The following is a 144,179-nucleotide window of genomic DNA, read 5'->3' as shown; positions in this document are numbered from 1 at the left end:
TCACTGGTATATTATAAATTTCACAAGACATAGTAAAGATATTATTTTTTGCTACAGTTAGTCATTCAATTCAATTTGTTCATTAAGAACATATCATATGTACTGAACTGATGCAATTTATCTTATGTAAATAAATTAGTTTAATGGTTTTAAAGAAGGCACTGAGGATTTCAATTAAAAAAATCAAAATCTAAATTAAAAACAGTGCTAAATACAAACAAAGTTACTAATTTGAAGCTTTTACAATTGCAGTGAAGACCAGTTTCCTGAAAAGAAGCAGCCGAATTCAAAGAAGAAAGAAAAACTAAGAAGTTACCTGTTAATATTAAAAAAAAGTAAGTAAAATATCACCATAATATTTGTATTATTAATCAAATATACTATAACATTAATACGAGCTATTTTGGTTTCTAAAAATAGAGATTTTGTACCATTTTGTCCAAACATTTCCATGTCTTCAACAGCGATTTACAGCCAGAATGGCCCACAAATTTCTATTTTTGGACACACAAATTACCCAACTGAACCACTACAATTTTCATATTATAAAACAAACAACGGTTTTAATTGTATACATTAGATTTACTATTTGTACTTTTCCACACCACTAGCTTACATTTTTTTTGTCATCTGAACCCCAGTTTAGTAACACATAAATTCAAGAATACCTATACCTACTAGTTTTAGTTCCCAATGCACAAGCACACACCATTACTTACATCTTTATCATCTTACTCAAACACTCATGCACACAGCACACATACATTCCAGAACACCCCAACCCATATCTTCTTTATTTTTTTCAACAGACCCTAAAGAATGCCTACCAAAAGTCAAGTCCGTAGACAGCAACGCAAAAGTAGAGCAAATGAAAATAAAGGTGTCCAACATAAGCATCCATCTCTAGCAGAATTTGTAAAAAAAGTTGAAACAAAACAGCTTATACAATCATTTAGTGAAACACAAGAAGTTTCAAGTACAACAACTTTGCTTCCTCTATCAAAATGTAAAACAAACCAAAAAAAAAACAATTAACAGAAAATCAGCTATCAGTACAGATAAAACTACTTCTTCAAATTTTAATACAGTGCAAAGTAAGCATACCAAGAAAAGTATTTTAGCCAAAATATACCGTCACAAAGTCCTTCAAAATCTTATAAAAACAGGAGAGAAATCAGGTTCAAAGCTTAAAACCTATCGTAGGAAATTAATCTTAGAAGCATTGATGGACAGTGCAATTCTTCTCAAAAGAAATGTATTTATTTTACTGTTAAACAAAATGAAACCACTAACAAAACTAATAACTAAATTACAAAAAAGACTTCTCAATAAGCGAAATGTCAACAAAAAGAACTTCTTAAGTATCTGCGGAGGTGAATGGAATCACACTACGAGCACAGAACCATATTTTAATGAAGAAGCGTACAAACAAAAGCAAACAAATACAATTGCCATAAATAGCAATGGACGAGGTTATGAAAAAGTGAATAATACCATAATGGAACAAGAAGTACTCCTTACAAAAATATGCCCTGAAAACTTAGAATTACCCCTCCATTCAACTGAATCAGAACGTCTAGTGTACAAATGGCCATGCACATCAATGTGTAACATTCCCAAACAATGTTTCAAATCTTTACGCCAATTCCTCAATAAATATGTAAAAAGCAAAGACAAAATCAAAATTAAATTACTGCAAAATATAGATACCTGTCCAGTGCGCAAGTACACAGGACTACAAGGACATTCATTGGCCTGCATCACAGGACCTACTTGTAAAACCACTTTCCATGATATCAAAAGGATATCAACACATCATTCAACTATAAGAAATCTAGTCTATAAACTGTACTATGCTAAAAGTCCTGCTTTAGCACTAGCAAAGTTAAATAACATCCTTCTACATGGTACAGCAAAAGACCTACTTGAAGAAATTCACTATATCCAGAAAAAATATTTTGGAAGTGAAAGCCATTTACAGAATGAAATAGCTTTAAACCAATTAAGCAACAATTCTACACATGGCAACCTTTTGCTAAACACATACAAAAAAAGAAATACTAAAATTTAAAAGTACATCAGCTGAAGTACCAAACCATGTATGTGCATGTTGCCATAGAATTTTTCATAAAAGTAACACAAAAACTGTGGACCTATCATACAAAATAGAAGACAATGAAGATTCTAAATGGTTTGAATTAGCTCTCTACCTTGTAGCAGAAAACAAATATGAAATAGCTGAGCCCTTAATACTTTGCAGTTATTGCACTACAAAACTTGACAACAACCAAATTCCTTCACATTCTATCACAAATAATTTGGAATTATACCCAGTACCAAAACCTCTACAACAACTTAATTTATATAGGAGCATCATAATTCAAACAGTACACCCATTTCAAGCAATAATACGCCTTCAACCAAAAACAGCAAAATGACCTCCCTCTGAATTGGTAAAAGGCATTTGTGGAAAAGTAGTTTATTTACCATTAAATCTAAAAGAAAATGTGCATACTCTAGGAGTGCAACGTCCAATGCAGCAATCTTTAATTATATTAGTAAATGGAGTACCTACAAAAGACAAAAAAATATGGCAACAGCTGGTAGATTTATATAAAGTTAGACAAGCCTTCCAATATCTTAAAGAGAATAATGAATATTACAAAGAAATTAATATTGAAGAAAACTTGAAAGATACAACTGAAATAATTCAAGAAACACAAGAAGCTGGTCAATTTGAGCTACTAGATCCTGCTACAATATCAAATACTTTAGACCATTATACAATTCATCCTTTGCACTGTAATGAGACCGTACAAGATGTACTGAAAACTTACCAAATGCGTCAAACAAAAGGATCGCCAATCAGTATATGGGAAAAAAGTATAGAAGCACGTGCTTTTCCTCTACTCTTTCCTACTGGCAAAGGAGGAAGGTATGATGATAGACCTATTCAAATATCAGCTTCAGAATACCGCTCATTACAGATGTATTCTGAAGATCCCAGATTTAGACAAAATGTGGAATACATATTCCACCTACTCTTTGAAAGTGAACTAGCAACTTTATGTTACGGAGTTGCACACATATTAAAATCAGGATCACACTTTCAAAATATGTCAGCTACACAATTATTAGAGAAAGTGCAACAAAAGGATGAGGTTTTACAATCAAATATTACAAATCTATTAGCAAATATGCGTGGTACTAAAGAGTACTGGTTTCGACGTCATGGAGATGTACGTTGTATGATCAGAAACCTTGGCCCACCCACTTGGTTTGTTACATTAAGTTGTGCAGAATATGCATGGGAAGATTTACATGATTTCCTACGCATATCAAATAAAAACAAAACAAACATAGATATTCTAACACCTGGAGAACTGTGTTCTTTGGATCCTGTTAATGTTTCAAGATATTTTCACCATCACATCATTGCTACGCTACATTTTATTTGTAATAAAACTGTTCCTCCCCTTGGAGAAGTGCAACACTTCTTTTGGAGAAAAGAATACCAAGCCAGAGGAGCACCACATATCCACATTCTTTTATGGATTAAAGATGCTCCTAAATTTGGTCAAGACAGTGATGCCACTGTTTTACAGTTTATTGAAAAATATGTCACTTGTGAAATTCCATCAGAAGCCACAAATAGTGATCTTCATGCACAAATTTTACAATTTCAAAGACACAAATGTGGAAAATATTGTCGTCGCAAATACAAAAACAAAGGGAAATACTACACCAAATGCCGATTTGGTTTCCCTAGACCAGTTACAAATACAGGTCAAGTGAACAACCTCTTGTCTTCAGTTAGACATAGTGTTAAAGGCAAGTCACCTAAAAATGCATATTACATAAAAAGAAAAGAAGAAAAATATATCAATATTTATAATGCAATCATTGCCCACTTATGGAATGCAAACATAGATGTGCAGTACATTGCAGACAATTCTACTGCAGTTGCACGATATGTCACAGCATACTTAACTAAAGCAGAAAAGACAGAGCTCCAAGACCTCTGGAATGACCTGTCATCAGATAAAACAGTATCTCAGAAATTATACAGCTTGGGCATAAAAATGCTCACCCATAGAGAATGTGGATCATATGAAGCAGCTGATTGTTTAACTGGTACTGCATTGTATGGTAAATCTGAAAATATAGTGTGGCTAAGTCTTGGTCCAGCTAAATCTAGAAAAAGAGTTCTAAAATCATATGAAGATATAGAAACAATAGCCAAACATGATCCCAACAGCCAAGACATTTTAAAAAACAATTTATTGGACACATACTACCCAAACAGAAGTAATACTTTGGAAACATGTGTCTATACCACATAGCCCAAAACCACACATACAAAAATAATATGAAACCTGATGAACAAAAAGGTAAATATAGAGTGACAAACTGTGAAGGCAGCTTAGTTAAACTCATTAAACCAAATTTAATTAATCATATCAAATTGTCATTAAAGACTCCTCAACATAAAGAAGTATATTACATGTCCCTGCTACAAATCTTCAAACCATGGAGAAAAGAAGAACAATTACTAGATAACTATGACTCATATGAGGATGCTTTCAAAGCAAATGAAAGCACTATAACTGATGTAAACTTTACACAGTACAAAACAATGTTGCACAATGAACAGCAACATGAAGAAGAACTCCAAGCCCAACTAGATAAGGATACTCCTGACAGTAGTCAACCTTCTGTAACAGGAAGCCAAGAACCACTGGGAGAACCACTTATAACAAATGAGGCAGAATTAGCTATGATAGAAGTAGAAAACACCATGTGTCAGTATGAAGATAAGGAAGACTTAATTAACTATACTAAAATCAAAACTAAACAATGAGCAAAGTAGCATTTTTCAAGAAGTAACAAAACAAATTGCACATGGTGTAAAACATGAAAATAAAGAATGTTCCTGCCATAATTATAAACCTATACTACTGTACGTCAGTGGTGAAGCTGGTTCTGGCAAAACATTCGTAATCAAAATCATTAGTAAGTTCCTTCAACAATTGACAAACAACAAACTGTCAGCTGTTGTCACTGCCCCCACAGGTATAGCTGCCTACAACATAGGTGGTGTTACATTACACCGATAACTACTATTACCAGTAGAACACCAGAACAAATTAGACTATTACAAACTTTCTGCAGAAGCTGCAATGGAATTACGCAGAGTATTGAAACAAATGAAAATGCTATTAATAGATGAAGTGAGCATGGTCTCCAACCTGATGTTAGCTTTGATTCACCTCAGATTACAAGAAGTACTCAAAACAGACTATGAAGAGCTCTTTGCAGGAAAACACATTATTGTTTTTGGAGATCTGCTTCAATTAACACCAGTAAAAGGTGAACCTATTTTTAAAACATTAGGGCACAAACTCTGCCGTAAAACTGTTGGCAGCATTGGAAATGTCAACCTTTGGCAACATTTCCAATACAGAGAATTAACAGAAAACATGCGCCAATCTGCAGACCTAACTTATGCCAACATTTTAAAAAGTTTGAGAGTTGGTATACTTTCTAAAGAAGCAGAAGCAACATTGAAAACCTGGCACATTAATGCACTTTATGGCGATAATGCATGTGCTACGGATGTTATGGAACAATTAGCCCATAAAAATGTCAATTGTATGGCCTTAATGCCAACTCTTGCAAGCTGTCTCAAATTCAATGAAATAATGTTAAGTAAAGAAATGCAACCAATAATGGAAATTAGCGCCACAGACAAACTAGATGTACATGGTATGACACTACCCATGTGTGACCAAGCCACAACAAGACTAAATAATTTAGAAAAATCAATCTCAAACACAGCAGGCTTAGAAAAGATGTTAAAATTATCCTTAAATTGCAGAGTAATGCTTAAACGTAACCTTGACGTGGACCAAGAACTAGTTAATGGAGCACTGGGTACAGTTGTTGGCTTTCAAACATACCCACGTGACAACAACATTCAGTTTGTCAATATACTCTTTGACAAACTTTCAGAAGTAAAACGGATGGGACGCTCAACATCTAGATTCCTTCTCTTCAAAGATATGTATGTACGCAGAGAACAATTTTCTCTAACTCTTGCATACGCAGTCACGATTCATAAATCACAAGGTCTTACCCTAGACAAAGCAATGATAGATATTGGTAACACAGTCTTTAAAGAAGGCATGAGCTACGTAGCGCTATCACGCTTACGTACACTTGACGGTCTATTTCTAATCAACTTTGATGCAAGTAAAGTAAACGCTGATATTCCTTGCATTTTAGAATATAATGGACTTCGCTCACTATACACTCCCCATCTAAACACATATTCTGTTCCACAAAAACTAAATCAAACAGAAATGCAACAGGACGTCACTGCAAATCCTCCAAAGAGAGTAAAAGAAACTAATACTTCATCAAGTACCACAAACAAAAAAGAATCAATTAGAGAAAGTAATCCAGGTACTTCTTTAAAGAAGGAAGACAAACTCCAAAAAAAGCAGTTAGATACAGAACTACCTGAACCATTTAAATTCTCAAATATAGTTGGTGTAAGTTGCTATGCAAATGTAGCAATGAATATTCTATTTCAATTACCACCAATTGTTGACAACATTTACTTACACAGTACAGACCCTTTGTGTTTGCAAATGTTAGTACTTCACAGAAATGCAGCAAACAATCCTGACAACACATATAGTGTTTTTGGAATAAGACGACAATTGGACTACTGTGCTGGAATGGTGAAATTCACTATAAACTCACAGGAAGATCCACAAGAATTTCTAATGTACTTACTATTAGTACTGGAAAACAAAAACATACCTATAAATGAAATCTTCCAGATTTCATACATGTGGAAACATACATGCACTCTGTGCAACAATGTGACACAAGAAGAAATTCCCAATGAACGCTTCATATATATATCAATACCAAATTGTGAATCCATTCCATTTCAGCAACTTGTACAAAATGCAAACCATGGTAGATTATGCTCTACCTGCAATTCAGATAATCGCTCCACGTTAGTAATACAAACACATAGTAAATACGTAATACTAATGCTTCTACGTTACAATGCAGATGGTACCAAAAACAACTGCAAGCTGACTGGATTCACACATAGTCAAATATCACTTGGTAAGAAAACCTTCACAACAATAGGTATAATCTACCACGCAGGAGCCACAACCAATTCAGGGCACTACACGGCATATATAAAAAAGAAATGTGGATGGTTTGAATGTAATGATAGTACCATTACTCTAAAGCAGAGATTACCAGCAAATCTTACAAACGCTTATTTGATGTTCTTAAAACCAAAATTTGATAAATAAACTGTATTTAAACCTTTAAGTAAATTTGTGTTAAAAAAAATATAAACTGTTAGAATACTCCAAAAGCTATCTAACTGCTCAAAGATTCTACAACTACTAATCAGATAAATGAATACCACTAAATTAGACCAAAAAATACACAGTTATAATACGCCAATTGGTATCTAACTGTCCCAAAATTATAAATGTGTGTTAAAATAATATAAACTGTTAGAATACTCCAAAAGCTATCTAACAGCTCAAAGATTCTACAACAACTAATCAGATAAATGAATACCACTAAATTAGGCCAGAAAATACACAGTTAGAATACGCCAATTGGTATCTAACTGTCCCAAAATTGAACAATATCCAAATAGATAAATCAAAACCACTAAACTATATTAAAAAAATAGACAGTTAGAATACGCCAATTGGTATCTAACTGCTCCAAAATTTTATAATATCAAAACAAATGAAGAATCTGTTACTGCTCCAAAAAAATACAACAAAGCAAAGTATAAAGCATTAGCCAGAAACAAAAAGTGAACACTGAAAACAAACAAACAAATAAACTGTAGCATAACAGAAAAAGGTTTTTTTTTTAATCCAACATGGATTTTTTTTTCTCCCACAGACCCAATGATTTTAGCAACAAATACAGAAACTGAGCAAATTGCACAGTGCTCTGATTTGTACTCTACTAAATATGAGGGTCGAAAAAAAATAAAAGTATATTGCTTATACAATGTAATAAGTCATTACAAAATACTAATACTAACATGTTATTTTCTTTTATCACAGAAATGAAGAAGAAAAACATGGACTCCCATTACTAGACCAAACAGTAAGTATACAATAATGAGGACAACCATAGCAGCATATCACATCCATAGTATCTAATACCTTTGTTCCTTATACATTTGTTTTTCACCCAAAGTTATAAGCAAATATGAATGTGATATGCTGCGGTGCTTGTTGCCAGGGCATAGAATCTTGGGTGGATGGCCAAATGGCCAAATGGCCATGCACCCAAGACTCTATGCCCTGGCAACAACCACCGCAGCATATCACATCCATAGAGTCAAACATTTCAACTATGATCTATGGGAAACTTTTAATGTCCGCGAACAATGTGAGTGTTCTTAGAACACTTTGAACTTGCCAGCGAACAATACGGACACCGTTTTCAGGACACCCCCTACGAACATTTCAGAACAACGCGATAGTTCTTAGAACACTTTCAACTTAACATCGAACAATACGGACAGCGTCCTAAGGACACCCCCTACGAACATTCCAGGACACCAGGAGTGTTCTCAAAAACGTCTTCAGAACACCCCCATTTTGTTTATTTGCGAACATCTCAGGACACTGCGGGTGTTTTTAGAACACATTCAACTTGACAGAGAACAATACGGACAGCGTCCTCAGGACACCCCCTACGAACACTCCCCGGACACCGCGAGTGTTCTTAGAAGCGTCTTCAGAACACCACCATCTTGTTTATTTGCGAACATTTCACGACACCGCAAGTGTTCTTAGGACACATTCAACTTGACAGAGAACAATACGGACAGCGTCCTCGGGACACCCCCTACGAACATTCCAGGACACCGGGAGTGTTCTTAGAAGCTTCTTCAGAACACCACCATCTTGTTTATTTGCGAACATTTCAGGACACCGCGAGTGTTCTTAGGACACATTCAACTTGACAGAGAACAATACAGACAGCGTCCTCAGGACACCCCCTATGAACACTCCCCGGACACCGCGAGTGTTCTTAGAAGCTTCTTCAGAACACCACCATCTTGTTTATTTGCGAACATTTCAGGACACCGCAAGTGTTCTTAGGACACATTCAACTTGACAGAGAACAATACGGACAGCGTCCTCAGGACACCCCCTACGAACATTTCAGGACACCGGGAGTGTTCTCAAAAACGTCTTCAGAACACCCCCATTTTGTTTATTTGCGAACATTTCAGGACACCGCGGGTGTTCTTAGAACACATTCAACTTGACAGAGAACAATACGGACAGCATCCTCAGGACACCCCCTACGAACATTTCAGGACACCGGGAGTGTTCTCAAAAACGTCTTCAGAACACCCCCATTTTGTTTATTTGCAAACATTTCAGGACACCGCGGGTGTTCTTAGAACACATTCAACTTGACAGAGAACAATACGGACAGCGTCCTCAGGACACCCCCTACAAACACTCCCCGGACACCATGAGTGTTCTTAGAACAGTTTCACTTTGCTTGCGAACAAAACAGACACATATTGAGTCCTTAGAACACCCCCCAGTCAGTTTATTTAGAACATTTCAGAACACCCGTGATGTCCGCAAACAAATCGAACACAAAAAGAACGTCTAACACATAAAAAACACAACTTTCATCCTATCTCATACACTCCCACCCTTCCCAAACACTCCTACACACCAACACACTCTACAAAATACACATTTTGAACAAAGTTTCACCGCGCTGTCCGCGGACGTCTGCGAATCCAAGATGGCGGGCGCTACCGAAAAATGTGACGCGCTTCACGCTCCACGCCGTCCAATCAGCGAACACGTTGCATGTCCGTGGACATCACGCAAGACGATTGGCCAATCAGGACACTGTCCGTGGAGCGAACAGGGAAGTGTGTCCACGAACCGAACACAGATATCACTAATTTTTTTTTACCTACTTTTTGGTCATTTTAAAAAAAACTACTGGACGGATTTTCACCAAATTTGCAAAAGCACACTTTCGGGACCAAGCCGCTGCTTCTGGTCCAAATTTGGTGGAAATCCGTCCAGCGGTTTGGGCTGTAGGCGCGAGCAACATTTTTTTCCCATTCAGTCTATGGGGAAAAAAAAAAGTTTTGGGACCCCCCCCTATAACTTTGCCCCCCCTGGATGAATCCTCACCAAACTTAGCAAAAAAATTCAGAGTGACCCAAATACTTTTTTGGTGAGGATCCGTCCAGGGAGAGGGAAGTTATAAACCACCCAAAAAGTGCTCTTCCTATGGAAACAGCAACTTAACCATAACTACATGGCCACGGTAGTGGCCATGTAATATATATATTCAGTAAAAACACTTTGGTAAAGGGACGATATGGTTAAGTTGCGCTACTAAAAACCTATGAAATTCAGTAAAAAAACTTTGTTAAAGCGACGTTGTGGTTCCAAGTAAAACTGAAAAACCCTTTTTTTAAGCTAAGCAACCATAACTCGCGCCACCACCGTGCACTGCTAAGACTAACACCCACGACATCAAAGATGATCATATGACCGCACCCACGCTGAGCGTGTGTTCTGACTACGAACACTGTTCGTGTCCCCGAACAATTTAAAACTACCTTTTCAAGCAATCCATAATATTTTTCAATTATAACTCACCATAGCACAAGTCTCACATAGTAATCCTGAGTTTCTACATACTTTTTGGGACTTTTTAAACCTTTTTTTGGTGTTCGATCTGTCCGCGGACAGCGCACATGTCTGCAAACTGCGCACAAGCACCCCTATAAAAGGCCACACCCTAGAGCTCATTCTCATTGTGTTTCTGGCTATCTTACAGAACACAGTGCATTTTCCAGCCAACTTTCCAGATTTTAATAGGAAACCTGATGGCATCCATGGCTGCAGTACTGCCACCTGGTGCTACATCTGCCTCAGCACCACCCCCAACCCCTCCACCACCTCCCCAATGGCCTGAATAGGGGAACAGGAGTGAGGATGCAGAGGAGGATGAAGAGGATGACGAGAATGAGGTAGAGGAACTCCCTACTACCAGCACTTGTCGTGAGTCTTGGGTGTGGCGGTTATTTACCATTCATGGTAATGTTTCTAAGGCGCATGCGAACCGAGTCACCTGCAGAGAGTGCAAAATGGTAATCAGTCGTGGGAGGCCTGGTTCATACAGCTTTGGGACAACTACCATGAAGCGACACCTAAAGTCATTCCACACTGGGTAGGTTGACTTCCTCTACTTCATCCTCCGTTTCCGATCCTGTCACCACAAGGAACACTCCTGTGGGACAGCGTATTCCTCAAACTGCCTCACAGGCCATACGCAATACTGATGACCCTTACCTTTTGAGGGTCAAAGTTGTTTGTATGTACTGCGACGCAGTACTCTGCAGGGGGGAGAGACTTCGAAGTGCTTTTGAGTCTCTGGTCTCAGACCACGAGAAGATCTGCTCACTATCCAAGTAAAACCCACTCTACATCTTCCTCTCTCCACCTGCCCTTTCTTATCCCTGTGGTTGGTGTCCCCCCTTACCCTCCTTTTCCCTCCTCTCCTAATGTGTCATGTATAAAAAAAACCAAAAAATATAAAATAACAAAAAATAAAAAAAAGCTCTTTTCAGAACCGCCTTTCACAGTTTAAAAATAGAAGTGAAAATAAATAAAGCAGGGACCTGTGTATTTTTTAGAAGTCGGAGGACAGTCCAGGAACATCTTAAATTTTGGGGTGCTGCCCTATCATAACCATTGCAGTTTTGTCTGAGAGTAAGTGGTGGCTCTGAAACGAGCCTTTTGGTGGTGTTTGTTTGTGTTTGAAAAATTTGAAATGCTCAACACCTACTACAAAATGGATGCTGTAATTCCAAAAAAGGTCACAATGCATTTTGTACATTTCTCAGAAAAATCTGATTGCCAGCATAAGTAAGATGGACTCCATCTCTGCGAAAAATGTATGTGCTACGAAACATAATATTTTCATTGTGAAAAGAGGACATGCCAAAATCTCTTAGAAAGGCACAAACAGCCTTATTGACATTGCGCCTTGCTTTCTCCATTTGTGGACCAAATGAAGGAGAACGAAGCCACATGTGTCTCTGCACAATCCATGAAAAAATTACTTGAGAATTTGGAAACATGTCCATGACGTTCCCAAGTCCTTCTTTCATTGCAAATTGCAAAGAGATTCCAGACACATGTCCTAAACTGTTCCCTCCACAATGAATAACAATTATGTCTGGATGTTGCTCTGTCTCCAAAGCAGCACAGAGAGGTAGCAAGTCCAACCACTTCATTCCACGTACTCCATGCCAGTGCACTTCCACATGTGGGAATCCAAGATCTACAGCTACTCCACAGCTTTCTGCATGCACCTTCAACCAATGTATCCACGAGTATCCCAAAATCCAAACAATCTGTTTTCTGAAACACACAGCCATAGCTATCTGTTCTTCTCTCAGCAAAAATAGTATCTGAGAAACTCTCTCCTGGCACAACACCCACTAAACTTTACTGACCAATCCCTTGGTCTGCTCATTCTCATTTGCATGCCTCCCCACCCCAAAATCCCCAGATGTAACACGCGATGTCCGCGGACTACCGCCATGTCCGCAGACATATCGTAACATGGACAGTCCTTCTACCATTTTCATTTCACTTTCTGTTCTATTCCCTCATTGGATATAGCTAAGAAGTCACACGACCATCCACCAATCACATCCAAGACCTCTACATCTAACGGCATCATCATAGATCAGCACTTCAAATGTACTGATAATCTCTCTGAGTACAAGTGTCATATCATTGGAAAGCACCTTCTACAAGAAATACTGTACAAGTCTCCAAGATTTCTACTTGCAGCTGCATGCATATCCATATGCATGACAACAAACTACAGGTATGCATATTTTCTGTATAGTACATGTACAATTCTTATAGATTCATATAAACAGATTAACTCACTTTTAGCTTGTATAATCTATAAAATGAATTTACTGTCATTTTTCAATCTCCTATAATCAACTGTCACTTCCAAACCTACCTGCTATTTAATTTCTTTTTACACACACATTTGCAAAACATGTTGAACTAACATATTTAAAGTACAATATAAAGAGTTAACATACTCTAACAAAATTGCATGCACACAGTATGTTCAAATATCAAACAATACAAAAACATGAAAATGTATTTATTTATTTATTTACTTATATTTATATAGCGCGCAAGCAGCCCATGGGCATTGAGGCGCTGTTACTTGCAAGAGCTTAGTTACAGGAATAGTGGCATTCAGTGGTACATTATGAATTCCACAAGGCATAGATCTGATATTTTGGTTGGTACAGTTAGTCATTAGAATACAGTTTATGCATTAAGAACATATGATATGTATTCAACTGGTGCGATGCATCTTGCTGAGGGTCAATGTCAATTAAAAAAATCAATGTCTAAATTAAAAACAGTGATATATACAAACAAAATTACTAATTTGTTTCCTTTAAAATTGCAGTGAAGACCATTCTCCTGAAAAGAAGCAGCCGCATTTGAAGTACAAAGAACAACTAAGAAGATACCTACTCATTCCAGAAAAAAAGGCCATTAGCATCAGTTAGATGTACTGTATCACAGCTATAAAGATTAGACATGTAAAACTGAATGCTGATACTTATATCCACATATGTTTGTGATCTCTGATGAAAGTAGAAACTACTTTTTTCCCATCTCTCACTGATTTCTCAATTTTGGATTTCAATTTGATGTTCCACTTCAATTCTTGCCACTGAGATATGTTGAAAAAACTGAAGGTGGTGACAGGGTTCCAACAATGGTTCCCAATCTTGTTTTATATTCAAAGTCAGAGACATGCCTTGTTATTCCCCCAAAATTATTACCACCGCAATGAATGAGAATGAAATCTGGCTGCTCTCTGCTTCTCAAACTAAACACTCTAAGACAATTCTGGCACCATCACAGTCCTCATAATCCAAAACATTTCATTCAAAAATCCAGTAAACTCAGGTCAATATGCTGGTTTGTACAATAAATCATCAACTGGAACACCAAGGAGTCTCCTATACCCACACAGCCATCATGTCTGTGCTGTCACTGTTTTCTTGAAAATGCATGCTTATTTGAAATTCAAGTTAGGTGCAGTGTGGCCCGAGTTATGTCAGTATTTTCTGTGTTTTTAATTGGTAGGTTTGATTGTATTCATTGTTTTCTTTTATGTGATGGGGGAAGTCAAAATGTGTCAGCCATTTTGTTAACTTCAGATGTTTAGTCCTCTTTCATTACCATTGGTTTTTAAAACGTTTTATAGACATCATTTTGATTTAAACAGTCATTCTAGTCTATACTTAGCACAAGTGAAAATATGTGGATCATTTGGAGACGTTGACAGTGAGTGTTACATATTTAGTTTTTTGAAGAGTTACAGATTTCAGGGACTTCTTTGTTTGAGTTGGTTTAGAGAAATTTGAATTATCTTTCATTTTTAGGACTATGAAGTATAGAAAGGTGGTTTCTGAGAAAGGTCATACTGTGCAGTATGTGTGCTTCTATAAAGAGTGTTTCTGTATCAATGTGTATAGTCAATATGCGTGCCAAATTAGACTGAGAAATGTATTTGCCATGCTACTGAAAATTTAAAACTGGTGGAATGTATGATGCTATCTTACTGTTGGTGCTGGGTTATTATGAGTAGCATACTTTATATAATAAAACAAATAAGTGGTATTAGTAGGTACATAAGCACAGTTGACTCGAGGGGTATATTATTTTACAACAATCTAATGCATGTCTTTTAGGGTTCTAAAGGGTTTAGATATCAGATGTTTTGGTGTACAGTTTCTAACAGCTTCAGCTGGTTTAGTGAATGTTGAGGGATTATGGGTGTTGTAGTTCAGAACATATGAAAAACTGCAAGTTGCAGTGGCTTTAAATTGTGAGTAACACTGCTAATACATTTCAACACATGCTGGATCATTTGTCTGCCACAGAAGAAGGTAGCAGTGTAAATGGAAGTAGTATTTCATTTGTCCTCTTCTCCATACACATTCTTCATAGTGTACTGTGACATAAATGGAATGCATGAAAGCATTACTCATGGATTTTCTAGAGTAAATATTAGATTTGTGGACCTGGTATGTAACTAGTGAGCATTTCTAAAGTTTTTGTTACCACAGTTTTACATTTGCACTGTGGAGGTTAAAAATGAAGGTTGGTGCACATGCATGAGCACTGTGGGTTAGTTTTAACGTATGCAGTCTATACTGTAACGTGAGTAAATGGTAGCTGGAATGCTGACGTGATTGCCAGGTTATTTTTTATTGTGAACACTGGCATGCTAACATGGTAAACAGCCCTCACAATCTGAAAAGTCGTTAGCATATACGCATGATAAGCAATGTTGCCACATGAAATGAAACCCTGCACAACCTGGAAACCTGTCAGGGAAGGTTTCATTACAATTTTACACATTCCATTTTATGCTTGCATGCCATGGAGCATGTATAATCAATAGTCATGAGGGTGTTTGCTTAATGCTGTTGCATTAAGTTTGTGGAAATTATATGGATCTCCAGCATTTTTAAATGCAGTATAGTGTAAAAAAACCAATCAGGCGGTCCAGAAATAACTGTGGCGGTAAACCCGTCGCCACCGTTGTTTCCGGACCGCCTGATCCCGCCTGATCCTGCCTGATCCCGACCTGCAGGCGGACGAGGAAACACCGGCAGCATTACGAGATGCTCCCGGTGTTTCCATGATCCCCATTCCCATTGAGTCCCATAGGACTGTAGTAATGCCCCGGTAATTCCAGGAATCACGGAGGCGGAATGGTAATACGAGTCCGGCAGTAACCAGGCGGTTTTACCGCCTCGGTTACCGCCGGACTCGTAATGAGGCCCATTGTCAAAGGTGTAATAGTTTTAGAAACTGTGGCCCTCATTACGACCCAGGCGTTGGACCATGGTGCTAGTAGCACCATGGTCCATGCCGGTAACTTACCGACTCCGCCATGGTGGAATGGGGAATTACCGCCCCATTCCGAGGTTGGCGGGGCAGTAATTCCCCATGCCGCCATGGCCCTACCCCATTCCCATTTTTGCCCCATAGGGCAAATTGCGGCACCGTACTTAGCACCAAGGTCCCTTCGCGGGTTGGTTTTTTAATGCATGCTAAAAGCAGGCGTTAAAGTACCATCCGCAAAGGGACCTTGTAATCAGGCGTTAAGGGTTTAACGGCGCTGCCACCTTTTACGGCGCCGTTAACCCCTTAACGCCTGGGTTGTAATGAGGGCCTGTATAACTATCAGACATTTGCCAGCCACTGCTATTATATGTTCAGGCACTTGGACCATTTTGCAATTGCTAACAACAATGGCCACTTCACATGTCTACGCCAGTACCTAACAAAATGCATTTTGTATGCCTACTCAAAGGCTAAACCTAGTAGTATTGCTCATGCTTGCTTACGATTTATGGTAGGTTAATATAATTAGAATATTTAATGTTATGAAAAGACTAATCTAACAATCCAATAAAATATGTTGGTTTCTGTAATCTGGTGTTCTCAAATGTTTTGCTCTACAATTGAGTGTTGGCTGCTACAGTGAATGTTGAGGGATTTAGGGAGTTGTAGGCCTCAACGTATTGAAAGTTGTTGGTTCCAGGGCATGTATGTTGTCTGTAAGAATGCTAATACATTTCAGCAGATGTTCTAAATGCAAGTACAGTTGCAGCCATTCTTGTCATTCTCTCTTAATATACCAAAGCTTGAATCTGAGTTGTGGTGTCAATGGAATGTATTGAAGGATTGGTGAATTCGATTTTTGTTTGGTTGTAATAACACCTACTGACTTTGTTATATCTTACTTACAAGAATATATATATTGACTGAGAACAGTAAGCACATAATGTGTTTCTAATAAAAGAAGCATTTAGTGGAAAGACTTACCAGGAAGATCAATTTTGAACGGGTGGTGGTAGTTAGTGGGTTTGAATTGGCACATGGGGTTAATAATATGAAATCTGCCTCATATATGTGTTGCAGAAGATTATGTGTGGCCTACAGTTGGCATTAAATATTGACTTGATAGCAGAAGAGTGAACAGTAGGAATCATGCATAAAGTGTATGTTTGTATATCAGAAGTGTAGTATTTTGTGGCAAGTTGGCCTTAGACTTTATCCAATTAGCAGAATTTACAGTACTTTTATTGTGTTGGTTAATTAAGGTTTGTTATTATATACAGTATGCTGATTGTACATTCAATGATTCATGTGTATGTAGAATGATATTGAAGTTTAAGTATTCAGCATATTCCTTTTTCTGCAGTATATATTCAGAATGCAGTCGAAGAAATGGGCTTCACGCAGCAGAAGGAAGGAACAATTTTGCAGGGAAGTAATGTTTCTATATCTGAAAATGTTAAGGCTGATGTTTCATGTTGTGTACAAAGCTGCCATGAGAGTAATTTGTTAATGTATGGCAAAGGTCAAGTATGGGAAAATGTACTATTTGAAGAGAGAAGGCATGTCAACTACTGAACCCAGTGGAACCAATCAGATTTCAAGTAAGACTATTAATGGAAAGAGTGTGCTAACATCATTACAGCGCATGAAGAAACAGGACATAGTTAAAAAAAAGAAAAACAAGTACTGCTTTACTTTTAAGAGACAGGACTAAGAAAGTGCAAACACAAATTTGTGGTAATCATTCCAAAGGCATTTCATATGAAAAAGAAATTGTTCAATTTAGTTTTGAATCATTTTAAAATGGTAGCTAAGGTCACAAAGGGATGCTACAACAAAGTTCAATACATTTGTGTACTTACACAAGAAAACATTTGTGATGTGTTTGGATGAGATAGGTTACACACTTCACATACAGAACGATTTTTCAGTGAAGACAGTTGCATTTATAAAGGCAATGTAACTTTTAATATTGCAGAAATGGGATGAGGATATGAAGTGAAAGGTAACAGGATTTCTGAAAGAGAAGAACTAGAAAATCAAGAACAAGTGAAGAACACATATTAAGGCAGTGTTCAATAGAAGTAAGAAAAGATAATCTAGTATGGAAATATAATTCTATGTGGAATATTGACAAGTACTCTTGTAGAGACTTAAGAAATTCTTACAGTTATTACACAAAAATTGTAATGAACAACGACAAATCAAAATGCTGCAGAAAATTGATGACTGTGAAATCCGCTGAAAAACTGGAGTTCTGGGTCACTCACTAAATTGTCTTGAGAAAGGGAGATGTGAGAGTGAGTTTGCTACATATGTATGCTGGATGCACATCACAGCAAAATATGGTATATTCTTAAAATGTCTCAGTGCAAAACACCATGTACTTCACTTGCACTGTTGAATAAGCCGATGAGTACTGGAAGTGTAGAAACGTTACTTTCTCCTCTTACGATGGTAAAAAACCATTCATCTCAAGTAGGATTTCCATGTAGAAGAATGACTTGTGGGAAGTGGCCACGATGATCCTATACTTTCAAAGTATCTACTTTTTCACAAGTAGGGCCAAGGAATTGCAATTTTCAAGTTTTGTTCAAGTGAAAAACCTGAGTATGTTTGTGTGTCCTGTCGATGCACATTCTACAGAACACAAGTCCATACATTGTACATAGATGAGATGTTTGGAAGGACCTTTATCTGTATTTGTTTGCAGAACAGCAATTCAAAACAAGTGGTACACTTTTTGTGTGCAGATACTGTTTCTGTGTGTTACAAAGAAGAATGATCCCTACAAGAAGCAGATTGAACAACATGGTGGTGCCTAAAATTTCTGTTATGCTTCAAAATGTGAACATTTTGAGGTGATTGCATTGCAAAACTGTAAATCCTTTTCAGGTTATTGTTACACTACAAAGAAAGGCATCAAAACTTCCTAAAAATTAATGGTGTGATTGGCAAAATTGTGTATTTGCCCTCAATTTGCAATAAAACTTGATCAGTCTGGGAGTGAAATGTGACATTAATGATGCTTTGCTTGTTTTAGTGAATAGTGTTGCTTTCAAAGGACAAACATGTTTGGCAACAGTTTATAGATATCACAAAGATAAAGGGAGCTTTAGAGTTTCTACTCACTCACAATAAACTGTATGAAGACAGTCTTGGTATACCAGACTTTCCAATACTTGATGTTTATTAACAGACAAGAACAGTGAAGGTCAGTTTCAGTGTCTTACTGTTTCCGAAGGTAACAGTTTGTATGAGCATTACGCTATTCATCCTCTACACTCACGAGAAGTGATGTGTGATAGTCTTGAATTATATCAAATGAAACAAAATGTGCATCAGTCAGTGTCTGGGAAAATTGCTAGAAGCTCGTTGTTTCCCTATGCATGTTCCCACTGGAAAATTTGACAGATTGACTGATCGTAAAGTCCCCATTTCTTCCTCAGAATACCATTGTACACGTATGTATTCTGAGGATTCTACATCCCACTCCAATGTTGAACATGTTTTCACTTATTAATTAAAAGTGAGTTTGCAATGCTCTGCTATTCTGTTTCTCATACACTTTTAAAAGAAACTAGATTTCTAAATGTTTCAGCAAATCAGGTAAAACAAATGGATGAAGTCTTAGAAGGGAACATTACTAATATCCTTGCCACTATGAGAGGAACCAAAGAACAATGGTTCTCAGTTTCTCATGCTCAGAGGAGCCTGAGAAACTTAGAAAGAAAAACCGCAGCGTTTTCAAACACAATAACGTTGTATTTATGTTTGCGGTTGCTTCAAAAGCTACAGCAAACATAAATACAACATTTTTAAAGCTGCGGTTTTATTTCTAAGTTTTCCGGGCTCCTCCAGCCCGGAAAACTTAGAAAAAAACCTGCAGCTAGTGCTTATTTAAAAAACAAAAAATAGCACTTACCGAGATGCAGCTGCAGCTTTTCTGCTTGTAGTCTCCGGTCCGCGTCCTCCAAGTACAGCACCAATGAAGGAAAAGCCACCCAGTGGTAGCCTTTGTTTACTACAGCTTGCTGGCTTTTCCTTCATTACTGCTGCAAAAGCCAAAGCGAGCACAGCGGCGGGCATCCATTTCACAAAATGGAAGCCCCCATGTGCTTTCTTTGAGCTTGATTTGCTCAAAATTTTACATAGGGACTTGAAAAAAAAAATGGCAATCAATTTTTTTTTTCTATTGCCTCTCTATTTTTGAAATGAAACATTTTGGGCGAACCATTCCTTTAATGTATATGTATTATCCACATAGGACTTTACATTTGGAAAACCTTTGCTTGGATGAAGTAGCAGAATGCTACTCATACCGTAATGTGGTAGCAAACAATGATAGAGGATGGTATAAAGTACAAGGTTGTCTGGTGAGACATGAAGAGCTAAGTTTCATCAACATTCAATTCGGAAATTAAATTTCTAAAACAGCAGTCTAGAGATGATTGTTTTTAGAACTGTGCTTCAATGCACAAGTGATGTTAAAGAGGAACTTGCATGTAGAAATTGGTCAATGAAGCAATGGAAAGAGTGATTGCATTTCTCATTTTTCCTCACAGTACGAATATTGAACATATTCTCGTGAAGCTTGATTGTGTAGAGGAACCTCATTTGATTTCATGCTTTTTGTGAACAATTTCTATTGTGCTCCGCATATGAAATTACTATTCATAAATCACAAGGGTTGACTTTAGAAGCAGCACTGATTGACATTGGTTACACAGTTCAATGAAGGAATGCCATATGTAGCCCTGTCATGTCTACAAAATATTGAAGGTTTATTTTTAATAAAGGCCCTCACCTCTATGTTTAAACCTTCGCAAAAATTGTGCAACGATCTTGCCTCTTTCTTTATTATAAAAATTGATGTGATTCATTCCAATATCGCCAAATCTCTTGCTAAAACAACCCCTGATGCCAATGTGTTTCTGCCTACTTCTTCTCCTGGCCTTTCTACCAACTGGTCTACCTTTCCTCTGATTGTTGAGACAGAGGTCCTAGCAGCTGTCTTAAAGATTAAATTGTCCTCTTCTGAGGATGCCATTCCGGCAACCATTGTGAAGCAGATTGCCCCTGACATTCTAGCAGATATTACATCAGCCTTAAACAACTCCTGCCAGTCAGGACAGTTTCCTTCGCAGCTGAAATCGGCGAGGGTCATTCCTCTTCTAAAAAAGCCCTCGCTTGACCCCACTGTCCCTGCCAATTTTCACCCTATCTCCCTACTCCCCTTTTTGTCCAAACCTCTGGAATCTCTTATCACACCCCTTTAATCCTCTTTTCTGGAATCATCTCAAATCTTCAACCCTGCCCAGGCTGGTTTTAGGTCTGGGAGGGGCATGGATAGTGTGCTTGTTTCTGTAAAAGATGATATGTCCAGGCTATTTGATGCAGGTGGAAGTGGTGCCTTAATCCTGTTGGATCTGTCAGCCGCATTTGACACGGTTGACCACCGCATCCTCCTTGCATGCCTGGCGCAGATCGGGATATCTGGTTCTGTTCTCTCATGGTTCACTTTCTTTCTCTCTGACCGTACACAAACTCTTGCCATGCTTCCTTTTCTTTCCTCCTCCTGCCCCCTCACTTGAGGTGTCCCGCAGAATTCTTCTCTTTCCCCGATCCTGTTTAATATCTATATTTGGGCACTAGTCTGCCTCATCTGCTCCTACGGACTTAATTGTTACTCCTATGCCGACGACACACAAATCCTGATCCGTTTAGATCAGAATCAGGCTGAGATCTCGTCCTGCCTTCATGACTGCCTGAGGGCAGTCGGTACTTGGATGGACCAGAACTGGCTCAAGCTTAATGGCGATAAGACAGAGGTAATGTTGGTGGGTTGCCCTCCCGATCCTTCATTTTGGACCTCTGCCTTTTGGCTCACCTCTCTGGGTCCTCTTCCTAGCCCAGTTAGTAAGGTGAAAAATCTGGGTGTTATACTCTCTGCATCCCTTTCCATGTCCAACCAGGTTACTGCCGCATGCCAGTCTGCTCACCATCAGATCAGGGTCCTTAAGAAAGTTCTTCTGCCGATACCAGAAGCCATCTGCCCCCCTGTGGTGGTGGCACTGGTTCTGCGGTTGGACTACTGCAACTCTCTATATCTGTCACAACCGACCGGCCTTATACAAAGGCTTCAGCGCATGCCGAACCTGGCGGCTAGGCTAGCCACTGGCTCTCCCTATTGTGCTCAAATTTCGCCAGTGCTCGACGACTCCACTGGCTTCCGGTGGCCCAGCGTGTCTATTTTAAGTTGCTATGTATTGTTCATCGGGCGATTCACGGCCAAGGAGACAAGTTGTTGCAGTCTAAATTCTCTTGATATATCCCGGAACGCGACCTACACTCCTCCACCTCTAATCTACTTAGGGTTCCACGATTTAACCGCAAAAGGATCGGTGACAGGGCCTTCTATATTGCAGCTGCCAAACTCTGGAACAACCTTCCATTGCTACTCAGAGGCACTTCTAACCATCTTGGGTTTAGAAAAGCTCTTAACACCACTTTATTCTAGCTCCTCTTTCTCCATTGGTCTTCTCTTTAGCAGGCAGCTCCCCACTCTAGCACCATGATGCCCTCGGGCGACCGTGCGCTCTATAAGTTTAAGTAACATAACATAACATAAAAGTTGAGGAATGGAATATGACAGCTGACATTTCCTGCATTGAAGAATAGAATAGATTACATGTAGTTTATGCTTCTTACCTTGACCTTATACCTCTTCCTGCTAAGCACTTTGGAAGACAAAAATAAGCAACTGGTGAAGCTGCATTCATATAAAGTGGTTCCTCTTAAGTCTGCAAAACAAGAGAACTCACAGTGTTGGAAAGTCAAACAAATATGGCATCCTCCCTCTGTATATTTAGTAATCAAACAGGAGTTGAATGCTATTCGAAGGCAGCTTTGTGCATGACACCACTGATGCAAGAAATGACTTTAACAGTAGCGAATAAGCTATGTGTGACACTCAATTTTTTTATTATCTGTAGAATAAAGACCACACAGCAGACATTTGGCAATGTCAATCTGAAGTACAGAAGCTGTTGTAAAAGGAAGTGAACATTTTTCTCAAAATACACAGGCATATAGTCAATAATTTTTAAAGACTATTTTTGAGGTGCTGCTGCAGGAAACAGTTAGTGTAGACATGTATTCAGGAATGACTTATGAGTGGCAGCATGAGTGCCCACAATGGTACAAAAAGCTAATTACTACCTGTTCCTGATCAGAAAAGTGTTTTTATTTTCTGATCCCATAACAAAAGATTGCCATGCTATGCAATGCAGTGTTTGTGGTTGTAATCTACAGTCAACACTGAAAAATTTCATTTTTGATAAGTACCTTATAATAATGATTAGAATGGAACAGGTAGTACGTTTTTATGTAAACTAAAGGATAGATATTTACTAGGTTGCAATATAATATTACTATGAAATAAATCAATATATTCGATTTTCAAGATTATATACATTACAAGTATCTTCTTCTTTTTTATTGTGTAAAACACTGAAACACTGTATAGTGTAATATGTTAATATGTTCAGGTTTTCCCTATAAGTACTGGTATATATATGTGGTTCCATGCACATTATTTTGAGTGCTAGGGAGAGTAGATGTTGATATCTGTTTACATCTGAAACAAGTAAACAGTAGGAGGTAGATAAAAAAGAAAAGTACATAGTTTTAAAAAGAAATGAGAGCCGACCACTAATTAGAATTTTATGGGAGGATTTAGGTAAGTTGGGTGTCAGCATTAAAAATGCGGTGGTAAAGCTATTACTGCCATATTACCACTCCACCCAACTATGAATTGGGCAGAACATTGGAGATTCACTTGAAGCTTTGAACTGTAGGTGAATCTGGCCACTTTCCACCCATTTTCGGTGCTATTACAAGAGAGCTAAGAATAGCACGGAAAATGCCCCATTGGGTCCAATGGAACCACTATGAATGGGAAATTACCGCCTAACTGCAACTCCGGATCTGGTGTTAATAGATTTACTGCTGGTATACCACCCGCTTGTGATGAGGCCTTTGTCTTTACTTATTTTGTGACTAGGTGGCTTAACTTTACAAGAAGAGTTGTAATTAAATTAAAAAGGAAAACAGTCTACTTTAGGTAATAGTTGGTGGAGTACTTCTTTTTCAAGTGTGGTAGTTTCTATGAAAGTTTGGGAATGTGTTCTGTGATTACAACGTGGACTTTTTTGGAAAATAAAATCTGAAAAAAGTTTTTTTAAAGAAATATCTATGAACTTTAAAGAGTTGATTCATAAAATGTTTTATTAACTTTGTATGTGTGTAGGTGGCATAAAAAAAGGACACACACAGATTTGACAAGAAGTGTTTTAATGACAATTTAAAGATAAATAGAATATTTGAATGTGGACTTCAGTATAATAGAAAAAAGGGATTCTACACTGCACACAAGCTGCTGTGCAAACAGAAATATTAAATAACAGTAAACATTTTTTTTTTAAATGTCAAAGGCATAGTGTAGATTATGAAATGTCATTATTAACTTCTCATGTGTGCACGTGGCCAAAACAAGGGCACACACAGATTTTACAAGAAGTATTGAAATTGCGTTTCTATGTATTTCTTGTATTAAGAACTCGCATTTACATAGAGAGAACATTTTCTTGGCTACCTATCATTTAAAATACTTGTACGGCTAGACATTAAAAAGATTTACTAATGGTAAAATTCTGGAATGTCTGCATAGTTTTTTGGAAAAACTGATATTATAGTTAGGTTATATGTGTCGGTTTCCTGGTTAAGGTTGCATAAACTGCTCTGTAAATTGAATGTTTTAAAAATAAAAAAGCATGTACAAAAATGAAACATATGCTTTGTGTATATAGTTATTTATTTGTATGATACTCTTATTGTGTATTTTTTTGTATGCACAATGTATAGAAGTAGCTTTGCAAGTGCATGGACGCATGATATTGTTGCAAATCGATCTGAAATTTGCTGATGCAAAACCAAGTTTGTAATTACCTGAACGGTTATTGAGGGGTTATGTACTTTATTAAGCAGATCTGTGTCCAGGGAAGTGTGCTCAGCCAATCAAGTGGCTGGAAAATACGTTAAAGAAAGAGAATAGACGTTCTTTTCTCTCCAGTGAGAAATGTTTTGCTCTACCTAATGATTAATAATCACAACCTTGTTGAGTACTTGGAATACGTTCAGAATTCATGTAATGCTATTATCAAAATAAAAAGTTGAGTAATTTTCTTTCTATTTCTATATTGAAATATATTGTCCTACACAGATGTTGTGGTGACCGAGGAAACAAAATGAGGCACTCATTAAAGAAACTAGGTAAGTAATTGTCCTGGGTGGTAGTCTTAGCAGTGGACGGTAGTGGCGCAAGTTATGGTCGCTTATCTTACCATAACTGGCGGATTTCTGGGGTTTTTCAATTTTACTTATAACCATAATATCACTTTGAGAAAGTGTTTGCACTGAATTTGATAGGGTTTTATTAGTGCAACTTAACCATAACGTCCCTTTAACAAAGTTTTTTCACTGAATTTCATGGGTTTTTAGCAGGATACCCTTAATGTTTCTACATGTTCCTTACATCATACTGACCCCCCCGCCCCCTCTGGGCGATCGTGATAGAATCAAAGTCTGCTGATTGTGCAAATGCTCTCAGACTTCGGAGAACATTCACACTGCATAAGAGCACAGGGGTTACCTTACATTGTTGTATCCTGCAACAGGCAAAGGCATGTACATGAAACAATTAGAGATATATGTACCACATCCTAAAATAAATAGTTATAGGAATTAGAAGTATGTTTTCATAGGGTGCACAACATAATGGAATACACCAAGCACAAATCTTAACTGTACACCTAACAGTATCACCTCAGTGGAACTTTGCTTAATAACTGACAAACACCTGACAGTTATTCCAGAAGAACCCCTTAGAAAAATATTAAGTACACTGTATTTCTTTCTGTAACATTACAATGTATTATGTTTACATAACTTGTAAGAAATAGCAGTATTCTTTTCTTTGAACAGAAATGGCAAGCACACTGGAATGGTTGGAGGAACATTCCCCCCATGACGGAATGAGTGAAGAAAACAACTGTAATGGTACAGAATACATTTTTTAAAGTAGAAAAAGTGATGTAATCTGTTGAGAGATCACTGAAACATGGTTTTCTTTTAAACAGTACAGAGTGGTAATGAGGAAACCAGGCCCGAAGTACATTTTACTAAACTAAACAACATTCTGTTAAACTGAACTTTTTCTTTAAACTTGTAAAAAAGTAGGCATTTTGTTAACTTCATGTTTCCATGTATTTTTTTTACCAACCGGAAAATGCTTTCTGTATTTACAAGAAGTTCTTCAAAGCATTTTTAAAGTTTTGCAAAAGAAAACTGATTACCAGCATTGGTAAGATACACTCCATCTCTGCAGAACATATTGCCAATGTCAAATTTTATATTTTCATTATGGAAAGACGTCATGCCAACATCTCCAAAAAATGTACACACAGCCTCATTCACATTGCGCCTTGCTTTCTCCATTTGTGGACCAAATTAACTAGAGCACATCCACATCTGTCTCTGGGCAATGTAAGAAAAAATCAGTCTAGAATTTGGGAACATTTCCTTCAATTTGCCAAATGTCTCCTTCATTGCAAACTGCAGTGAAATTCCAGTGACATACCGTAAGCTGTTTCCTCCACAATGAACAATGAAATGGTCTGGATGTTGCACTGTGACCAAATTGACACAAAATGGGACCAAGTCCACGCACTTCATGTCATGCACTCTATACCATTGCACATGGACATGATGAAATCCAAGAGTTTCAGCCACTCCACGGTGCTCTGCATACACCTTCAGCCAATGGATCCACTAGTACCCCAAAATCCGCACACTCTGCCTCCTGAAAGACATAGCCATAGCCATAGCCATCTACACTCCTCTCAGCAGACACACCTTCTGTCAGAATCTCTCCTTGGATACCACACCCAAGAAACCTGATTGGCTAATCCCCTGGGCGACATAATCACATTTCCATGCCTGGCATTCTCAAAAGAACCGGATGTGGTACATGCCATCCGCGGACTAGCGCAGTGTCCATGGACTGATAGTCCAAGTGAAGCGGTGGAGAGAGAAGTTAAATGCAATGTAAGTTGTTTATGCTTTAGTGGTGGCACTTATGCCAAATTGTGAATCCATTCCATTTCATCAGCTCGTGCAAAATGCAAATCATGCCATATTATGCACTTTTTGCAATTCAGACAAGCATTCCACCTTTCACATAAACTCACATAGCCAATATGTAATAGTAATGCTTTTAAGTACAGCGCAGATGGTACCAAAAACAACTGCAAGCTTACTAGCTTCACACACTGGCAAGTATCTCTTGACAAGAAAACCTTCACAACAGTTGGTATAATCTACCACACTGGTGCCACAACCACTGCGGGTCACAAAAGTAGATACATTTAAAAAAGATGTGGTTGGTTTGAATGCAATGATACTTACATTACTCTGAAACAGAGATTACCAGCAAGTCTAACTAATGCCTTCTTAATATTCCTTAAACCTAAATTTAGTTACTGACCTGCAGAACTATCAACAGTTAGAATACGCCAACTGGTATCTAACTGCATCCATAGTACTGCAATGCTACTTTTGAATAGCTAAACAGTTCGAATACACCAACAGATATCTAAGTACTTCAAACATACCTTTGAAAAAAGAGTACAACAGCACTTTTGAAAAAAAACAACACAGGTAGAACACACCAACAGGTATCTAAGTACTTTAAAAAATACCCTTCTGAACACTTCATTGCAAATACACCATTACGATTCTTCCTACTGCAATACGGCTTGTAACAACAAATACACTTATTTGTGAATCTTAAACACTCCCTTAAGTACTACACACTTCAAAAAAACACACAGTGACACAACGTCAGGTAAATGTAGAGTTTTTTTTTTTTAATCCTGTATGGATTTTTTGTTCCAATGATTATGCAAACAGAAACAGATACTGTGCAGAACACACTAATGTGGTTTCAAACATAGTACTTAGAATGTATGGATTATGAGGGTCTAAACAGTACATGAATATGTGAGATTGTATGTAATGAAACATTTTAAACTATCCTGCCTAACATATTATTCTGTGTTTTCTAAAGAAAAGAAGAGAAGATTTCTAGATTTCTCGTTCATTACAATGTACAACAAACACAACCTGTACCCCCATTGGCACACCAATCATAAGTACTATTTGCACTTCAATTGTATTGTGTCACCATGTTACAAATACTATATACTGCCCACACACTATCTATAATAATTACTATACACATATTTTTATAATGGTTACATCCAATGGCCGGATTGTATTTCTGTAGACATATTATTATAATATTATAATATTATAATGGTTGTGGCCAGTGGGTAGATTCTTGGGTGCATGGCCGTATTATGATGTGGTGGTTGTGCCCAGTGGCTAGATTTTTGGGTGCATGGCCTACGGCCTACGGCCAATGGCCACCAAATTTACAAAAGCATGCTTTCAGACCAAGACGCCGCTCTGGCCTCAAATGTGGTGAAATTCCATCCAGCGGTTTGGGCTTTAGATGTGAGCAAAATGTTATTTGCACTGCGTCAATGAAATTTTGAGACCCCCTACAACTTTGCCCCCCATTCATGAAACCTCACCAAACTTGCCAGATGGGTTAAGATTGGGCAATATACTTTTTCTGAAATGTTTGGTAAAGATTTGCCAAGGGGGAGTTAGAAGCCCACCAAAAAGTGCTCTTACTGTAGGCCGTAGGCCACGCACCCAAGACTCTAGGCCCTGGCCACAACCACCGCAGCATATCACACCCATAGATCACACCCATAGAACCAAATATCTAGCAAATATTTGCAAATCTACAGTTTGTGTACTGTTTGATTTGTATAGTTTGTATGTGAAATTTTGGCTATGTCATGTCATTAAGATTGTAGAGTTTGGTAACAAGCACTGCAGTATAACATTTCCATGGAAGTAAACATTTCGAATTGTGGTGTATGGTTAGATGTTTGCTTCAATGGTTCTGTTATGCAGCAGTATTTATGAGTTCTATTGTAATATACTTACTGTTTGATTTTTTGTGATTGGATATATTTTTTTCATGAGTTGGGTAACTGGAGCAGATATTCTTTTTCAATTTCTCTGATAAAAGAAAAGAGCATGTTAGTGTAGGTATTTTATAAAGAGTTATTACATTAAATAATAGACATTTCAGCTTTTTTTCGACCCTCATATTTAGTAGTTTGCAAACCAGTGAACTGTGCAATTTGCTCAGTTTCTGTGTTTGTTTCTTAAATCATTGGGTCTGTGGGAAAAAAATCCATGTTGGATTAAAAAAGAGACTTATTTTGTTATGGTACAGTACATTTGTTTGTTTTTGTTCAGTGTTCACTTGTTGTTTCTGGCTAATGTTCTATCTTTGGCTTGTTGCAAATTGTTAGATACCTGTTGTCGAATTGTAACTGGTTATAGTTTTTTATTTATATTGTCAAGTTGCTGATCTATCTGTTGGGTTGTTGCAGATTCTTGGGGCAGTTAGATACATGTTGGAGTATTCTAACTGTTTATTTCTCCTTATACTTTAGTGTTATTGATTTATCTGTTTGGTTGTTACAGAATCCTGGGGCAGTTAGATACCTGTTGGCGTATTCTAACTGTTTATAGTTTAGTTTTTTAATTGAAGTTTTATTAATGTTTATGCATAGATTAGTTATTAGTGGGATTGATTTATTTGTTTGGTTGTTGAAAAATCTTGGGGCAGTTAGATACCTGTTGGCATATTCTAACTGTTTATTTCTTCTTATAATTTTGTTGTATTGATTTATTTGTTTGGTTGTTGCAGAATCTTGGGGCAGTTGGATGCCTGTTGGCATATTATAACTGTTTATAGTTTTCTAATTGAAGTTTTGTTAATGTTTATGTTCAGATTAGTTATTAACTTTTGGTTTTAAGAAGATTAAATAAGGGTTTGTAAGATTTGCTGGTATTCTCTGCTTTAGAGTAATGGTACTATCATTACATTCAAACCATCCACATTTCTTTTTATATATGCAGTGTAGTGACCTGCATTGGTTGTGGCTCCTGTGTGGTAAATTATACCTATAGTTGTGAAGGTTTTCTTACCTAGTGAAATCTGACCATGTGTGAATCCAGTCAGCTTGCAGTTGTTTTTGGTACCATCTGCAATGTAACGTAAAAGTATTAGTATTACGTATTTACTATGTGTTCTAATTTGTAGGCTGGAGCGATTATCTGAATTGCAGGTAGTACATAATCTGCCATGGTTTGCATTTTGTACAAGTTGCTGAAATGGAACGGATTCACAGTTAGGTATGGATACATACACGAAGCGCTCATTAGGGATTTGTTCCAGTGCGACATTGTTGAGGAGAGTGCATGTATGTTTCCACATGTATGAAATCTGGAAGATTTCATTTATAGGTATGTTTTTGTTTTCCAGTACTTGTACTAAGTACATTAGAAATTCTTGTGGATCTTCTTGTGAGTTTATAGTGAATTTCACCATTTAGACACAGTAGTGCAATTCTTGTCTTATTCCATGAACACTGTATGTGTTGTCAGGATTGTTGATTGCATTTCTGTTAAGGACTAACATTTGCAAACACAATTGGTCTGTATTGTGTGGGTAAATGTTGTGAACAATTGGTGGCAATTGGAATAGACAATTTATTGCTACATCTGCGTAGCAACTTAGACCAGTTATATTTGAAAATTCCAGATAGTTCTGTGTCCAAGTCATTTCTTCGGAGTGTGTTTTACTTCTTCGAGGAAGTACCTTAGTTACTTTGAGTAGTAGATTATTCTTTGGTTGTAGTAATTGATGAAGTATTACCTTCTTTTACTCTCTTTGGAGGATTTGCAGTGAGATCCTGTTGCATTTCTGTTTGAAGTAGTTTTATTTTACAACGTTTTACTTTCTATGGAACAGGATACGTTTTTAGATGGGGGTGTACAGTGAACGTAGTCTATTGTATTCTAAAATGCAAGGAATATCAGCGTTTATTTTACTTGCATCAAAGTTGAATAGAAATAGACCGTCAAGTGTACGTAAGCGTGATAGTGCTACGTAGCTCATACCTTCTTTAAAGACTGTGTTGCCAATATCTATCAATGCTTTATGTAATGTAAGACCTTGTAATTTGTGAATGGTGACTGCGTATGCTAGAGTTGGAGAAAATTGCTCTCTGCGTACATACATGTCTTTGAAAAGAAGGAATCGAGCTGTTGAGTGCCCTATCCTTTTTACTTCTGATAGTTTGTCAAAGAGAATATTGACAAACTGAATGTTGTTGTCACGTGGGTATGTTTGAAAGCCAACAACTGTACCAAGTGCTCCGTTAACTAGTCCTTGCTCCACGTCAACGTTACGTTTAAGCATTACTCTACAGTTGAAAGATAATGTTAATATTTTCTCCAAACCAGCTGTGTTGGACATAGAGTTTTCTAAGGTATGTAGTCTTGCAGTGGCTTGTTGACACATGGGTAGTGTCATACCATGTACGTCCAGTTTGTCTGAGGAGCAAATTTCAATTATTGGTTGCATTTCTTTTTTCAACATTGTTTCATTGAATTTTGAACAGCTTGCACGAGTTGGCAACAAGGACATACAAGTGAAATTTTGAGTGCAAATTTATCCATGACATCAGTAGCACATGAATTATGGACATACAGTGCATGGATGTGCCGGGTTGTTAATATTGATTGTGCTTCGTTACACCAACTCTAATACTTTTTAAAATGTTGTCGTATGTGAGGTCTGCAGACTGGCCCATATTTTCAGTTAATTGTATGTATTGGAAATGTTGCCAAAGGTTGACATTTCCTATGCTGCCAATAGTTTTACGACAGAGTTTGTGTCCTAAGGTTTTAAAAATAAGTTCACCTTTCACTAGTGTTAATTGAAGAAGATCTCAAAAAACGATAATGTGTTTTCCTCCAAAGAGCTCTTCGTAGTTTGTTTTGAGTACTTCTTGTAATCTGAGGTGAATCAAAGCCAACATTAGGTTGGAGACCATGCTCACTTCATCTATTAATAGCATTTTTATGTGTTTTAACACTCTGCGTAGTTCCATTACAGCTTCTGTAGAAAGTTTGTAATTGTCTAATTTGTTATGGTATTCTACTAGAAGGAGTAGTAATCGGTGTAAAGTGACAATGCCTATGTTGTAGGCAGCTAAACCTGTGGGGGCAGTTACAACAGCTGACAGTTTGTTGATTGTCAATTGTTGAAGGAACTTGCTGATGATTTTGATTAAGCATGGTTTTCCTGAACCAGCTTGACCACTGACGTATAGTAGTATAGGTTTGTACTTTTGGCAGGGTACATTCTTTATTTTCATGTTGTACACCATGTGCAATTTCTTTTGTTACTTCTTGAGAAATGCTACACTGCTCATTGTTCAGTTTTGATTGCAGTACAGTTAAGTTTTCTGTATCTTCTTCATAGTGAGTCATGGTGTTTTCTACTTCTGTCATAGCTAATTCTGTCTCATTTGCTATTAGTGGCTGTCCCAATGGTTCTTGGCTTCCTGTTACAGAAGGTTGACTACTGTCGGGAGTGTCCTTATCTAGTTGGGCTTTGAGTTCTTCTTCATGTTGCTGTTCATTGTGCAACATTGTTTTGTACTGTGTAAAGTTTACATCGGTTATCGTGCTTTAATTTGCTTTGAAAGCATCTTCATAGGAGTCATAGATATCTAGTAACTCTTCTTCTTTTCGCCATAGTTTTAAAAGTTGTAGTAGCGACATGTAATATAGTTCTGTATGTTGAGGAGTTTTTAATGACAATTTGATATGATTATGCTTCGTTTGGTAAGTTTCAATAGGCTGCCTTCAAAATTTGTCACTTTGTATCTTCTTGGGTTTTATATCATTTTTGTATGTGAAGTTTTGGGCTATGTGGTATAGACACATGGTGTCCAAAGTGGTACTCCTGTTTGGGTAGTATGTGTGTAGTAAATTGTTTTTCAAAATGTCTTGGCTGTTGGGATCGTTTTTGGCTATTGTTTCTATGTCGTCGTATGATTTGAGAACTCTTTTTCTAGATTTAGCAGGACCAAGCCTTAGCGATACTATATTTTCAGATTTTCCATACAAAGCAGTACCGGTTAAACGATCTGCAGTTTCATAGGATCCACATTCTCTATGAGAGAGCATTTTTATGCCTAAACTGTGCAATTTCTGAAACAGTGTTTTGTCTGATGATAGGTCATTCCAGAGGTCTTGAAGCTCTGTTTTTGGTTAAGTGGGCTGTAACATATTGTGCAACTGCAGTGGAATTGTCTGCAATGTACTGCACATCTATGTTTGCATTCCATAAGAGGGCAATGATTGTATTGTAATCATTGATATATTTTGCTCTTCTGTTATTTTTATATAATATGTGTTCTTAGGTGATTTACCTTTAACACTATGTCTAACTGAAGACATGACAATGCTCACTTCACCTGTTTCTGTAACTGGTCTAGGGAAACCAAAGCGGATTTTGGTGTAGTATTTCCCTTTGTTTTTGTATTTGTGACGACAATATTTCCCACATTTGTGTCTTTGAAATTGTACAATTTGTGCATGAAGATCACTATTTGTTGCTTCTGATGGAATTTCACAAGTGACATGTTTTTCGATAAACTGTAAAACAGTGGCATCACTGTCTTCACCAAATTTAGGAACATCTTTAATCCATAAAAGCATGTGGATATGTGGTGCCCCTTTGGCTTGGTATTCTTTTCTCCAAAAGAAGTGTTGCACTTCTCTGAGGAGAGGAACAGTTTTATTACAAATTAAGTGTAGCATAGCAATGAAGCGTTGATGGAAATATCTTGAAACATTAACAGGATCTAGAGAGCAAAGTTCTCCAGGTGTTATAATATCTATGTTTGTTTTGTTTTTGGTTGATATGCGTAGGAAATCATGTAAATATTCCCATGCATATTCTGGACAACTTAATGTAACAAACCAAGTGGGTGGGCCAAGGTTTCTTATCATACAACGTACATCTCTGTGATATCAGAACCAGTACTTTTTAGTACCACGCATGTTTGCTAGAAGATTTGTAATGCTTGATTGTAAAACCTAATCTTTTTCTTGCACTTTTTGTAGTAATTGCGTGGATGACATATTTTGAAAGTGGGTATCTGATTTCAATCTGTGTGCAACTCCGTAGCATAGAGTTGTTAGTTCACTTTCAAAGAGTAGGTGGAATATGTATTCCACATTTTGTCTAAATCTGGGATCTTCAGAATACATTTGTAAAGAAACGGTATTCTGATGCTGTTATCTGAGTGGGTCTAGCATTGTACCTTCCTCCTTTCCCAGTAGGAAAGATTATAGGAAAAGCACATACTTCTATACTTTTTTCCCATATGCTGATTGGTGATCCTTCGGTTTGCTGCATTTGGTACGTTTCTAGTGCATCATCTGTGGAGTCTTTAGAGTGTAATGGATGAATTGTATAATGGTCTAAAATATTGTATACTGTAGAAGGATCTCGAAGTTCAAATTGACCAGTTTCTGGTGACTCATGAATTATTTCAGTGGTTTCACTCAGGTTTTCTTCAACATTGATTTCTTTGTAGTATGCATTATTTTCTTTCAGATACTGCAAGGCTTGTCTAACTTTATGTAAGTCTACGAGTTGTTGCCAAATTGTTTTGTCTTTTGTAGGTACACCTTTTACTAAGACAATTAAATATTGCTCTATTGGACATTGCACTCCCAGAGTGTGCACATTGTCTTTCAGATCTAATAAACTACTTTGCCACAAATGCCTTTCACTAAATCAGAGGAAGGTAATTTTGCTGTTTTTGGTTGAAGGCTTATTATTGCTTGAAATGGGTGCACTGTTTGAATTATGATGCTCTCATATAAATTGAGTTGTTGCAGGGGTTTTGGTGGTGGGAAAAAAGTTATTTGTGATAGCACGTGAATATTTTTTGGTTGTTGTCAAGTTTTGTAGTGCAGTAACTGCAAAGTATTAAGGGGTCAGTTATTTCATATTTGTTTTCTGCTTTAAGGTAGAGAGCTAATTCAAACCATTTGGAATCTTCATTGTCTTCTATTTTGTGTTACTTTTATAAAAAGTTCTGCTGAAACACAAACACAAATGGTTTGGTACTTCAGCGGATGTACTTTTAAATTTTAGTATTTCTTTTTTGTATGTGTGTAGTAGAAGGTTGCCATCTGTACAATTGTTGCTAGTCTGTTGTAAAGCTATTGCATTTTGTAAGTGGCTTTCACTTCCAAAATATTTTCTCTGAATATGCTCTATTTCTTCAAGTAGGTCTTTAGCTGTACCATGTAGAAGATTGTTATTTAAATTGGATAGTGCTAAAGCAGGACTTTTAGCAGAGTATAGTTTAAAGATTAGATTTCTTATAGTTGGATGATGTGTTGATATCATTTTGATATGATGGAAGGTGCTTTTGCAAATAGGTCCTGAAATGCAGGCTAATGAATGTCCTTGTAGTCCTGTGTATTTGCGCACTGGAGAGGTATCCATATTTTGTAGCAGTTTCATTTTGATTATGTCTTTGCCTTTCACATACTGATTGAGGAACTGGCATAAAGATTTGAAATATTTTTTGGCAATGTTACACATTGACATGCATGGCCATTTGTATACTTGATGTTCTGGTTCACTCGAATGGAGAGGTGATACTGAGTTTTCTGGGGATATTTTTGTAAGCATTATGGTATAATTAAGTTTTTCATACCCTCGGCCACTGCTATGTATGGCAATTGTGTTTGTTTGCTTTTGTTTGTATGCTTCTTCATTGAAATATGGTTCTGTGCTCGTGGTGTGACTCCATTCACCTCCACAGATATTTAAGAAGTTATTTTGGTTGACATTCCGTTTATTGGCAAGTCTTTTTTGTAATTTAGTAGTTAGTTTTGTTATTGGTTTCATTCTGTTTAACACTAAAATAAATAACTTCCTTTTGAGAAGGATTGCACTGTCTATGAAAGATTATAAGATTAATTTTCTATGGTAGGTTTTAAGGGTTGTGCATGATTTTTCTCCTGTTTTTATAAGATTCTGAAGGACTCTGTGGCGGAACATTTTTTCTAAAATACTTTTTTTGGTATGCTTATTTGCCACTACATCAAGATTTATAGGAGCAGTATTAGCAGAAGTGGTAGCTGAATTCTTGTTAATCACTTTCTTTTTCGTTTTACATTTTAAAGGACAAGGGAACGTTTTTGTACTGGAAGCTTGTTTTGTTTCGATTAATCACTTTATTAGATCTTTTGTTTGAACTTTTTTGTACAAATTCTGCTAGAGATGGATGCTTATTTTGGACACTTTTATTTTTCATTTGCTCTACTTCTGCGTTGCTTTCTACAGACTTGCTTTTTGGTAGGCATTCTTTGGGGTCTGTTGAAAAAAAAAGAAGGTATGGGTTGGGCTGTTCTGCAATGTATGTGTGGTGTGTGCATGATTGTCTGAGTATGATGGTAAGGATATATGTGGTGGTGTGTGATTGTGTATTGGGTAGCTACAACTAGTTGGCAAGGCTATTTTGTATTTGTGTGTTACTATACTGAGGTTCAGATGACAGTAGGAAGTACATTAGCGGTGAGGAGAAACACAAATATTAATCTAATGGTATAGAATTAAAACAGTTCTTTGTTCTGCAATAGTAACCTTCTAGTGGCTGAGTTATGTCATTTGAGTGCCGAAAAACAGGGATTTGTGCACCATTCTGCTGCAAATCCCTGTTTAACAAATGGGGATTTGTGGGCAGAATGGTGCACAAATCTCTGTTTTTTGGAGCACAAATACCATGAATCAAACCCACAGTGTGTTTGAGTAACAGTAAGAATATTATGGTAGTATTGTACTTACTCTTTTGTTTTGGAATGAGAAGGTTTCTTCTGTGTTGCTGTTTGTACTTGAGATGCTGCTGCTTTTCTGGAGAGTGGTCTTCACTGCAATTGTAAAGGAAAGAAGTTACTAATTTTGTGTGTTTATAGCACTGATGTTAATTTAGACGTTGATTTTTATGTTTTTGTAGTAGTATTCTTGTTTGATATCTGAACATAGTGTGTGCATGCAATTTCCTTTGACTGTGCAGTTTTTATATTGTTGTGGACACTTTCCTTCACTGACTCTAGGTGGCAGTGGCGGTTTATTGACATCAAATACAGTGTATGCATGGGAATCGGAAGCGGCCTCTGTTATACGTGTTACTCGGAGGTGCGGCTTGATTCTTGTGTTTCCGCAGTCAGTCAGCACGCATTTGACACGGTAGAAGGTCCTTTACTCTACCCCTCGCGAGTGCGCGAGCGACTCCCGGTGCAGAGACAGAAGCTCCGGAAGCCTGTGGGAAGCTAGCCGCGGGAAGCCAGCCAGCTGAAATAGACCTGCTCGACCCTACCTTACTTACCCCTCCCTCTGCCGACAGCAGTGGGGCATTCTGAGGGCATTCGGAGGGGGTACAAGGTGCGGAGTCAAGTGCTGCTCCCGACCTGGAGAGACTGCAATTGGGTAAGGCGGTATCTTGCTCTCTGAGCCCCTCTTACCTCCCTTAAAATCTCCATGTGAATAACGTGGGAGATTTACCAGCTGAGGAAGGGACGGACGGCTGGTGGAGTGTTTGAGGGCTTTTCAAGGGCTGGCATTGAGGATTGGAGGCACAGCAGAGTGGAGTGGAGTGGGGCTGCGGTTTTGGTGTTTTCTTCCGCCCCCCCAGCACTTCTACTTTGGCGCTCCTCTCCTTATTTATACTCTATGCACTGACTATCCTTTTGCCTAAATTAATTATTGGCTTTTCTATACATGGGCACCGAGAATTTGATTAGGTGCCACATTGCCTTATCTCCATTTTTTAGTCCTACTGGGCACCTAGCTGCTACTACCACTGGTTGCGATTGCGGGAATAATTGCCTTTGAGCTACCAGAGTGTGGCCCAGGAGATTGTGGGTTTTGGCCTTTGATCCTGGACATTTACTCATCTTGTTTTCTCAACAACCTTCAGGCTCCCAGGTGAGAAGATACACTCGACAGTGACCGAGGAGTGTGAATCATCCCCACTCCTTTACTTTGGGGGTGAAGGGAACATCAACCCTGTTTTGATAATCCTCATACTTGCTATTTAATTTAGTACTGGAGAGTCTGTTGTCCTTTGACAGATAAGGCTGGTGAGGCATACCATTTACCTTCCACCGATATGAAGCAGGGGAAGAAGTTTCCCAATTCGAATTACAATCTGCGGAAATCGAAGACCCTTTCCATTAAGGAGAATATGGAGCCGGACATGAAGGTGGTTAAGACTAAGAAGAATGCAAAATATATCAAGCCGGTGGACCAAGGGGCTATTACTGAGTTCTTTCCAGTAAATCCACCTCCAGAAATAAACTCAACTACCATTGACTAAACCGTCGTTCCTAGCCCTAGTGGCAACAATTCACTGAATACCACCAATTTTGATGACATTGATAACAATTCTCTCCTAGATCTGTGTTTACACATCCAGAGAGGGATGTCATCGCAAACTCCACTTATGATTGCTAGTGGCTCATTACCTCATAACATTAGTAATAGGAACACTCCTCCTGGCCTACATAATACCATTGGTAGCAGTGGTTGATTGTCTGCCTCCCCTAATTTAGCAATGGCATCTATGGAGGATGCACCTGATAAACAGGACGATGATCTGGACTGTCAACATCCCGGATCTCTGAGGTTGCCGAGCTTCAATCATCGGTTGCTGCTCTCCATTTTGCGCTTAAGATCTTGTTGCAAATGACAGGTCGTATTTTGACCAATACTAACATCCTTACCATGGCGTTAGAACAGAAGGAACATCTCCGTGAAGAGGCGGAACCAACCTATCTGATGCCTTGCATATTGCTGAAGAAAGCGATGACCTGGGCACCATAGAAGAAGCTGAAGCAGAGCCCGCAGAATCCGTTATCAATGTTGAAACCCTGGAAGTAACTCAGGAGAAGTTTGACGACTTGGAGGTGGTACAAAGCCCCTTTATTTTCTACTCAAGGAAACAATGCAGACTGGCGAGGAAGGCTCTTAAAAACAAAAAATCTAAAACAAATGCCCTACTGCATATGGTTGCTCCACAGATAGGTCTGGATACGCGTTCGAAAAAGTCCAAAAAGAGATCAGTGGAATCTGGTGTACGGGTGCCTATGGCTAAAGGTTCTCTCTCTGGCTGGCTTGTGCCGGAAGAAAAAACTATTTGTCCGGATCCAGATATGGACCATATGAAAAACCTGGATCCGGATCTAGATTGTAGCTTGCCAGAATGCACTGAGCAACCAGCTGTGTCTGGTGACTTCTGAATTAGGAAACAATACTAAAGACATTGACGAGAATCGTATCTGCCTTATCAGGAACCTATATCAGAGTGGTAAAAATAGTTGGCTTGCGTGATCTGAGTTGTTAGTCAGACTTTATTGTATCCTCCAACTCCGAGTTCTGAAAACTGATGATTTCCTCTTTATAGAGCCCCTGACAGGCCCTAATCCTAATGTCTCTGCCTTACACTGCACCTTCTTGTCGACAGCACGGCTGATCAGAAAATATAAAGAGGAATTGAGGACTGTTGACATCGACGTGGACTTGAATGAACCTGACATGATTACTGGCCTGGAGGCTAGTTTAGCGTCAGTCCCCGAGCCTATTTGCGCCAAAAATCTTGAACTTGCAGGAGTACAACAAGTCCTAAAATGGCTGATGGAGTCCCTTCCGGGGGTTCTACATAATCACTGAGCCTTTTCTCTTCTTACGTGGAACTGCAGAGGGTTTGCCCACTTGTTAAGAACGGAGGGTTCTGTTGACCTTCTGTCCAAACACAATTGTATCTGTCTTCAAGAGACTTGGGCAATGAACCCTCTGCTATGGATGGTTTTGTTGTGTATCAATCTTTTGCAAAATGGGGTACAAGGGGCCGTCCCTTTGGTGGTTTACTTATTGGGGTGGCAAATACAGTGGTCTCTCGAAGGGTGCACTGTGATGTTGAGGACTACCTTATGGCGGTAGAGGTTGAATATGAAGAGGAAAGTTGATCTCTAAGGTTTTTACTTGTTAACCTTTACAATCCCCCGGGAGCAGTCTTGGGAGAACCTCTACCAGAAGCATTTCAAATCCTAATGTCATCTTGGGCATTGAAACCTGGGAATGTGGCAGTGGTGGTCATGGGGGATTTCAACTGCCACATGACAGGCGAGGGTTATATTTTGTCTAACTTGAATCTAAGTACAACATGCCTTATGGTCCATGATAAAAGAGAGACTGAAGGCTTGGGCTTATGCCTGGTGATAGGCCGGGGAAACACACCTGAACAAACGGGTTAGCATCCAGCACTCTGGATTACATTTTCATGTGCCCTGAAATGCAATCGAAAGTTTTTGACATGAAAGTGACTAATAACAACTGGAGTGACCATGCAATGCTGCAATGTTTCCTCCGATTACCTAACCACACTACCCCTACACTGAATATTGGTAATATTAACAGCAATAGTTCAGGCTCTAGAATTATATGGTCGGAAAAAAACATTCAATCAGCTACAGAAGCCCTCAAATATATCTCCTCGGTTGGCTCTCTAGACTTCAACAACATGACTATGAATGCCATTGAAGAATGGATTCTGGCATTTTCGGGAAAACATGCTGTGGCCAAAATGGGCTACATGATAAGAACAGAGGGTGCTACTCACCCCTATAATAAAGGAATCAGAGACGCCAAGAGACGTTTGAGAGCTAAAATTCGTAGCATCAAGAACTTGAACTTACCAGTAGCTCTTTACTGAGAGAGAGTTAGAAGAGCTAAAAATTGCTATAGAACCAGCATATAAAAAAGACTGAGAGAAATGGTTCCTACTTAAAACTAGTGCAGGCTATCTGCTCTAAGAACTCACGCAATATTTGGTCTCTATTGAATGAGACTAGGAAAAATGGCAAACTCCAACCAATGAATCCCATAAGTGAGGAGGCATGGATAAAATTCTTCGAAAGACGTAATTTAGGGGACACTAAAATGTTCAAAACACCTTTGAATAAGGCCCCCACCTTCCCGCCTTTTGAAGTATCCCCTGGGATTATCTTGAATAAAATAAAAGATCTTAAGTCCGCAAAGGGCCCCTGGCACTAATGGGCTGGCAAATGTGGTAATTATGAATCACCCTGAATTTTGGGCGGAGCTATTCTCCATACTTTTTGAGAAAATCTTAGCGCTGGGGAGGATCCCTCAGTCTTGGCAAACAGCCATCCTTATCCCCATTTTTAAAAAGGGTAAACCTACCGATCCCAACAATTATAGGCTTCTCTCTATGTTGGATGTTACAGGTAAACTTTTTGCATCATTATTGTTAAATGAAGTGCAGAAATGGGTAGACGAGGCCAACATACTTAGCAAATTTCAATGTGGATTTCGGTGGGATTTTTCTACATCGCACAATCTCATGGTGATGGACATATTACGTACACGTGCACTCACCAAGGTACAGCCTCCTTTGTATGCCCTCTACATTGATTTTAAGTATGCCTTTGATTCCATCCCTAGAGACAGATTGTGGCAGAAACTTGAGACAATGGGCTGCCTGGAAGTCATTTCGTACTATCTGAGACTCCTGCACCAAAACACTTTGGCTTGTCTTAGGCTAAATCAAGAAGGTAACATGACCAAAAAGGTGCCCCAAAATAGAGGGGTAAAGCAGGGATGTGTTACTGCACCCCTGATATATAACCTCTGTGTATACGATAACCCTGCAGTACTAGCTGAAGCAGACAATTGTCCTCCGAAAATTGGGGAGCGCATTGTATTGTACTAGCTTACGCCAACGACCTGGTAGTATTAGATAATAATATTAGTGGGCTGCGGCGTTCTGCTACTACTCTATGGGAATATGCTTATCTTAATGGTCTGACTATTAATTTAGACAAGACCAAAGTGCTCAGATTCACTGGAAAAAGAACATGCCGAGTCAACTTGAAGGTGGGTGGAATTAATATACCTTACGCACCCTCCTATTGTTACCTCGGAATTGAAATAGAGCCTAATGGCAATTACCCGTATTGTAGATAAGGACGCAAAATCAGGGCAGCGCAAGTTACTGGACTGATTGCTGCATTTTCAAATAAGCAGGGTGGTTACACACTCTGGGGGACACGGCACCTGTATATTCAAGTATTTGTACTCATGATCGCCTACGGTCTAGAGGCCCTTCTTTCTTTTGACCTGGCTGCAAGTGTTGGAAGGTAAATTTTGGCGTTGGATATTGGGATTGTCCTCAGGAGTACCAATGGCTCTGATAAGATTAGAAATGGGCCTTCCATCATTAAAAGTTATTGTACTCAAAAAGAGAGCCGGATTCTATCTTAAGATGATCAGTGGCAGCTCTAATCCCCTAATGTCGGTGATATATCAGGAAGTGGTCAAAGAAATGCACCACATCACCTTTATGTAAAGAAATGTCAAAAATCCTTGCTCATATAGGTTGGACACATAGAGGCACAATTTTGTCGGGGGGAATTCTGCCGGGGTCGGCCGGGCCGTCCGCAGACCTCCGGGCAGGGAGGCCCCAACCCCTCCCGTATATCCCAGATGAGATAGAGTATGAGACACACGCAAGAAGCAAGGTGACTCTGCTGTTTATTAAACAAAAACGGCAGGGATGGGTCAAGGAGCGTACGCGTCCGTCCTGACACACACACAATCGTGGGCTCGCAGGCCCTTTTTACCTTAGTATGACGCGCTACTTGCGTCACCGTAGAAAGTTTAACAAAAAACTTATTGCCACTCTTAATTGGTTGCTCGAGTGGTAGGGTTAGTATAGCATACGTATAGAGAACAATATTCGTGGACAAGGGTGAGTAAGGTGATATATCTGGGTTGTCCCTACAATTAGATACATGAGAATTGTTACATGAAGACTACTGATGATTGGTCAATGTTAATGGCGTCAGTGATAAGAGCCCCATGTTCTGATTGGTGCGCCCGTGAGCTTCCCAGCTTGGGACCATCGCTGTTCCCAGCTCTCGGTGTACCTGTCATTTGCAACAATGTTTCACTATGAGTACGTGCAGACAATGTGAGGACTTATTCATGAGCTGGAAGGCCGACTACTCCCACTGTCGCAGATGTCCATTGAGCCTTTTAAGTGTGTCTGCCGGTGTCTTGTACCGAGGGATCCAGACGCCTTCTTTCTCCTGGACTTGGCATCCTGTCAGGTTCGGCTTGGTCACGTGAGGTGGGACCGTGTTTGAGGCAGACTTTGCACCATTAATATTGTTTTTCTACTGTGCGCCTGGTTTAATTTTGCAGGTGTGACTTTAACGTTGGTGCGCGGCGTGCGAGGTTGCAACATCGTGCCCTTGATGGTCTGCTTTCGGAATGTGGGTTTGCAACATTACGACCTTGGCTGTCTGCTCTCGCCGGGCTCATTCTGCAGGATCAGCAACCTGACTCTTGTTCTTTTAACGTCCATGGGAGCTCTTGCTTGCGGCCTACTTAGGCCTGGTGTATAGGTGGAACCGTTTGGTGCACAGGCGCTTTAGGTTATAGTAACATATTGTCTTATGACCAGTATCATGTCTTCGTTATATTTCTCATTATGGCACCTGGGTTTAGGAGAAGCGTAAGTAAGCTCTTTAGATGAGTTCATGATGCGTCTTGCGTTTCTGCATTTTGAGAGCCTATGTGGAAAATAATAAAGATGCACGTCCGTGAGTATGTCTGTCGCCTACGTCATAGCACTGAGTATATTCTTCGTGTAGATTGGTGCGGGAGTGTCCAGTGTGTATATTTGCACAGGTGTGCTGACCGTTGGCTAGGTCGTCCTGGCATCTCTAACGACGTGTTGGTTTTAGTCTAGTTGATCCGTGCCGCAGGTGTCTGCATGGGCAGGGCGTGCTGTTGGGCAGGCAGATGGACACATCCGTATGTTCCTGTACCAGGGTATTTGGTCGTCTGGTACATGGGCAAACTCTTCTCGTGGCGGGTGCCTGGGCCGTGATCCTTTAGGCCAGGCGCGAGAGGGTAAGGACGGGAGCCTGTTTTTCCATTCTCCCACTTCAGTCTTGTCGGGGGGAATTCTGCCGGGGTCGGCCGGGCCGTCCGCAGACCTCCGGGCAGGGAGGCCCCAACCCCTCCCGTATATCCCAGATGAGATAGAGTATGAGACACACGCAAGAAGCAAGGTGACTCTGCTGTTTAATAAACAAAAACGGCAGGGATGGGTCAAGGAGCGTACGCGTCCGTCCTGACACACACACAATCGTGGGCTCGCAGGCCCTTTTTACCTTAGTATGACGTGCTACTTGCGTCACCGTAGAAAGCTTAACAAAAAACTTATTGCCACTCTTAATTGAATGCTCGAGTGGTAGGGTTAGTATAGCATACGTATAGAGAACAATATTAGTGGACAAGGGTGAGTCAGGAGATATATCTGGGTTGTCCCTACAATTAGATACATGAGAATTGTTACATGAAGACTACTGATGATTGGTCAATGTTAATGGCGTCAGTGATAAGAGCCCCATGTTCTGATTGGTGCGCCCGTGAGCTTCCCAGCTTGGGACCATCGCTGTTCCCAGCTCTCGGTGTACCTGTCATTTGCAACAATGTTTCACTATGAGTATGTGCAGACAATGTGAGGACTTATTCATGAGCTGGAAGGCCGACTACTCCCACTGTCGCAGATGACCATTGAGCCTTTTAAGTGTGTCTGCCTGTGTCTTGTACCGAGGGATCCAGACGCCTTCTTTCTCCTGGACTTGGCATCCTGTCAGGTTCGGCTTGGTCACGTGAGGTGGGACCGTGTTTGAGGCAGACTTTGCACCATTAATATTGTTTTTCTACTGTGCGCCTGGTTTAATTTTGCAGGTGTGACTTTAACGTTGGTGCGCGGCGTGCGAGGTTGCAACATCGTGCCCTTGATGGTCTGCTTTCGGAAAGTGGATTTGCAACATTACGACCTTGGCTGTCTGCTCTCGCCGGGCTCATTCTGCAGGATCAGCAGCCTGACTCTTGTTCTTTTAACGTCCATGGGAGCTCTTGCTTGCGGCCTACTTAGGCCTGGTGTATAGGTGGAACCGTTTGGTGCACAGGCGCTTTAGGTTATAGTAACATATTGTCTTATGACCAGTATCATGTCTTCGTTATATTTCTCATTATGGCACCTGGGTTTAGGAGAAGCGTAAGCAAGCTCTTTAGATGAGTTCATGATGTGTCTTGCGTTTCTGCATTTTGAGAGCCTATGTGGAAAATAATAAAGATGCACGTTCGTGAGTATGTCTGTCGCCTACGTCATAGCACTGAGTATATTCTTCGTGTAGATTGGTGCGGGAGTGTCCAGTGTGTATATTTGCACAGGTGTGCTGACCGTTGGCTAGGTCGTCATGGCATCTCTAACGACGTGTTGGTTTTAGTCTAGTTGATCCGTGCCGCAGGTGTCAGCATGGGCAGGGCGTGCTGTTGGGCAGGCAGATGGACACATCCGTATGTTCCTGTACCAGGGTATTTGGTCGTCTGGTAGATGGGCAAACTCTTCTCGTGGCGGGTGCCTGGGCGGTGATCCTTTAGGCCAGGCGCGAGAGGGTAAGGACGGGAGCCTGTTTTTCCATTCTCCCACTTCAGTCCCCCCTCTGGTCGACTTGTCGACCACAAACATATCTTTTTCGTTATCACCTCTTACTCTCCATATTTTAGTTATTCCTCCTAGATGTCCATAGTGGTTAACATGATCTTCAAATGACCAATCCATATATTCACAGGTTCCTCCAGGAGTACAGTATACCCATTTCCCTATGTAACTCCTGGGGTTTCTTGGGTTCTCGATCTTCACTGAGGGTGGGTCCAGATGGTTGGTGATGATCTTGTTTCGCAGCTTCTCCCTCTCTTGTATTATTATGCCTGCGTGTTGGCCGTCATCTGCTGGCATCAAGGGGTGCATACCGACCATTTCAAGCAACTCGTCAGTGGTGCGTGCCTTCCGGGCCTTCCAAAATCTTATTATGATCAGTGTAGCTCCAGCCAAAATAGTACAACCAATATAATTTTTAGTCCATCTGACAGCCAAGATGGCATCCATGACCATAATAGTGAAACCAGCTCTCATCCTTTTTTACACCTTTGCTTTCATCCATCATTTTGGAGTGCATCTGGGCCAATTGTGAAACTGCTTCTGTCAGTGTGCCGTTGTCAGCATCGTTGGCAGCAATGAACGTGCAGCATGATTGTCCTATCTTTGCGCACACTCCTCCTTCCATGGCTGTGAGGAGGTCCAATACATATCTGTTCTGGAGTGCTACCATCCTTACAGCTCGCAGCTCCTCTTTTATTGCGTTGAATCCATTTACTGTAGAATTGATGGTCATCATTAGTTCCCATCTAGTTATCTGGAGCCATTTTGCGTTTGCGTAAGCCTGCAGTCCTGGATGGATTATTGAAGAGAAGAACATTGCTGCTCTGCTGAATAGTCTGTGTTCTGGCGGAATTGAAGTGAGGGCCGTTTCCGACCTTCCCCATAGGTAATTTCCAGTCAGAGGTTCTCCTTGTCTTTTCCTTCTATTTAGGACGGTATTGTTACCGTTGGTCCTGTTCACTTGCTCCTCCTGAGGTGGTGCAGATCTCTTCTTTCTCTTGTCCCCTTCATCCATTTTGGGAAAGCTCGCCACATTCACATGCTTCTTGGGTACCACTAGTGACGGTACATTGACGTGCACCATCGTGCATACACCATTCCACAGAGGGGGCAGTGTGTGGTATGCCTTTTCTCCACAGGCCCAGTAATGGTCCATTATTACTGCTGTTCCTGCTCCCCCCTCAGGTAACTCCATCACGCTGGCACAATTGGTGTTGTATCCTACGTCCACTTCTCCTTTATGTTGGTAGCATACCTTAGGCGCAGTCAGCGGCAGTATTGTTATTGGGTCTTCATCCGTCTCTATCCATGTGAGCATTGGTACGTACTTGATCCAAGTCGTCCAACATCTGTGGTTGTGTGCCTCGATAGTTGAGATAGTTTCCTTTGTCACCATGTTGCTTCCAACCACTCCTATCTCCCAATTGTTATCCAAGTACACCTTCCCCGTTATCGTCACCAGTGGCCTCTCCCAGCATCCTAGTTTACCAGGAACTTCAGTGGCATACCAATCACATGGCAAATACTGCAATGTTACTTTCTTTGTTTCCCCTTTTGCAGGACCACTTGTTATGTATCTGAATGCTTCAGCATGTAAACTGCTCTTATGGTAACTCAAATAGGTCTTGAGGAAGTTGTTTTCGTATGGGTATGAATCTCGTGTTTTCCACACCATATGCACCACTGTCCCTTGAAACCTTCCTTTCGTTTGGAACAGTGCCAAGTATATTATGCATCGTGCTGTCTTTTCATCTATTTCTGTGGCAACAAATGTTCGGGAAGCGCTCATGGCGTATGGTATTAATGAGCAAACGTAGCAGCTGTCTTCTGTTGTCTGCTTACCAATGCGGGTCATGTGTTGGTACCATTTGTTGTTTGAGACGTGTGCTGAATCTTGGATATAATTATCAATACCTTTATTATCTGAGTATGTGCTGCGTTGAACTCTATTTTGCCTGTGTATAATTTTACTAGTATCACCTGACGTAACACCTGTTGCAGCTGGGGATGGGGGTGTATTAGGTTTGGGTACAGCAGTAATATTGATAGCACAGCTGTACTGCCATACAGAGGCAGCCAAGAACCCGGTGATCATCAAAATCCCTATTATTTTTATTACATATGCTAATTTCACCGGCATTTTTGCTCTTACCTTGCTGCGGTCCGGCAGCGTATTCTTGTGACGTTAAAGTTGCCCGCCTGAAAATTCTCAATATGCTGGTTATTAAATGTTAGTTGTTGTTGTTTAAGCTCTCCCTATCAGGTAGTCATTCAGTGCCCAGGCGAAGAGCTGTTCCCACGCCAATCTAAGCAACCTATCTCTTAGGGCAGGCAAGTATGGGTGGAGGTGGGGCATTGAGTGTTCTATGGCCAAGAGGAATGCTGTGTAGTACACACGTACCCTTCTCTTTTTAAGGTACGTTGGCCTTTTTATTTCATATACAAATTGGTGCGACAATTCTTCTGGGTAGTAATCGTCTGGGGGTACCATCTACTCCTGGGCAATGAATTTGTTAGTTATCTATTTTCTTAGCAGTACAATAATACGCAGTTCCTGCATGTGCGAGAGAAAAGAAAAGAAAGCATTCACATGTTTACATGTGTACTCGTGCAATACAATGTCCTTTAGTACAGTTATTACTCGTAGTGGGGGTAGGGGTCAATGGGCAGGGGGTTTGGGCTCAATTGGCGGAAGTATTTTTACTCTTTGAGCGTGTGACCATGGGGTGGGCAGTATGGGGATCACCCTTTTCTTCTTTAGTTATTGTCTCTGGGGAATCTGGGGAGTGACAGGGTATGGAACACTTGGGTCGTTGGCTGTGATAGAACTCTCTTCCTCCGTTGGCGATGTTGTTGTTGTTCTTCCAACTGACCTGTCGGTGGCGCTGGGGCGGGTCTGGAGTTTGTAGATCTTTACATCGTGTAGGTGATTCCAGGCGCGCTTATCCTGTAGCTTTACTGCTCTCGTTGATACCTCCTCTACTAGATGGGGGCCAGTAAATTGCGGACTGTTCCACTTCCTATTGAAATTGCGAAGTAGTACGTGGTCACCTTTAGCAACTTTACACAGTCTTTCTTTTTCCAATTTTTTATCCGCATCTTCTTGTTGATTGCTGTTAGACCCGCCCCGTGTGCACTCGAGCTGTTGAGACACAAACACTACACTAGTAATCAAAGAAGACACATATTGGTACATTTCATCACCAAAAACACTCGCTGTGCTTTCGTTGTCGGTAAATGCTCTTGATGTTGGCGTTAGGGGACGGAGCATTTGACGTCCGGTAACCACCTCGTGTGGGGTGAGGTGGTGGTCGGACCCTGGTCTATTCCTTAGCTCGAATAGGGCTAATGGAAGGCAATATAACCAACTCTTCTTTGTTGTTTGCTGTATCTTTGCGATTGCCTCCTTTAATAGGCCATTCAGGCGTTCACATATACCGTTGGCCTGTGGGTGGTATGCACATGCAAATTTATGCTTTATGTTCAGCAAGGATGTGATGTGCTGGAACATTTCGTTTGCGAAATGTGGGCCATTGTCTGACCTTAACACCTCGCACACTCCCCATCTTGGGAAGACCTCCCTCACTAGGAATTTAGCTGCTCTAAATGCATCTGGGTGTGAACAGGGCCCTGCTTCAATCCACCTAGAGAATGGACATACTACTACAATCATATACCTATTTCCTTGACATATATTGATCATATCAACATAATCAATATGGAGATGCCGGAAAGGTCCCTCTGGCCGGGGTATAGTACCTCTTACCACCTTTAGAGTATGGCCGGCCGTAAACTGTTGACATGTGAGACAATTACTGATAAAGTTTGACACATGAGAATTTAGCTTGGGGCAGAACCAGTCTTCCCTAATTCGTGCTGCAATAACTTCCTTGCCTGTGTGGGCTGGATGATGTAGTTGGCTCAGGGCAGTGTCCAAAAGTGCCAATGGTATTACAACTTTTCCAGTGCCACCCTGGCGCCATAGTGCGTCAGTTGGTGAAATTGTGCATCCTCTTTTTACCCATATTTCTTTTTCGGCCATTGGTGCAGCCGCTTGTAGCTCCATAATCTGCGTGGCTGGGAGATGGGTGTACCCTTCTCTTATCAACATCTCCTTAGCTATTCCCCTCCCTCTCCCTCTCTGTGACTCTGGGGGGTTCCATATCTCACAAAAGTATGCAGCATACTTCGCATGTGCGTCTGCTGCTGCATTCCCCTTCGAGACGTGATCTTCACCATTGGTGTGTGCGGTGCATTTTACTAAAGCTAATTCTTGGGGGTCATTTATTACTTCAATTAGTTCAGCCAATAAGAGAGCATGTTGCACTGGAGTGCCATCAGCTCTCCTAAACCCTCTTCTTCTCCATTTCGACAGCCCTGAGTGGACAGTGGATGTAACATATGCGCTGTCGGAGTATATGGTCACTCGTTTGTCAAAGCTTTCCTTCAACGCCAAGATCAGTGCAACTAGCTCCGCTGCTTGAGCGGAGAAATGCTGTGGTAATCGTACACATTTTATTGCCACACACACCGGTACCTCCATCATTTTTACCACTGCTGCCCCAGTTCTCCTTATACCATCTCCTTGATCGATAGTTGATGACCCATCAATAAAAAGAGATCACCACCCTCCAGTGCGTTTTCTTCAACCTTTCTAGTACATGAGTACATTTCAGTTATTTCCGTACAGTCATGGGCATAATCTCCCTCCTCAATTACTTCTGCTATGAACCTTGCAGGCTTGACCGTGCTACATCTAACAATTGATAGTTCAGCTCTTGATAAAATGATCTCATAACCTGATGCTCTTTGCGTGGTTAGGGTGGACTTAGGTTTATTCAATATCGCAAATAGTGCATGTTCCACAAACAGGGTAGTTGGGCACCCCATGGTGATTGCTGATGCCTTTTCCACTGCAAAAGCAGCTGCGGCGAGACCTTGTTCGCAAGGGAAGTGACCTAACATCACAGGATCTAAGTGGCCGCTGTAAAATGCTACTGGTTTGTAGCCCATGCTTGTTTTTTGAGCCAACACTGCTTTCATTACTGCTGAGTCACAGTGTGAGAATATAAAAAATTGTCTCTCATGGTCTGGGGATGCCAGCACTGGAGCAGTTGATATCGCATCTTTCAATTCACCAAAAGCCTCTTTCATTTCCATTGTCCACCCCAGCTTTTTCTCCCCTTTATTAGCTTCCCTCAACGCCTCAAGCAGGGGTCCTATGTACGAGCTGTAGTCAAACACCCATGCTCTACAGTAGTTGCACAGCCCCAGGAACTGCTGCAGTTCCCTCACAGTTTGTGGCATTGGAGTGTTTGAAATGGCCTGTGCTCTTTGTGGTGCAATCTTTCTTCCATGTTGGGATATAAGTTGACCAATGTAAAGTACCTGTTCTTGACAGTACTGTATCTTTTCCATGTCTACCTTGTAACCTTTTTCAGCCAATATTGTCAACATCTTTAAGGAGTCCTCTCTGCATGTTCTTTCGTTCGTGCTGCAAATTATTATGTCATCCACATACTGCAACACTGTGCTTTCCACTTCAATGTTACCCAAATCCATCTGTATCACTCTATTGAAAATTGAGGGTGATTCGCAATACCCTTGTGGCAATCTAGTGTGTTTCCACTTTGTGTTTCTATAAGTGAAGCTCGTCAGATCTTGTGAGTCTGGGTGTAATGGTATTGAGAAAAAAGCATTTTTAAGGTCGATCACTGTAAATCGTGATGCCTCTGCTGGAATGCCACACAATATCGTGGCCGGGTTTGCTGCTACGGGATATTCCGCTTCTACTATGTTGTTCAAGGGCCTGAGGTCCTGTATGAAGCGCCAAGACCCCCCTTTAGCCTTGCGCACTGGGTACACAGCCGTGCTGCAAGGTGATTCCGAGGGGACCAATATGCCATTATTTATAAGGGCCGTTATGGTTTCATATATACCCTCATCTGCCTCTTTTGATAGTGGGTACTGTTTTACTCTGGGCAGTATTGCACCTTTTTTCAATTTTATCCTTACTCCCCCTATACTTTTTATGCACCCCACGTCATAGGGGCCAGTAGTCCACAATGATTTGGGTACCTTTGACATATCCTCCTTAAAGAAGGGGACTGGGGTGCATGCGGGTGCCTCAAGTGCCATTGCAATTTTCTGTGCTACTTGTTTGTACGCCACTCTTAGCCATATTTCCACACTCATCATAAACACCATTTCACCTTCTTCCTTTTCATCTGAGAACAGCTCCTCATCTGACACCTGGGTGAGCCTACATCCTTCTGCTAATGCTATCACGGCCCTCCATGCTCTTCCTTCTTTGTCTTGGGCATGTACAGCAATGTAGTCAGCTGTTGCAATAATGCTCTCAATGTCCATTAAGATCACCTTTCCTTCTAGTTCATTAACAGGTGTTTCTGGTCTGAACAGATAGGTTGCTGGCCTCCTCCATATTTTCCCTTCTATCCCTGGCATCCATGCAATTGCCATATCTGTTCCATACTGGAATAGTTCGCCATCTACTGGCTCCGCCCTAATCGCTGTCTGTCCACAGTATGCTTGCATAATCTGTCGTGCTGTGAGCATGTTAATCCCTGGAGTAGAGCAAATTATGCCGTCCTCAGTAAAGGAGATTGTCATATTCAACCTGTTCATTATGTCTCTCCCCAGTATATTTACTGGTGAGGCACTATGATATAAAAGTGGAACTGACAGATCATAATCTCCAATAGATAAGGGAATGTTATCAGTAATGGGAACCAACCCTCTAGCCCCAGAGAATCCTTGGGTGTTCATGGCTTCGCCTGACATCTTAAATTTACCTTCCCTTATGCAAGACCGGGTTGCCCCGGTATCAACAAGGAATGATAATTTTTTGTCACCTATCGTTACCTCTATGCGTGGCTCCTCCGCACTATTAGGTGTTACTGACAGGATGGGACACACCAAGGCCGTCTGTGGGCTGTCCTATTGAGGGTACAATGATTGGCCATTTCCTGTGTAAGGGTTGTGTCCCAAGACCGTCACCCTACCCAGTTGTGTTTGTTGTGCTTGGGGTTGCTGTGTCATCGCTACCTGTTGTTGTGGCAGCGAATACGTCTGTGGCTGTTGTTGTGTTAATTGTTGTTGTTGTTCATTTCCCTGTTGCAACGTCTGCTGTTGCTGTAGGCCCTGCTGTTCCTGTGAGGGCCTTGGTTGTCCCTGTTCACTCCAGATGGTATACCTGGTCTAACTCTACACGTGCGTGACATGTGCCCTAATAGTCCACAACTCCAACACACCGGCGGTTCCCTACTTTGCCATGGAAAGCTCCCTGTGTTGTCCTGGTATACTGGTTGCCCTGTGGGGTAGGGGTTTCTAAATCCTCCCACCTGTTGTTGGGTGTTATATCCGTATCCTCTCCCTCTCATAAATCCTCCTCTCCCCCTGTTATAATTATAATACCCAGCTCCTGCCATCGTATGTCCACCTCCCATGTTGGTCATGTATGGTTGTATTGGCGGCGCCTGTTGTGTTACAGTCTGTGAAGGTGGTATTTGGGCGGAATCTTGTGCAGCCACTACTTGTGTGGGGCTTTGGGTCATTGTTGTGGGCGTAGTTATTAGTGCCCCTTCCATTGTATATTTAGTAAGTTTTTTCTGTACTAGTTTAGCCTCTTCCGTTTTCCTGTCCTCTTCCTTTTGTTTCATTTTACCTTGCCATGTCCTGCAATGATGCACTATAGTAAGTTGTATTTCTGGCCATGGTTTTGCTTCCATTCCCACTACTTTCTTTAGTTGTTTCTGAACTCCTTCTGGGAGCCCTTGTACTAGTATATGATAGAATATTGCTGGTGTTTTATCCCATTGCTCCCTCGTTTCCATGCGCCACTTCTCTTGGATCTCCTGGATATAATCAACAGGATCTTCATTCTCACGCATGTTGCGAGAAGTAATTGCTCCTATATCTGATGTGTCTGGGTACTGTACCCTCAGTGCCTGCCAAAGTGCATGTCTGCAGTTTGCGAATGGTGCCCCATCGTGCGATGTGTTTGTTATTGTTACCCCATGGAATCCCGCTCTCTTCCAAATGTCATCCGCTCTATCCCCTAATATTGATATTAACAGGCCCTTTACATCTCCTACTGCTAGTTTCTGTCCTGCGGTGTGTTTTTCCATTTCATATATCCACTTACCCGCACCTCCACTCAATGATGGGAGCCTGCATTTTATATTTTCTTTATCAGTATGCTTCCAAGGGACATACTGCGGTCTAACCCCTCCTCTCTCTAAAAGTGGCATCAAGTTATGTCTTGTTTCACCCATTGTGTTCCATAATACCGAGTCCTCACACCCTTCCTCCTCTTCCCTTTCTTTTACATCTTCAATTTCGTCCGTATTTCCCCTGCTCGTAACTTTTTCTTCTACATCTTTTCCTGTGTTTAATGTGGGCATGTTTATTCGTCTTTCCTGCCTGCGACTAGGGAGGTTTCTAAGCCGATATGCATAGGGTGTCAATTCTTCTGTGAAGGGCGCGAGTTTTATTTTGCGTAACGAGCGTGAGGTGGTTGAGCATGTAGGGTGCAATGGGGTAGGGTGCAATGGGGGAGGGCGTGATGGGGATGGGGATGGTGCGGCTTCATGTGTTTGTCTTTCCACTATTCCTCGCTCTCCCTCCTCACTTCTCTCCAGTTCATCCTTTCTCCTACTGATCCATGGTGAGTCTGTGTTGGTTCGGGTGATGTATAGTTTATCTAAACTTTCCCTTTCACTGTTACTTCCTTCTTTCTCCACTCCTTCTTCTTCCTCACTGCAAAAGTCAGTCATAAACGGCAACCCCCACTCGGTCTTTTTCCCCTTAATCGTTACTGTTTGTAAATCTATTAGGTCCAGTTCTCTTGTTTCTCCTTTATCAACCACTCCCCTTTGTGCTGATGTTGTGGCTACTTCTGTGTTTCTATATACATTCCCCCATTCTCCACTCTCCCTACTCCTATCTTCTCTTTCTCCTTCATTTCTCTCCTCCATCTCCCTACTATTTTCCTCCCTTTTCCTTTTTAATTCCTCCATCACTTCACTTCTCATCTTTTCTAATATTCTTTCATCCTCCTTCTTCCTTTCCCATTTCATCCTTTCTCATTCTACTATACTCTCTATAACCCTCCCTTCTTCGTATTTCTTAGTTGTTTCTGAAAGTAATCTCCTCTTCCACATTGCCATTTCTTTTTCTTTTTCTTCTTCTTCCCTTTTCTTTTCTCGCAGTACTACTCTTGATACCCTTTCTGCTGCTGCTTTTACCCTTTCGGCTTCTCTCCTTTGCTCCTCCGTTCGTTCCCGTATTTTTTCCAATTCGTTCTTACCTTCTTTCCTTTTCCTCGCTCTCTCTTTCTCCTCCCTTTCAAGCTGCTTGATCAATTCATTCTGCTCATCCCTTAATTTTGCTAGTCGTTCCTCCAAAATCTCTTCCTGTTGTCGTAACAGCTCTTCTCCCCTCATTTCACTATCCCTGGCATTATCCTCATCTGTTTTCTTTACTACCTCCTTCTCTTCTCCTGTTAATGAACCCCGTAATTTTAATAATATCTGTGCAGCTACCCACTCATCGTTTCCTATTTCCACAGTCTGGTTTTCTCCAGTCCTCCCCTCCCCTGCTGGCATCTTCCTATGAGCCACATATGGTGGAGGGCTGTATGCCGGGTTCGAGTATCCCTCAGCCGCACTTAACTGTCCTCTTTCTATTTCTCCTAGTTCTCTTAAAGGGTACAACCCCCCTCCCTCTGTTTTCACCCCCCCTTGCTATGGTTATCTCGTTGCTCTGTTCCTTTTTTATCTCATCTGTTTTATTATTCTTTTCTCCTCCCTCTCCTCGGTTCCCCTTGTTCTTTGGGTCCTCACTCCCCTTTTTCCCATCCTCTCCTCCCTCCTTAATCTCTTTTTCTTCCGGTATTTCCCCCATAGTGAACATTCCATTTGGTCCTGGTCGGGACCCCTGGAACATCCTCCATAAGTTAAACACCTCCACATGGTTTGCCAACTTCTTCCCTTTATATGTATTGTGCAGATGGTTTAATAATGAATGTTGGACATATGGATTGAAGCTACCATTAGGCGGCCACGGTGTTAGCATCTTGTTATCCATCCCCTGGGTCCATTCTATGCTATATTTAATCAGTTTCTCCCTATGGGGTGGCAGTGTTGTGCAGATGTGTTGTAGTGGGGTAGTGAGTGTGTTCCCCCACCCTCCCGATCCTGCCCCGTATGACATAGTAGCGCTCCACTTGTTACCCTTCCCCTATCTGGTAGCAGTTTATCTCACTAGCAGTTTACAATATACAGCCTTATATCGTTTACCTGGCCCTGTAAGTTTGGGGACTTACGATAGTCCGCTAAGAAAAATTATAGAAAATATGGTATGTTACATTTGTATATTTCCTTCTGTCTTTCTTTTTTTTTTTTATACAACACCCTTACGGCCCCCTGCGGTCGAGTAGCACGTAGCCCCCTTGCGGCTGCGTACCCCTTATGACGTTCTTATACAGTCGTCCTATTTCCACGTGCTCCTCCCCCTTCTACACTGGGCGTGGCCGGCGTTCTCCGTGCGTAGCCACGTTCCCCGTTTTCGCCATTCCCCGATCAACTCATTGCCGTTTATCTCCGTTTCCACTTCCTTACCACAGTTCTCTTCCCCACCAATCTCAGGATGGAAGATGCCTTGTGCTCGGGATATCCTATGAAAGCCCTACTGGTGACGTCACCGATCTCTTCGAGCTACTGATAAGTTCCTCATATATTCTTTAAGTTCAAAATGCACTTTCAATCTACCCCCGTTAACCCTACAGCTGTCTTCCTGTCACTCCTGGAACAAGGTAATCAAATCAATAATATAATCGGACTGCGCACGCTGCGTCGCCTCGCGTGTGATACGCCCCTTGACAGGAGGGCTTAACCAGCCAATTATCTTCCGTATTGGGCAACTACCTAGCTACCGCCTACAGGGAAACGTCATCTACCTATCGAGTTTCTTGATCGAACAATAGGGATCCTCATCTACTCATTGATCAATAAATGCCAAATCATAGGAAACCACGCACACCCACACACCCTTACACGTAGTCGCGACCTAGGCCAATCAGTGTCTACGAGCGGCCGCACGTGATGTTTTCGTGCTCCGCCTCCTCCCTTCGCGTAACGTAGCCGACTGCCCTCGCACTTGTTCGGCTACCATTCATTCCATTTTCAACACTAAATTCTCAAACCTTCGCCGCGCACCTGTGTAACACCTCCCACCTCCCTTATTTAACTCCTCCCCCCTCCCTCACAATTTCACATTGCTTGTTGTGCGTGGCATGCTCACCAAGTTCTCTTGATGCGGGGCCGCTCGACTGCGTGCACCCCTCCAAGCGGCTCGTCACCTCCCCTCGTCTGGACCACGTCTGGACACTCGCCAACCGCGGGCGGGATACTTCTCAACCGGCTCCCGAGGGCCAATATCCGGATTCCGCTGTCCGGTCTTCTCGCAGCTCCGCGATGGTCCTGTAGTCCTCAGAAGGGGGCGACGGCAGAGGGGGCCGCGCCGCCGGGCCTCCTCGCAACCGGAGTGCCTGGAAAAAGTAAAAAAAAAATAAAAAACGCGGATCTTAAACAGATCTCAGCAGTGCCTCCAACTTGTCGGGGGGAATTCTGCCGGGGTCGGCCGGGCCGTCCGCAGACCTCCGGGCAGGGAGGCCCCAACCCCTCCTGTATATCCCAGATGAGATAGAGTATGAGACACACGCAAGAAGCAAGGTGACTCTGCTGTTTATTAAACAAAAACAGCAGGGATGGGTCAAGGAGCGTACGCGTCCGTCCTGACACACACACAATCGTGGGCTCGCAGGCCCTTTTTACCTTAGTATGACGTGCTACTTGCGTCACCGTAGAAAGTTTAACAAAAAACTTATTGCCACTCTTAATTGGTTGCTCGAGTGGTAGGGTTAGTATAGCATACGTATAGAGAACAATATTAGTGGACAAGGGTGAGTCAGGTGATATATCTGGGTTGTCCCTACAATTAGATACATGAGAATTGTTACATGAAGACTACTGATGATTGGTCAATGTTAATGGCATCAGTGATAAGAGCCCCATGTTCTGATTGGTGCGCCCGTGAGCTTCCCAGCTTGGGACCATCGCTGTTCCCAGCTCTCGGTGTACCTGTCATTTGCAACAATGTTTCACTATGAGTACGTGCAGACAATGTGAGGACTTATTCATGAGCTGGAAGGCCGACTACTCCCACTGTCGCAGATGACCATTGAGCCTTTTAAGTGTGTCTGCCTGTGTCTTGTACCGAGGGATCCAGACGCCTTCTTTCTCCTGGACTTGGCATCCTGTCAGGTTCGGCTTGGTCACGTGAGGTGGGACCGTGTTTGAGGCAGACTTTGCACCATTAATATTGTTTTTCTACTGTGCGCCTGGTTTAATTTTGCAGGTGTGACTTTAACGTTGGTGCGCGGCGTGCGAGGTTGCAACATCGTGCCCTTGATGGTCTGCTTTCGGAATGTGGGTTTGCAACATTACGACCTTGGCTGTCTGCTCTCGCCGGGCTCATTCTGCAGGATCAGCAACCTGACTCTTGTTCTTTTAACGTCCATGGGAGCTCTTGCTTGCGGCCTACTTAGGCCTGGTGTATAGGTGGAACCGTTTGGTGCACAGGCGCTTTAGGTTATAGTAACATATTGTCTTATGACCAGTATCATGTCTTCGTTATTTTTCTCATTATGGCACCTGGGTTTAGGAGAAGCGTAAGCAAGCTCTTTAGATGAGTTCATGATGTGTCTTGCGTTTCTGCATTTTGAGAGCCTATGTGGAAAATAATAAAGATGCACGTCCGTGAGTATGTCTGTCGCCTACGTCATAGCACTGAGTATATTCTTTGTGTAGATTGGTGCGGGAGTGCCCAGTGTGTATATTTGCACAGGTGTGCTGACCGTTGGCTAGGTCGTCATGGCATCTCTAACGACGTGTTGGTTTTAGTCTAGTTGATCCGTGCCGCAGGTGTCAGCATGGGCAGGGCGTGCTGTTGGGCAGGCAGATGGACACATCCGTATGTTCCTGTACCAGGGTATTTGGTCGTCTGGTAGATGGGCAAACTCTTCTCGTGGCGGGTGCATGGGCCGTGATCCTTTAGGCCAGGCGCGAGAGGGTAAGGACGGGAGCCTGTTTTTCCATTCTCCCACTTCAATTTATACTAAGGAAGTACAAAATGCACTCGGGAAAAGGGTGGACCTTTGGGACTGGCTCGAGAACTTTGCCCATTTGAGCACCTTAAAAGCTACCAATTCATTAAATATGGATTGTATACCTATATGAAGCCCCAAGTATATCTGAATCTCTGTCCTACGAAAAGACTCAGACGTCTTATCATTCTGTTTAGATTGGAACTCTGAGGAACTTGGGAGTCAGGGAAAATATTCCTGTCCATGAGCAAATCTGCCGCATATGTAAGTTACCAAAATGTTTGGAGACAGCCAAACATCTTCTTACGGAATGTCTGACATTGACTAATACAATAGTATTATACCTTGCTGAATTCGCCCACAACCCCCTAACTATCTGTGAAATGTCATTCTGGCTATATTGTACAAACACCAGCACTCAAATAGTGCAGAAGCAGGAGCTCCCAGGACTTGCCCTCGCCCCTCCTGGAACACCGGGAACCGGCGAGCACTCCGCATCTTGGCCCCACATCCCTGGCAGCATCAAGGTAAGCGCTAAATGCGGAGCGCATTTCCAACAAAAACTGTACCCACCACTGGACTGCCTATCAACATTGCCATTAGAATGCACCAGAATGCATACCAGCTAATCTGTATTCAGACTGCCCAATGGTCACATTAATGATTTATACTCTGATTTTTGCCTGACTGCTTTCACTAGTACACCTGCTTGTAGATTGCCACCATCGCATGTAGAGAATCCCAGACTGAGCCTGCTAATCTTTGGGAGCTCTCTGCTGTATCCACTCTAGCCACTGCAAATTTTTGTCATTCTTATAGTCAAAGCAACTTAGTGCCAAGTACCTCTCTACTGCCTACTTGCCTTTGAACTCAGGTGAACCTCCGCCCCCTTAGTCATTGATGCCCCTGATATTTGAATTTAGCTGTGCTGTATTTTGCACTGCTTTCCCTGATGTGCCTGATATTATAATTTAGATGGCCTGTATTTTGCACTGCTTTCCCTGATGTGCCTGATATTTGAATTCAGATGGCCTGTATGTTGCACTGCTTTCCCTGATGTGCCTGATATTTGAATTTAGATGGCCTGTTTTTTGCACTGCATTCCCTGATGTGCCTGATATTTGAATTTAGCTGCCCTTTATTTTGCACTGCTTTCCCTGATGTGCCTGATATTTGAATTTAGCTGCCCTTTATTTTGCACTGCATTCCCTGATGTGCCTGATATTTGAATCTAGCTGCACTCAGATTACTGTAACCCGTGCCACATAGCCTAGCGATGTCCAGCCACCTAATACTATTGAAAGCCTGATAGTCGCTTCTAGCCGTCTGAACCTGCCCATTCTAAACAACATCTAAAAACTGTACCCAGCCGGTCAGCTGCATCCAGCCTGCCCATACTAAAACATCTTTAAAGTGCACTTGTTATCTAAACTGCACCTAGCCTGTTAGGCGCATCAAGCCGGCTTGTATCAACCAGCTAGCATGTACTCTCTAAATCTAGGTAAGCAAACCATCGCTGCCCATTATAGGACAGCTAACCCACCTCTCTACATCGCCTCTTCCATCATATTACTAGCTTTATCATTTAGCTTGGCTACCATAGCTAACACATCGACCGACTGTACCGGGTCTCATCTTAATCATCCCTCCTGCCATACCATGTCTGTCACACAACAAATCACAGGTCCTATAGTGAATCAAGAAGCTACTATTATACATAGGCCATGTAGCACAGCGGACAGAAACCTAAGACTTTGCGCGCGACTGTCCAAACTGTATGAGCCACCAGCAAAGAAAATTGAACAACTTAATCTCCTAAAAAAAAACACCTTCCCTTGAAGGTTACTGTTGAATATACTAGGAAATATGACAATCCCAAAAGACCCACTCAAAACAGCACTAAACCTACCACTCCAGACAGACTAAGCACCACACACCCCAACTTAGATAGCCACAAACACCATCTCAAAGGCGCGCTTATAAACGCTAGGTCCCTAGTCGCACACGCAACAGAGATCGCAGATATCATTATCGCAGGCAACCTCGATTTCCTGGCTATCTCAGAATCTTGGCTTCATGATGCGGCAGGCCCTGCCCTATCATTAGCAATCCCCGTCAATTATACCATCCTACGAGCAGACAGATACACCTCGTGAGGTGGGGGTCTAGCAATCATAGCTAAGACCAGTCTAGACATGAGAATTGCCGCAACCCCCACTATGAAATCCTGTGAATGCCACACGGTCAAAATTGCCACCGCTAGCTCCCAAACATTAAACCTCTTCCTTATCTATAGACCTCCAGGCCCTATTGGAACCTTTGCTGAGGATCTCTCTACAACCCTGTCCAATAATCTAAAAAACACCTCCCAAACTATAGTGCTAGGCGACTTCAACCTAGGCTATAATGACACTAAGGATATCCAGTCTACAGCCACTGCTTTGATCCTAAAATAACTGGGATTCTCCCAGAAAGTCAACCTCCCTACGCATAACAAAGGTCGAATCCTTGACAGGATAGCGGAACATAACTGTGAAGTAACTATCACAGATACTGCACCCCAGATCTGGACTGACCGCCATCTACTATTATTTACAGTAGCAACGAACTGTGCCACGGCCCAGTCCCCACTTGCCCCGCCTTTGCCCACGAGGAACAAAAAACTTATGACAGCGGAAAAACTGTTGCCCATTATACTGCCACAACTTAACTCGTTCCCAGCCAATATGGTTACCAATGGGCTAGTTGAACAATTCAATAAAACTATGAAGACAGCCCTTGACTACATAGCGCCACTCAAACTACGCAATAGTAAACCAAAAAAACATCTTGACACATGGTTCACTCCTCACCTAAAAGATCTAAGGTTAATTAAAAGAAAACTTGAAACTATCTGGAGACTCTGTCCCTCAGCCGAAAACAAACTTAACCTCGCCAAGGCATCTTCCCAATACAAGAAAGACATCCTGCTAGCCAAACAGGAAACTTATAATACTAGAATATCTCAATCTAAATCTAGTGTCAGAGAACTATTCAGCATTCTGAAAGAATTGGAAACACCTATCACTCCCCAAGAAAACTGCACCAAGGATAAAAAATGGTGCTCTAGCATACAGTCTGCCCTAACCAACAAGGTAGCCAACCTACAAACTAAAATTGCCATCAAAAAAGCATCCCCAACGCCTCATATCACGCAGATTATAGCACCTCCACCTACTCCCAAACAAGAATCGCGCTTCTGCTTCTCCAAGGTATCCACCATTGAGATAGAAAAGGTTATTCTGGGACTTAAACTGTCCAACTGTAAAGTTGACCAATGCCCTGCCCAACTGATTAAGGATGCTGCGAGAGAATTATCGCCATTCATAACTAAACTCATCAATTCATCCTTTACCACAGGCACTGTACCGAACAACTTAAAAGAGTCCTGGGTACTGCCACTTTTAAAGAAGCAAACCCTTGATCCGGCCATCCCCACTAACTTCAGGCCCATCACGACCGTGCCCTTTCTCTTAAAAATTCTCGACAAAGTGGCATACATGCAAATACAAAACTTCCTCGAAACCAACCACCTACTTGGAACCCGCCAATCCGGATTCCATACACAACACGGGACTGAGACAGCCCATATCGATCTAAAAGCCCAAATAGATCAATGCAGAGGCAACGGCCAAGCAGCCCTACTCCTCCTGCTAGACCTCTCAGCTGCATTTGATTTAGTTGACCATACAGTCCTATGCAGCCACCTTGACTCTGCAGCCCACTTCTCTAAAGAGGCCATAATATGGATCAAATCCTTCTTGAGTAACCGAATTATGAGGGTCTTCTCTCCATCAGCTTCGGCAGACCCGATTCCCATAACCTGTGGTGTACCTCAAGGATCTTGTGTGGCACCTACCCTTTACAATGTATTCAGAAAGCCACTCTTCGATGAAATGGATCATCTGGGTATCGCCTACACCAAATATGCAGACGATACCCAGATCCTCCTTCCGCTCTCAGGAGACTACGTCGTGGATCTAGCCCTAGTGAATAAAATCTACAGCTTCGTTCAGGCATGGATGGCCACACACGGTTTATGCCTAAACGATGACAAAACTGAGCTCATTATCCTAGGCACCCAGACTTACATATCCAAACTTAGCCCAGATTATGCCAATTTCATCATCGATGGGAATAACATAAAAGTAGCAAAGGAAGTAAAGACCCTAGGCGTTTACCTAGATGCCACCATGAACTTCGCCAAACAAGTCAACTCTCTAGCCTCATCTACTGCATACACATGCAAACTCATCAGAGCCAGCAAACAATTCCTCTCCACAGACAGCTGCATCACGCTTGCCAGAGCCCTTATACTCTCCAAATTGGATTATTGTAATGGACTATACATTGGGGCTAACAAACAGATCATACATAAAATCCAGGTCCTCCAGAACAATGCCTTGAGAGCAGCTCTCAAGATTAACAGAAATGAGCATATATCCTCAATAAGAAGAGAATAGAAATGGCTATCCACTTCTGATAAAATTCAACTCAAAATTGCCTCCCTTACCCACAAGTGCCTCAACAACAAAGCACCACCCTACCTCAAGGATAGGCTACATCTAAGAACCTCGACCAGACACACAAGAACAGCAAACGCTAACTGCCTACAAGTCCCGCGATTCAAACTCGCTACTATAGGAGGACAAAGCTTCACAGTCAAGGCTGCACAGCTGTGGAACTCACTACCCCTTGGCATTAGAGAACCCCAGCCTTTTGTGAAATTCAGACAGAACATGACCAATTTGTTGAGAGCCAATGACACCTAACTACCCTGACCTGCGTGTATCCGATGACAAACCTACCTGAAGCTTGACTTGCTCCCCGGCACCAAGCTATTTGTACCCGACTCTTTCTTCATGCACCAGAATGTTCCGGGTGCCTGTATATTACTACTGTACATATTATTATTTTATACTCCTCTCATGAATACGTGCACATGCAATTCTTTGTTCTGGACCTAGATCCCTTGCCTTGTATATATCTGCCTAATGTAAATTGTCTGAGGACCATGTACTGTCCTACTTACCATGCAACTGTAACTAAGCTGAGCATATTCTTGTTGTTTTTTGCGCCCTGATGCCCCAGGGTCTGGCGCGCTCTATAAATAATAAACTAAACTAAACTAACCCTGCAATATGCATCTGTTTATAGCACTCTATAATATATGGATAAAAATGGAATCAAAATCAGGCCATTTGATCTGAACAATCTGATCATTGTAATAAGGAAAAATCCCTTGATATTTTGAGAGCTGTTATTTGCCTGCCACATATTTTGCACATTATATCATTTTGAGGAGAGTAGTTGTGTAAATATGTATATTACTGATCAAATAATTATACATTTGTCTAACATTTGGGGTAAAGTTGTTAACAATATTGTTCTATTAAATTCATATTCATAGCATTGAATATCATTTGTCTATTGCTTTGTCTGTTATTTTATCAATTAATAATTGTTTATTATGTGTAAAGTATGAATTTTTCATTCTATATCACATTAAAGTTTATTATTATTATATTTTACTTTAAATATGTTAGTTCAACATGATTTGCAAATGAGTAGAATAGTAAGTGTATAAAAGTCACTTGGTTTCTTAAAGCTGTGTTATTGAATGTTAGGAAATAATGATGTACTTATTTTGCGATTTTTATAAGGTAAATGGCAGAAACTCTATAGAAAAGCATTGGAATGTATGCAGTTCTGAAGGTGTGGGTAATAAAGCAGAAGGATGTGATTTGCAGGCAGTGGTGTTATTTCAGCTGGGAGCTTTTCAATGATAGTGTCTATCTGTGTGAGTGTATACAGATGAATGACCTTATCCTGGCTGGGTGTAATTTTATAATACACTACAAAGTGTTTTTCTACAATTATACTGTTATTTCTTCCATCTTTTAATATTATAATTTTTTACATAGCTGTGTGTGTAAAAAAAATTAGATAGCAGATAGGTTTGGAAGTGACAATTGATTATAGCAGATGGGAAAAATGACAATAAATTCATTTTATAGGTTATCCAGATTCAGTGGCAGTTACTCTGTTTATATGCATCCATAAGAGTTGAACATGTACTGTGCAGAAAATATGCATACCTGTAGTTTGTATTCATGCATGTGGATATGCATGCAGCTGCAAGTAGGAGAAGTTTTTGTAGCCGGTGCTTTCCAATGATATGAGACTTGTACTCAGAGTGATCAACAGTACATTTCAAGTGCTGAACTCTGATGATGGAGTTAGATGTAGAGGTATTGAATGTGATTGGTGGATGATTGTGTGACTGCTTAGCTGTATCCAATCAGGGAATGGCACAGAGAGTGATGTGGAAAGGGTAAAAGGGCTGTCTAAAGGTTATGCGGTAAGCAGACACCGTGGCTGTCTGCGGACAGGTCGTGCCACATCTGGGTTTTACAGCAAAATCAGCATGGAAAGGGGACTGTAGGGATCAGCCAATCAGATATTGAGGTTGTGGATTTGTGTTGAAAGAGACTGTGTATAGTGAAGATGGCAGAGGTGGAGAAAGTCAGGGTGTTGGTGCTTGGAGATATGTTTGTGCATGGTTTACAGCAGTATGCTCAATGCAGGCAAGTGGCAAACAATTTTGATGTTAAAGGAATGGAGGTAGTGTGGAGCACTGTGCCTGATTACAATGTACAGGGAATTGTAGAAGTTTGTGAAGATATGGGCAGGATGAACAGTCCCCATGTGGTAGTTTTGCACTATGGTGCTTTCCATTTGGGCTATGTGAGTGCCCCTACTTTGCTGGCAGATTTGGAACACATGGTTTAAGCAGTAATGAACATCTTTCCAAATGCCAAATTAATTTTTTCTGGATTAGTACCTAGGGCAATATGGGACAATAGTTCTGTTTTTTGTCCTCAATAAAATATTGCTAGGTGTGCAATCAACCGAGCCATGTGTGCTTTCATGCTTAGAGCTTGCATGTTCTTCTGTAATAATGAGAATATTGATTCCAGTAATGCTGTTTATATTAAAGAAGATGGCATTTCCTTATCTTTTATGGGAAATGTCATTCTGTTTTGGAATGTAAGGCTTGCTTTGGAGAAGGTTATGTGAAGATTTTAGGTGTAATGTAAGAAAAAGAAAATACAAAATGATAGATGTCTGTCAAGCATCTGTAAAACAAAAAAACAAAAAAAAAGGCTCTTTTCAGAGCCAACCTCAAATGGGAAATGGGGTACACTATTTAAATATACATTCACCACGCTCAGATTTTCGATATGTCCGTGGACATGGCGGTAGTCAGCGGACATCGCGTATTACATACAGGGATTTTGGGGTGGAGAGGCATGCAAATGAGAATGAGCAAAACAGGGGATTGGTTGGTAAAGTTTACTGGGTGTGTTGTGTAAGGAGAGAGTTTGTCAGAAAGTCTTTTTCCTGAGAGAAGCTGTGTGTTTCAGAAAACAGATTATCTGGATTTTGGGAGACTCATGGATGCATTGTTTGGAGGTGTATGCAGAAAGCTGTGGAGTAGCTGCAGATCTTGGATTCCCCTCATGTGGAAGTGCACTGGCATGGAGTGTGTGGAATGAAGTGGGTGGACTTGGTACCTCTCTGTGCTAGTTTGGAGACAGAGCATCATCCAGACATAATTATAATTCATTGTGAAGGGAACAGTTTAGGACATGTGTCTGGAATTTCTTTGCAATTTGCAGTGAAAGAAGGACTTGGGAAGGTCATGGACATGTTTCCAAATTTACAAGTAATTTTTTCTCGTATGGCACAGAGACAAATGTGGCTGCGTTCTTCTTCATTTGGTCCACAAATGGAGAAAGCAAGGTGCAATCTCAATAAGGCTGGTTTTGCCTTTCTAAGAGATGTTGGCATGTCCATATTTCACAATGAAAATATTATGTTTCGTAGCACATACATTTTTCGCAGAGATGGAGTCCATCTTACTTATGTTGGCAATCTGATTTTTCTGAGAAATGTACAAAATGCATTGCGACCTTTTTTGGAATTACAGTCATCCATTTTGCAGTAGGTGTTGATCATTTCAAGATTTATTTAACACAAAGAAACACCACCAAAATGCTCTTTTCAGAGCCACCACTTCCTCCCGAGAAAACTGCAATGGTTTTGCTGGGGCAGCACCCCAAAATTTTAGATGTCCGTGAACTGTCCGCAGACTTCTAAAAAATGCACAGGGCCCTGCTTCATTTATTTGCCACTTCTATTTTTAAACCGGGAAAGGCGGCTCTGAAAAGAGCCTTTTTATTTTGGTTTTTGTTGTTTTATATTTTTTTGTTTTTTTACACACGACACACAAGGAAAGAAGGGGAAAGGAGGGTAAGGAAGGGACACCAACCACAGAGATAACAAACCCTACAAGGAACAATAATTGGACATTTTCCTTTTTTGGCACCCTTGAAAAATACAGATTTGTGGATTTCCACTACTGAAATAGGGTGTTTACTGAGTAATTTTAGAATACTTCTTTAACATAGGAGAAGAATTTAATTCATGTGACACTCAGCGTCTTTACTGAAAAAAAAGTTTCTTCTTCTTATTTCTAACCGTTTGTTTTTTCTAAATTTTCAGCTTTTTTCTCTTGATGCATTTATTTTTGATTATTATTGTCCCGTATGGTATATGATTTATTCAGATCCTGTTGATCTTATTGTCATATGTTTTGAGCCCGATTCAAGAAAATAGTGTTTAACAGTTTGTGAAATAGCACTGACACTGAGGCTCATGTGTAAAAGACTGTTTTATGTTCTTTATTAAATAATGAGAAATATTCTTGATGTATATGGTGAGATTTCATATCTAGTCAAGTGACAAAATCAAAGTGAATGATTTTTGATAACATCAATTGCATTAATACATATATGTGATGTTAGTGTGCACAAATAGAGATTATTAGGACACTATCTCGAGCTAAGGAGTAATATACCCAGATAGCAGTGCTCCGGTTGTAAAATAGTTCTGTGCAACAATTTTCAATCTTTGTCTTTTCCTTCTTTTGTCAGAGAAAGTGAGGTGTGTATAGGTAATACATATACCGTATCACCAGTTTATAACCTGTGGGGACATATTTTGTTGGTTTTTGCTGATTGTTTTCCCCAGTCTCCCACAGAGTAGGGGATTTACCCTTCAGTATATATATCAGGTTTCAGCAAAGGCAGCACAGTAAAAGCAGGTTATCTTCAATAGTAGGAGGACAGAATGAAGATGAGCTCTGGGGTGTGGCCTTTTCTAGGGGTGCAGGGGTGTGCTCCCCGGAAAGCCGCGCTGTCCGCGGACAGATCGAACACCCCAAAAGGCTCTCAAAAGGATGTAGAAAGCCAGGGTCATTGTCTGGGACATGTGCAATGGTGAATTTTTTCTGTCAAATACTTTGGATTGTCTAAAAAAGTACTTTTAAAATGTTCAGGGACCCGGACAGTGGCCGTAAATCAGCACACATGCTCAGCGTGGGTGCGGTCACATGATGACGTTGCGAACACGTCCGTGAAGGGAACGGGTGTCCGCAGGACAGCAAATGCACATGAACAGCTGTGCGCAGGCGTGCGGGTGTTCTACGGACAGTGTTCGGGTCCTGAAAGTAATGAAAAGTGCGACACAAGTGAGATCGACAGTTACGGACAGGCGCAATGTTAGTAGGATTTATGGGTGTGGTGCGCATGTGCGTAGCAGTTCTACAGACAGTATGGACACGTATAGTGTCCATAGGACACCTCCATTTTAGTTAATTACGGACATCCCAGGCACTGTGCGTGTTCTAAAAACAGTTCCATCTTGCCTGCGGACAGTACGGACAGGTATAGTGTCCTTAGAACACCTCCATTTTGGTTAATTTTGGACATCCCGGACATCAAGTGTGTTCTAAGAAAAGTTTCATCTTGCTTGCGGACAATACGGACAGGTATAGTGCCCTTAGGACACCCCAATTTTGGTTAATCACAGACATCCCGGACACCGCGCGTGTTCTAAGGACAGTTCCATCTTGATTGCGGACAATAATGACAGGTATAGTGTCCTTAGGAAATTCCCATTTTGGTTAATTACAGACATCCCAGACACCGCGCATGTTCTAAGAACAGTTCCATCTTGCTTGCGGACAATACAGACAGGTATAGTGTGCTTAGGACACCCCCATTTTGGTTAATCACGGATATCCCGGACACCGCGTGTGTTCTAAGAAAAGTTCCATCTTGCTTGTGGACAATACCGATAGGTATAGTGTCCTTAGGACACCCCCATTTTGGTTAATCACGGACATCCCGGACACCGCGCGTGTTCTAAGGACAGTTCCATCTTGCTTGCGGACAATACGGACAGGTACAGTGTCCTTAGGACACCCTCATTTTGGTTAATCACAGACATCCCGGACACCCGTGCTGTCCGTGGGCATTCCAACTGCCTTTTTAAAAGAAAAAGACACACAGGACACATTTAAAACATAGATCATATTTTTTTTAATTGTATACATATGTAAAATGTATGACAGAGATGGGGAAGCAGAAACTGACACAAATACAGGGGAATTAGGGGTTTGAAGAGGATGGATGGGTGGGGATGAAGGGATAGAAGTCTCATCAAAACGTTTTTCTTGGTGTTGAGGGTTAGGGGATAGTTGACTGGGACATGGAGAGGGGGAACAGGTGCATGTTGGAAAATTATATTTAATGTTTTCTTTTATGTGGTCTTCCACAAAATGTTTCAAAAGATTGAAATTTTGCATAAGCATGTCCATTTTTTGTTCCATGCGCTGCATAGTATTTTCTAATGTCTCCTTTGGTGTATTATTTTCAATGTTTGTGTAGTCTGTTAAAAAAGAATATATATGTTAAGTACACATAAAGTAATGATTATTAATTTGCTTATATAGAGAAGTGTCTGCCATTAGTATCACTGTCTTCAGACATTTCCCCATGTGGGAAATTTTCCTCAAGTCATTCCAAAGTACTGGACATTTCTGTGTAAAAAAAAGATATATATTACTTTAGTGTACCAAATTCAGAAAGTTTAGAAATAAATAAGAAAAATTAAGTTTACTTACTAGTTTCTGGTAAATTGTGTTCTTACTGTGTGCAGGTCTGCTGTTGCTCCTAGGTGTGCAGTTTCTGTAAGGTAATTATGTTGGAAGCATATCTTTTTTGTTTTGGTATATTCCATTTTAGTACTTATGGTATTTAAATGGATGGTTGGTGTGTTAGATATGTAGGTTCCACTTCTTATTTATTATTACATATATTGTGGTTATGTACTGTTTTTTTAAATTGTTTAGTGTTTATATGGCATGTTCGAACAATCTAAGATACCCCCTAAGTTTTTGGGTAGCGTTGATGTTGTCCGCGCCCGTCCGCAGACATCCGCACAGTCCGCGGACATTAAAAAAAAGTCCTAGCAAGGGGTTCAATATATTCTATGTTACATGTATATGAAGTAATGGAATCCTAGTAAACATCTATCAAATTAACACTATGTATATGTATATTCAGTAAAAAAAACTTTGATAAAGTGAGGTTATGGTTAAGTTGCGCTACTAGAAACCTATGAAATTCAGTAAAAAAAACTTTGTTAAAGGGACATTATGGTTAAGTTGCGCTACTAAAAACCTATGGAATTCAGTAAAAACACTTTCTTAAAGGGATGTTATGGTTAAGTTGCGCTACTAAAAACCTATGAAATTCAGTAAAAAAACTTTGTTAAAGGGACGTTATGGTTGAAAGTAAAACTGAAAAACCCCTGAAATTCGCTAGTTATGGTAAGATAAGCAACCATAACTCGCACCACCAACATGCATTGTTAAGACTAACACCCAGGACATCAAAGATGACATCACAAATGTCATTGATGACATCACTGATAACATCACATGCCTGGCTCGCTGTTTATTCCTTTAGTGATATATCTTACACAGTAATAGATAGGAATAAATAAATCAAAAAGTAATATATTTGTATACTTATACTTCAAATATGTTCTTACAATATTCCACTTACAGCATATGAAACATATACATAGGAAAAATACACACTTAAAAGATACCAATGCTTTCTGTGTATCAAGACAATCAGTAAGGTTATCAACACTTTCTCATTGTTCTGCTGTTTTTTTATTACTGTACTTTCTCTGGATATGTTCCTATTTGTATTCACATTACTCTCTTTACAGTGCAGTCACATCATGTGATAGGTATACATGAGGAAGTAGTAGGTTTGAAGCAGAGCAATCATTTCTGTGCATAAAGATAATCAGGTAGTTTATGAACAATTTCTGGTTCTACTGCTGCTTTTTTGCTTACTTCACTTTCCCTGTATATACTCATATTTGTATGTGTTGTTGTGTCATTATGTTTTGTATGTAATAATAAAATTATATAGGAAGTGGGTTCCATTAGCTACTTATAACATGTTGCACAGTACACAAAACTCTAATAAGAAAGCATTTAGCATTTCACTATTTAACATGGGAAGATTATGAATATTGCACCTCCATCATATATACTGCACACAATGCTTATGTTTCTACATGAGTACATTTATACTGTAAAGAACCTCATAATAGAATGCTATTTATATCAATGCATTGCTTAATGCACTACATAGCTCATGACATCTATTCCAATGATCCTTAACAATTTTTGTGTCAACATTATAATAAGAATCCCTTGGACAGACTTTTCATGAAAGGTACATGCACATGTGTTGTCATCAGTGATGTCATCAATGACATTGGTGATGTCATCTTTAATGTCCTGGGTGTTAGTCTTAACAATGCACGTTGGTGGTGCGAGTTATGGTTGCTTAGCTTACCATAACTAGTGAATTTCAGGGGTTTTTCGGTTTTACTTTCAACCATAACGTCCCTTTAATAAAGTTTTTTTTACTGAATTGCATAGGTTTTTAGTAGCACAACTTAACCATAACGTCCCTTTGACAAAGTTTTTTTAATAAATATATATATATACATATGTGAACTACATAGGAAAAAGGTGGGCTCGAATACACCATTGCATGCACACAGTGGACACCCGAAGAGTTTGATTTGGAATGTCCCCTACAGTGAATTTATAATACTTAGACGGAATAATACCACCTTACAAGCATATGATAAAGAGAGCAAGACCACAGCCGCTGGCTTTCAATGACAGATGTATCCTCACGTTTGACAGAGAAGCCAAAACAATTCGACACATTTTGCAAAAACATTGGAACATTCTTTTAGCAGACCCAGACCTCGCCAAAAGTCTTAAAAGTCACCCACAGATACGTTTTAGAAGAAATAGGTCTTTCAAAGACATCCTGGTCCAGAGTTGTATGCCCAAAGAAGAATCTAAGACACAAACTAATTGGTTGACTAAGAAAAAGAAGGGGTTCCAGAAGTGCACAAGGTGCAATATTTGCAAATATGCAATAAATTGTGAAGCATTTACACATCCAATGACAGGCCAAACAATTGGGATCCCACAATGGATCACATGCAAAACTGATCATGTGGTTTATGCTCTTACCTGTTCCTGCCAGAAATGGTATATTGGCAGCACGAAGTGCAAATTAAAAATTCATATCCAACAACATGTGCATGCAACTTCACAACGATGCATATTACCGCATGGCTAAACACTTCTTTGACTGTCACCAAAGTAATATTGAGAATTTCAGTTTCTTCGGACTACACAAAATAGAAATGGGCCCGAGGGGAGGAAACAAAGAGAAAATGTTAAGACAAAAAGAAACCCCTTGCATTTTGGACTTTGAAAGTAAACAACCCGATGGACACAAGATCGACAAAGAGTTGTATACCTTTCTGGGGTGCTGATAAACTCCCATGTCTTTCCCTGTCACACGTATATATAAACATTTGAGAGAGTAAACAGGCGTATAGGTATTAGAGTCCCTTATTTAATCTAAAAGAGAAGTCTCTCCTTAGCATCTTGTTAGCTTTTCAGTACCCGGATTAAATGGTTGCAAAACAAAGATGTGATGATGGTGAATCGTTACAGTACAACACCAAAAATGTTTTATAATAAGATTTTAAAGGTTTTAAATTTTCTAATGTTTTTAGGTGATTGTTTCTCTTTGCACTTATTTTTATGATAAATATTGAATGAATTGATGATGGAAGAAGAGGTGTAGCAGGTGTCACAAAAGGTGACTGTAATCCCTACGCAAAATTATTTGGTGAGTATGTTGATTAGCATTAAGGAAATGCATGTTCAAAATCGATAAAATGGGGGCTATTTGAAGAGAGGTATGGCATAATGAATAACTATGACTTGCACTGAGCACTTTATTGGTATTTGAAAATTTGATGAGCTGGTAAAAAGTTGGGATTGTGGAATAATGGCAATAAACTGTTAGAGCACGACACACTTTTAAAATGCAATTTATGAAACTATTGGTGATGTAGCTAATTATGCTCATTTGCACTACGCACTTTATGTTCTATAAGGGATGCCAGGTATGTATTAGGTTATCTTGATACATACGGGTATGCGATTCAATCACAGAGTTGAAGAGAAGCTGAACTGACTAAATGTCAAATGTTTCATGGCACGTTGCACCTTATCGTTTTAGGAACATGCTGCTAATGCACTAACCACTTTACCTTTAAGAGCAGATCGCCTGAACACATGGCGCTTATATTTATAATTTTCATGTGAAATGTTTCCCTAATTGCTGCAATATTAAAAGTGCTCTACGGGCACTTGCCCTGTAACTGTCCTCCAGCTAAATATATAAAATATGCCACACTATTAGTTGAATCAGAAAGACAATGTAAAGATCACAAATGCACTGTAACACGATATGTATCGTGAATTATGCAATATTGCAAACACGTCATTGTGCATATAATAGAATACAACTCGTAGCAAGTAAAACGTTGTTTGTTACTCACCTAACACACTAGGCTAATATGGCCGACTTGTAACTTTGGGCTTGCAGCATTCTAGGAGAACTAGTCCTTTGATTGTGTTTACACCCAATCCCTTTGGCTCCCTCTCTTTCATGGCTTTTAAATGTTTGTGTGACAATGAGGCAAACCGTTGTGAATAAGCGGCGAGTTTGCTGCGGAACGCGTGAACATCTCAGCAAACCGATTGCTGCACTTGGGAGGACCCGTGTATTTTGGTCATTTTGGAATTTTAAAGGATTTCCATGTTTTTTGTATTGTACGATTTTCCCTGCAAGAAAAATAAAGGAAGGTATTTTTGGCAAACAAGGTGTGGATCCGGCAGCATTTGTTCCAACTGGGATTGATTTTGCCTGATAATCACTGCGGAGAGTGCAGCTTAAATCTTCTGCATGCAAATGGCAGCATTTTGAACATATATATATATGCTCCTAAGTGAAAATATAGTTTTCACTGCATAGAGCAGTCATTCTAAATCGATCTGTTAGCCGCTGCCACAAAAAAGTGCACACAGGGGCTAACAGTCTGGTAGGTGAGTGTATGTGTGAATGTGTGTGCATCTTTGTGAGTGTTTTTGTGAGTGTATGTTTGTAGATTTGGTGTGTGTTGTGCTGGGAAGGGGGTGGGTGGGTGGATGGGGAAACAAGTCTTCTTGGTGGGGTGGTGGGGTAGAATGTGATATTGCCACATTTAAAAGCCAACACAAAAGCTGCTGAAAAAAATCTGTCTTTTTGTGTTCAGTCTTTTAAATGGCAGTAATATCACGTAGATCCCCCAGACTGGAAAGTTTTAGAAATATTCTTTGAAAAATTTTATTAAAAAAGGCCTACTACCCATTAATTTTCCGTTCAACAAAAAAGGTACATTCTTGCTCGAGTGTTTATAAATGAAGCAGCCAACATCTTTTATTTCTCTTGATGTGAGAGATAGCTACAGTTATACCCCAGGTTATAGCCAAGGGAATCAGAAAATAAAATGCAGAAGAAAGCAATTTGTAGGTGCGAAAATATGCACATGTCAAACGTCTCGAGGTGGGGGAGGCAAGAGACACCAAGTGAAATTTGGAAGTTGAAGGGGAGCTAAAGACCAGGTTTGCAACATGAGTCTCAAACATTTATCGCATACCCTCGGCTATAACCTGGGGTATAGCCCTGACACTTCAACTAAAACTAAATCACAGAAAATAGGAGTTTTGTAGGGGGAATGGGAGAGGGCATGGAAGGTAAGAAGGCCATCAAAGGAGTGGGGGGGAGCAGACAAACATGTGGGGGACTCTTAGTAAGGACCTGGGAGAGCAGGAAAGCATTTTTGTCATGGTTTCCCCGATAGCCGTGGCTATGACAAAGCAGAAACAAGTAGTTTTCATTGGCTGTTGGCATACATGCAGGTTAGAGCATTGAGCCAGCTGTAACCTGCAGTATAACCGCTGCTACCTGACATTTTAACTGAAACTGCATCACAGAAATGAAAAGTGTTATAGGGGAATGGGAGAAGGCAGGAGAGGAGTGGCATCGATGTGGGGAGCACTTGATATTCGCGATAGCTCCACCAGTGATGAAAAAGAAACTACGGATTTTATTGGTTATTGGCATACACTCGGGTATAAAGGTTCACGTCAGGCGTGCGTAGCCACGATAATGTACCACGTCAATTGATTGGTCATTATTGTACATGCAGATGTATAGAATAGCCACAGGTATTATATCAAACATTTCTGTGCAATAATCCTTTTTTTCCATGGATGTCACAACACACAATTTTACATTTATTTCCAATTCCATGCCCTCATCTCTACCTTTGTTTCATTTGAACTTTGAAAGGTTGGCAATTGGTGTTTTTGAGAATGCAAAAAATGTTCATTGTTTGCGGTTATAAACAGTTCTTAAAAAAGGGTTTGTATGTGTTTTGGTGTTTGCATTTGGTTGATGTTACTGTTGGAATTGTGTACTTGCCTGTGAGAGGTTGTAGAGAAAATGTATCAGCCATTCTAGTAGTTTGCTTACTATAGTTCTCTTTTTGCGCCCTTTACATATTGAAAGGTTTATTTTCAGTGTGGTGCGTGTAAGCTATATTAATTAATTGTAGTTTTTGTAGCTGAAGATTGCAAGGTTTATTTGCAGTGGAAATTGTGAGAGTGCATGTGTCCTGTGATTCAGAGTCTGCTCTATCATGTTCACCCTCTTACAGATTTCCATTTGGAGATTCAAGAAGATTTGGACAAATTCCTTTCTTGTATCCACTGCAAATGTATTGGTTTGGTGAACTGATTCATGTAGAATGTTTGTTTTGTGGAGGGCTTAAGGTTGATCTGAGGTTAAAGGTGAATTTGCTTGCACTTGCCCTAAACTATCTCTGGGATTAAATGAGATCACATCAAAGGCGTTTTGCATTGCACTTTTTCTTTTTTTTTTGTCTTTTTCAAATGGTGCTCCTCCAGTAGGAAAAAATGCCAACTGTCTGCAGTTTTTTTTCTACTGCACAATTGTTTGCGGGGGGCGGTGTTGGAAATCCAGATGACCTTATCACCATTACTGCTGTGGTCAGACATGGAGGACAATGTCTAACCTGGGAGAAAAATGTAACACAATCAAAAAAGACACGAGAAAATGTACAATGCCACTAAAAATAAAAAAAATATTTTATTAAAGAAAATAACTGACTAAAATAATGCAAAGGTTGCAGTGGTGGTGGTTGGTGATGAGGTTGATCCCATGGCAGTTAATGGATGTTGTACAGTGTTAGGCCTATGTGCTTTTATTTTGTGTTGCTCACAGGCCTTGTGATAGTCGTCATCAAAAAGAAAAAGTTTGACCATTTCCTCTGAGGTTACTTGTTTATTAACTTGCACTTGTACTAAACTTTCTCTACAATAAAATCTTAGACAGTGTATGTTTTTTTTTATCCAACATGGATTGCTTCTCAATGACCAAATAAATATTAAATGTGAAGACATCAACATCAATGTACAATGCACACATGTTGTATCAAAAAATCGAACATATGTGTACAACTGTAACTAATTGTATTTCATAAAGTATGTTCTATAACTAATTATATTTTGTTTTCTTTTTTATAGACAGAAAAGTCAAAATGATACCCTTCTTGCCATATTTAACTGAGTGTTCATACCTAATGTGGTGCTTATTGCATGTTGTAACCCCAATAACCACATTATTAATATTCATTACATAATCACTGTACACATATTTCTGTGGCAATGGCCAGTGTCCAGATGAGTGGGGGGCATAGCCTACGGCTGTGCCCACTGTATGTAACCATACCATGGCCACACATATACGACCTGCTATGGCCACAACTATACTGGTGAAATCACTAATTACAAAATTTATGACATCACTGTTGACATCATCACAGGCCATACGCACTGGGCGCATTGGGCAACTCAAGACCGGCTTAACTTGGTGTGTTCCTGTTGCAAAGCCAAATAGGACATATATTTTATAAGAGAATGGATTGACAATCTCAAAGAAATATAGTATTTGGGGCGGATAAGGTGAGAAATGTATTGCAGTTTAACACTGGAAATTCAACACATTGGAGAACTCAGGACATGCTTAACCTGGGGCATTCCTGTTCCAAAGCCCAATAGCATATATATATATATATATAAATTCAGTGCAAAAACTTTGTTAAAGGGACGTTATAGTTACTTTGCATTAATAACAACATATCCATATTATGATTTCAAGTAAAACTGAAAACCTCCAGAAATGTGCCAGTTATGGTAAGCTAAGCAACCATAACTGATGATATCACACATGTCATTGGTGACATTACTGATGACATCACATGTCTGTTTCCCTCTTTTTTTGTTCACTGACATATCGAGGCCAGGTGGTTTTCTTCACTGACAGTCAGGAACAAAAAATTCAAAAGGTACTATTTTTGTAGGCAGTACCCTTCTCATATGTTTTTACACTACTTTCCTCAGGGTGCAGTCACATCATATGATACATATACATAGGGGTAGAAGCAAGCCTAAAACACAGCAATTATGTCTGTGCATGAAGATAATCAGTTAAGTTATGAACACTTTCTGGTAATACTGCTGCTTTTTTGTTTACTTTTTATTCCTTGTATATGCTCATATTTGTATGCGTTGTGGTCTCTTTATGTTTTGTGTGTAGTAGTATAATTATGTAGTAAGTGAGTCATTAATAGCTACATGTTTTACAATACGCTAAACTCTGAAACGAAAGCATTCATCATTTTGCTATCCAACATGGCAAGATTATGAATATTGCACCTCTATGGTGCATGCTGATCATAATGCCTGTGTTTCTACATGTGTAGGTTCCTATACTGGAAAGAACTCTGTAATACAATGGTGTTTATAGCAATTAATTGTTTAATAAACTATGTATCTCATGATATTTATCCCAATGACCTCTGATACTTTTCTGGAAACTTTATAATGACAATCCCTTGTAGAAGCTTTTCATGAAATGTAAATGCACATGTGATGTCATCAGTGATGTCATCAATGTCATTTGTGATGTCATCTTTGATGTCATGGGTGTTAGTCTTAGTAGTGCACAGTGGTGGATCAAGTTATGGTTGCTTAGCTTACCATAGCTGGCGAATTTCTGGGGTTTTTCATTTTTTCTAGTAACCATAATAGGGATAGGTTGTTATTAGTGCAAAGTAACTATAACGTCCCTTTAGCAAAGGTTTTTAACTGAATTTGATAGGTTTATATTAGCACAACTTAACCATAACGTCCCTTTAACAAAGTTTTTTCACTGAATTTCATAGGTTTTTACCAGGATACCCTTAATTTGTATAGATGTACCATACAACATACTGAACCCCCTAAACCCATGCTAATAACCTCAGGGTCCGTGGACTATACGACTGTTGGCGGATATTGGGTAGCATCCACACTGCCCAATAGCGCTGGGGTTATTTTCCATTATGGTAGAATACAGCAACGGAATTGAACCTCTTTAAAGACCAAAACATAAGTGACTTGTAAGGAAAAATGAAATAGGACTACAAACTCTGTACTTATAAAAGCAGCAAATCAATTGCATAGAGTGTGAAACATAATGGAATGCACCAAGTAGGAAAATAACCTGTGCTTCCAATAGTAGACCTCAATACTGCATTACCTACAAACTTAGAAGCAACTGTTACCAGGACATGTGCAAAGTATTAACAGGAGAACTGTACTACAAAGTGGTAAGTACACTATATTTTTCCTATAACTGTGCAGTTTGTTCTGTGTACAATACTAGTAAAATTGGTTTCTCTTTTTTTCAACAGAAATGGCAAGTACCCTGGAGTGGCTTGAGCAGAATTTCCCTCATGATGAAATGAGTGAAGACAGTAACTCCAATGGTACACAGTTCAGTTTGAAAACTAAGAGAATTAATACACATTGCTTCAGGAAATACGGGAAATGAAGGGAATGGCCAAGAAGCAGCAGCTCCTCCACAAGTGCATGGGCACATAGAAAACCAAACTAATAGTGTCCAGAATAAACTAGTGAGCGTGGAGGCAAAAATGGACCAATTGATTAACAGTCTTGGCAACTTAAAAGAATGTGTACAGAGACATATAATGGACACTATTAAATACCACTGCATCACTTGCACCTGTACCCCTTGCCCCTGTCCCAGCAAATCATCCCCACAAATTTCCTGTAAGCAAAGACGTTATGATGAGACCTCAATTCCTTCCTCCTCTGATGTCCAACCTGTGGAAAACCCCAATTCCCCTGTATATGTTTCCATTTCTGCTACCCCTTCCCTTTCAAAATTGTGTGTATTTATGTGTGTAAATAAAGTTCTACGTTTATACTGCTGCTGTGTGTGTGTTTTCTTTTTTAAAAGGCCCGTTAGGAGTGCTCTGAGTGCGTGACTGTCCAATATTTCTGCAAGTAACCCAAATGGAGGTGTCCTATGGACACTGAGTCTGTCTGGGTAGTCTGCATTCAAAATGGAGGCGTCCATAGGACTCATTGCCAGTCTGCATGTCAGCAAAGCTGTGGCATACCTGTAATTAGTTCGGGGACCCCACCCCTGTCCTGCGGACACCTGGACAAACACACATCACATTCCCTGTGTCCTAAGGGCAACGCGCCAGTCCGGCATGTCCGCAAAGTTGTGGTATACTTTTAATTAGTTTGGGGACCCCAGCCCTGTCCAACGAACATTTGGGGGCATGCACATCTGTTCCCCAACATCCTACGAACAGGCCTATCTGGCATGTCCATAAAGTGATGGCATACTTTCATTAGTTCAGGGACACCACCCATGTCCGGTGGACACCTGGGCGCATGTGCATCTCATCCCATGGGTCCTACAAACACTGCACCTGTTTGGAACTGTCCGCTGCACATTTGTCACAATTTTTATTAGTTAGGGGACCCCTACCCTGTCTGTAGGACACCTATGCTCATGCGCCCAATGGATCCCGCGCAATAGGTGTCCAACAGACAGCTGTCCCATTACTCAACGTTTGCGATGTCACCATGTGACCGCACCCAAGCTGAGCTTCGGCCTTTATTCGCGAACAGGGTTCAGGCCCCCAAACAGCAAAAAAGTGCTTTTTGGGTCAATCCAGGGTGTTTTTCTGTGAAACATCACACTTGCAGAGGTCCCAGACAGCGCCCCAGGCAATCTGGACACTTTTTGAGCCCAGTTGCGGTTTGAAGTGTCCACAAATCATGCTACTGTCTGCGAAGTGCTCCCCAGCACCTCTATAAAAGCCCACACCCAAGTGTTGGTCCTCATTCTGATTTTGGATTTCCTGGACAGAGCACTCTGCCAGATTGCTGGATTGCTGCCTCTCTATTCCACATTGCTGGATTGCTGCAGTACTGCTCCAAATTACTGGATTGCTGCATTACTGGTCTGCTAAGTTGCTGGATTACCTGAATAATGACATCCACTGCTGTTGCATCTGCTGCCTCTGACTCAGCACCACCCCCACCACCTGCACCAACACCATCACCACTTCCCAAGAGCCTGGAAAGGGGTACAGGCTAGATGATGCAGAGGAGGAAGAAGTGGAAGAAGAGAATGAGGTAGTGGAAGTCCCCACTACAAGCTGCCAATGTGAGTCTTGGGTGTGGAGGCTTTTTACCACTGTTGGTGGTAAACTCACAGCTAGTGTGGCCACGGTTCTCTGGAATGAGTGCCACATGGTACTCAGTCGTGGCAAACCTGGGCTGTACAGTTATGGGACTACCTCCTTGCAGCAACGCCTGAGATCCAGCCACAACGCAGCAGTTTGGAGGGTCGTCCCCTTTGAACAGGGTAGTAGGTTGCGTTCCACTGCAGCACTGCAGCATCCTTGACATCTGCTCCTGTCGCCACAAGGGACACTCCTGTGGGGCAGAGGATTCGTCAAACAGCTTTGCATGCCAAACACACCACAGTAGATCCTTACCTTTCAATGATCACTGTTTTGTGTGTGTACTGCGATGCAGTACTCTGCAGTGGTGAGCAGTTCCGGAGTGGTTTCGAGGCTGCAGTCTGGGACCACGAAGGAAAGTGCCTCCTACCTCAATGAGGCACACCAAACATCTTCTTCTGTCCATCTGCCCTATCTTATCCATGTGTTGGGGCCCCTTCCCTACCCTCCCTACACTTCCCTCCCTTGTGTGATGTGTTTAAAACAATCCTTAAAATTTCACAAAAAAAGAAAAGCTCTTTTCAGAGCCACCTTTCACAGTTTAAAAATAGAAGTGCCAATTAAATGGTACAGGCTCGTGTGCAGTCAGCGAAGTCCGCAGACAGTGGGGTAGTCTGCAGTCTTTCAAAGCATGCAGGTGATGGCACCATGTAAACCATTGCATTCCTTTCCTGGAGAAAGTGGCGGCTCTGAAAAGAGTCTTTTTTTGTTCTTGGAAGTTTTGAAATGGTGGCCAACACCTACTGCACACATGCTTACTTTGCTTGCAAGAATGGCTGCAAAGCATTTTGGATATTGCGCAACAAAAGGTAATTGCCAGCATCAGTAAGATGGACGCCATCTCTGCGGAAAATGTTGGTGCTACGAAATGTAATGTTTTCATTGTGGAAGGAAGACATACCAACATCTCGCAGAATTGTGCAAACAGCCTTGTTGACATTGCACCTGGCTTTCTCCATTTGCGGACCAAATGGTGAAGAGCCCAGCCACATCTGTCTCTGGGCAATGCGCAAAAAATTACTCGAGAGTTTGGAAACATGTCCATGACTTTCCCAAGTGCCTCCTTCATTGCAAACTGCAGAGAGATTCCAGAAACATGGCCTAAACTTTTCCCTCTGCAATGAACAATAATAATGGCTGGATGATGCTGCATCACCAAAATGGCACAAAGGGGATGCAAATCCAGCCACCTCATATCACGCACCCATACCATTGCACATCCACATGAGGGAATCCAAGATGTGCGACACTCCACAGTGAGTCCCCCAAAATCCAAACACTCTGCCTCCTGAATGACAGAGGCATAGCCATAGCAATCTGCATTCTTCTCAGCAAACAGACCTTCTGCCACAGTGTCTCCTTGCACACCACACCCAGGAAACCTTATTGACCAATCCTCTGGGTCCGCAGTCCCATTTCCATGCCTGCCATCTTCAAAAGCCCTGGATGTGGTATGTGCGATCCGCATACAACTGCGGTGTCCACGGACATATCGTGCAATTCACTGGGGTGGGGAAAGAAATGTTAACCAGGGTAGATTTCCCCTATAGTGGTGGCTCTGAAAAGAGCCTTTTTAACAGTGCTTGTAAACAAACACTTTTTATTTTGTATTTTTTGAGGGGATTCTCTTCTTTTCAACCTTACTGCCTTACATCAACCACTGCAAAGCATTCCTTAGATTCCGAAAAAAACAAGCATTTCCAAGAATGAACAACAAAATGCCATCTGTGGTAAAATAGTGCACACTAAGGGAGTCAATATTGTTGTTGCAGAAAACAGACACCTGATCACGTCGCAAAACTATACCCATGCCTCTATTAACAAGACACCTTCCAACATTTTGCTGAGGATTGAAGACATTGAGGATGTTCCATCGTGCTCTTGGTGGTCTTTCAGAAAAAAAACACCTTTGCAGTAGGGAAAAACAGCATTAGTTCTTCCACCAACAACTTCAATACAGAAACCCATTTTATGGCACTGATGTAGCCAAAATGCTCCCCTCCACAGTGCACCACCAAAACATCAGGACTAGCAAAAGTAGACATGTGTCTGCAAAGAGCAAGCTGTGCCTGCAAATTGTGGTCAGGCACACTGCACCATAAAGCCTCCATGCCTGGAAAACCAAGATCTGCAGAAACCCCTCTTGCCTTTGCATACCTCTCCAGATCGCCTACAAAGGAATCTCCCACTATCCATACAATAACTCCAGCCATCTTCACTCCACAACCAACACAGCAATGAAAAAAGTATTACCCTCCCTTCCTGTAAAGCACACCCTTAACACCTGAGTGGCTAATCCCCACAGTCCCATTTCCATGGCAGGCATGCTGAGAAGCCCCTGATGTGGCACGTCTGATCCTCGAACTACCGCAGTCTTCACGGATCTGGTAACACAGGGGTGGCCATTCTTCCATTTCCACTTCACACTTTGCAGCACTCTCTCATTGGCTACTGGTAAGCTGTCCCACAACCATCCACCAATCACATCCAAGATCTTTACATCTAACTCTATCAACTCAGCACAACACTGCAGATGTACAATTCAAAACTCGGAGCACAGGTCGCCTATGATTCCCAAGCACCTGCAGCCAAAAGTACTGTAAATCTCTCCAAGATGTCTACTTCCAGATTCATCCACATTTGCATCCACTAACACAAACTACAGGTATGCATATGTTTTGTAATGCACATAGAAAATGAAAAATGCATGTTTGTTACCAAAGAATTGCAAGTACATGGATTGTATGCATTTGAACATGGTGCCTGCCACTTGCCATGCATAACCTACTCAATAATCATACTCCTCACATCAACTGACAGTTACTTACATTGCTGTTTGCTTTCCCAGGTTTCTTGTACTGCCCACTAGCATAACAGCTACCAACCACATATTTCAATTTCAGCACCACGGCCTGTGATTTTTTTTAATGAAAAACCACATTGGGACCCTTTGCACACAACATTCAAATACCAGATCATGAGTAAAATGCCCAGAATGCACACAAAAAAGGGAAACTGCATGTATGTTAGGAAAGCATGGCAAGTACATGCATTGCACAATTGACAAAATGCACCATTGGGAGGAAAGCAAAGAAAGGCATGTGTACATTGGAAATAGTGCCATCTGTAAATTTGGATAAATAAATTAAACAACAGAAAAGAATTTCCACACTCATTTAGGGAGCATCTATGTGTAAGAAAGTTAACAAAATTCCACAAATAGTAACATTCTCCTTTCCAATCTCTACATCTTTCTGCCCTTTTTCTCACTATATTATGACTTCCAGTCATCCATTTCCAAAACGAATAGTGAAACAACATCTCGCACACTTCAAAAGTGCAGCCCCATAAGGCACAGTTATCACTGCATCACTGGCCACCTTACCAACAATGCTAATACTCCCATGTCCCCACTCGTATGCAGTGCTGTACAATTGCATGCAAACACTAACTCTTCCTGCCAACAAATCCTCCTACAGTCTAAAACAGTGTGTTCTACTGTTATTACTGTGCCATTAACACACATACCCACTAACTTCCATGTTTTGCAATTGTAGTGAAGAATTGCCTCCTACAAGCCAGTGATGTCTCTGCTCGAAGATAAAACCCAGAAGAAACCTACTCTTCACATCCAACAAAGTAAGTGCAATACTGTTGTAGTGTTCTGCCTGTTACTCTGACAAAATGGCCATCCACCTCTAGCAGACTCAGTACAAAAAGTTCAAAGAAAACAGCTAATACAGTCACTGAGCAAAACGGAACCAGGTAGCAGGAAAAACAGCATGACTTTTCTTCCAAAATGTAAAACTAGAATGAAATGTATTAAGAAGATTACAACTACCAGTGGTGCTAACAATACATCTACCAGCATTAACATAGCCATGAGTAAGCATTCCAAAAAATATATTTTACAAACAATGTTCCACCATAGAATCCTTCAGAACCTTATACAAACAGGGGAAGAATCACTCTCCACCCTTAAAACTTACCACAGAAAACTAATCCAGGAAGCTCTCATAGACAGTGCTCCTCAAAAGGAAATGATTTATATGAATTTTAAACAGAATACAACCACTAACAAATGTAATTAGTAAACTACAAAAAGTACTTCGCAGCATACGCAATATCAACATAGATACCTTTGCAAACGTCTGTGCAGGTGAGTGAATTCACACAACCAGCACAGAGCCATATTTCAATGAAGAGGCATACAAACAAGAGCAAACAAACCCAATTGCCATACATAGCAGTGGCCGATTGTATGACAAGGTAGACAGTACCATTATGGCAGAAGAAATGTGGATTGCAAGAATATCCCCAACAAACTTGCAATCAACTCTCTATTCCACCGAACCAATCCGTCCCGTCTACAAATGGCTGTGCACCTCAATGTGTAACGTACAAAAACAATCCTTCAAAGCTTTGCGGCAGTTCCTCAATCAGTATGTGAAAGCCAAACACAAATTAAAAATTAAAATATTACAAACCATGGACTCCTGTCCAGTGCGCAAATACAAAGGACGACAAAGACATCCATTAGCATGCATTTCCGGGCCTGCTTGCAAAAGCACCTTCCACCACATCAAAATGTTAGCAACACACCATTCTACTATACGAAATCTCGTTCAGAGACGGTACTATGCAAAAAGTCCTGCTTTAGCACCGCAGCATTTAAATCACATTCTCCTACATGGTATCTCCAAAGAACTGCTGGGAAAAATAGACCACATCCAAAGCAAATACTGTGTGAGTGAAGAGCACTTACATAATCCAGTAACTTTAAAAGAGAGTAGTGACAACATTGTAGATGATATGATATGATATGGGGCCTTATTACGAGTCCGGCGGTAACCTGCCGGTTTTTCCGGCTCGGTTACTGCCAGACTCGAATTACCATTCCGCCTTGGTGATTCCCGGAATTACCGGGGCATTACAACCCCGGTGACCCGGGAATTCCGGAGGTGGAATTCGGTAAATCCCCATTCCCATTGAGTCCCACAGGACTCAATGGGAATGGGGACCATGGAAAGACAGGCACCATCTTGTGATGGTGCCAGTGTTTCCACCTCCGCCTGCAGGTGGGCGGTGTTAAACCCCCCAGGTCAGACCTGGCGGGAATGACACCTCCGCCTGCAGGTCGCCGAATCACCCGGTATGGAAATAACGGTGGTGGCGGGTTTACTGCCAACGCTATTTCCATACCGGGTGTCTTGTAATGAGGCCCATGATATGGCATTTATAACGCGCCTGTACACAAGTGTTTGAAGGCGCGACGCAGCAAAGGAGGGGGAACACAGGAAAGAAAGACAATGATCCTACTAGGTCAGGCATCATGCATATTGTGCAAGTGCATGGGAAGGGGGACATGGATAGTGCAGGGGGACAGTGCATTAAATGGAAAAGAAAATACAATAAGTAAAGGAATCAGTGTGAAAAGGTAAGTGTAGAAAAGGTGTCAAGTGCTGGTAGTGGGACTGTAGGGATACAGAAACAGTTTTCAAGTGCAGTGGTTGCCATGCTGGCAGTGCAGGTGATTATGACTGGCAGGGGAGGGACCTCGACTCGAGATCAGAGGGTGCCAGGTACCCAGTGCAGTTCAAGATTCAGCAGGAGGTCAGAAGGGGAGAGAAGGAGAGAAAGCTGAAGCAAAGAGAAAGATTTTGAGGTGCTCCCGGAACCAGAGATAGTTCTCCTCAAGTTTCAGAGCGGCAGGTAGGCTGTTCGAGAGGGAGGCTCCAGCCGAAGAAAGAGATCTACCACCAACTCGTTGCTTGGAGAAGGCATCGACCCTAAGGGAGTTGGAGGCAGATGAGCAAATAGTTAGAGAAGGAAGATATTTCGGAAGAGAGAGTTGAAGGAATTGGGGCCCCAGAAGGCCTGGTGGACAGCACACAGGGTTTTGAACTTAATCCTCGCAGCCACTGGGAGCCAGTGCAGAGATTTCAGTCCTGGAAAGATACGATCCCTGAGCTTGAGGCCAAGGACAAGGACAAGTCTTGCAGTCCTGTTCTGGATGAGTTGCAGAGGGCGGAGAGTAGAGGCAGGCAGATTTAGAAAGAGGTTGTTGCAATAGTCCAGCCTAGAGAGAACCAGAGCTCTGGAGACAGTGAGCCTCTGGGCAAAGAGAGGAAAGGAAGAATACCTCTGAGGAGGTGCAGCTGGTAGTGTGACTTCTTAGAGACGTCAGAGATGTGTGGAGCGAAGGAGAGTGTGGAGTCGAAGATGACCCCAAGGTTTTTTGCGTCGCAGGTGGGGGCAGGAATAGGGCCAAGGGAGGCCGGCCAGAGAGCGACAGGAAAGGTGGGAGTGGGTGTGCCAACAAGGAGAATCTCATTCTTACTGACATTGAGGCAGAGGTCATTGGTGGCACTCCACTCCTGGATGGCAAATAGACAGTCAGTGATGAGAGAGGGAGAAGAGGTGGCCGTGGGTAGCCTGAAAATGAGATGAGTGTCATCGGCATAGCACTGAAAGTTGGGGCAGAGAGTGGCAATGCAGTGGGCAAGGGATGTCAGGTATTGGTTGAACAGCCAGGGAGAGAGGTTAGCAACCTTCTATCACACACATAAAAAAAAGAAATAGCAAAGTTTAAAAGCACATCTGCTGAAGTACCAAACCAAGTATGTGTGTGTTGTCAAAGAACTTTTTGTTAAAGGAGCACCAGAACTGTAGATATAACGTACAAAATAGAAGACAATGGGGAATCCCAATGGTTCCAATTAGCTCTCTATCTTATAGCAGAAAACAAATACGAAATGACTAACCCCTCAATACTTTGCACATACTGCGCTGGAAAACTTGATAACCAAATGTCTTCACGGGCTATCACTAATAACTTGGAAATATTCCCATTGCCAAAACCACTCCAACAGCTTAATTTGTATGAGAGCATTGCAATCCAAACAGTGCACCAATTTCAAGTGATAATAGGACTTCAACCGAAAACAGCCAAGTTGCCTCCTTCTGAATTACTGACAGGCATTTGTGGCAAAGTAGTCTATTTGCCATTAGATCTTAGAGAAAATGTAGACACTCTGGGAGTGCAACGGCCAAAAGATAAATCTTTGATTATCCTAGTGAATGGTGTAACTACAAAAGTCAAAACAATTTGTCAGAAACTAGTAGACTTAAACAAGGTTAGAGAAGCCCTGCAATATACAATGAATACTACAAATAAATAAACATTGAAGAATAACGTAGAAAAATAATTCAGGATTCCTCATCAACTGGCCAATTTGAAATTGTAGATCCTACTACAGCCTCAATATTTTACACCAGTATACAATTCACCCAGTGCACTCCAAAGACACCACAAACGATGCACTAGAAACCTAGCAAATGGGGCAAGCCAAAGGATTTCCAATCAGCATATGGGGAAAATGTATAGAAGCATGAGACTTTCCTCTACTCTTTCCAACTGGAAAAGGTGCTAGGTATAATGAAAGATGCACACAAATAACAGCATCAGCATACTGCTCTTTACGAATGTATTCTGAAGACCCCAGATTCAGACAAACTGTTGAATACATTGTCCACCTCCTCTTTGAAAGTGAACTAGCAACTCTATGTTACAGAGTTGCACACACATTGAAAACAGGTTCCAATTTTTTAAACATGTCTGCTACACAGCTACTTCAAAAGTCGCAAGAGAAAGATGAAGTTTTACAGTCAAGTATTACAAATCTCTTGGCAAACATGCGTGGTACGAAAGAATACTGGTTCTGATGTCATGCAGATGTATGGTGTATCTGCGCAACCTTGGGCCACCCACATAGTTTGTCACTTTAATTTGTGCAGAGTATGCATGGGAAGTCTTGCACAATTTCCTATGCATAGCAAATGAAATCAAAGCAGGGATAGACATGAAAACACCAGTTGAACTCTGCTGTCTTGACCCTGTGAAGGTACTCCCATCACTGCTTCATTGCCATGATGCACTTCATCTGTAATAAAATAATTCCTCCCCTCAGAGAACTACAACACTTCTTTTGGAGAAAAGAATATTAATCCAGAGTAGCACCACACATGCGTTTGTGGATTAAAGATGCTCCTAAATTTGGTTAGGACAGTGATGTTTTGCTTAATTCTTCTACCCTGCTCCCCCCTCAACCCCCTCAAGCCTACTTCTGCAGGAGTCTGTCCGGATAAATTCTGGTTTCACCATCACCGTCTTGTGGCCAATGCTGGATTTGACTTTTATGAACTTCATTCATTCACAGCACGTTACCCTTTCTCAACTCTCATGCTGGACTTCCTTTGCATCTTGTACTCATGGTGGCCCTGGATCATGCTGCTCCCATCTTCATCTTGTATCCTGGCTTGCAACATTATGTGTTACTACTGACTTCTGCCATTGTATTCACTCTCACCTCTTGCTTCTCCATTCTTTTGACTGCTAACTCTCTGTTCTCTCTCCCTTTTCCTATCTCCTCCCCTTACTTTCTTCTATGCACATACTCAATCAGAATTGTCCCTGGACCTAGTATGATAGCAACCTCGTCTGTCTCCTCCCCGTCCTCTTACTGGTTTTTTCCACCCCGCCCCCCCTCCAGCACTATCTGAAATGTCATCAGGCCTAGTATGATGGTTGCTTGTTTTGTTCCTCCCCTACCTTTCTGCACCCCTCTCCTTCACCTTTTGTCGGTTTCCATTTCCGTCCCACTCTCCCCCTCCGTTCCTTATCTATGTCTTAGCTCTTGCACTATCTGAAATGTCGTCAGGCCGAGTATGATAGTTAATTTCACATCCTTACTGTTCATGGCCTGTAAGAATGTCATTGTATTTTCCCTTGCTCCCTCCCTTGCCTTGAAGCGCTTTGAAACACATTGTGTATAGGCGCTATATAAATAAACTATCATATCATATCATATCATACCACCGAAACAAGAGTACTGGTTTAGAAACCATGTGTCTATACCACATAGCCCAAAACTTCTCATACAAAAATAATAATAAACCAGATTAGAAAAAAGGTACACACCTAGTCAAAAGTTGTGAGGGCAGCCTGGATAAACTTACCAAACACAGTTTGATTAATCATATGAAGCTATCATTAAAACTCCTCAATTTAGAGAACTTTACCACATGGACCTACTACAACTTTTTAAAACATGGAGAAAAGAAGAAGATTTATTGGACACCCATGCCTCCTATGAAGATGCTTTCAATGCAAGTAAAAGCACTATAACAGATATAAACTTTACACAGTACAAAAACATGTTGGAGAATGAACGCCAACAAGAAGAAGACCTTCAAGCACAACTAAATGTAGGCAATCCTGAAAGCAGTCAACCTTCTCTTACAGGAAGACAAGAACCACTTGGGGAGCCACGCATAGTAAATGAGCAAGAAGTAGCCATGACTGAAGTAGAAAACACCATGTGTCAGTATGAGCAATCTGAAGAAAACTTTGCTCTACTGAAATCGCAACTGAATAATGAGCAGTGTAGCATTTTCCTAGAAGTAACTAAAGAAATTGAACATGGTGTACAGCACAAAACTAAAACTTGTACCTGTCAAAACTATAAACCTTTACTCCTGAATGTAATGGTCAAGCTGGTTCAGGCAAAACATTCTTAATAAAAATCATCAGCAAGTTCCTCCAACAATTGATAAACAACAAGCTTTCACACAGGTTTTGCTGCCTACAATATAGGTGGTGTTACTTTATACCGATAGCTACTCTTTCCAGTAAAACACCAAAACAAATTAGACCACTACAAACTTTCAGCAGAAGCTGCTTTGGAGCCAGGCAGAGTTTTGAAACAAATGAAAATGTTCCTGATAGGTGGGGTGAGCATGGTCTTGTGCCTAATATTGGCTTTTATTCACCTCAGATTGCAAAAGGTCCTTAAAACGGACTACAAAGAATTATTGGAGGAAAACGCGTTATTGTTTTCAGAGATCTTCTTCAATGAACATATGTCCTTAATGCCAAACCTAGCAAGCTGTGCACAATTCAATGAAACAATGTTGAAAAAAGAAATGCAACCAATAGTGCAAATCTACTCCACAGACTGGACAGTGCGCGGTATGACAGTACCTATGTGTCAACAAGCCACAGCCTGACTAAATAGCTTAGAAAACGCTATCTCCAACACAGCTGGTTTGGAGAAAATGTTAACACTGTGTTTAAACTGTAGAGTAATGCTAAAGCGTAACCTTGACATGGAGCAAGGTTTAGTCAATGGAGCACTTGATGCAGTTGTTGGCTTCCAGACATACCCACACGACAACAGGATTCAGTTAGTAAACATCCACTTTTACAAACTTTCAGAAGTTAAAAGGATAGGACGCTCAACAACCCGATTCTTTCTTTTCAAAGACATGTATACAGAGGACATTTTTCTCTGTCTCTAGCATATGCAGTCACTAGTCATAAATCGCAAGGTCTAACCCTCGATCAAGCATTGATTGACATTGGCAGCATAGTCTTTAAGATAAGTTACGTAGCTCTGTCACGTCTGCGTACACTTAAAGGACTATTTATAGTCAATTTTCATGCAAGCAAAGTCAAGGCTGACATTCCTTGCATCGTAGAGTACAACATACTATGTGCACTTTACTATGCTACATGAACCATAACCATAACCACTCACCTGATGTATGGACCACCAGGTCCCCTATCCTCCTTTGAGGAAGATATAACTCTACTCCTTACAACCAATACTAAGCCAAAGATCCCAAGTGATACTCCTGGGAGACCTCAACCTAGGTTTACATGACCCTTAAGATGTCAACGCACTAGCCATCGCTAATAGTATCTCAGAACTTGGTTTCACACAACGTATCTCCCAACCTACTTATTATAAAGGTAGACAGGCCTGTGGCACCTCCTAGACTCTCCAGAAATATGCATAACATAACTGCTCAAAAGTTACTCCCACTTCTTCAACACCTCATTAACACCACTATCTTAAATGATGACCCAACCTCTCTAGTGGACTCCTACAACACCACTATACTCAATGCCATCAATAAGATTGTGCCTTTAAAAATGCGAAAAGCAAAACATTGTTCGCACCTGAAGCACTGGCTCACCCCACACCTCAGAACCCTGCACAAGAATAAAAGAGCCACCGAAACCTTATGGAAAAGCCTCCCCACAACATTAAACAAAGATAATTTCCTAATAGCCTTATCTATCTATAAAACTCCAATCATCCAAGCCAAAAGCGACTCCTACAACGGCTGGATTACAAAAGCTAACTCTAATACAAAACAACTATTCAGCATCCTCACAGAGCCAGAATCCCCTACCGCTCTACCTGTAACTTGTACAAAAGACTTCACATGGTGTACTGATATTCAGAAAGCCCTCTCTGACAAAATTGAGCTCCTTCAAACTAAAATAGAGACCAAAAGAATCTGTCTGGCCACCAACAAACCCCATCTCGCAACTCAAGTAACCCCACCTGACCAACATGACCTGTTCAAGTTCTTCCCCCTCACCACTAAGGATGTCGAGGACATCATTATGAGCTTGAAAGCATTCAGAAGCCTGGGTGACGCTTGCCCAGCAACAATTATTAAAGAGACAGCAAATGATCTTGCGCCTTTTATTACATCATTAATGAATGCCTCTTTTGCAACTAGCACAGTACCAACTAATCTGAAGGACGCATGGGTCGTGCCACTCTTAAAGAAACCTTCCCTTGACCCTAACATCCTTACAAATTATAGAACAATTACTAGTGTACTTCCTCCTAAGAATTCTAGACAGGGCTGCCTATCTACAGATTCAGCATAACTTGGAAAGTAAAAATGTACTAGGGCTCTGCCAATCAGGTTTCTGACCTAGATAAGGCACGGAGACAGCACTGATAGATTTAGTAACACAAATGGAGATTATAAAAGGCAACCTAGCACTCCTTCTGTTAATAGATCTATCAGCTGCATTTGACCTGGTGAACCACAAAGTCTTATGTAAACACCTCTCCTCCGCAGCCCATTTCTCTGTTGAAGCCACCTCCTGGATTCAGTCATTCCTCAACAACAGAACCACTAGAGTATTTGCACCCAGCGCATCCACTACATCAATCCCAGTCGCATGTGGAGTCCCCCAGGGATCATGCATCTCCCTAACACTCTACAACATTCTCACAAAGCCTCTGTTTGACGACTTAGACCATTTGGGTGTCTCTGAAACAAATTACGCAGATGACACCCAAAGCTTTATCCTGATCTCTGGTGACTATAACATAGATTCCAAACACCTAAATGACATTTGCCTAATTATTCAAGCCAGGATGGCCAAACATGCACTCTGTCTTAATGACGATAAGACAGAGTTGCTTCTTATAGCCAACCAAGCTAGACTCAACAGACTGGACAAACAATTTGCAGGCCGATTCATGGAATTAATGTGCGCTGAAAATTCCTGCGCAAGCGTGAGAAACCGTGCGAATCGCAGTGCAAGTGCGAAAATCGCAGCAAAACCCGTGCACATCGATTCATGGAAGTCCGTGCGCGAGTAAAATGGGGGATGTCCGCTGAAAATCTGCGTGGTGCACGCCGGCGCACAGGTCATATAACGGCGTGCGCTACGGCCACAGTGAAAGCGCACATAGCGCGGTGCACATAACAAAAGTAGGTGTAACATGGGCCGTGACACGCGTAATGGGGAACAACGCATGAAAATGTGGGCGTCAGGGGGGAAATACAGGAGGCAAGTGCGCGGAACGCCCACACGCTCACCTACAACACGTATTCATGGAATCGAATAGGGCAAACCAGCGCACCGGCGAAGATGCGCACAGGCCTAAACACGTACGCCACACGAAGGCAGGCGGTAGCATCCCGACGCATGAATAAATGTGCGCCAAAATGTGCGCTAACAAAAAGCACGTATATATAGCTCTGATGATTGTCCCATACTGTGGTCCTCTAGGACAAATGACGTGCAAAGGGGTACGCGACAAACACGGACACGGCTGTGTCAAAAATAGCATGTATTGCGGGGGTGCACGGGAAGTTTCACACGGGATTGTGCCTGGGCGAACGGGATACGTGTACTTCAGGGGTGTGCGGGAAGTTTCACATGCGATTGGCCTTGGGCGAGCGGGGTGCGTGTAAATCTGGGGTTGCGGGAAGTTTCACACGCGATAGGCCCTGTGCGAGTGGGGTGTGTGTATTCCTGTGGTTCGCATGAAGTTTCCACGCGATTGGCCTGGGTATGTGTAAATCTGGGGTGCGCGGGAAGTTTCACACGCGATTGTCCTTGGGCGAGCGGGGTACGTGTATTTCGGGGGTGCACGGGAAGTTTCACAAGCGACAGGCCCTGTGCGAGTGGGGTACGTGTATATCTGGGGTGCAGGAGAGTCCTACACATGAATTGGCAGTGTGGGTCCTCCCAGGTGTTCCCTCTACACCCTCCACGGCCCCTGCAGGCAGCCCACACCACAGGGGACTACCCTGCACCCTTGGTCATGTCCCGCAGGCAGTCCATCCACCAGGGGCATGCCCCCCAGCCATGCCACATGTCACCTTGCACTACTGATCACCAACGCATGACCCCCTCCACCACCAACCCGCAGCAGTGCAGGGCACCAGCCAGCAGGCCCCCACTCATGTCCCACTCATGTCCCCTTGCACCCCCACCCCCCAGCAGTGCAGGGCACCTGCCAGCAGGCCCCCACTCATGTCCCACTCATGTCCCCTTGCACACCCACCCCTCAGCAGTGCAGGGCACCTGCCAGCAGGCCCCCACTCATTTCCCCTTGCACCCCACCCCCCAGCACTGAGGGGCACCTTCCAGGAGGCCCCCACTCATGTCCCCTTGCACCCCCACCCCCCAGCAGTGCAGGGCACCTGCCAGCAGGCCCCCACTCATGTCCCCTTGCACCCCCACCCACCAGCACTGAGGGGCACCTGCCAGCAGGCCCCCACTCAGGTCCCCTTGCACCCCCACCCCCAGCAGTGCAGGGCACCTTCCAGCAGGCCCCCACTCATGTCCCCTTGCACCCCCACCCCCCGGCAGTGCAGGGAACCTGCCAGCAGGCCCCCACTCATGTCCCACTCATGTCCCCTTGGACCCCCACCCCACAGCAGTGCATGGCACATGCCAGCAGGCCCCCACTCATGTCCCACTCATGTCCCCTTGCACCCCCACCCCCCAGCACTGACGGGCACCTGCCAGCAGGCCCCCACTCATTTCCCCTTGCACACCCACCCCCCAGCACTGAGGGGCAACTGCCAACAGGCCCCCACTCATGTCCCCTTGTGCCCCCAACCCCCAGTAGTGCAGGGCACCTGCTAGCAGGCCCCCTCTCATGTTCCACTCATGTCCCCTTGCACCCCCACCCCCAGCAGTGCCGGGCACCTGCCAGCAGGCCCTCACTCATGTCCCACTCATGTCCCCTTGCACCTCCACCCCCCAGCAGTGCAGGGCACCTGCCAGCAGGCCCCCACTCATGTCCCCTTGCACCCCACCCCCCAGCAGTGCAGGGCACCTGCCAGCAGGCCCCCACTCATGTCCCACTCATGTCCCCTTGCACCCCACCCCGCAGCAGTGCAGTTTTCCTGTCAGCAGGCCCCCACTCATGTCCCACTCATGTCCCTTTGCACCCCCACCCCCAGCAGTGCAGGGCACCTGCCAGCAGGCCCCCACTCATGTCCCCTTGCACCCCCACCACCCAGCACTGAGGGGCACCTGCCAGCAGGCCCCCACTCATGTCCCCTTGCACCCCCACCCCCCAGCAGTGAAATGGCGATCTCATGACACAAACCAAAATTCAACTATGTACATCAACACATGTCCGCCACACGAAGGCAGGCGGTAGCATCCCTGCGCTAACAAAAAGCCTGTCTATACAGCTCCGATGAATGTCCCATACTGTGGCCCTCTAGGACAAATGATGTGCAAAGGGGTACGTGACAAACACGGACACCCGCTGTGTCAAAAGTAGCATGTTTTGCGGGGGTGCGCGGGAAGTTTCACACGCGATTGTGCCTGGGCGAGCGGGGTACGTGTACTTCAGGGGCTTGCGGGAAGTTTTACACGCGAAAGGGCAACGCCCATGCACAATACGTCACAGACGCGCTTACGCGCTAAGGGCCTTTGGTCCAATGATCTCGCGTACGTGTGCTGACGCGCTTACGCGCTAAGGGCCTTTCCTCGAATTACACGCTGACGTGCAAGATTTTCACATGCCAAATCCCTCCGTATCAAGCTGGCCACACGTACACACACGGAAGACCACGCTCCTGCCCTGAAGGCCATTTTCCTGCCCCCAAGAGCCCTGAGCACGCTCCCACCAGCCATCTGCTGCTGCCTGTCTGCCTGCTGCCCACGTGCCCTGCTATTTGGTGCCTGCACGTCAGCCATCTGCAGGGGTCCAGTTGCTGTGTCCACCCCTGCTGGAACAGAAGACTCCCGACTGGGATTCCATCGCTCCACAGCCCAGCCCCAGGACCCAGTTGCCCACCCACTCCTGCCTCTGGGGTTGCCATGTCGGGCACATCTCCATCTGGCACCACTGGCAACCCCCAGCCAGAGAGGCAGAGAGCCACCAGCTTCACTGCCACCGAGGTTGGTGTCCTGGTGGAGCATGTCCTGGGGCATTATGATGCCCTCTTCGGAACAAGACGCGCCAACAAGGAAGGACGGGAGAGGACCTGGGATGACGCAGTGGTTGCCATCAACGCAGAGGGGGTGGCAACCTGCAACTACCAACATGTCAAGAAGCACTGGGAGGACTTCAGGTCCAGGACCCTCAACAAGGCCCGGTGCCTCACGGAGGGGGGCCGGGTCAGCCTGAGCAACATCCAGATGAGGATCCTGGAACGCGTAGGCCCAGCGCTCCACACCCAGATCCTTCGGAGGCAGACCCGTCTGGAGTTGAGCGGTAAGTGGCAAAGCATTGCTGTGTGAGACAGGGCATGTTGCAGTGTGCTGGTAGTCTGATACTTGCCTGTATGTGTGACATAGGCCATGTATGGATGTGTGTGTGCAGGGACATCATGGTCATGCATGTGGGACCAGTTATGTGTGAACCACATGGTAGGTGCATGTGTTTTAATGCAACATGGGGATCTCTATGCAGAATGTACACCTGAAAGCATGCCAGTCTCTGTTCCTGGACATGGAGGGGGGTGAGGAATGGGTACTGATGTCATATACATGTATGGTGCACGTGTGTGTGTGTGTGTGTGCGCCAGAGAAGTGTGTGTTTGACTTTGAAACGCCATGGATGCATGTGACTTTGAAGGCAACATCTTGGTTTACAGGGGCCCTTGTACATGGGTGTTGATGTTGATTGCAGGCGCCGGGAGAGTTTCTGCATGTGTGTTGCATGCATTGATCCATGTGTTGTGGAAGGACAGGATGGAAGTGACATTTGACAGTGCCACTCATGTATTATTGCGTCCTGTCTAGGGTATTTTGTGCTGTACCCTGATGCTTGTGTTCTATGTCTCCCTCTAAGCAGCGTCAAGTGAAGAAGAGGGCGGAGACGGCGCTGTGGAGCCAAGCGACGGGGATGCCTCCACCGGTCGGCGACGCAAGGCCCAGCCACCCTCCCAGGAATTACCATCATCCGGGAGTGAGGGGGCTGGTGCTGCGTCTGCCACAACGGCTGTGGCGGAAGGGCCAGGTGAGCCCTCACAGGGGCTTCCAATGGCGGAAGACGGTGTGGAGACATCCAGTTTGGTGGTCTCCACAGAGGAGGAGGAGCCCGCTACTGAGCCGCACATGGGGCCTGGTGGGGGTAGTACCACTGGTGCAAGTGGTGCAGTCCAGGGCCAGGGTCAGGAGGAAGCACAGGTCACTGCGGAGGGGCCTGTGCATGTCGCTGTCCTTGACCCTGTGACTGCACCATCATGCACCAGCAGGGAGGCCCTGTCCCAGGCCTGTCCGCAGGTAGGGGAGAGTGCCATATCACCTGCCTCTCCACTACCTGCGGGCGAGGGGTCCCGCGACCGTATGGGATCCGTCCTGGTGGGTGTCGCGTTGCGCACGCGTGACATTCGTGATGCTGTGCGTTGTTCCTGGGCGGAGAACGCATGCCATCATGAAGAGCAGCGTCGTGATGTGGCACTGCTGGGAGGGGCCCTGCTTGGTAGGTTCCTACATGTGACGCGCACTCTGGTGGAACGCTCCTCCTCTGTGGAGGCTATGCGCCGGTCGTTCTCCACATCGTCTTCCAGCCCAGATTCCACCAGGGCCCCCTGTGGACCTGGCCTGACCAACACAGCCAGCTTGGTGGAGATCCCATCCCTGCCACAGTCGGGAGTTGGCGGTCCAGCAGGGCTGGACACCACAACTGGAGACCAGCAGATGGAGGATGTCCAGGCACCATCGAACAGGGCACATGGACAGCAGCAGCAGCAGGAGCAGGCTGTAGGTGGGAGCAATAAAGGCTCGGGGGCCATCAACATCGTAGGGGCATGCATCGGCCATAGTGCAGGAGGACCCAGGAATAGGAGTGTCTTCCGTGTGGCTGCGGTTGGGCCAGCAGATAGGTGCGGAGCGGCAGCAGGCAGAAGAGGCGTGGCTCACGATGGTCAGGGTGGAGAACTCCATGCGTAGGGCCCTGAGGCGGGCCGAGTGCCTCAAGGCCATTCGCAGGGACCTGGAGATCCAGATGTCATCGTCCCTGCGAACACTCATCGAAGAGGACTGCCTCCGGGACATCGAGCAGGAGTTCGATGATGCCCTGGCCCGAGACATCAACAAGTGAGCCATGGGACTTGCCCGCTGCCCTTGTAAATAGTTAGTTAGTTAATATTAGGTTTCCTTTCCTTTTTTCTTTATTTTGGACCGCTTGGACAATGCACCACATTTTTGTATATAGTTTTTTTATTAGGTAGTAGTTTTTGGTAGGTTTCATTTCTTAAGTTAGGCTCATGGACCCTGGATTCTTCAATTGTACATAGTTCTACATTGGATTCATCTTTTTTAATATTTTTTTTGTGTTCACCATGGAGCAATGGTTTTTACTTTTTGTTTTCCCTTGGATTTGCTTTTTTGGACTGTGACTTTGGACAACATTTCTTTTTGGATTTCTTTTGCTTATGTTTTCTTGATTTTTATTATTTATCGGACATGGACCATTTCTTTTGTTATTCCCATTGTTGTGTGTTTAATTTGATTTACGTTCATGTTATCTTTAATATATATTTTTTTATACTTGCATTTGTGGTATTATATCATTGGTTTCATGCATGTCATGATATGGGTTTTGACATTCACTTGCACCCATTGTGTGTGTGGGACGGACATGTGTTCATTTACATACTTGCCATTGGGTTTGTATCATGTTATTGGCATTTCTATGTGGGTGGATGCAATACTTGGGTGGGTCTTTGGCCTGTGAAGGCTGGCCATAAGGGCCAGGGAGCTAGATTGTGATGATGTGTTGGCTGGGGGACATGTGTGGGGGCCTGCTGGCAGGTGCCCTGCACTGCTTGGGGGTGGGGGTGCAGGGGACATGTGTGGGGGCCTGCTGGCAGGTGCCCTGCACTGCTGGGGTGTGGGGGTGCAAGGGGACATGAGTGGGGGCCTGCTGGCAGGTGCCCTGCACTGCTTGGGGGTGGGGGTGCAAGGGGACATGAGTGGGACATGAGTGGGAGCCTGCTGGCAGGTGCCCCTGACTGCTGGGGGGTGGGGGTGCTGGGGGACATGGGTGGGGGCCTGCTGGCAGGTGCCCTGCACTGCTTGGGGGTAGGTGTGCAAGGGGACATGAGTGGGACATGAGTGGGGGCCTGCTCCCAGGTGCCCTGCACTGCTTGGGGGGTGGGGGTGCAGGGGACATGAGTGGGGGCCTGCTGGCAGGTGCCCCTCAGTGCTGGGGGGTGGGGGTGCAAGGAGACATGAGTGGGACAAGAGTGGGGGCCTGCTGGCAGGTGCCCTGCACTGCTTGGGGGTAGGTGTGCAAGGGGACATGAGTGGGACATGAGTGGGGGCCTGCTCCCAGGTGCCCTGCACTGCTTGGGGGGTGGGGGTGCAGGGGACATGAGTGGGGGCCTGCTGGCAGGTGCCCCTCAGTGCTGGGGGGTGGGGGTGCAAGGAGACATGAGTGGGACATGAGTGGGGGCCTGCTGGCAGGTGCCCTGCACTGCTGCGGGGCAGGGGTGCAAGGGGACATGAGTAGGGGCCTGCTGGCAGGTGCCCTGCACTGCTGGGGGGTGGGGGTGCAAGGGGACATGAGTGGGGGCCTGCTGGCAGGTGCTCTGCAATTCTGGGGCGTGGGGGTGCAAGGGGGTAATGCGTTGGTGATCACTAGTGCAAGGTGACATGTGGCTTGTCTGGGGGGGCATGCCCATGGTCGATGGGCTGCCTGCGGGACATGACCAGGGGTGCAGGGTAGTCCCCTGTGGTGTGGGCTGCCTGCAGGGGCCGTGGAGGGTGTAGAGGGAACACCTGGGAGGACCCACACTGTCAATTCACGTGTAGGACTCCCCTGCACCTCAGATATACATGTAACCCGCTCGCCCAAGGCCAATCACGTGTGAAACTTCCCACGCACCCCAGTAATACACGTACTCTGCTGAAATCGCGTGTGGAACTTCCTGCGCACCCCAGTAATACACGTACCCTGCTGAAATCGCGTGTTAAACTTCCACGCACCCCAGAAATACACGTACCCTGCTGAAATCGCGTGTGGAACTTCCCCCGCACCCCAGTAATACACGTACCCTGCTGAAATTGCATGTTAAACTTCCCCGCACCCCAGAAATACACGTACCCTGCTGAAATCACGTGTGGAACTTCCCGCGCACCCCAGTAATAAACGTACCCTGCTGAAATCGCGTGTTAAACTTCCCCGCACCCCAAAAATACACTTACCCTGCTGAAATCGCGTGTGGAACTTCCCTCGCACCCCAGTAATACACGTACCCTGCTGAAATCGGGTGTTAAACTTCCCCGCACCCCAGAAATACACGTACCCTGCTGAAATCGCGTGTGGAACTTCCCGTGCACTCCAGTAATACACGTACCCTGTTGAAATCGCGTGTTAAACTTCCCAGCACCCCAGAAATACACGTATCCTGCTGAAATCGCGTGTGGAACTTCCCGCGCACCCCAGTAATACACGTACCCTGCTGAAATTGCGTGTTAAACATCCCCGCACCCCAGAAATACACGTACCCTGCTGAAATTGCGTGTGGAACTTCCCGCGCACCCCAGTAATACACGTACCCTGCTGAAATTGCATGTTAAACTTCCCCGCACCCCAGAAATACACATACCCTGCTGAAATCGCGTGTGGAACTTCCCGCGCACCCCAGTAATACACGTACCCTGCTGAAATCGCGTGTTAAACTTCCCCGCACCCCAGAAATACACGTACCCTGCTGTAATCGCGTGTGGAACTTCCTGCGCACCCCAGTAATACACGTTCCCCCCTTGGCATTTGCTGTTTGGCAGCCCTGTATACTGGTCCAGGGTTAGCGCAGCCCTTTGCGCTGAATTGGGAATTTTGATGGCTTTTCCTTGCGCGAGGGTGTTCTTGGGGGCATAACTGGCGCTGCTGCAGGGTCGCTGCGCCACTCTGCGCCACGGCTGGTTTTGGAGGCTAAAATCCATGAATACGATGTGTGCGGAAATTGATTTTAGCGCACGCGGCTGGCGTAGACATTCGCACGCGCACACTGTGCGCCAGTCGCGTGTGCCACTTTTGTGCGAAATTCTATGAATTACCCTGTTAATGTATTCAATATTGATGACAATAATATTAAGGTCTCCAAAGATGTAAAAACCTTAGGTATCTATATTGACTCCTCTCTCTCACTGACGAGACAAATTTACGCGACTGCCTCCACTACTGCATACACTTGCAAGCTAATTAACGCCAGAAGACCATTTCTGACCACATGTAATTGCATTACCTTATCTAGGTAATTAATCCTATCTAAAATAGATTACTGCAATGCCCTCAATCTAGTAACTAACCAACACAATTTTAAAAAGTTACAAATCTTCCAGAATAACGCAATTAACCTCCCTAGATCGCACCATATCTCAGAGATGAGACGCAGTGTACATTGGATATCAGTCAATCAAAGAATCAGACTCAACATTCTATCACTTACCTTCAAATGCCTAAATAATCTAGCACCTAAGTACCTATGTGATAAATTCATACGAAACTCGTCGGATCGAACTGTTAGAACCTCACAACCCAACAGCCTCATCATTCCCAGGTTCAAGCGCCAAAAGGCAGGAGGCAGAAGCTTCCCAGTCCTAACAGCTAAAATGTGGAACCCCCTACCTGCTACCCTCAGAGCCGAACCTTCCTTCTGCAAATTCAGAAACAATGCAAAAACCTGGCTTACATTGAACAAATCCTAATGACGAGAACAAAAATTTCAACTACCTGCTGCTGTAATTATTTTGTGATATAATCCTGTATACTCTCAACGTGTAAATTAGCCTGTAAAATGTTACAGGTCTAGAGTCTAGGGCCTGGCCACAACCACTCCAGCATAATACGGCCATGTACCCAAAAATCTGACAACTGGCCACAACCCACACAAATAAAGCAGCCGCCTGAGTTCCTATCCACTTCCGTTCACATACTATTACACTACTTGCATCCACTGCACAAACTTTCATACACCCAAGAATCTCAGGACAGTCCAATAAGCCACCTGCTACACACCCTGTCCACTTCTCTACACATACTGTTACAGTATTTGCAGCCAGTGGGCTGACTCTTGGGTGCCTGGCTTCTAGAGTTAAGCCTGAGGTATTTACATTTACCCTTTTGGAATGATTGTCCAGCCACCCTACATGAATCCTCTATACCCCCACCTGTCCTACCTGCAACCTATTTACCCCCACCCAGCCTACCCCACCAGTCTACCCCATCCTCTCTACCTCCACTCATCTACCCTACCACAAGCTATGTTCACCCACCCACCCTTCTTCAACCACCCACCCTCTACTCTTGCCCACGTATCCTACTCCCAACCTCTTCCTGCACTTGCATAATCTCAATGAAACAAGGCCTAGTACGATTGTTGTTTTGTCTGCCTTCTGTCTTCCCTTCCTTGTCTTGCTGCGCCTAGAAACACTTGGGTACAAGTGCATTATCTACCCCTGTCCACCATATCCCCACTCTTTATATCCAATCCATCATACCCTATCCCTTCAACCCTCACCTACCTACCCTACTCTCAGTTACCCCACCCACTGTACTTCCAGCCTCTTTACTCTGACCCACCCTTTTTCAACTGTTGTACCAGTACCCACTGACTCTATCCCAACCCTCTGTACTCCCACCCATTCACCCTATCCCCATACTCTCTATCTCCATCCACTCCAACCCCACCCTCTCTAACCCCACCCCCCTACTTCCACCCGCCCTACTCCCACCCACCATACACATACTCTATCTATCCCCACCTGCCCTACCTATACCCTCTCTGCCCCAACCACCCTAGCCCACCTTGGTTACCCAATCCTCTCTACTGCCACTCACCCACCCTACCCCACCTTCTGTTCACTAATCCACCCTAACTTACCTCACCTTCTACCCTTGCCCACATTTCCTACCTCCACCCTCTCTACCCCTGTTCACCATACCCCCACCTATTATATCAAACCCAACCTACACCTCTTCTGCCCTCACCCACCCTACTCTATTCTCAGTTTCCCCAACCACTGTACTCCCAGCCTCTGTACTCTCATCCATTCTGCTACACCCTGTGTACTTGCATGGATTCACCCTACCCCCACACTCTCTACTGCCACCCATGCACTCTACCACCATCCTCTCTACCTCCAACCACTCTGCCCCCACCCTCTCAAACACCATCTACAATACTCCCACGCCCATATCTGGAACCTCTTACCCCCAACCACTCACCCTACCGCATTCATTATTAACACAAACTGCATAAAATAGATCATCTATTATTGCAGTTTCTGTTTAATTTAATGTATTTTCATAACTTAGAGGGTGGCCCTGAAAAGTGCTATTTTGCGGGAGAGGGAAGGAGGAAACTGGAACTGGGAATGGAAGAACATTAGGGTTTACACATGTAAGAATGGGTAAAAAAGGGAATGTTTATTTTTTTGTATTTTGTTATTCTTTTGGGTTTTTATGTTGTTTTTTTTCTTTCACAAAATGGGGGCTAAATTGCCACTTAAAAGAACATATATAATCCTAGTGGCAGTGGGCCTGATGTTCCGAAATGGCCCATCCCCAGCCATCTAGGGTGGTATCTGCCAACATGATACAATTGTGACATCAGCTGCATAAAACCTTGCAGTCATTCAGATCCATTGTGGGAATGCAGTAGGGAAAGTTGGGACCCACTGAAGGTCGTGGTAGGTACAGTGGTGGAGGAGGATGGTGCTAAGGTTGTCGTGGTAGGTGCTGGTGTAGAGGTTGATGACATGGCAGTTGTTTGATGCCATACAGAGTACAGCCTATGTGCTTTTATTTTGTGTTGCTCATGGGCCTTGCGATAGTCACCATCAATGTTATCCCAGTGGATGCGCACTAAGTGCTCTATTGGGACAGAAGTTCTTAAACTCTCTGATGGGACATTAAAAAGGCCACGCCATGTACATTTTTCGCAGAATTTGCTTTGCACCTTTTCAATTTCTTTTCGTGAGTGGTGCTCCTCCACCAGAAAATATCACCAACTGCCTGAATTTGTTTTCATGCCGCACATATCTTTGTGGTGTTGTTGGATTCGGGACCCAAATTACCTCATTGCTGCTACGGCTGTGGTCAGATATATTGCTCAATGTCTGACCTGGGAGAAACATTTTATAAAATCAAAAAAGACACAACAAAAGAACTAGGCCACTAAAAATAAAACTATTTTAATAGAAGAAAATAACTAACTAAAATACTGAATGGACAGACAGAACAAATGACACAACAAAGGAGGATAAAACAGGATGGGAAAAAATGGAGAATTTGCTGAAAACCTTCTTCTGCTTTACAGAAAACCTGCTCAGTAGTCAGAAGAAAAAGCAATGAATTACTTTTGGGTTTGGTGAATATCTACAGCTAAGCCGCCAACTAATCAGGTGGCACAGTTTGCATTCACGTCAATACAAAAGCATGCCACCTGTAACTGCGGTTACTGTATCAGTCAATAGAAATCAGGATATGCAGATGTGGCTATGAGATATGTGTCACTGCGTTACTGCAGCATGCAATCCGTTTGGCCAATACCATACGCGCAGGTACGTCATCACACGCGGGCATAGCCATGTTAACGCACTTCATTACCCGATTAGATGGCCTTGTACACGTGCCTTTCTCTTCATCAATAACATATATAACTGTAAAAAAAAAAAAAATTAAATACGTTTGGAAACAATGTTTTTTGTTAAAATATTCAATTGGGGGAAAGTGGTTGGGGGATCTCTTTTTCTTTCATTATTTACACATGATAGATTTTCTTCATTAGTCCTATTGTCTGCATTTTTGCTATCTATATTTCAGAAATTCCATATCATCTTGAAGATTAGTACCCAGCGAGGGTGCAATCAGAATGAAAGAGCCATTCTGATTGGCCCTCGCCGAGTCATTACCAGGCTGGATATCCCTCTGTCGGGATTCCACGGCCTTTGTCTGGCGGGAGGCGTGGCAGCCCCTCAGCCAATGAATATACTCGAAGTGGGGCCATCCCCGCTCAAAGCCTCCCCGCGGCTGAGAGGCTACCTTCGCCCCCCTGCTGGGGACGGAGGTAAGGCTTTTTTCCCCTCCCCTTTTCTCCCTCCTCCCACCTCCCTACCCTCCCAACCCCATTTACTTTCTATCCATTGGTCCCCACTGGGGGGCGATGGCAGCCTCCTGCCGTGTGGAGATTCGGAGCTGGGCATCCCCTCTCCGAGCCTCCACGCAGCTGGAGGCTTCCATCGTCCCTCGCCGGGGTCCGAGGTATGTTTTTGTTTTTTTGTTTTTTTTCCCTACCCCTCCCTTCTGCCCTCCCAACTGAGCTTACCTTCTTTTTTTTGGGAATGGACACGCTGGAAATGCTTCTGTTTCCAGCGCGTCCGCTCCCGATGGGTGCCATGGAAAGGGAAAACGGACACCGTTTTCCCTTTCCCAGCTGGCATTTTCTTTGCCGTTTTTTTTTTAAAAAAACGTTGCAGCATTTCAGGACAAAAAAAAAGCTTTTACTGCCCCGGTCACGCAGTTTTTGCAGACCGGGCTTATAACTATGGGCCCCGGGGCATTAGCTGAGTCAGTAATGCCCCCGCCACTTGGGGCATATTGCTTTATTAATTAAAATGTCTCCATGATTGTATTTGTAGGGAATTGCTCAGGTGTCTAGTGCTTAATCCTTTTCTAGATACTTGAATCACTTCTTCATCTGTTTAAAATCTTTAAAATATTTTAAACAATTGAAGACAAAATTCACTTTAAAGTACATCTGCTGGTAGCACAGGCATTTTAAAACAGCAAGCTAATGGGTATATATATATGTTGAATGATATCTGTTAGTTGCAAATATTATTGTGCTTCACATTTTACAGAGACATCAAAAATAAACTCACAAAATCCAGAATGTCCTGCAATTTCTTGCGGCTGCTTCTCCTCAGCATCTTCCGTTAGTATTTCCTCCACTGTGGGATCATTTTCTTCTAGCCAATCCTTGTAGTTGTCCATTGTAGGGTGAGAGTAAAAGAACTCTGTCTGTGACATCACTTGTTAGAATGAACAATGGAAGAACATTACCTGATTAAAGAAGTTGGGATTATCTGCATTTATTTTCTGATTGGGTCTTTATTTTTTCTATAGTATCCAGATGCCATTAGGGCATCATGTACCTCAGCTGCTCTTCAGCTATTGAACCTGTAATGCAATGCCATTTTTTGAGTGACATTAATATGTACCAATTAAGCTGGAGGTTCTATTGCCTCATAATCTTAAGTGGTTTTCTATGTAGTAAGGTGGTATTTGCTGCAAGAGAGGTGTGTTTTTAGCAGATTGTGGAGTTAAATAGGCTATAGATATTGGGCCTCATTATAAATTGCTGGTCCGGAACAAGGATGCTGGTAAGCTCACTGGCACCCTAGTTTCTGGACTGGAAAACCACAAGTCTGCCTGCTGGGTCCGCTGTGTTTGACAGGTCTGACCGTGCCGGGCGCATTTGTCATGGTAGGTAGACTTTACACAGGAGCACCTGCACTGTTACCGATGGTGCTGGCGCTCCCATGTCCCCACTCTATGGAAATGGAGATTTACAAACATACCGTTGCATGACTTTCTGGCTGCCGGACTAGGAATGAGCTGGTGGCACCGGGAGGTCAGGCGCCAGTAAATTATTCCGAGTCCGGTGGCAACCCGCCAGTAGCACTGGCAGGGTTACCGCTGGACTCGGAATGAGGCCCATTGTTTTTGCAGATTGTGGAGGAATATAGAATTTTGAGAATGGGACTAATAGTGATGCTGAGGATATAGGTGATGTGTATCAAAAACATATACTTAATAAGTTTTTCTGGTTCTTTAATATTACTTTAGATGGAGTATTTGAAATGAGAGGCTCGTGCTCAAATTGTGGAGAACCATTTTTTACGGGGAGCACATGATTTCTTCTCTTTGGGAAATAAATGAATTAGTCCTCTAAGAAAAGAGTACATATAAATTGTTTGAATTGTAATAGAGGAGTATTTCTTTGATTGAAAAGATATTTTTAGGTTTTATAGTGCCCCAAAAACACAAAGGTTATTTTAAGAGCCACCCATAGAAGTTATGAAATATCACTGAAAATGAACATTTTCTCTTTTGTCTATTTTTTTATAGCCACGGGTACCATGACATTCTAAGAATAAGAACTTATTTGTTTTTAATTGTTTGAAATCAAAATGTGACATATTATCATTTGTATGCCTGCTCACCTCTAGCCTTATGTTATTTAGAGTTTGAAGCCTCAATTATGTCAAAATGCCCATATAACTCCAGATACAGATGGGGTTATGTTTGTGGCCTCTCAGAGGCTGCAATAGCCATGGATTTCAGCAAGCCAATGGTACATCGTGTATTTTGGTGGGTCTATGTAGCCGCAGTTATTGCTGCTGTGGGACCTGCCCGTATTGTAAGACACATTTCTGTGGGGTAATCATTTTATTTCATGGATGTTGCAGCACACCATTTTATATATCTTTCCGATTCCATGTCATCACCTTTACTCTTGTGTAATTTCTTTGAACAGCCATGGCTATTAGGACACACATTTCTATGAAATGATCATATTATTTTGTGGATGTTAAACCACACAATTTGACATGTCTTTATTATTCCTTGTCCTCATCTCCACTCTTGTGTCATTTGAACTTTGAAACCTTTGCTATATGTGTTTTAGAGTGTATAAAAAATGTATGTGTACCAGCGGCAATAAGGGGTTGTTCATAGCCAAAGGTACAATATCCACGGCTATAAAAAATGAATAAAAAAAGGTTGTGTATGTTATTATATGTCTGCATATGTATGTAATATGTATCCTTAAAATGACTGTTTTGGGGTACACTGAGTGAAGTATTTCACTACATCTGGAGCACTGCTGTGATGTTATGAAAGAACACAGCATTTCCTTCATCAGTTAGGTGCACTCCATCATGTCTATACAGCTAAGACATGTAGAACTGTATGTTGTTGTTTGATATCCATAATTGTGTGTAGTCTCTGATGAAAGCTGAAACTATATTATTAACATTTGTTTGTGATTTTTACAATTTGGGAATTCAACCTGGTGGTCCACTTCCATTTTTTCCTCTGAGTCAGGTTAGAAAAGATGAATGGGGCATGAAGAAAAGGTTCCATTATTTTTTGCAAGTCCTGTTTCACCATTAAAGCAAGAAACATGTCTCGTACATTACCCAAATCATTGCCTCCATAATGAATCAGTATGATGTCTGTGTTTTTCAGGCTGAAAACCTTAGGAAGAACTTGGTACCACCACATTTCTAACAATCGGAACCATTTAATTTTAAAATTAGTCAACCCCAGGTCTATGTTAATATTCAGTTTCTCACAAAAAATCAGTAACCAAAAGAGCAAACTGTCTTCCATCAACCATACAGTATTAAACTCAGCCATGATATGTGCACTCCTTCTCTGTTTCCAGGGAAAAAGTCCTAGTTTGAATTGCTACTAATAGTAGAAATGGGGCATGCATGATTTCTGAGTTTTTGTATTTGTAATTGGTTGGTGTTACTGTTGTAATTGTGTACCTGCCTGTGATGGGTTGCAGTGAAAATGTGTCTGCCATTTTAGTACTTTGCTTACTACAGTCCTGTTTTGTTCCATTGGTTTTGGAAAAGTATCAAAGGCTCCATTTTAGATACTTTTCATAAATCGTGGGTGAGTAATAGTGAATACTTACATATTTGATGCAGTGTGGTGTGTATAAGGAATATTAAGCACATTCATCTTTTGAGTTTGTAAAAGTAATATGTTTGATTTTTAATGGAAGGTTTTCTGGTCGACTTCTGTGTCTTAAGGAGAGTAATTCAGCAGCAGTCCATGTTATGTTATGTTATGGTTTTCTGTGACAGACAATTGATTACATGTATAACTCTTTTCTCATTGTTTTGCTGAACCTTTTCATTGATAATATGCTGTGAATGGGGAAGTTCTTTTTTTCTATCTTACTGACATTTCTGACCGTTTGGCATAGGAGTTGAAAACATTTGCTAGCAATTTTTGATTGGGAACAAAAACTGGTTTTAGTTTGGAAACCAAGATGTACATTGAGGTGTATGCTGTAGAAACAATGAGTGTACTAGGTGCAGAAGGGTTTTATGACCACTTTTGTTGTTTTAAAGAGAGTGCTTGAGTTGTAGGGTAAGGCCAAAAAATCTATATTATAAAAGTAATCCAATGAGCCAAAAAAAAATGCACGTAAGCAAGAAAAACTAAAGTGCGTTGCATGCAACCAGAGCTGGGAACAATCCATGAATCCGTCAACATTACATCATTACACGGCGGCTTATATTGTGAGAAGTGGCATGATGTTTTAAACAATGTTTTAAACAATGTTTCAAGATACCTCTAAATTCACATTCGCTGATTGGGCAGTCATGGTTGCTCTATGGGTGATGACATACTATACCTAGCCCTATTGGCCTATCCTATCCCTCATGACCATTCTGATGACTACCTCTTGACAATGATCTCCTCTATTTTCACACAGTTTTGAATGGACAGTTGGCACGATAAAATGTTTCACATAAAATGAGATTGCTGATTGGCTTTGGCCCACTGGATGTTCGCGGGAGGGTGCTTTCATCATATTTGACCAATACATTGTGAGTTGTGAACAGTAAGGCAACAAAAAAGAATATTTCACATCCTTTCCCATGAGACTCAAAGGTTGGCACCAACTTACCATTCTCACCCTTGTGACTGTTCAACTGACAGTTAATATCAGTTAATTTTGCGACTTCTCATTGGAAACACGTTATCTTTCTCCGTCCTTTCTCATAATGTGTCTGCATGACTTCATGTGGCATGCGTCTTGGCCTTTTGCTGTGGGACCATGTGCACATCTAAATGGTGTAAGTCTGAATGCATGGAAGTGTATGGCCCTATTACTTGTGCATATAATTCGAGAGTTGTCAGAAATCAGTGTACAATCCTTGATGTATTCTCTATCATGTTCAAGGACCTATTGGCTTCTCTTTGTCCGGAATATCGATCTCTTCCTGAGCTGGGGGCTCACGTTGTTCTGTATTTGTGATTCCACTCCTAGATGGATATTTTCCTACAGGGGGCAGTATGTGTCTTCTCTCATGTGAACTTGTCAGTGCACTCGTCTGCTCAGTTCATATTCTTTACAGCTGTGACCTTCATATTTCTAGTTTCTAAAGCATGGGATAGGCATTTTACTTGTTACGTGTTTCATTTATTCTGGGCATGGGAAACTGATGCCCTTCTGCTTCTTGCCCATCCCCTGTGAATCTTGTGAACTCTTCCCTATGTGCTTTTCACAAAGTTGTAACCCCTAATTAATTTACTGCTCCTCATCCAGAGAATGAGAATGAACTTCACCTCTCTTCTTGGACCAATTAAAGCATGACTTTACACCCTGTCCTGGCCGTCTGACCTTGTCTGCGTGTCTCTCTACTGTGAGAGAGAACTGGATGCATTTTACTGTGTGGAATGCTGAAGGCGAAGGCTAGTGAATCTAAAGGGCCTATGAATCTACCTTTATTCTGAAGCCTACCCTTTGTGTTACACACCTAAGTGATGTTAGATATATGTATACTGTGTCATATATTTACTACCTTTTAGTGTTTCTAATGAACTCTTACATGACTACTTATAGCACACTTTATGTACTTGTCTTGCTTACTTGTATGTGCATGTCTGGTTAAGTCTAATATTTGCTTATCCATCAGTAATCATTTCTATCCTCCTACTTGAACTAAATTTAAAATGTATGTGTGTGTGTCTTGCTGGCTACTATCTATCTCACATCGAAGAGAGATGGCGGATGTGTCCCTGTATCGTGCATGATGTCTTAGACCCTGGCCTTCAGTGCGGTTTCAGACTTGTGTATTATGGGTTTTCTTCGATTATGTTTTCTTTCATGTGTGGGATGTTGGGCGTTCATCCCAACAGTCCCCCCTTTCATTCCATCCAGAATTATTCTTCCCATATGCTCTTGGCCCCTTAATTCCAGTTTCCTTACCAAATCATATTTATGAAGGGGTTGCTGTTGGTACTCTTGTTCAGAGAAGAATTGCTTAGCCTTTCGGTGCTGGACTGCCCTTATGGTTGGGACAAAGACTGATATGCAAATGGCTATTTCTCCTGTGTGAAACGTCCAGTGAGCTAAAACGTGGTTGTAGACCCTTTTGAGTGGGCACCTTCCCATAGAACAGGGGTTTTGGCCATGCTCATTCTCTGTAGAGGGGCTCCCAGAACTTCTGTGCATTTTAAGGAACTTTGGGTTCCACCCTATGTTACCCAGGTTAATGCAGACATAAACTCCTTGCACACTGTGATTAGAGAGGCACAGCTTCACCTCACTGATGATGCCAGCGTAGGCCTGAAACACGTGTCTGGGTTTGCTGTTGGTACTCTTGTTTAGAGGAGAATTGACTAGAATTTTGGTGCTGGACTGCCCTTGTGGGTGGGACAAAGACTGATGTGCAAACGGATAGTTCTCCTCTGTGAAACATACAGTGAGCTAAAACATGGTGGTAGACCATCCTGAGTGGGCACCTTCCCATAGAACAGGTATTTTGGCCATGTTCGTTCTCGGTAGATAGGCTCCCAGACATTTTGTGCATTTTCATGGAAAATTACCCTGCATGACTGGATCCAAGAACCTTCTATAGTAGCCTAGGGGGTTGTGTTTCTGGAAGTATCACTGTCTAAGGACTACTGTCATCACTTGTCCATTTGCATGTGAAAACAAATACAATTGCTTGTTGTAATCTGGTGTTGCTAACTCTGGGGCATTGTTATTTTGCTGTTTTAGATCATTGAAACATTCTGTCATCTTGTCTGTCTACAGAAGTGTTCCTTTCTTTTTCTGGTCATCTTTAAGTACCAAGGGCCTGACATATGTGGAATAGTCAAAGATCTATGTCCTGCAGCAATTGCACACCCCTAGGAATTGCTGCATCTCTTGTTCTGTATTGGACTGTGGTGCGTTTATGACTACAGTGGCTCTGTCTGGTGTCACTCTTCTCCCTGCTAAGGAACGTTTTCTACATCTTTTTGGCAATACTGTAAGTTCTCTTTGTCCACTTTGTACCCTTGTCTGAGAGGAGTTGTAGAAGTTTGACTGTGTCTTCTATGCACTGCTCTTCTGTGATGCTATATAGTAGCAGATCATTCATGACTAACAACACTGTGCTTGGCATCTGTATGTTTCCTAGGTCCATCTGGAAGACCCTGTTGAAGACAATAGAGGACTCACAGTACCTCTGTGGTAAACGTGTGTGCTGGTACCTCTGTCCACGGTAAGAAAGTACAGTAAGATACTGGGAATCTGGGTATAAGGGCACAGAGAAAAATATATCTTTGAGGTCAATCATGGTAAAGTATGTGGCATCTACAGGAATGTTGCAGAGTATTTTAGCTGGGATGGGCACTAATAGATACTCTGATTCTACTATGTTGTTCATAGACCTGGGATCTTGTATGTATCTCCATGATAAGCCTTTTGCTTTCTTCGCTGGGTATATGGCTGTGTTGCATGGTGACGTGGATGGTACTATGATGCCTTGCTCAATTAATGCTGTAAGGGTGTCATATATTCCCTCATATGCTTCACCGGATAGTGGGTACTGTTTCACTCTGGGGAGTATTGCACCTGGTTTGAGTTTGATTATCACAGCTCCTATGCTGTTCAATAATCCAACATTATGGGGGTTGTCTGTCCATAGTCGACTGGGCACTATTACTAAATCCTCATACAGTCATGATGCTTGTGCTGTTGCAACTCATATTGTCTGTGGTATCTCTCTGTGTGGTACTACCATGTGACAAGGTAAAGCCATTTTTAAACAGTATTTCCCCTTCTGATTATGTGTCTGCAAATAAATTCTTCTTAGTTATTTCTCTCAATGGTAGTGTGGGGTATATGCATAATACGTTGCGCCATCATCTGCACCTGTTAGAATGATGGCATCTCTTCTGGTGATCATTGCATCTGTATGTAAAGACTGCTTCCTTCTCTTGTGGAACTGCTGGACTAAATAGGAATTCTGCTGGCAAATGAAATATCATGTTTTGGATTCCTGGGAGCCATCCAATCAGGACTGTCACTGTGTAAATGAACATCTGTTTATGCACCAGTAGTGCTCAAATTGTTTTAGTACTGTATAGTGCGTGTAATACTATGGATGAAATGGTCATGTTTAGTTTATTCAATAGGTCTATACCATGTAGATTTTCTGGTGTCTCAGTACTGTACAGTATTTGTGCTAACATTTCCTGTATCCCTTTGGAAATGGGTACATCTTCTGTATAACTGTTGTGATAGCCCCAGAGAATCCCTGCGGGTCCATACATTAGATGGTCAAGTTAAACCTTTCTTCCTTTATAAAGGACACTGTGCCTCCTGTATGCAGCATGAAAGTGAACATCCTGTCTTCTATCTTCACTTCCACTTTAGGTTCCTTTTCTGGGTCTGGGGTGACTGATAGGACTGGACATGTCAGGCTTAGCTGTGGGCTGTCCTATTGTGAATACCTATTTGTCCCCAGGAACGGCAATGTGTTGTCTCCCATGACACGTGCTCCTTCATAATGTGTTACTGTCCTTCGGGACAGTGTATTCTGCTCCCACAGTAGTGTGGTGCCTTGGGTGCCTGCTGCATGACATTATGTGCAGTATTCAGGGTTGGTTACTATATGGACCATCCTTGTGTGGGGGCTGCTATTTGCATTGGGCCTGGTTGCGCTGACCTTGAGACATATCCTCTATATGCTAGTGCCCTTTAAGAGGGCTGGATACTGATTTGGTGATGTTCCTGGATGATATTGCATAGGTGGCCTTCTTTGACAATCTTGCGCTGTATCCTACCTTTCCGCATGTCCAACTTGCTGCTCTGAATCTTGTTGTTAAACCTCTGAATCCCCCTCCTCACACACTCTGGGAGTTACCTCTTGCTCCTTGTACCCCTCCAATGTTTCTTCTATCATTCCCTGAATTACCAGTTCCCCTTGAAAGGATTCCTTTTCTTGTCGCCCATCTGTGGAATTCGTAACCACTGCTGCTTCCATACTTACCTTTGCTAGGTTGCTCTGCAATAACTTTGCTTCTGCTTGCTGCCATTGCTCTTCCTTTTCTCTTTCCTTCTTGCACTTTCGCTTCCAATAATGCACTTGAATTTCTCCACATGCTTTTGCTTCGAGGCCAAGGAGTTTATCTTGCTCCACTTGCACCTCTGTTGGGAAACCTCTGTGTAATACATGATAGAATATTGGTATGGTTTTATCTCATGCTTCAACTGTTTCCTCCCTCCACATCTCCTGAATTGAGTGAATATATAATGGTGGGTCTTCGTCAGGTCTCATTGTGCATGCCCTGAAAGATCCTATGCCTGGCTTGTCTGGGTACATCCTTCTCAGTGCATCGCATCCACTCAGCAGTTATTAAATTGAGCCCCATCACGTGTGTCATTTTCTAATCGACCTCCTAGGTACCCTGCTTTTTCCCAAATGGTGTTTGTCTGTTCTCCCCCTAATAAGCGAGTAAGCTCTTCATGTCTCCCACTGCTCATGTGACTCCCGCTGTCTGTGTATCAAGTGCATCCATGTACTCGCTGCTGCTGTAAGAGTAGGCAGTACCTTTATCAAATAGTTTTTGTCCATATGTGGCCAGGGCACATATTGTGATCTCCCGATCCCCTTCTGTATTAATAGAAATGGTGTCCCCCTTCTTCCCTTTGTTGTGCATATTTGGCCTTTCCTTCCCTATATGAACTGCTATTGTTAAGGGTTGGGGTCGGAGCGTCTCACCCCATACAGTTCTCTCCATCTGTTCTCCCTCTTTCTCCCAGTCTTCCTCGTCTCGTTTCTGATCTTTGTCACTTTCTGTTGCTTCTGACTCATAATCAAAGGTTGGTTTATTTTGTCCTCTGTGTGACATGTTCACCTCATGTCTCCCTTCTGCCTGCATGTTTTCTTCTGTTTCTATTTTCACACCCTTAATTACTAATCTATTCAGTTTCAACAATGCCTCCCCTGCTGTCCATGTATCATTATTTATTATGGTACATGGTCACTCTCGTTCCCTTCTCTTCATTACACTTTGAAGTGCTTACTCTTTTTCTCTGGATAGCTGCTTCTAGATCCCTGTGCACTTTATTTTCTAGCTTCGTTATAATAGTGTCTTGGTCTCTCTTATTTACAGCAGTGCCTCAAGACGCTGTTGATTCTGTCACAGACTGGGGTTTGTCCAGAGATTTGTATACCCACTGTGCACTGCTAAGACTAACACCCAGGATATCAAAGATGACATCACAAATGTCATTGATGAAATCATATATGAAATTCATTTTGATGAAAAGTCCCTACAAGGGTTTGTGTTTATAATGTTGGTAACGAGATGTCAGGGGTAATCGAGAGACCTATCATGAACTACTTAATGTATTAAAGAATGCACTCATCTAAACAAAAGATTATAATGGAGTGTTGTTGTTAATACAGGAACCTAATCCTACATACACATAGGCAATGGCTGCAGCATGCACCATAGAACTACAATATTTAAATCTGGTAATTTTGGATAGTAAAATAATGAATGTTACCTTATCAGAGTGTTCAGTAATGTTAAACATGGAATAAATAGCTAACAATTCAAGACTTGATACACACTTGTGTTAGTACAAACAATACATATGAACACCCACAATGCATACAAATCAGAAGAACATACAGGGAAACTAAAGTAACGAAGAAAGAAACAGCATCATCAGAAAAAAGTGAATAAAATGAAAGGAAATGTTCATGTATACAAATGAATTGTGTGTTTCAGGCCTGCTTATGAGCTGAGACCAAACCCTAAGCAAAGTACTTTAAGATCATACAGCAAGGTTAATGGCTAGGTACACAGCACCTTTTGAATTTAAATATTCTGACTGTCAGTGAACAAAAACACCTGGCCTAGATATATCAGTGAATAAAATCAAGTGGCCTAGATATGTGATGTCATCAGTGATGTCATCAATGACATTTGTGATGTCCTGGGTGTTAGTCCTAGCAATGCACATTGGTGGTGCCAGTTATCGTAGCTTAGTTTACCCTATCTGGCGAATTTCTGGGGGTTTTCGATTTGACCTTTAACCATAACGTCCCTTTAACAAAGCTTTTTCACTGGATTTCATAGGTTTTTATTAGTGCAACATATTATAGGATAGGCAGTGATTTAATGAATGAAAAGCTACTAAATAAATTGTTCATGCAGTGCAATATGCTATTAGTTAACTGCTTCATTCATGGTGGTAGAAACAACTGTTTTACTGTTCATAAATTGAACAATAATGAATTTCAATTTCTACCGATTTGTTGAATTTTTACAGTAACCCTACAGGAGAAATATACTGTCGTATCAATTGTCTGAAACAAATATGAATGTAAAAAGATTCCCAATGTTAAATGGCGGCATGTAGCCACCTATAATTTGAGGAAGCCTGCATCTTGCATGTGCAACTAATTCATGTTCATAAACGGGCAATAAAATGTAATGGACTGTTACCTTGGAAGTTAAAGTCAGCTAAATGTCGAAAGTTATTCTGTGGAGGTGGCCTGTCACTTGATATATGCTTCAACAATCAGAAAGAAACTGGCAATATAATTAAAGTGATTTTGTGGCAAGGGCGCTAAACACAGACCAATTCATATACACATACTGATAAGTCTCCTCGTAAGTGAAGGCGACACAGTACTTTGAGCATGGTATGTGCATTTAGGTTCAGAGTTAAGTTGGCATACCTTACAATACAATCCAAATGTCATCAGTTGTATTGTGTTAAACTACAACCTTAATGTAACTTCAATTAAAGTTTTTCATTTCATTTCAAGGATTTATTTTGCTGAAATGATTCAACTTCATGCCACTTAGCTATAGATTTTTCTACTATTTTTGATTTTTCTTTTATCTTGTACCACCATCACCCATAGTACTATAGATCTTTCTTCTGATGTAATGCATGTAATATGCAAAGTTAATGTTAGCTATGTGTTCTTAAACTAGGCACATTATGTTTGAGATAAGATCTCTGCCATGTATTCCTCTTTCCTTTCGTCAGCATGTTGCATCTTATGCCTGCATGACATTTGAATGCTGGTGTAAAACAAATGGATTCCTCCTTGGTTTTGCGTCTGTTAAACACCAGGAAGATTCCGAAGGAATCCATTAGTAAACGTCATCTGCAAACTATATTTTGCAGCCAGCAGGATCGGACTGGGACAAGAAATAGGCCCAGTCACCCAAAAAAAAGTGGCCCACCCCTTGCCTCACAACCCTTGACCTGATGACATCACCGGAAGTGACCCCACCCCAAAGTGACATCCCGGGAAGCGATGAAACACAACCTTTTACCCCTTGACAAAACAGGAAGTGGCATCAAATCGCATTGTGCCTAAGTACACTAAATTACTGTGAATCCAAGCACACTTCCAAGGCCAAATGATAATATGTTATTGTATAGCACTTACGTTTATGCTCTTTTTGTTAGAACAAATATGCATACAATATCACACAACCTGTGTTGGTACTCATTTATCGACCTCAGAAGAATTAAAGGCTTTAAAAAAATAATAAAACATTGAAAGAAAAATATTTACATTTGTATTTCTTCCAAACCGGCCCAAGCATGGCCAGAAACCGCCCCCACACCCCAGGGACGATTTCCGCCCGGCCACAGGCGAAAGGCCAAGGCGCCAATCCGACCCTGGCAGCCAGTGTTTACTTTTTGACAAGATGGAGATGCAAATGAAAGATTAAAAGGGAGCGTACCTCGCTTAACCATTTCCTTCTCCCATCTGCCTTGTGAATGCTTAAACTGCAGGAAGGGGACCCACAGCATATAAGTGTTAACGTTGGTGTTGCCCTGCAAGCAATTAACATTGTATGTAAAATGAAGCATTACGTTATCAGTGATGTTTGTTTTCTATTTTAATATGGCTAAGAAAAAAGAGAAGAAAAACAACAGTAGTGAGTGTTTGTTTCATATTAAAATCGCAAAATCACAATGCCACAATTTTTCAAATCTAATAAAAGTGGTGGGTAAAAAAAAACTTTCCTTATTCTAGTTTTTCCAAATTCAGTAAATGTTAAAATCTGCAGATAAATATATGTTTTGCTTGACAGGAGCCGCTGAGAACTACTGGCTGTACCAAAAGTGGAGAAAAAGTTGTTTCTCGTGTGCATGTTTCCTCCCAACAATCTGTGTACAAACTCAGAATACCCTGATGCAAATAAGTAAAATATGATAACCGTAACATCAGTGTTGTAGGTTTGGTTTTATTGATACTTTCTTTTCACAGTTTAAGAAAATGCACCCGATTATGTAATTTCCTACTTTAATTTGAGCAGTAAGAGCACAGTGTTGCCTTGGATGGGGGCGGGGCACAGGAGATGTCAAAATAATGTATATTTTTTTGTAATTTTCATCAGGACAGTGAGAATCCTTAATATACAGAGTAAGAAGATGTGGCGCTTGTACATTCTAGTGCTTGGGTTCACGGAAAATAAAGATACAGAAGAAGTGTTGCCATTAGTCAGAGACTGCAATGCTCTCCAAGTTTCTTCTATTTTATTCCGATGCTTCTTGGTGTGGCATGGCTTTTAGAGTACATTAAAAAAAAAAAAACATTGCTGGGAACTAAATTCACTGTCATTCATATTAATGATGTCAACGAGGAATATAGCTCATTCTGGGCAAATTAATTTACCTAATTGCAGCCTTTTTTTCTCTGTAACAATTTTAGTGGCATCATTATTTATTTCATTAAATCCTGTGCCTCTCTTTAACAAATAAATCCAATTTGCATGACAAAGACGCGAAGTTACAAAGGACAACTAAATTAAATTTTCAAAAATGAATGCACATTTTCTCAGGAAAAGTCACAAGGTGAATCGGGTGGGTGGCCGTGTTCAAATCTGTTTTAATATATGTCAAAGAGGATTTAATAGGCTTCAAGAAACATGCACACAGAGAGCAATTCACTGGGTTTAGTGAGATTACTCTTTAGCCTTTAATATTTTAAGCGCAAGCTTCATATAAATGAACGTGCCCAGCAGTGCCGTTCGTCATCAGCTGGCATCCAATCACATCCAGCAGACTATGTAGGCGAGATAGACTTCCAAGCCCATCAATACTAAATGACTGCGTTTAGCATCGTGAAGACCAATGCATAGATCTCCATTAAGGAAGGAGAACATCCCGTGACGCAGCTTGCTCAGTCAATGCCCGCTCTTATCTCTGGTTGTTAAAACCTCCACAGAAATACTGCAAGTGTGTTTATTTAATCACGCAGAGCGCACTCCCCTACATCTTTAAACTGTTCTGCAGAAGAACAAAGCCGATGTACACGAAAAGCTAAATTGAAATCATAAAGCACGTGTTTATTTGTGTTTTGTCTCATCGTGGCTTTGAAAATGGAGGATGGGTGAACACTGCTAGAATGCATGTGGTTCTAGGGAACAGTCCTCGGCTAAGTGGCCTGCCGTCTTTTCAAAGTATTGTCAGGGACCCCACAACCCTCTTTGTTTTACATTACTAAAACGGGTCCTTGTAAGCGTGGGTCAGAGGCCTCATCGGCGCCTCGCTGCTCACGAAGAAAAACACTGGACAGGGAGCGTTTCTGCAACACATCTTTCCTTTATTTCACTAACATCGATCAGCCCAAACCCCGCCCTACCGCGTCACTTCCGCTCCCGGCCTCCCGCCTCCCCAATCCCGCAACAAGTGTCAATATGACAGGCCTGATTTTTAAAAAAACGTTTTACCATGGCATGGCACAATGCCATTGAAAAACACGTTGTAAACCAGGTCCACTGCCTCTCCTGGTTTGCCAGGATTCACATTTCAACATTGGTTCTATTTCAATAATCGTTATAACGTCTTCCCACTCATATTGCTCAAAGTTCATTTTTCTCTGTAATTTTTCAATTTTAATTTCTTAGGCCATTTAAAAATGCACAGAACATTGCTAAGAGCCAACATATACACTTCATGAAGCAACCATTGTCAATTTATTGATGACTTATGAAGGGTAAATGCATAGCTCTCAACTCACACGCTTTTTGGCGGGTGTCACCCGCCTTGTAAAGGGCTGAATCACCCGCCAAGCCTCCTGCACGCCCATTCATTCCAATGGGCGTCTCACCCGCCAAAACAGAAACGGGTGATTTCACCCGCCTTTGCAGCACAAATGGTTGAGAGCTATGGTAAATGATGGGGTTTACTCTGCCATGCCTTTCAACAATAGAGTTTCAGCAATTATTTTTCTTTTAGGGGGCGTGGCCTGGCTGGTCATCATGTAAGATGATTTACCAGCTCACTCCAGTTGGCTGAGGGATTTCACCCTCCGACTCAACTGCTCTGGAGAGCCTGTAGTGCTAGAGAAGGTGGAGGAGGCTGCAGTAAAATACCACCGTGGCCCAGACCCTGATGCTCTGTGAGTGGCTCACAGGACATAGGTAAACTGGGGCCTTCAGGAGAATCCAAGACTCTGCCAAGATGGCAATGACCAGATGGAGGAGCAGAGCAGCTTAAGGCGAAGGTCAGGTCGTGATCGCTAGGAGCCCCGGACTCTGGAATCAGCCAAGGAGAAACAGGCTCCCCAACGTATTAGGAGCATGGGGCGTAGGAGTCTCCTGAACCGAGGCTGCAGTCCTGAAGGGAGATGAGAACTCTGCTGAAGGGTGGGGTGGAGGTCCCATTCTATGAGCTGGGCTGAGCAGTATTGTAGGTTCGAGAGTTGCTGAAGTGATCGGGGGTGGATGCAAACCTGTGGCCGAGTCCCCAACCCTTAAAGCAGCTACAGCTAAAAGAAAAGCATGAAAAAGGATGCAACTGCTTGTTAATGTTTTGCATGGCAGGTCTCCACAAGGTGTGCGCAATGTGCAAATCTGCAACAAAAACAGAAAAAAGAATAAGGAGCAGTAACATACGCATCTGTGGACTCCCCAAGCGTGTCGCAAATCCAGATCTCCTGGCTTTTGTGCAGGTTCTGTTTCACTCCTTGCGACAACTACCAGATGGGGCTGACATGATCCTTGACAGAGCAAAAAGCAAGTGGTGATGGCTGGAAGGTTTAGAATGAATCTTAACCACTGGCATTGCTCTGGGCAACCCTCCAGACCACCGTTCTTGGCCTGCCAAGCCATTACAGAAGGAGAAAGACCATATGCAAATCAGGCCTGGCCCCACCCTAAAAGGGGCAGTCCAGCCCGAACTGCTAGGTCACATCCCTTCTGCACGAGACCACAAGCATCCCCAAACATGTTTCGCCCTTGTTGGGGCTCATCAGTGAGGAGTAGCTTGGGTCTCTAGGCCCAGCAGGCACGGGACCCACGTCTGGGCATACCCGTCCCACTCGGGGTGACAAAGCAAAAACAAAGAGGTGATGGCTGGAAGCTTTAGAATGAATTTTAACCACTGGCATTGCTCTGGGCAACCCTCCAGACCTCTGTTCTTCGCCTGCCAAGCCATTACAGAAGGAGAAAGACCATATGCAAATCAGGCTTGGCCCCACCCTAAAAGGGGCAGTCCAGCCCGAACTGCTAGGTCACATCCCTTCTGCACGAGACCACAAGCATACCCAAACATGTTTCGCCCTTGTTGGGGCTCATCAGTGAGGAGTAGCTTGGGTCTCTAGGCCCAGCAGGCACGGGACCCGCGTCTGGGCATACCCGTCCCACTCGGGGTGACAAAGCAAAAACAAAGAGGTGATGGCTGGAAGGTTTAGAATGAATCGTAACCACTGGCATTGCTCTGGGCAACCCTCCAGACCACCGTTCTTCGCCTGCCAAGCCATTACAGAAGGAGAAAGACCATATGCAAATTAGGCTTGGCCCCACCCTAAAAGAGTAAGTCCAACCCGAACTGCTAGGTCACATCCCTTCTGCATGAGACCACAAGCATCCCCAAACATGTTTCGCCCTTGCTGGGGCTCATCAGTGAGGAGTAGCTTGGGTCTCTAGGCCCAGCAGGCACGGGACCCACGTCTGGGCATACCCGTCCCACTCGTGGTGACAAAGCAAAAACAAAGAGGTGATGGCTGGAAGGTTTAGAATGAATCTTAACCACTGGCATTGCTCTGGGCAACCCTCCAGACCACCGTTCTTCGCCTGCCAAGCCATTACAGAAGGAGAAAGACCATATGCAAATCAGGCTTGGCCCCACCCTAAAAGGGGCAGTCCAGCCCGAACTGCTAGGTCACATCCCTTCTGCACGAGACCACAAGCATCCCCAAACATGTTTCGCCCTTGTTGGGGCTCACCAGTGAGGAGTAGCTTGGGTCTCTAGGCCCAGCAGGCACAGGACCCACGTCTGGGCATACCCGTCCCACTCGTGGTGACAAAGCAAAAACAAAGAGGTGATGGCTGGAAGGTTTAGAATGAATCTTAACCACTGGCATTGCTCTGGGCAACCCTCCAGACCACCGTTCTTCGCCTGCCAAGCCATTACAGAAGGAGAAAGACCATATGCAAATCAGGCTTGGCCCCACCCTAAAAGGGGCAGTCCAGCCCGAACTGCTAGGTCACATCCCTTCTGCACGAGACCACAAGCATCCCCAAACATGTTTCGCCCTTGTTGGGGCTCATCAGTGAGGAGTAGCTAGGGTCTCTAGGCCCAGCAGGCACGGGACCCACATCTGGGCATACCCGTCCCACTCGTGGTGACAAAGCAAAAACAAAGAGGTGATGGCTGGAAGGTTTAGAATGAATCTTAACCACTGGCATTGCTCTGGGCAACCCTCCAGACCACCGTTCTTTGCCTGCCAAGCCATTACAGAAGGAGAAAGACCATATGCAAATCAGGCTTGGCCCCACTCTAAAAGGGGCAGTCCAGCCCGAACTGCTAGGTCACATCCCTTCTGCACGAGACCACAAGCATCCCCAAACATGTTTCGCCCTTGTTGGGGCTCATCAGTGAGGAGTAGCTAGGGTCTCTAGGCCCAGCAGGCACGGGACCCACGTCTGGGCATACCCGTCCCACTCGGGGTGACAAAGCAAAAACAAAGAGGTGATGGCTGGAAAGTTTAGAATGAATCTTAACCACTGGCATTGCTCTGGGCAACCCTCCAGACCACCTTTCTTCGCCTGCCAAGCCATTACAGAAGGAGAAAGACCATATGCAAATCAGGCTTGGCCCCACCCTAAAAGGAGCAGTCCAGCCCGAACTGCTAGGTCACATCCCTTCTGCACGAGACCACAAGCATCCCAAAACATGTTTTGCACTTGTTGGGGCTCATCAGTGAGGAGTAGCTTGGGTCTCTAGGCCCAGCAGGCACGGGACCCACGTCTGGGCATACCCGTCCCACTCGGGGTGACAAAGCAAAAACAAAGAGGTGATGGCTGGAAGGTTTAGAATGAATCTTAACCACTGGCATTGCTCTGGGCAACCCTCCAGACCGCCGTTCTTCGCCTGCCAAACCATTACAGAAGGAGAAAGACCATATGCAAATCAGGCTTGGCCCCACCTTAAAAGGGGGAGTCCAGCCTAAACTGCTAGGTCACATCCCTTCTGCACGAGACCACAAGCATCCCCAAACATGTTTCGGCCTTTTTGGGGCTCATCAGTGGGGAGTAGCTTGGGTCTCTAGGCCCAGCAGGCACGGGACCCACGTCTGGGCATACCCGTACCACTCGGGGTGACAAAGCAAAAACAAAGAGGTGATGGCTGGAAGGTTTAGAATGAATCTTAACCACTGGCATTGCTCTGGGCAACCCTCCAGACCACCGTTTTTCGCCTGCCAAGCCATTACAGAAGGACAAAGACCATATGCAAATCAGGCTTGGCCCCACCCTAAAAGGGGCAGTCCAGCCCGAACTGCTAGGTCACATCTCTTCTGCACGAGACCACAAGCAACCCCAAACATGTTTCGGCCTTGTTGGGGCTCATCAGTGAAGAGTAGCTTGGGTCTCTAGGCCCAGCAGGCACGGGACCCACGTCTGGGCATACCCGTCCCACTCGGGGTGACAAAGCAAAAACAAAGAGGTGATGGCTGGAAGGTTTAGAATGAATCTTAACCACTGGCATTGCTCTGGGCAACCCTCCAGACCACCGTTCTTCGCCTGCCAAGCCATTACAGAAGGAGAAAGACCATATGCAAATCAGGCTTGGCCCCACCCTAAAAGGGGCAGTCCAGCCCGAACTGCTAGGTCACATCCCTTCTGCACGAGACCACAAGCATCCCCAAACATGTTTCGCCCTTGTTGGGGCTCATCAGTGAGGAGTAGCTTGGGTCTCTAGGCCCAGCAGGCACGGGACCCACGTCTGGGCATACCCGTCCCACTCGGGGTGACAAAGCAAAAACAAAGAGGTGATGGCTGGAAGGTTTAGAATGAATCTTAACCACTGGCATTGCTCTGGACAACCCTCCAGACCACCGTTCTTCGCCTGCCAAGCCATTACAGAAGGAGAAAGACCATATGCAAATCAGGCTTGGCCCCACCCTAAAAGGGGCAGTCCAACCCGAACTGCTAGGTCACATCCCTTCTGCATGAGACCACAAGCATCCCCAAACATGTTTCGCCCTTGTTGGGGCTCATCAGTGAGGAGTAGCTTGGGTCTCTAGGCCCAGCAGGCACGGGACCCACGTCTGGGCATACCCGTCCCACTCGTGGTGACAAAGCAAAAACAAAGAGGTGATGGTTGGAAGGTTTAGAATGAATCTTAACCACTGGCATTGCTCTGGGCAACCCTCCAGACCACCGTTCTTCGCCTGCCAAGCCATTACAGAAGGAGAAAGACCATATGCAAATCAGGCTTGGCCCCACCCTAAAAGGGGCAGTCCAGCCCGAACTGCTAGATCACATCCCTTCTGCACGAGACCACAAGCATCCCCAAACATGTTTCACCCTTGTTGGGGCTCATCAGTGAGGAGTAGCTAGGGTCTCTAGGCCCAGCAGGCACGGGACCCACGTCTGGGCATACCCGTCCCACTCGTGGTGACAAAGCAAAAACAAAGAGGTGATGGCTGGAAGGTTTAGAATGAATCTTAACCACTGGCATTGCTCTGGGCAACCCTCCAGACCACCGTTCTTCGCCTGCCAAGCCATTACAGAAGGAGAAAGACCATATGCAAATCAGGCTTGGCCCCACCCTAAAAGGGGCAGTCCAGCCCGAACTGCTAGGTCACATCCCTTCTGCACGAGACCACAAGCATCCCCAAACATGTTTCGCCCTTGTTGGGGCTCACCAGTGAGGAGTAGCTTGGGTCTCTAGGCCCAGCAGGCACAGGACCCACGTCTGGGCATACCCGTCCCACTCGTGGTGACAAAGCAAAAACAAAGAGGTGATGGCTGGAAGGTTTAGAATGAATCTTAACCACTGGCATTGCTCTGGGCAACCCTCCAGACCACCGTTCTTCGCCTGCCAAGCCATTACAGAAGGAGAAAGACCATATGCAAATCAGGCTTGGCCCCACCCTAAAAGGGGCAGTCCAGCCCGAACTGCTAGGTCACATCCCTTCTGCATGAGACCACAAGCATCCCCAAACATGTTTCGCCCTTGTTGGGGCTCATCAGTGAGGAGTAGCTAGGGTCTCTAGGCCCAGCAGGCACGGGACCCACATCTGGGCATACCCGTCCCACTCGTGGTGACAAAGCAAAAACAAAGAGGTGATGGCTGGAAGGTTTAGAATGAATCTTAACCACTGGCATTGCTCTGGGCAACCCTCCAGACCACCGTTCTTTGCCTGCCAAGCCATTACAGAAGGAGAAAGACCATATGCAAATCAGGCTTGGCCCCACCCTAAAAGGGGCAGTCCAGCCCGAACTGCTAGGTCACATCCCTTCTGCACGAGACCACAAGCATCCCCAAACATGTTTCGCCCTTGTTGGGGCTCATCAGTGAGGAGTAGCTAGGGTCTCTAGGCCCAGCAGGCACGGGACCCACGTCTGGGCATACCCGTCCCACTCTGGGTGACAAAGCAAAAACAAAGAGGTGATGGCTGGAAAGTTTAGAATGAATCTTAACCACTGGCATTGCTCTGGGCAACCCTCCAGACCACCTTTCTTCGCCTGCCAAGCCATTACAGAAGGAGAAAGACCATATGCAAATCAGGCTTGGCCCCACCCTAAAAGGAGCAGTCCAGCCCGAACTGCTAGGTCACATCCCTTCTGCACGAGACCACAAGCATCCCAAAACATGTTTTGCACTTGTTGGGGCTCATCAGTGAGGAGTAGCTTGGGTCTCTTGGCCCAGCAGGCACGGGACCCACGTCTGGGCATACCCGTCCCACTCGGGGTGACAAAGCAAAAACAAAGAGGTGATGGCTGGAAGGTTTAGAATGAATCTTAACCACTGGCATTGCTCTGGGCAACCCTCCAGACCGCCGTTCTTCGCCTGCCAAACCATTACAGAAGGAGAAAGACCATATGCAAATCAGGCTTGGCCCCACCTTAAAAGGGGGAGTCCAGCCTAAACTGCTAGGTCACATCCCTTCTGCACGAGACCACAAGCATCCCCAAACATGTTTCGGCCTTTTTGGGGCTCATCAGTGGGGAGTAGCTTGGGTCTCTAGGCCCAGCAGGCACGGGACCCACGTCTGGGCATACCCGTACCACTCGGGGTGACAAAGCAAAAACAAAGAGGTGATGGCTGGAAGGTTTAGAATGAATCTTAACCACTGGCATTGCTCTGGGCAACCCTCCAGACCACCGTTTTTCGCCTGCCAAGCCATTACAGAAGGACAAAGACCATATGCAAATCAGGCTTGGCCCCACCCTAAAAGGGGCAGTCCAGCCCGAACTGCTAGGTCACATCTCTTCTGCACGAGACCACAAGCAACCCCAAACATGTTTCGGCCTTGTTGGGGCTCATCAGTGAAGAGTAGCTTGGGTCTCTAGGCCCAGCAGGCACGGGACCCACGTCTGGGCATACCCGTCCCACTCGGGGTGACAAAGCAAAAACAAAGAGGTGATGGCTGGAAGGTTTAGAATGAATCTTAACCACTGGCATTGCTCTGGGCAACCCTCCAGACCACCGTTCTTCGCCTGCCAAGCCATTACAGAAGGAGAAAGACCATATGCAAATCAGGCTTGGCCCCACCCTAAAAGGGGCAGTCCAGCCCTAACTGCTAGGTCACATCCCTTCTGCACGAGACCACAAGCATCCCCAAACATGTTTCGCCCTTGTTGGGGCTCATCAGTGAGGAGTAGCTTGGGTCTCTAGGCCCAGCAGGCACGGGACCCACGTCTGGGCATACCCGTCCCACTCGGGGTGACAAAGCAAAAACAAAGAGGTGATGGCTGGAAGGTTTAGAATGAATCTTAACCACTGGCATTGCTCTGGACAACCCTCCAGACCACCGTTCTTCGCCTGCCAAGCCATTACAGAAGGAGAAAGACCATATGCAAATCAGGCTTGGCCCCACCCTAAAAGGGGCAGTCCAACCCGAACTGCTAGGTCACATCCCTTCTGCATGAGACCACAAGCATCCCCAAACATGTTTCGCCCTTGTTGGGGCTCATCAGTGAGGAGTAGCTTGGGTCTCTAGGCCCAGCAGGCACGGGACCCACGTCTGGGCATACCCGTCCCACTCGTGGTGACAAAGCAAAAACAAAGAGGTGATGGTTGGAAGGTTTAGAATGAATCTTAACCACTGGCATTGCTCTGGGCAACCCTCCAGACCACCGTTCTTCGCCTGCCAAGCCATTACAGAAGGAGAAAGACCATATGCAAATCAGGCTTGGCCCCACCCTAAAAGGGGCAGTCCAGCCCGAACTGCTAGATCACATCCCTTCTGCACGAGACCACAAGCATCCCCAAACATGTTTCACCCTTGTTGGGGCTCATCAGTGAGGAGTAGCTAGGGTCTCTAGGCCCAGCAGGCACGGGACCCACGTCTGGGCATACCCGTCCCACTCGTGGTGACAAAGCAAAAACAAAGAGGTGATGGCTGGAAGGTTTAGAATGAATCTTAACCACTGGCATTGCTCTGGGCAACCCTCCAGACCACCGTTCTTCGCCTGCCAAGCCATTACAGAAGGAGAAAGACCATATGCAAATCAGGCTTGCCCCACCCTAAAAGAGGCAGTCCAGCCCGAACTGCTAGGTCACATCCCTTCTGCACGAGACCACAAGCATCCCCAAACATGTTTCGCCCTTGTTGAGGCTCATCAGTGAGGAGTAGCTTGGGTCTCTAGGCCCAGCAGACACGTGACCCACCTCTGGGCATACCCGTCCCACTTGGGGTGACAAAGCAAAAACAAAGAGGTTATGGCTGGAAGGTTTAGAAAGAATCTTAACCACTGGCATTGCTCTGGGCAACCCTCCAGACCACCGTTCTTCGCCTGCCAAGCCATTACAGAAGGAGAAAGACCATATGAAAATCAGGCTTGGCCCCACCCTAAAAGGGGCAGTCCAGCCCGAACTGCTAGGTCACATCCCTTCTGCACGAGACCACAAGCATCCCCAAACATGTTTCGCCCTTGTTGGGGCTCATCAGTGAGGAGTAGCTTGGGTCTCTAGGCCCAGCAGACACGTGACCCACCTCTGGGCATACCCGTCCCACTCGGGGTGACAAAGCAAAAACAAAGAGGTGATGGCTGGAAGGTTTAGAATGAATCTTAACCACTGGCATTGCTCTGGGCAACCCTCCAGACCACCGTTCTTCGCCTGCCAAACCATTACAGAAGGAGAAAGACCATATGAAAATCTGGCTTGGCCCCACCCTAAAAGGGGCAGTCCAGCCCGAACTGCTAGGTCACATCCCTTCTGCACGAGACCACAAGCATCCCCAAACATGTTTCGCCCTTGTTTGGGCTCATCAGTGAGGCTAGGGTCTCTAGGCCCAGCAGGCACGGGACCCACGTCTGGGCATACCCGTCCCACTTGGGGTGACAAAGCAAAAACAAAGAGGTGATGGCTGGAAGGTTTAGAACGAATCTTAACCACTGGCATTGCTCTGGGCAACCCTCCAGACCACCGTTCTTCGCCTGCCAAGCCATTACAGAAGGAGAAAGACCATATGCAAATCAGGCTTGGCCCCACCCTAAAAGGGGCAGTCCAGCCCGAACTGCTAGGTCACATCCCTTCTGCACGAGACCACAAGCATCCCCAAACATGTTTCGCCCTTGTTGGGGCTCATCAGTGAGGAGTAGCTTGGGTCTCTAGGCCCAGCAGACACGTGACTCACCTCTGGGCATACCCGTCCCACTCGGGGTGACAAAGCAAAAACAAAGAGGTGATGGCTGGAAGGTTTAGAATGAATCTTAACCACTGGCATTGCTCTCGGCAACCCTCCAGACCACCGTTCTTCACCTGCCAAACCATTACAGAAGGAGAAAGACCATATGCAAATCAGGCTTGGCCCCACCCTAAAAGTGAGGAGTAGCTTGGGTCTCTAGGCCCAGCAGGCAGGGGTTATTGATTATCAGGGCACACCAGATTCAAAGGAGCAATCATGCCCACAAACATAGGACCCTGATGAACTTACCTGAGTTCATTTGTACACAGTAAAAGACAGCATTATGAGAGCTGTGAGACAGCAATCAATCATTCAATTCAGAGATGGACAGATGACATTGTTTCAAGACTTAACTGCAGCCATGCATCTCAAGAAGAAAAACTTTAATTAATGACTGGCTATAATCAAAACAGGTCAGATAGAGATGGGGATTCCCCTTTTCGCTCAATTTCACATGGAAAGGCAAACAATGGTCAATCTCAGTGCTAAAAGAATGTCTTCCCATTTTATGCCCAAAAGATCAGGGTGAAATAGCCAACCTACCAGGAGGTAGAGAAATGTGCAGAGTTGCAGAGGCATAGCCAGGATTGTCTAATAAGTTGGGCCTGAAGCTACTATAGTTGGGCCCACAGCAGCAACATTGACATCTCTAAATGCCCACATGGCTATGCTGAGTCACCATTTATAGATTTTGTGTGGGCCTGGCTCGCTCAGGCCCTACTCTATCTATGCCTCTGGTGGAGGGACCTCTAATTTTGAAAAATTGAAACGTGTTAGTAGATTGGTGGGGGTGGATAGGAGAAGGTGGTTTCCTAAGGCCCCAGAGAGAGAGAGAGCGAGAGGGTGAGGGTGCAGAGGGAAAGTAAAGTTGAGCTGGCATCAGGCAAAACCTCATAGGATAACCACTCTCGGTACAATTATGTACAGCTCTGAAGGAGGTCCATTCCCTTTGGATTCCCCTTGCACAGCTACGCTTCTTGAAGACAAATTACAGGTTAAAAGGAAATGGGTAATTCTACTTGACCATGCTCCAGGTATGGTTGCTGTTGGGATAGTCAGATCGGCCCCTCCCCCTCTGCCACTTTGGAAACTCTGTGGGCCTCATTACGAGAATGGATGTAATGAAAATAGGAAGGTGGAATGGTATTACCGGCATCATTAACGGGTCTGGGCCATTATGACCCGACAACCCGCCAATACCGCCACCGCCCGTACCTTGCCCCTTCATATCAGCTTACGCGCGTACAGGCGCCCCTTCGCGGAGGAAATACCAGGATGCCGGTAATAGGAGGACATCACAAGTTACATGGGCATGCACTTACCGGCATCCCGAAGGCGGTAAATAGGGCTTGCAGGACGGCGGCCATATAGGCATCGTGAACCACCCGTAAATAGCAACCTGCAGTGAAGGCAACTGCCACAGGTGCACACAGTCGCCACAGGTGGAGTTAATGGAGCCTGTCCCAGTATAAAAGGAGTACACCCACACACCACACCCCTCCCCACACCAAAATGATACCACTAGCTGTTGCAATCATGGGGCTGGAGGACATGCCTGTACTGCTACAACTACAGCAACAACAGCAACTACAACAACAACTACAGCCACAAAAATAGGCAGCACAGAGGAGAGGCAGGAGGAGAAGGAGGGTGAGACATGCCCAGCAATTACCACCAGTGCAGCCAGTAGTACCTCGTAGGCAGCCACCAATCCCTCACATCAGACCCAGTCCATTCAATCTAACCCCTGAGCAGATCCACACCTGTACCGTTGGACCAGGCCACCATCACCACCATTGTGGACCTGATACATGACATTGTCAGCCTCATTGAAATACGCACTGCCATCCCCCCGCTACTAAAGGTGGTGTCTGTGCTCCTCCTCCTGGCCACAGGCACGTACCAGCACACAGTGGGCCAGCTGCATGGTATATCACAACCACTCTTTTCACGCATGCTGAACCAAGTTCTGGATTCCCTCCTGAAGCACGCTAGCACCCACATATCCCTACCACGGACTGCCCAGGAGATTGCCGACACCAAAGTAGGCTTCCATGGACTGGCAGGATGCCCAATTGCATCGGCACCCTTGACTGCACCCATGTCGAATTGGTAGTCCCTCATGTCATAGAGGTGGTGTAACGCAATCGCAAGCAATACCACTCCATCAAAGTGCAGATGGTATGTGACTCCAGCAAGATCATCACACATTGTTGTGCCCGATATCCCGATCGACACATGATGCCATGGTGCTGCGGAACTCCATGCTACCCCGTCACATGGAGCGACATGCTGGATGACATGCCTGGCTGCTTGGTGATTTTCCTGACTGGCCCATGGCAGTGCATCGGGGTTGTGATGTGGGGGGATGCATACTCCACCTGAGTGGGAATGGGCGGTGAGTGGACAATGCACTCAGAGCTAAACACTTCTGACCTGAACCTCCCAACCCGAACATGACAAATCACTGCCACACATTGGACCAATGCCGTACATCAATGACAACATGTAAGACGCACAACCAGGCCACCATGGGTATGTCAAGCGATGCATGACTAAACATGATTACAACTGTGCCAATGTGGCTAGTGTGATTAGACACAGAGTAGCATACACTGCAATCATGGGAGGCGAGACATAGTTCCGCATTCACAGTACATCCTCATCAGCATGCAACTTAACACCCTGCATCATTTGTACCACGCCATCCAGATTAGCAGACCATATTTCAGTACACAATGCATCCATATAATCTTTGTGCATACGTACAGGGACATGTGCATGTCAACACCAATTAGCTGCGGCCATGGCTGTGAATCCTGGAGGTGGCAGCTCAGAATGATTTACACAAGCCTCTTTGTACTCCCATGCAGGTGATGGAGGATATCCCTTGAAGCCGTGGCTACTTACCCCTGTCCGGAACCCGCGTCACAGCTATGAACAGGAGTACAATCGGATTCATACCCGTACCCGTGTCGTGATTGAGCAGACCTTTGGCCTGTTGAAGGCGCGGTTCCGCTGCCTAAGCAGGTCTGGTGGAGCACTCCTTTATAGGCCTGAGAAGGTGGCAAAGATCACCATGGCCTGTGTCATGCTGCGCAACATGTGCATCCGGAGAAATGTACCACTGCCACCTGACATTGACATGCATTCACCGGGTGAGGATTATGAGGATGAAGATGGAGGAGAAGCAGCACCCCTGCCAGTATGTGATGCACAAGATGGCCATGCTGTACGCCAATCACTGATTGACGAATACTTCTGAACCACAGAGACGTTGATGGATATGTGTCAGTGCTACACTGAGCACTGGGTCCATGTGGACATGCACACAGGGTATGTGGGGAGTTGGGCACTGTACACTGTCATGAATAAAATTAATACACACGAAATGAACAATGTTCAGGCATTAAATGTTTTTTTACACAACGATTGTATTAATGAAAACTACAGAAAAGTGCCTCACCCCTCTGCCACTCACATGCCCCTCTGACACCCTCCCCCAACACACCAAAACACCCCATACCCCCAATGAACTCCCCATATCCCCCAATGAACTCCCCATACCCTCCAATGAACTCCCCATACCCCCAATGAACTCCCGATTCCCCCAATGATCATCCTCTTATTCCCCTATACACCACTGACACCAGCCCCCCCACTCCCATTGTTGTCCCACACTATTTGCGTGCTTTCTTTGTGTCACTCTGTCTTGTCAGTCGCACAGGGCTGGAGGGTGCAGAGGATGCGGGTCTGGAGAATGGGGTGGATGTCGTAGAGATTGGCACGGCTGGCGCAGGTTGTTGTTGCTGCATGTGTTGCAGTATGCGAGTCAGGACCTGCGTGACGGCCCCCAAACTGTCACGCATCATGACCGCAGAGGCATTTATGGCGGCAGTGTTCCCTGCAATGGCCTGAGCGATCTCTCACCTTGCATCCTCTCCATCAGCCATATATTGGCAAACAAGTTCTAGCATGGAGTCCTGCCTTGCCTCCACCCTTGACAGCCGTGCCTCAAAGTTAGAGGGAGCAGCAGAGGTTGATGGTGCTGCGCCTGGGCATGCAATTGCAGGGCTGGCCTCAGGGTTGGTACTGAGGTCGGAACTGTGCAGTGCAGGATCCTCAATGGGGCTGGAGAGTGTGGCCTGAGTGTGGGGTTGGGAGGTGGATGGGGGGTTGGGGTGTGTGGACATGCCACATGGATTGCGCCTTCTTGGTCCACGTACTCCTCCACTCCTTTATCAATGTCACTCAGTGGGACTGTGGCTGCTGCCTCACCCACGGAACTTGTTGCAGCAGAATGGGTGACACTGGCCTCCCCTTCCACTGTTGTTGGAAGGTCAGTGCTTGAAGTCTCATCCGCAGCTGTGGGACCCTCATGTGCCGGCATGGCCTGTGCACTCACCCTGGCTTGTACTGTGGGCCGCGATACTTCGGAGATGGTTTTGCCAGTACCAGGTGGATTGGCCCGGGACATGGATGGCCTTGTGGCTGGGTCTTGACTGCCATCTTCACCATCGGTGCCTGGGGGTAGAAGAGAAGCAGGGCATCAGTGATGGTGTTACATGCAAGATGCATGAGATGGTGCTGTGGAGTTTTTCATTTGCCATGCATTCATATCTTACAGGTGTGTCACACAGGGTAGTTTGAAGGGGGGGGGGGAATTTTGGCTTTAGCCGTGACGTCTCAATTCGGCAATGCTGCATGCGAGGTGGCATGCCGTTGTATTGGGGTTTGTGTGATGTATGACATGAGAATGGTCCCTGTGTGTTGGCTGTCTGTTGGTAATGGGATTGGCACTCAGCATGCATTTCAGTGTGGCAGGGTTTGGGCCTCCATCTGGACATGGATATGTTGATGTGTGTGTGATGGGACATGCATTGCTTTGCCTAGGCTCTATTCCACATCACTTGTACTATGTAACTTTTTGCCCTACTGGGGTTTGCAGGGTCACTCACCTCCATCTCCAGATGTTGCAGCACCCATTTCCATCTCCCTGAAACCCTTGATCGATTCCATCTGGATGGTAGGGCTGCATGACTCCTCCCAGCGCATTAGTTTGACCGGGGAGTGGGCACCCCCGCCTGTGGACATGGCCTCCTGACGATTGCTGGTCAGGATGTTGCGTACCCTGAGGCGGAGGTCATCCCACCTTTTCTTGCAGTCTTTAACTGTGCGTGGGGTGGTGTCGACTGCAGACACCTTGCGGGCTACTTCCTCCCATATCTCCTTCTTCCTCTGCTGCACCTCCCTTTTGAGGTAATGGGTGTTGATCTCATCAGCATGGGCAGCAAGGGTGTCTGCCAAAATGTTCAATTCATCATCAGAGAAACACTTCTTGCGCAGGCGGGGGATGGAGTTTCGGGTTGCCTTAGACATGTTCTTTTCAATGGCCCTGGTCTCTCCTATGCAACACTGGTGGTTTGGGAGGATTGCAATGGATTGTGTTTTTAAAGATGGCCTCCGGCGCATTTGCCATTCCAACGCTCAGAGAACTGTGCTCTATTGTCCACTGCATTGATAAATTCATGATTGGACTATTGTAACAGCCTCCTGGCGGGCACCACAGCCTCTAACATCCAATCCTTACAAGTGGCACAGAACAATGCTGTGCGTAATATTTTCAATCAGTCACGTTGCACACACATCTCTACTTTTAGGAAAAAACTCCACTGGCTACCCATCAAACACCGCATAACGCATAAGATGCTTACTACGACCCATAAATGCCTCAGTCTCAGCGGCCCAACCTATCTGTCATCCCGTATAGGCATCAAACCTAACGTGAGGAACCTTCGCTCTTCTTCTGCGGTCACTCCCAATTATCATAAATTTAGGACAGCCAAATTTGGAGGTACTACATTGGATGCTCAGGGTCCCCTTTTATGGAACACACTTTCAGATGGTATACGGCAGATCCAGAGCTATACAGCTTTGAAACGTGCCGTAAAGACTCACTTATTTAACCTGGAATAATCTCCTGACTCGCTTCTCCATCTGCCTCTTATGCTTGTTTGTCTTTGTCTTGTTCTTGTTCTTTGTGCGCCCTGAGGCCCATGGGCATGTTGGCGTGTTACAAAAATTAAAATAAATAAATAAATAAATGTGCGATACCTCATGGAACAATCCCCCACAGACTCTGACCCCAGCTCGTCAGGGAGTGATCAGAAAAAAAGGGCCTACGTGTACACCCTAGGAAACCCCACGGCAACGGCACACAGCCCCACACTCATCATCAAACTCAACGAGCGGCCAACTGAATTTCTCATTGACACGGGAGCTACGGTGAACCTGGTGAGGGAAAACGTATACACCGACCTGTGATTCCTTTGCAGGCCTACTCCTCCTTTGAGTGCCTTGTTTGCGGGGCATTCTCTCTCTCAAGACCACTCTCTCACCATTGCTACTATCTATCAGCCACCTGGTCAGACTACCCCTTCCCTCTCGGAGTGGGCTGACCTTTCCACCTCCCTCCTGGCCTCGACCACTGTACTCCTCCTCATTGGAGACCTCAACATCCACTTGGATGCTTCCTGTCCCTCCTCTGGATTCTTTCGCAACCTCTGCATCTCTCTCTCTCTTTCTATTCTTCCCTGTGGCCCGACTCACTCTGCAGGGCACACTCTGGATGTTCCCCAATCTCCTCAGACCTCCCCCTCTCTAACCCTCCCACCACTACTCTCTGCTGGAGAGATCACATTCTCCTTTCTTCCCATTTCTCCCTCTCTACCCCTCAGTCCAAGCCAACGCCAGCCCTGCCAACTACCTTCTAGGTCATCCTGCCCATGAAGCGTGTGTCAGTTGAGGCTTTTGCTGCCACCTTCTCTCTCCCTCACCCATCTCTGGCTGACTCACATCCTGACACTGCCCTTTCCAAGCTCCACTCTTCTATCATATTCTTACCCCTGTCATGAGGATCCGCGTGAAGCCCAAAGCCAAGTGCAACCCTTGGTACAACTCTGACCTCGTCACACTTAAACACAAGTGTAGGATGGCTGAGAAGAAATGGCTGGCATCTTGTGCATTTTCTGACAAACTGGTCTGTCGCCTGCTCCAAAGGCAATACCGGCTCTCTGTCCATACTAAGAAGAGAGCCCACATGCAAGCCTGCATTTCTGTGGCATCTAACAACTCAGCTGAACTCTTTAAAATCTCCTGGCCAGTCCTGCTGCCGTCTCTACTTGTCCTGTTCCCCTCCCAGGCCCTCTGCATGGCCCTTGCTTCTCATTTCATCTCTAAAACGGAGGACATCCTGTCCACACTCTTGTCCTCTCCTCCTCTTCCCGCTTCTCCCTCCGCTCCCTCTGGCCATTATGCGCCTGCCTCTCCTCCCTCTTTCTCTTCTCTTCCTTTGTTCTCCCCTGACGAGATTTCTAGACAAGTCTGATCCATGAAAGTCTCGTCAAAACAAGTTCTTCCCTGATCTTCCAAAACCATCAAGGACCATATTGACACCCTCTCTCCTGCCCTGGCTGACTTCTGTAATCACTCCTTCCTCCTGCCAGCCACCAACCCCTAGCCCATACCTACCATAGCCCCCGCTATACCTACCAGAAATAAAAAAGATATCACCAGGGAGAAACTGCTTCCTCTTATCCTCCCTTGCTTGAACACTCTTGCTGCACCACAGAAGGATAAGGACCCCACTGTCCTAGTAGACACTTATAACAGCCTAATGACCAATGCCATTGAGAGCCTAGCTCCACTAAAAATCCGTAAAGCCAAGCAACAGTCCCACCTGAACACCTGGTTCACCCTGCAGCTCAACGTGCTGCGCAAAGAAAAGCGCAAGGCTGAAGCCCTTTGGAAAAGCCACCCCAATGCCGCCAATAAAGCCTCCCTTCTAATCACCTCTCTTAACTACAAGGAGGCCATATTACAAGCCAAAAAGGAGACATACAACTCACGAATATCCCAGGCAGAATCGAACACTAGAGAATTATTCAAAATCCTCAAAGAGCTAGAATCTCCCTCACCTGCCCTGGACACGTGCACCAAGGACAGCACCTGGTGCAACAATATACAAAATGCCCTTCTTAACAAAATATCCACCTTGCAATCCAAAATCAACGCCAAACAAAATACCCTCCACACCCCTGCATTTAGCAATACCAGGCCACCTAAAATAACAACCCCTGACTCCCCGGTGCCGTTCAGCTTTACACCACTCACCGTTCGGGAGGTTGAAAAAATCATCTGCAACTTAAAACCCTCAAACTGCCAAGGGGACACCTGTCCAGCCCCGATCATTAAGGAGTTGGCTCACGACCTCGCTCCTTTTATCACCTCTTTCATCAACGCCTCCTTTCAATCGGGAGTGGTCCCCAATAACCTAAAGGATGCTTGGGTTATCCCTCTCCTAAAAAAACCCACCTTAGACCCGGAGGTTCCAACTAATTATAGGCCTATCACAACAGTCCCATTTCTGCTAAAGATCTTAGATAGAGCAGCCTATCTTCAGATACAGAACTATCTGGAATCAAACAACCTACTAGGCACGAGACAATCCGGCTTCAGACCGAAGCACGGTACGGAGACAGCCCTCCTCGATCTCAAGACCCAAATTGAGGATCTCAAAGACAAAGGTAAACTAGCCCTGTTACTACTATTAGACTTATCTGCTGCCTTTGATCTGGTTAATCACCAAATCCTCTGTCACCACCTGAAAACTGCAGCTCACTTCTCCGACATGGCCACAAACTGGATTCAATCCTTCCTGGATAACAGACAGATGAGGGTATTCTCGCCCACCTCCGCGGATGACCCTGCACCAGTCCCTTGCGGAGTCCCCCAAGGATCGTGTGTATCCCGACCCTTTACAATGTATTTACTAAACCCTTATTTGATGTGCTCGACTATCTAGGTGTCACCTACACAAATTATGCGGATGACACCCAGATACTCATCCCCATCACGGGTGATTACACATTAGACTCAAAAGCTTTGAACGACGTTTACCATGTCATTCAAACATGGATGGCCCAACATGAGCTCTGTCTCAATGACGACAAGACAGAGCTCCTCATCCTAGGTACTCAGCAAAGACTAAACAAGCTGAACCCTATGTTCAGCTCCTTTAACATCGATGGAAATATAATAAAAGTCTCCAAAGACACAAAAACGCTTGGAATTTACCTCGACTCCACCCTCTCCCTTCACAGACAAACTAATGCAGTTGCGGCCGCCGCCGCCTATACCTGCAAGCTGATCACAGCATGTCGCCCTTTCCTCTCCTCGCACAACTGTACTACCCTTGCTAGGACCCTGGTCATGTCCAAACTTGACTATTGCAATGCATTGTACCAGGGCACTAATCAGGGTAACCTAGACAAGCTCCAAATCATACAAAATAACGCCATCAGGGCAGCCCTCAATATCCCCAGATCCGCACACATTTCGGATACCAGGAAGAACCTTCATTGGTTGTCAGTCACCCAAAGGATCTCACTAAAATCGCTTGCCCTTACCTACAAATGCATGAACAACCTGGCCCCCACTTATCTCTCCTCACGATTCACGTTGTACACTCCAGTTCGCTCACTTAGATCTACCCTCAACCAGAGCCTACTGATACCTAGATACAAGCTCCAAACAGCTGGTGGTTCTAGCTTCCCAGTCCTGGCAGCCAAACTGTGGAATGCTGTCCCCTTGACTATCAGAAACCTCCCCTCCCTCAACCTTTTCAAACATAGAGCCAAATGTTGGCTCGCCTCTTCCAATGCCTAAGCTACATTCTGAAAACGTGTTGCAATAACCTATGTAGGGATGTACTACTTGACAAACCATGTATCGTTGTACTACCTACCTATGTCTATTTCTATGCCATATTTATTGTTTGATATATTATCACTGTATGCAACTTATGTAACCATTGCCTTAAGAAATGCGCCCGGTAGCCTCCGGGCCTGGTCTGCGCTATACAAATAAAATAAATACAAATACAAATACTCCTTCGCCACTGAATTGAATTGATTGTTTATTTATATAGCGCCTATGCACAATGTGTTTCAAAGCGCTTCAAGGCAGGGAGGAAACAAGGGAAAATACAGTGATATTCATACAGTCATTGATACAATCAGAATGTGAAATTAACTATCATAATCAGCCTGGCGACATTTCAGATAGTGCAAGACCTTTTGATAGGGAGGGGAGGAGGGTTGGAAAGAGAATGAGAGAGATAAGTGGCAACATTACTATGCCTGATGACAATTGAGGTAGTGCCAGAATTTAACAATAGGTGAGGTGGGGTTGGAGTAAAGGGAGAAGGAGAAGAACAAAACAAGCGACTATCATACTAGGCCTGACGACATTTCAGATAGTGCTGGAGGGCCAGGGGGGACAAGTAAGGGAAGGGGGAGGAGACAAACATTTGATGCTATAGGTCCGGGACAATTCTGATAGACTAAATGCATAGAATAAAGTAAGGGAGGGAGAGAGAAGGGAGAAGGGAGAGGAGGAAAGAGCAGAGAATAAAACAGTGAGAAAAAGAGTAGAGAAGCAGAGGGGAGAGTGAATACAGTTGCAGAGGTCAGTAAAACACACAATGTTGCTTGGAACAGAAAATGTAAGCAAGGATGACAATGGGCACAGCATGGTTCAGGGCCACCCTGAGTACGCGATCCAGGGGTGGTCCAGCATGAGAGTTGAGAAGGTGAAGCAACAAAGGTCAATGTGACCACAAAGTCAAATCCAAACGATGGCAACAGGTCGGTGATAGTGAAATCATAGTGAATTAAGACAACTCTAATGGTGGTTATGGAGAAAGGGGGGTGGAAGAAGGGATAAGGGGGAGGCAAAGGCAAGAAAGAAGAGATCAGGCAAAGCAGGGTGGGGGGCAAATCAGGATGAGGGGCCTGAGAAGAAGGGGAAATGAGGGGGGCAAACAGACATCACAGGGGACCAGGGAGGGCGTTGGGGGCACAATGGACAAAATGGGGGACCAGAGATGGGGGCACAACAGATATTCCAGGGGACCAGGGAGTGGTGGGGGCACAATGGACCTCATGGGGCCCAGGGAGGGGTGGCACAATGAACATATGGGGACCAGGGAGGGGGCACAATGGACAACACGGGGAACCAAGGAGGGGGCAGCTGGCAGCATTCTGGTGGCAGACAGAGGACTTTGTTTTGGGCATTCTGTGTCTCGGGCCAGCTCCCGCCTCCCGATTGCTGGAATTGATGGAGCCTTCCTCTCCCCCTGAAGCACTCTCTTCTGCACCCTCTTCTCAAGAAACCCTCAACCGACCCCTCTTGTCCAGCTAACTATTGCCCGATCTCTATCACTCCTTTCTTGGGCAAACTCCTGGAAAAACTGTCCATCTCCCAGTTTAACCTTCACACAGACAACGTTTGTTGTCCCCATGACCATCAGTCTGGCTTCGGAGTAGCCAGAAGCATGGAAAATGCTCTCCTGAACATCTGTGAAGACCTGCTCTCCAACCTTGATTCTAATCTCCCCTCTGTCCTCATCTTACTCTCTCTGCCTTTGACACGGTCAAACATGCCATCCCGCTCAACCACCTCCATGGTAACCTGGATAAACTGATCAGGCCCTGGCATGGCTGACTTCTTTCCTCTCCAACCAACCCTCCCAGGTCCAACTTGGGTCCTTCCTTTCCTCTATCTCATTCTCTACCTTGGGTGCTCTCCAGGGGTCTAACCTCTCCCTCTGGCTGTTCAACCAATATCTGGTATCTCTTGCCCACCGCATTGCTGCTCTCTGCTCCAACCTTCAGTGCCATGAGGATGAGGCTCAGCTCGTTTTCAGACTCCCCTCTGCCACCTCTTCTCCCTCTCTCATCTCTGACTGTCTGTCCGCTATCCAGGAGTAGTGTGCCACCAATGACCTCTGCCTTAATGCCAATAAGACAGAGATCTTCCTCACCGGCACACCTACAACTTCTTTTCCTGTCACTCTCTGACTGTCCTCCCTTGGCCCTCTTCCTGCTCCCACCTGTGAGGCTAAGAACCTCAGTGTCATCTTCGACTCCACACTTTCCTTTTCTCCCCGCATCTTTGACGTCTCTAAGAAATCAAACTACCAACTGCACCTCTTCAGAGGTATTCTTACTTTCCTCTCCTTCCCCCAGAAGCTCACTCTCTAGAGCTCTGGTTCTCTCTAAGCTGGACTACTGCAAAAGCCTCTTTCTAAATCTGCCTGCTTCTACTCTTTGCCATCTGCAACTCATCCATAACAGGACTGCAAGACTTGTCCTTGGCCTGAAGCCATAGGATTGTATCTCTCCGGCCCTGAAATCTCTTCATTGGCTCCCAGTGGCTGCAAGGATTAAGTTAAAGATCCTCTGCATTGTCCACAAGGACCTTCTGGGGCCTGGGTCTGCAATACTGTCAACTCTCCCTTTGGAAATTCCTTCCTACTCAAGTTCTTCGCTCCTCCACCTCCACCTCCAACTCCCTCAGAGTTAGTCACTTCTCCAAGCAATGAGTTGGTGGTAGTTCTCTTTCGTCGGCTGGGCCTCCCTCTGGAACAGCCTCCCCGCCTCTCTGAAATGTGTAGAGAACCATCTTTGGTTCCGGAAGCTCCTCAAGACCTTCCTCTTTGCTTCTGCCTTCTCTCTTCCTCTCCCTTGCTGATCTCTGTCTGTTACTGCACTGGGCACGTGCTTACCCTCTGAAATTGGGGTCAGGTCCCTGCCCACCCAGCTGCATACGCGCACTTACTCCTGGCAACTCTTGCACTTGGGCTGTATCTGCAACCCTACAGTCCCCTTACCTGCACTTATTAAACACCTGTGGTCTGCATTTAACTCTTGCACTTGCCAACTGCTGGCCCCACTGCTTGTTGTTGTTTTGATACCTTGTTCAGCACTTTCCACTCGTCCCCTGACCCTTGCACTTCCCCCTTCCGTCTCCCCTGCACTTTCGCAATCTCAATTTCACTGTGCCTAGTAAGATTGCGGTCTTGTCCTCCCTTGTACCCCTGACTTGCCTCATCGTACCTTGAATCATGTGTGTATAGGCGCGCTATAAATAAAATATTCTGTCATATCATATTATCATATCACTATCTTCACAACCGCTATTTCTGAAACTGCCAGAGCAGTGTCCGTTGCTTGAGCAAGGAACCCTCACCAACTTACATTCTATCACTTCCCACACATCCCTTTATGCAAATATTTATACCACACACCTTGGTTCTTCACCAATCTTCCCGAATTCCTCACCTTTCCTCCATTTACTTGCACAGCTCCACCACACACTCTTTCCACTCTCAAGGGCTCACTGTACAACAGATCACCTTTTGTCCTTACCACTCCTTTCTTTATTCTCACCCAATCTCCCCTTTTGTAACACCAATTATTTTGCTCACTTACTCGCATCGTACCTACACTTTGTTGCTTCCTTGCACAACGGTCACCTTTTCCTCACTTCTTCCAGATTTACTACAGCAACTTTTTCCTGTCCCAGCCAGGCCGGACATACACGCAAATTTTCCTTCTTTCCTCTCATCAGTTCAAATGGAACTTCACCCATCACAGCTTGTTTACATCCTCAAACATTTTATTCTCTTCTCAAAAATACTTTTCCTTCCTAAATTAGATACTCCTGCCATCCTTATGGCTTTTGTTACGTTCCTATTTACTCTTTCTACCACTCCATTACTGTGGGGGTACTATACCGACGTCCTCTTATGTTTAATGCCACACCTCATTAAATACTCCTCAAAACTGCATATCATTATCCAGGGGAGTTGCTAGGTCTGGAAAAGACCCGGGGCTAAGCTGATGTCAGAACTGTTGGGACTGGGGGCTAGCTAGTCTTTTGGCTGTAGCTCCTGAGATTCTATCCGGGGCTACAACCAAAAGATCAGGGGCTATAGCCCCCTTAGCCCCCCCTAGCAACGCCCCTGTCATTATCCATCAACACTTATGCCGGGTAGCCTTCCCTATTAAAGAATTACCTCTGCATTTGCCTCCCTAACAAATGTAATTTCCACCAAATGGGATAACAAATCAAGCAACACCACGATATATTTTCCCTGTCCACTACCAACATCTACAGGCCCTAGAACATCCATTGCTAAATCTTGCCATACCTTGTGTGGCACATCGTTAGCTATTCTGCAGTGTTGTACTGTAACCTTGGCACATCTCTACGCGTAGATGCCGTATAATGCACTTTAACATTGCATGTCTGCTACCTGATAATTATTTTCTCTTGCACATTGTTCTGAACCCCTGTCTCACTTATATCATGTTAATGCTCAACTACTACACCCACAGCCCCTGACATCATGCACCATCCATCAGATGCCTCTATACGCACCACTTACCTATTGCACATTCTACCACTTAATCCAGTCTTCACTTAGCATACTGTTATGTTTGCCCAATAACTGC

This window comes from Ambystoma mexicanum, chromosome 6p, assembly GCF_040938575.1.
Source record: "Ambystoma mexicanum isolate Mex_15411 chromosome 6p, UKY_AmexF1_1, whole genome shotgun sequence".
Lineage (NCBI taxonomy): Eukaryota > Metazoa > Chordata > Amphibia > Caudata > Ambystomatidae > Ambystoma > Ambystoma mexicanum.
Note: the sequence above shows the minus strand (reverse complement) of the source record.